General features: G+C 40.3%; 2 protein-coding genes and 2 long non-coding RNA genes across 6 annotated transcripts; 1 reads left to right on the top strand and 3 right to left on the bottom strand.

Moving 5' to 3' along the window:
• Nucleotides 1–13,883: 13,883 nt before the first annotated feature.
• Nucleotides 13,884–37,619, top strand: LOC126941066 (uncharacterized). The gene is made up of 3 exons (XR_007721078.1): nt 13,884–14,867; nt 32,028–32,769; nt 34,660–37,619. It is a non-coding gene; the product is annotated as an uncharacterized LOC126941066 (long non-coding RNA).
• Nucleotides 21,200–32,734, bottom strand: ZNF24 (zinc finger protein 24). Of its 2 annotated transcripts, none has more exons than XM_050767293.1 (4): nt 32,643–32,734; nt 29,206–29,708; nt 28,805–28,952; nt 21,200–26,739 (listed from the first exon to the last, which is right to left on the bottom strand). In XM_050767293.1, the coding sequence occupies exons 2-4, from the start codon at nt 29,623–29,625 to the stop codon at nt 26,201–26,203; spliced, it is 1,107 nt and encodes a 368-aa protein (XP_050623250.1). In that variant the 5' UTR covers nt 29,626–29,708; nt 32,643–32,734; the 3' UTR covers nt 21,200–26,200. The 2 variants fall into 2 exon arrangements, with proteins under 2 accessions (XP_050623250.1, XP_050623251.1); XM_050767294.1 differs by having other exon boundaries at nt 32,633–32,718.
• Nucleotides 37,620–43,879: 6,260 nt separating the features above from the next.
• Nucleotides 43,880–54,293, bottom strand: ZNF396 (zinc finger protein 396). The gene is given in 7 exon segments (XM_050767296.1): nt 43,880–46,634; nt 46,636–46,706; nt 46,709–46,867; nt 50,318–50,462; nt 50,738–50,853; nt 50,856–51,225; nt 54,225–54,293. Coding segments are annotated over 6 exon segments (999 nt in total). The 5' UTR covers nt 51,154–51,225; nt 54,225–54,293; the 3' UTR covers nt 43,880–46,424.
• Nucleotides 54,294–73,338: 19,045 nt separating this feature from the next.
• On the bottom strand, nt 73,339–117,038 carry LOC126941063 (uncharacterized). Of its 2 annotated transcripts, none has more exons than XR_007721067.1 (5): nt 116,858–117,038; nt 114,107–114,198; nt 83,803–84,008; nt 80,125–80,238; nt 73,339–76,512 (listed from the first exon to the last, which is right to left on the bottom strand). It is a non-coding gene; the product is annotated as an uncharacterized LOC126941063 (long non-coding RNA). The 2 variants fall into 2 exon arrangements; XR_007721066.1 differs by having other exon boundaries at nt 80,125–80,179; nt 116,858–117,037.
• Between the last annotated feature and the right edge of the window lie 17,351 nt (nt 117,039–134,389).

Below are 134,389 nucleotides of genomic sequence, written 5' to 3'. Positions count from 1 at the left end.
TGACATGATGATAGGTTGAGAAGTGGGTAAGAGAAAGGTAAATTTTATTATCTGTTCTTTGGAGAATTTAAAAAGCAAAGAAGAAAAAACAGGGTGGTCTCCAAATCTATTTCTGAAGTTTAGCTATCTCTCCTGAGAATACATTTTGAGAGCTTACTACACATTTCTGTATTCAATGTCCTACGGGTAAACTCAAATTCATGAACTTACACACACACACACAACCCCCCATGATTTCTTCCTCCTGAATTGCCTATCTTTATGAATTACACTACTAAACACCTTGTCATCCACATAAAATAACTGGTAATCAACCTACACTCCTGACCTCCAGTTTTCCAAACCTGGTTGCTTACTAGGTCTTAGAAATGAGTGACAAAACTACAAAATTCGAACAACTGTCAAGAATATAGAGTGGAAGGGAAATGCAGAGAATTGGGCCTGACACTTTATGCCAGTTGATTCTTCCAGGCATTTGCTGATTCTTGAACTGACAGGGAAAAGGGCCAAGAAATCTATTCAAACCATGCTGGAAGGTTAAATGAAACTCAGCTGACTCGTGCTAGGGAATAAAAATTAGAGTATAAATTGTGCGAAGTAGGTGGTGTCCTTGTAAACACCCCACATTCTCAATGTAAACACTATATGGCTACACCCCAAGAGAGGATAAAACCTGACCAAGTCTTAAAAAGACTGAATGCAATGTCAAGTAAGGTCAACCTTTTAGTGAAGTAAGTTATCTTCCCCTAATCTAGCTGCCAGCTAGAAAAGACGAAAGGGTGAATCGTGTCTGGAGGATGGCTATCCAGATTCTGCAATTTTTCATGCACAGTATGTTCAATCAAAACTTGCCAAAACCATTAGAGTCAGAAACGTCAATATGAACTCATATATACATTTTATGCACACACAGATGGATTATGAAGAAACAATTATAGAACATACATCTATACATAAGTTAGTATGCATACATACACTACCTAGCTCTTTGAGAGGATCTAGAAGCAATGACACCCCAGCATCAATGAGCATAACCAGACCTTGGTTTCTAAATATCATTCTCCAAATGAAAGGAACCAGGGCTTCTTTGAGAAATGACTGGTTGTAGGGCTAGGGCAGGGAAAACGCAAGATGAGCCTAGAGCATCTTGTACAGAAAGTAGGTAAGAGTTCAAAAACAAAAGGATAGGGGCATGTCAAAGGAGCATAGGAGACAAACTGAAGGAGTTCCCAAGGCCAAATAAGCATACATGCATCCATACTGATAAATAGGTATGGGAGAAGAGACAACTCTTCCTTATGGAAAAATTCCAAATTATATATTTAGATTCTCTCCTCCTCCAGAGGAAGCTGGACCTGTTGACCTACTTCCAAAGGATAGAGTATGGAAAAGGAAAAACTAACGACAGTGGAGAAATCTGACAAAAACTACCTTAAGGCAGGGCTTGTCAACCTTAGCACTATTGACATTTTGGGGCACATAATTTTTTGCTGTGAAGAGCCGTCCTGTGGATTTATTAGACATTTGATAATATCCCTAGCCTCTATCCACTAGATACCAGTGGCAACCCACCCCAAGTTATGACAGTCAGTCAAAAATGTCTCCAGCCACTGCCAAATGTCCCCTGATGGGCTTCTCACCTGCCTAAGATGCACCAGCTAAAGGGTAACATCACCAGTGAGTGATGTTATGTGAATATTATGTACCACGTGGTATGATGTTACAAGAAAGTGACTTAAAATTGTAGTATTCTTTTTAAAAACCTGTAATCCCCAAATCAACTAAAATGAGAAATAAAAGAGGGCATGTTACTGCTATAATTTCAGAAATAAAAAGGATTAGAAGAGACTTCTAGGAATAATTGTACACCACAAATTGAAAAACCTAGATGAAACAGACAAGATCCTAGAAACACACAGCCTACCAATGAATTGTGAAAAAGTAGAAAATCTGAATAGAACTATGGCTAGTAAGATTAAATTAGTGGACCAGGTGGCTTCACTGGTGAATTCTATCAAAGAAGTAACCCCAACTCTTATTAAACTCCTATAAAATATTACAAAGGAAGGAACAATTCCAAATTCATTTTATGAAACCAGCATTAACCTGACACCACGCCAGACAAAGACACTACAAGAAAACTACAGACCAATGTCCCCTATAAATAATCCTCAACAAAATTCTAGAAAACACAATACAACAATGCTTTAAAATAATTATACACCATGTCCAAGTTAGATTTATTTTTGAAATTCAGAATGATTCAACATACAAAAATCAATCAGTGTAATACACCACAGTAACAGAATGAAGGAAAAAAGTATGATTAACTCGACTGATGCAGAAAAAGGTGACAAAATTCAACACTTTTATGATACACTCAACAAACAAGGAATATAAGGAAACTACCTCAGTATAATAAAGGCCATATTAAAAAAAAAAATCCTACAGTGCGCATCATAATGGTAAAAGACTGAAATCTTTTTCTCTAAGAGAAACAATATGCCTGCTTTCACGACTTCAACATAATACTGGAAGTCCTAGGCAGATCAGTTTGGCAAATAAAAGAAATAAAAGGCATTCAAATTGGACAGGAGGAAGTAAAATTATCTCTATTTGCAGATCACATAATCTTATACACAGAAAACCCTTAAGATCTCACACACACACACACACACGAACTAATAAGTGAATTCAGCCAAGTTGCAGGATACACAATCAACACCCAAAAATCAGTTACATTTCTATATACTGACAATCTACAATCTAAAAAGGAAATGAAAACAATTTCATTTACAATACCATCAAAAAGACTAAAATACTTAGCAATAAACTTAACCAAGTAAGTGAACGACTTGTGCCCTGAAAAACTACAAAACATTGCTGGAAAACGCAAAAGAAGGCACATATAATTGGGAAGATATCCTATGTTCAATACTACCCAAAGAAATCTACAGATTCAATGCAATCCCTATCAAAATTCCAATGACAAGTTTTGCATTAATAGAAAAACTAATTCTAAAACTCGTATAGAACGTAAAGGGATCTCAATTAGCCAAAACAATCTTGAGAAGCAATAAAGTCGGAGGTCTCACACTCCTGATTTCAAAACTTACTATAGCCAGCCATGGTGATGCATACCTATAGTCCAAGCTACTCAGGAAGCTGAGGTAGGAGGACCCCTTGAGCCTGGGAGTTTGAGAACAGCCTGGTCAACAGAGTGAGACCCAGTCTTTGAAAAAAAAAAAAACTTAATACAAAGCCACAGTAATCAAAATAGTGTGGTACTGGCATAAAGACAGACACTTGAGGAAGACAAGAAACTTTTAATCTGAGGAATGTGAACCTCCTTTAAATTATCAGGCCCAAATAGACATTGAAATGTGACAGTAGTCACTTTTTACTTCAGGCTTGAGCTAACTATTTCTAATCTGCCTGCTATAGGGACTCTAGACTGTCACCACCAAGTAACCATAAACCTAACAATGCCTTATGCTGGAAACCATAGCTCATACCCATTAGTTCAACAATGTATAGCTAATCCCTAATCAGTGTTATTTCTGTAAACCAATGAGAATTCCTCAAACGTTTGTAAATTGCTTTCTGTTTTGATTCATCCCATTTCTTTTTTTCTTTTAAAGACTCGAGACTCTCCTTTGCTCTCTGCAGCGCTTCCCAGTGGTTCCCAAATTCCAGTCCTCAACCTTGGCCAAAATACTCTCTACGTTAATTTTGCCTCATTTTCTTCCTTCAGGTCAATACACATAGACTAATGAAATATAATAGAAAGCCTAGAAATAAACCCTCTCATATATGATGAAATGATTTTTGACAAGGATGTTAAGACCATCCAATGAGGAAAGGACTATCTTCTCAACAAATAGAATTGGGAAAACTGCATATTCACATGCAAAAGAATGAAGTTGGACCCTTACACTGTACCATATACAAAATTTAACAACAACAAAAAAAAGATCAAAGACCTAAACATGGGAGCTAAAAATATAAAGCTCTTACAAGAAGACAGGGGAAACCCTTCATGACATTGGATTTGTCAATGATTTTAATGGATATGACAGTAAAAGCACAGGCAACAACAAAACCCGATTTTAAAGTGGGCAAATTGCTTGAATAGATACTCCTCCAAAGAAGATATATAAATGGTCAATATTCACATGACGAGATGCTCAACATCATTAACCATTAGGAAAATGCAAATCAAAACCATGATGAAGGCCAGGCGCAGTGGCTTACACCTGTAATTCCAGCACTTTGGGAGGCCGAGGCGGGCGGATCACGAGGTCAGGAGATTGAGACCATCTTAACACAGTGAAACCTCGTCTCTACTAAAAATACAAAAAATTAGCCGGGCATGGTGGCACGTTCCTGTAGACCCAGCTACTCAGGAGGCTGAGGCAGGAAAATCGCTTGAACCTGGGAGGTGGAGGCTGCAGTGAGTCGAGATTGCGCCACTGCACTCCAGCTTGGGTGACACAGCCAGACTCCGTCTCAAAAATAAAAAAATAAATAAAAAATAAAAAACCATGATGAGATACTGCTTCAGATCCATTAGACTGGGTATTTTCCAAAGAAACAAAACAAAATCAGAACTTGTTAGCAAGTATGTGGAGACATTGGAACTCTTGGGCATTGCTGATGGGAATGTTGGTGGCTCCTGAAAAACTTAAAAATAGAATTGCCGTATGATCCAGCAATTCTACTTCTTGATATATACCCAAAAGAAGTAAAATCAGGGACTCAAGCAGATATTGTACATCAATGTGCATGACGATTACTACTCGTAATAGCCAAAAATTAAGGAAAAATATCCTATTCTGAAAAACAATTTTAGGAAGAAATGAAGAGGCATGGAAAGAGTAAATCTGAAGGTAAATCTAACTGAATATTGACTGCAAGATAATAATTCCTAAAATCAGGACATTCTCAAGAAAGTAGTAAAAGTACCAATTTGTAATGGATTCTAATAAAAACCAAGGAGGCATGTTATAATCTCTAGGGTAAAACAGGAGTATATCTAGCAACTTAATAGAAGGTAAAACGCATTAATTAAAAGTATTGATTAAAAGAACGCAACAAAAATAGAAAACATAGAACAGGGAAGACAAATAGATAACAAATAGAAACACATTAGATACAAACCCAAATACATCCGTAATTACATGTAAGTGAACTAAACGACAAATATTCTTCACTAGAAACTTTTTTAAAAAGTTAATTATATGCCACTTACCCAGGACACACAGTAACTATAAGGACTCAGGAAATTTAACATTAAGAGTATGGAAAAAGATACAATATTCAAACACTGAAGAGAGCTGTTAAATAGCTTTACTAATATCAGACAGGAGGTAGACCTTAAGGCAAAAATGTTAATAAAGTAGAACATTCTATTGATTAAAGAGTCAATTTGGCAAAAATATAAATATTCTTAAAAGTATATACACCCAATAATGAGACAGAGTAGGGATGGGACTCAGCCTACCCCCACCAATGTATTTTTCCATAACATACTTGCTGACCAGAGGTTAGCAAGTGCTCTGAAAAAAACTAAGATAAGCAGCATCCCACCATAAATCTCATTCAAAGGAGTTAACCCTGTTGCCCTGATGTGCATAAGACCAGAAGAATGATCTTCAACAACATGCTTCATTATAATACTAAAATTCCCACATATCTGCCATTTTGTTTCATTGAGGTGTTGTTGTTTTTAGGAGGGGTGTTGGTTGGTGTTTGTTTTGAGACAGGATGTCACTCAGTCACCCAGGCTAGAGGACAGTGACATGATCACAGCTCTTTGCAGCCTTGACCTTCTGGGCTAGAGTGATCCTTCCACCTCACCCTCCCAAGTAGCTGGGACTACAGGCGCACACAACCATGCCCTGCCTAATTTTTTTATTTTTGTAGAGATGGGGTCTCACCATGTTGCCCAGGCTGGTCTCAAACTCCTGGGCTTAAGTGATCCTTCCATCTCAGCCTCCTAAAGTGCTGGGATTACAGGTGTGAGCCACCCCACTCGGCTTATCTGCCATTTTGATCATGTGACATGTATGTTACCATGATTCCGTACTGTATCTGCCCACTCTGCATTCCATCCTGCACATGTAGTGATGCTCACCTACCTCATGAATTATGCATGTCATCCTCCTTAAGACATCGTGATGCAGTCTCAGAGAGTCAACCAGAGAACTCTTTTTCCCTGTGCTGTTTCCCTTATGCCCAACCTTTCTGGGCATAAGTCTTAATAAAACTTAATCTCAGAAAAGTTTGACTGGCCTCATATTAATTGCCATTACATTGAGAGCTGACAGTGTCATACCAATAACATATCTCTTGGCAACCATGAAGGGATTGTGAGGATTTTTGTCCTTATGCTGGGTGGTTGAGAGCTTGCAGGACTAGTTGATGTGACCCTTTTTGCAGCTAATGAGCAGGTACCTGAACCTTTGATTCAGTGTCACCACAAATGGTGAGCCTTCATCTGGCCTCCTGGGGCTCCTTGCTCCACCCATAAACAATGTTCTCCTTTCCTTTCTATCTTCATTTGCTCCTTTCAGCACTCCTTTTTATTTTTCTTCACTTTCCCCATAGTTTCACTATTTTGGATTGCCTTAATAGACATCTGTGAGAGATGAATTAAAACAGTTTCCCCCAGGGTCTGATTAACCTGGCAGGAAGCAGGACATGTTGCATCCCTCCCCTGGCCTACATGGTCTGGTTTGGATTTCAGTCCCGAAGAATCAGGCAGTCTGGTTTGGGCTGGAGTCCTAAAGAATCTGGTTTCTGGAACTCTGGCTATTGATTCTGTAACTTTGTTTAAAAGCCCTGTCTACTTCATTTCCCTGTGCCACACTTAGTGGGGAAGAGAGATCTTTGACTTTTCCTGTTATTTGTCTGTCCAGTGTGTAGTCCTGTCAGTTTGGGGAGACTGCCTGAGATGGTGCCAGGGACACCTGGCTAGACTTAAGGAAAGCATCATGGATGCCTGGATGTGGGAGTCAGTGTTGGTTTTCTGCACAGTAAGGAAAGTTGAGAGCTCAAATGATTAACCTGCAACTATGGAGTTAAGTAGAGTCTTCTAATACTGTCTTCCTCTGCCTGCTTTGAATCTGTTGTTACTAAGCTGTTGGTGCTGAGATAAGACTCATTATTTATGGTCTAACTGAAATATAAACATTGGAAACTCATTTGAAACTGAAGGAAACAAAGGGTAAAAGAGGCTTTTTAAAACAAACTGTCATAGAGACTGCTTTACCCAAATTTTGGTCCACAGCTTTCCTTGGATTATCTATTGGGGTAAACAAAATTTAGCCATATGAACAGTTTCCAATTTTGTTTAAAAAAAAATCATTTGGATCCATCCATCTTTTATGAAGTATTGACTTTGTATTGCTATCATATTTGGCTAGAATATGAGGTAAGAGCTATTGGATCTTTATGTGTATATATACATGTTTAGATGTGTTTATGTGTGTGTACATGCATTATGTTAAGTGTTGTGTCTAGCATGCTACTAAATTGGCTTATAAGTAAATGAATACTCATAAATTAAGTCCAATGCTGTTTTAGTTTATATGACTTTAGCAATCTTTGACAAATTTAAGATTGTTTTAAAGATTATTGGCAAAATAAAAACATCTTCAAAATTCATACATTTGGCCTAAATTAGGCAGGTTAAAAGACTGTGTTTGAAAAAAAAAAAAAAAACACTGTATTTGCTAGATGCTTTAAGATCATAAACTGCTTCTGTAATTTTTGATAACTGTTCAACTTGCCTGCTTCGAAGCCATTAGATTCTAGGCCCGGGGACGGGACATGTAGAGTTAGCCATGCCCCTCACTATGGTGGAAAAAGAGTCAGATATTATCTTCAGTTCCGTGTCTTAGGCTCTGCACCTGGTACATAATTAAAATTGCTTACACTAAAAATAAAAGCTATGTGTTTTTTTATAAAAAGCCATGGGGATGTGGTTTTTTAAAGAGAAAGTAATTTTTTCCAGTTTAGAGGGTTTAAAAATTATTTCAAATTAAAGAAAGATATGATAAAACTAAAGGTTTAAACGAATTGTAAAAGATTTATAAAAGACTACTCTTGCAAAAAAAAAAATTACATGTGGGAGCAAGTTGAGTTACAATTAAAAGGGTATTATTTACTTTTTCCACAAATTAAACATTAAAATAAAAGCACATGATGCAAAGCCAAAATGTGGGCCCATGTGTCAAAATAACAAGGGTTTCTTGGAATATTAAGTTGCTCTAACCAAAAATTGTAAAGGGTTATTTATGGACATCTTACCTTGTGGTCAAACTAAGTAAAATTAGATAGATTTGTTTATAAGATTTTATTTAAAATTAACCTTAATGCTAATAATGCATTAATACAAAGGTAGAATTTGGTTTTCTGTTTTAAACAAGATTTTTCTGTAATAATTAGAAAGATAATAAAAGATTTTAAAAGGAGACAGATTCAGTTGGCCTTATGATGTCTTCACCAGATCTTATTGTCTGGAAAACCAAGTCTCTACCAAAGAATAAAAGTTTTGCTTTTTAAAAAAATCTTTAAATTATTATTATTTTGGCTAAATAAATGGCTTATAGTGACCTGGGATTCTATTTTATGATATCAAGTGTTTTAAACATTTGCTATTGACAAACTTTCCAAGATCAATTTCTAAATTAAATCTGGTTTTTTTTTTGGTCCTAATTAACTTTTTAACTATTAGGTCCCCTGAAGTCCAAAAACGACATATTGAGCCTAGTTGGTATATTAAGATCATATAGAAAACACTGTCAAATATAAAATGTGTTTAACTTCCTTTGGGTCATACATATAAATATGTTATTAATTTGTGTTCCATAATTGTATTTTTGGAAGAAAAGACAATTTTTGTTCCTAATTCTGATGTAATTCTGATTTGTCTCAGTATTTGTTATCAGTAATAATTATGGTTATGTGGAATTATTGTGTGCCACAGAGATGGCCAGATTTCCTTGTTAGTTGTATCTTTAACTGTGACTGTCCTAAGACTTTTGTCGTCTACAGATAATTGTTGTCTTGATCCTTTTCAAAAGGTGGTTTATAATCAGCTATAAAACTCTCATGGGTGCTCTTGAATGAAGGTTCCTGATAACTTTAGAGATTGTGCCATTGAAATAGAAAAAAAAAAAAAACCTCCAGGACTTGCATAGAGAGCTGATGTGTTCATGAGGACTGTTGGCCCAATATTGGGCAGAACAAGAGTTAACTGCATGGACTTAAATAGAAGACTGAAATAGGCCAGGCACAGTGGCTCATGCCTATAATCCCAGCACTTTGGGAGTCTAAGGCCAGAGGATCACTTGAGCCTAGGGGTTTGAGATCAGCCTGGGCAATATAGGGAGACCCTGTCTCTACAATCAATCAATCAATCAATCAATAAGCTGGGCATAGTGGCATATGCCTGTGGTCCCAGCTACTCAAGAGGCTAAAGTAAGAGGATTGCTTTAGCCCGGGAGGATGAGGCTGCAGTGAGCTGTGATCACACCACTGCACTCTAGTCTGAGTGACGGAGCCAGACCCTGTTTCAAAACAACAAAAAAGACTGAAATAATCTTTCTTAGACCTTTTTATTTAAAACATTGCTGATCCTTTTTGCTATGTTTTTCAGAATCAAGAAAACGTTTTTCTCTTTTAAGCTATTTACACCTTTTAACAACTGAGTAAAGTATACTTCTGTAAGCAAAATTGGGGGCATATTTCTCTCTCTCTGGTTAACTTCTCCAGAATTTGAAAATTATTCGTGAGTATTCCTAACTTGTGGCAATATAGTTGTTTGCCTAAGTGCAATAAGAATCTGTCTTCTTTTGTAACAGGCACAATTAGAGACACTTTTTGTTTTATTAAGGTTTTGACTGGAATAGTATGTTTTCAGAATGCTTTTAAAAATTGGGGATTACTTAGAGATCCCATAAAAGCTCCTTGGAGGAAATGGTTTCATACTTTGTCTATGCAGTTCCTGCGCAGGGTTCCTGACCTGTGGAAAAGATTGTCACTTTCTGACAGGCCCAGGAGCCCCCAAACTATTATAAGACTTCTAAGCGTTCACCCAATTCATACAAGTATTTATAGGCACAAATACATCCACAGTGGGGCTTAAGGCTTTGAAAAGTCTAACCAGAGATTCCTACGGAATAAAGTTTCAGCAAAACCAATTTATTTTAAAAAAGGATACTATATGGCAAATGATTATTCTTGCTGTACTTTATGCAAATAATCACACCAAGTATAATAAGACTAAAATGGCCAGACATGGTGGCTTACACCTATAATTCCAGAACTTTGGGAGGCCAAGGCAGGTGGATCACACAAGGCCAGGATTTTGAGACCAGCCGGGCCAATGTGACAAACAAAACCTTTTCTCTACTAAAAATACAAAAATTATCTGGGCATGGTGATGCACATCTGCAGTCCCAGCTACTTGGGAGGCTGAGGCATGAGAATCACTTGAACCCAGGAGGCAGTGGTTGCAGTGAGCTGAGATTGCACCACTGCACTCCAGCCTGGGTGACAGAGCAAGCTTCTGTCTCAAAAAAAAAAAATGGCTAAAGCTTACCTCAAAATAAGTTTTAGTCTTGTTATACCATGTCCTACCATGGTTTGTCTTTGGTAAAACTAGGATACTGGACAGGAAAATTACATTTTGTTTAAAAAGAAAATGTATAGTGCACTAGTTATTGGATTCCAGTTCTTGTCTGTTGTTTTTGAGTTTTTGTTATATTCTACAATTTGGATTGGCTCTTTAATTCTTTCTGGACTCCAAACCAACATTTTCAAAATTTTCTTTTATTTTTCAGACTAGGACTCAATGAAATTGCTGCTCCCATGTTCCTGAGGCCCTGCAAGCTGAAGCTTATTTCTCATGATATAGGCAAGAAAAATGTGTCAGATTGCGACCACCTTCCTCCCTGGTAACTAAAGATATTTTGAGTCTAACGTCTGGATATATTGTGTCCAACATTAATCTTTGTTTTTTTTCTCTTTCCATAGAAATGCCTCTTATTAAAAACCTGTTTGCCTTCATTAATATAGAGGCTCAGCCTATTTGCAATGCCTCCTCCTGGAATGAGACACAGCTGTTTAACTAAACTAATATATTCTCAGGACTAGGAAGCTGACTCAACAAAGGTGTGGATGGTTGAAGCTTGTATCTTCCAGGCTTCAACAGTCTCCACTCAAGCTGATGATGGAACAACATATACTATACTAGGAGAATCTAAGTCCCTATAAATCATTAGATCAGTCAGCAAGAGATTTTTACAACCTCCAATGTTAGGCAAGGACAACAGTCCAGTTCAGGAAGAAGCAGCTCCAGAAGACAAGACCTCCAGCCCCTTCTCCTTAAAAATAAGGAAGGTAAAATCTCTCAGGGAGAAAGAAACAGAGTAGGGGTGGGACTCAGCCAGCCCCTGCCAATGTATTTTTTCATACATACTTACTGACCAGACCTTGCAAGCTCTCTGAGGAAACTAAGATAAGCAGCATCCCACCGTAAATCTTACTCAAGGCACCATATCTGCTGATTGTGAGACCTTGAAAAACCAAAATAAGCAACATCCCAACATAAATTACACTCCAAGGAGTTAACCCTATCACCTATATGTGCACAAAACCAGAAGAATGACCAATCTTTGACCCATGCTTCATTATAATACTAAAATTCCTGCCCAAGGAGGGGCTTATCTGCCCTTTTATGATCATATATGTTACCAAGATTCCTCACTGTATCTGCACACTCTGCATTCTACCCTGCACATATAGTGACACTCACCTACCTCATGAATTCTGCGTGCCACCCTCCTTAAGACATCACAATGCACTCCCCTTGGGGAGTCAGCCCAAGAACTTTTTCCTGTTCTGTCTCCCTTATGCCCAAACTTTCTGGGGGTAAGTCTTAATAACCCTTGTCTAGGAAAAGTTTGCCTGGCCTCATCTTCATTTCTATTACTAATTTCTATTGAGAGCCAAGAACCCCATGTACATAACAATAATTTCACTCCAAAATATATAAAGCTTAAATTGACAAAACTAAAAGAAGTGATAATTCTGTAATCCTAGTAGGAGACTTTCACAATTCTCACGTTTGTTTCTTTTATGTATTTATTACCGTGACCTCTACACACTGAAACAACTCTCACATTTGTAAAAGATAGAACAAACATAAAAAAATTCTAAGGAATTACAGTGTAGGTTGACAATTTGATTAACGAAATGGCCTTATTGATGTATAGATAACAGTGCAATCAATGGCAGAAAACTTACTCTTTTTAGGTGCACAGAGAAAATTTACCAAAACTTAGCATGTACTGGTTCATAAAGCAACAACAAATCTCATCAGATGGAAATCATTTAGAGTAGTGCTGTCCAATAAGACTCTTTTTGTCCTATTTATAGTGTTGAATACAGTAGTTACTATAGTCAACACAGTAGTTACTAGCCAGATGTGGTTACTGAACACTAATATGTGACTAGTGTGGCTGATGAACTAAGTTTCATTTCTAATTAGTTCAAATAGCCACATGTGGTTAGTGGCTATCATATTGGACAGCACAGACTCACCATATATTCAGACAATCACACACACACTCACACACATGCAGTGTAAATAACCCATGGATCAAAGAAGTAAGCACAATAGAAATTAGAATATATTTTTATCTGAATGATAGTAAAAATTGTGGCATACAGCTAAAGTCCTGATTAAAGATAAATGTATTCAGTGTATGTATTAGGGAAAAAAGGCTAAAATGCAATGATCTAACTATCTATCCCAAGAAGTTATAAAAAGAAAGCAAATAAATCTAATGAAAGTAGAAAGAGTTAAATGGTAAGGAGTATGAATTAATGAAATAGAAAATAAACATTCACAAAAGGAAAATAAAGCCAAAATGGATTTTTCTGAAAATAATAAAATTGATAGTCTCCCAGTAAGACTGATCAAGGAAAAAAGGACTATCTGTCAAAGAATGCAAAAATGTGCAACAGTCCAGATCCTGTGGTCATTACAGATTTAATATAAGGGATGATACAAAATTAGCCAGGTGTGATGGTACATGTCTGTAATCCCAGCTACTCAGGAGACTGAGACACGAGAATTGCTTGAACCCGGGAAGCAGAGGTTGTGGTGAGCCGAGATTGCACCATTGCACTCCAGCCTGGGCAACAAGAGTAAAACTCCATCCCTAAATAAATATATTAAATAATCTTTAAAAATGGAAAATCTGTCCAAAATATACACAAGAAGAAATCTAAAATCTGAATAGCTCTGAGTCTCTTAAGGAAATTAATTATAGTTTAATATTTGCTCATAAAATGAATTCTAGGCTAGATATCTAAATGAAGAATACTTTCAGCATTAAAGGAAAAAATAATTAATTGTACGCAATCTCTTCAAGGTAATGGGAGAAGATGGTATACTATCCAACTAATTTTATGGAATCTGTGGATTATGCTCTTTAGAAAGGAAGATTTCCTCCCTCAAACAAGACCATGAGGAGCCTGGTTAAGTAATTTGCTCTTTTGGGACATTCAGTTTTGTTAACTTTGAATTTTGAAAATTTCAAAATTATATAAAAATTGAAAGAATAATACAGAGAATTCCTGTATATCCTTTACCCAGAGTCCTCAAATGTTAACATTTTATCATATTTACTTTATAATTCTCTATCAACTCTATCTAATCTACTTACCTATCTAGATATATATCTATATATAATACATCTAGACATACTACTATACCTATTACTCTTAGATATACCTATCTAGGAATATTTTATATCTATATAATATATACATATATACACATTATATGTATATATGTCTATAATTTTGGAGGGGAGAAAATGTATACAAATTTATTTAACATGTATACACAGGGAGAATCACAGAGTGATTGCCCCACATATGTAGAATCTTTGTCTGAATTATTTAAGAGTAAGTTGGCCGGGCGCGGTGGCTCAAGCCTGTAATCCCAGCACTTTGGGAGGCCGAGACGGGCGGATCACGAGGTCAGGAGATCGAGACCATCCTGGCTAACACGGTGAAACCCCATCTCTAATAAAAAATACAAAAAAAAAACTAGCCGGGCGAGGTGGCGGGTGCCTGTAGTCCCAGCTACTCGGGAGGCTGAGGCAGGAGAATGGCGTGAACCCGGGAGGCGGAGCTTGCAGTGAGCCGAGATCTGGCCATTGCACTCCAGCCTGGGTGACACAGCAAGACTCCGACTCAAAAAAAAAAAAGAGTAAGTTGCAGACACTATGCCCCTTTGACATTTAAGTAGAGTAAGATGGGAGAGCATTTTGAGCAGAGGAGTGACATGGTCTGACTTATATGATCTAGGGGCTGTGGTGAGAACTGAGTGATGTAGGGAAAGCAGGGAAGCAGGGAGGCTATTAGCCTGAGCAACTGGAAGGACAAAATTACCGTTTTCTAAGATGAGGAAGACTAAAGGAGGGCATGTTTGGGGAAGAAATTTGCTTCTGGATATACTAAGTTTAATATGCCTAATCAGTCATGGTACCAAAGCCAGTTTATAAGGCTTCTTATGTTTTCAGGGCCAGAGTTTTCTGCTCTTATGATACTGATGATTCTCGAAGATTGCACCATCCACCTTTGAGGTTGCTGACTCCCACTTGATTGCTGGCCTGCCACTCATCCTGTGCTGTTTTCTTGGAGCCTGACCTCCTCAGTGATTGCTGCTGGAGAGGCTGAATGGTGCAACCTGGAAGTGCAGAGTAGTTGATGCTCTGTGGTGGAAACCAACCAGATGGAGAGAGGAGTCTGCAGAGAAGTCTTCTCTTTCTTCCTCACCCCAGGTAAGATGCAGTACTTTAGTTCACATGGCTTGTGCCTTGAAAATGATCAGTGAGACTTAAGCAAACAGCTGTGCCTTTAGAAGCTACAGACAGCTCAGTAACACCTACTCATATTTGCTTTCTCTCCTCTGCTTCACTTCCCACTTACCTTCAGTCATGCTTTTCTTGAATTGCATCACCCTAATATTGTCTTAGTAATAAGGTTTTGTCCTAGGCCCTATTTTCTCAGGAATCCAGACTAAGGCAGGTATCATAGTGGAGATGTTTATTAGGCAAAGGGATACGTGAGTCTGAAGTTCAGAGAAGAGGTCTGTAGGCTGGGGATATAGATTTTGGATTTGTAGATAATATTTAACAACATAAGACTATGAGATCAACTAGGAAGTAGATATAGGTAGAAAAGAAAAGAGAGCTGAACACTGAGCCCTCAGGCTCTCCAGTATGTAAAAAGAAGTCCAGAGAGATGAGGAAATACCAGCATTGAGACAGAAGAAACAGCTCATGAGGTAGAGGGAAATCAAGAGTGTTGTTCTGGAAGCCAAACTAAAATATGTCAATTATACAAAATACTATTGATTGGTAAGCAATTTAAGTCTGAGAAATGAAAATTGGAATCATCAACACTGAGGTTATCAAACTTGGCTAGAACTCTATGTTGAGAAAAAATCGCATAATATATAGTAATGTCACACCTCTCATTCCTGATATAATTTGTATCTTCTTTTTCTCCTGATCAGTTTGGCTAGAAGTTTATCAATTTTACTATTATTTTTACAAGATACTTTTGATTTAAACAGAGTATAGAAATTCATTTTTTGCTCTTGTTTTTCTGTTTCCTATTTTATTGATTTCAAATCTAATCTTTATTTCTTTTCCTCTCTTTATGTTGGGTTTACTTTATTCTTATTCTATCTTATTAAGTTGGAAGCTGAGGTAATTGAGAACTTTTTTCTACTATAATTGCTTTATTGCTATGAATTTCCCTCTAAGTAATACTTTGGCTGTATCTCATAGATGATGATGAAGTTAATGATGATGATAATGAGTTATATATATATATTTTTAAAGAACTGTTTTAGGTTCACAGTAAAATGGAGCAGAAGGTACAGAGATTTCCCATATACGCCCTACCCCCACACATGCATAGCCTCCCCCATTGTCAACATCCCCCACCAGAGTGGTATATTTGTTACAACTGATGAACCTACATTAACACTACATTATCGCCCCAAATCCATAATTTACATTAGGGTTCACTTTTGGTGTTGTACACTACAAGGGTTTGGACAAATTTATAATGACATATATCTGTCATTATAATATATACAGTAGTTTTACTGTCCTAAAAATTCTCCACGCTTTGTTTATTCATTTGTATTCATCCTCTCTCCCCTCTACCAACCCCTGCAACCGCTGATCTTTTAGATGTCTCCAGAGTTTTGATTTTCCAGAATGTTATATAATTGGAATCATACAGCATGTAGCCCTTTCATACTGGCTTTTTTCACTTAATAATATGCATTTACGTTTCCTCTGTTTTTTCATGGCTTGATAGCCCATTTATTTTTAGCACTGAATAATATCCCATTGTCTAGCTATTCCATAGTTTATTTATCCATTCACCTACCAAAGTACATTTTGACTGCTTCCAAGTTTTGATAATTGTGAATAAAACTGCTGTAACATCCATGTGTAGGTTTTTGTGTAAACATGGTTTTCAACTCCTTTGGCTAAATACCAAGGATCACAGTTGCTTGATTGTATGCTAAGAGTTTATTGGGAGTTATTTTTTTAACCATGAATGGCTGCTGGATTTTGTAAAATGTGTTTTCTGCATCTGTTGATAGGAACATGTGATTTATCTTCTTTAGCCTGACAGAGTGCATTACATTAATCTGTTTTTGAATACTGAACCTGTTTTGCATACCGGGGATAAATCCCAGTTCGTTGTATATAATTCTTTTTATACATTGTTGAAGATTTTTTTGCTGCTATGTTCATGAGAGATTATTGGTTTGTAGTTTTCTTGTAATGTCTTTGGTTTTGCTATTAGGGTGATGCTGGCCTCATGGAATGAGTTAGGAAGTATTCCCTCTTCTTCTATCTATGATAGAGAATTGTTATAATTTCTTTCCTAAATGTTTGACAGAATTTTCCAGTGAACTCATGTGGGCCTAATGCTTTCTGTTTTGGAAGGTTATTAGGTATTGATTCAATATCTTTAGTAGATATAGGCCTGTTCAAGTTGTTTATTTCTTCTTGTGTGAGTTTTGGCAGATTGTGTCTTTCAAAGAATTGGTCCATTTCAGTTAGGTTATCAAATGTTGGGGCACAGAATTCTTCATAGTATTCCTTTATTATCCTTTTAATGTCTGTGAGATCTGTAGTGATGACCCCTCTTTTATTTCTGACAGTAGTAATTTATGCCCTCTCTTTTTTCCCTAGCTAGCCTGGCTAGAGAGGCTTATTGATTTTATTGACCTTTTCAAGAAAACTTTCAGTTTCGTTGACTTTCTCTGTTGATTTATTGCTTTCAATTTCATTGATTTCTGCTCTAATTTTTATTATTTCTTTTCTTCTGCTTACTTGGGATTTAAATTGCTCTAGTTTCCTAAGGCAGAAGCTTAGATGATCGATTTTAGATCTTTCTCCTTTTCTAATATTCACTCAATGTTATAAATTCCCCTCTAAGCCCTGGTTTTACTGCATCCCACACATTTTGATAAGTTCTATGTTCATTTTTATTTAGTTCAAAATATATTTTGAGATTTCTTCTTTGACTCATGTGTGATTTAGAAGTGTGCTGTTTAATCTCTAAGTATTTTGAGATTTTTCTAGCTATATTTATTATTGATTTCTAGTTTAATTCCATTGTGGTTTGAGAGCAGACATTGTTTGATTTCTACTCTTGTAAACTTGTTAACATGTGTTTTGTGGTGCAGAATGTGGTCTATCTTGGTGAATATTCTATGTGAACTTGAGAAGAATGTGTATTCTGCCATGTTGGATGAAATGGTATATAGATGTTCATTATATCCAGTTGTTGGTGTTGTTGAGTTCAACTATGTCCTTACCTGCTGGATCTGTTCATGTCTGATATAGGGGTATTGAAGTCTCCAAGTATCATGGTGGATTCATCTATTTCTCCTTGCAGTGTCATCAGTTTTTGCTTCATGTATTTTGACAATGTTGTCAGGCACATACATGTTAAGAATTGTTATGCCTTCTAGGAGAATTAATCCCTCTATCATTTTGTAATACTCCTGCTTGTCCCTGATGCCTTTCCTTGTTTTGAAGTCTGCATTGTCTGAAATTGATATAGATGCTTCCACTTTCTTTTGATTAACATTAGTATGGTATATCTCTCTCCATCCATTTACTTTTAATCTATTTTTGTTTTTATATTTAAGGTGGGTTGCATTACTTGTAGATAATATATACTTGGGTATTGTTCTTTGATCAACTCTGACAATCTCTTCCAATTGATGCAGTTAGACCATTGATATTTCAAAGTGATTCTTCACATACCTGAATTACCATCATATTGGTTACTGTTTTCTATTTGTTGCCCTTATTTTCTGTTACTATTTTTGTCTTCTACTCTTTCTATGCCCCTTGTGGTTTTTCTTTTTTTTAAAGATGTGGTCTCACTATGTTGCCTGGCTGGTCTCAAACTCCTTTGTTTAAGTGATCCTCCTGCCTCAGTCGCCCAAGTAGCTGGGCCTATAGCCATGGGCCACTGCACCTGGTTCATGGGTCTTGTGATTTTAATTGAGCATTTTATATGATCTGCCCGCCTTGGCCTCCCAAAGTGCTGGGATTACAGGCATGAGCCACTGTGCCTGGCCAGGTGTTGGGTATTTAAAAAATACACACACTCACATGTTCGTGCTCGTGTCTGCTACAGGGACATTGTATTCTTGAGCTTTCTTCTGGGATGTGTTTATCTTCTCAGGTCTTGCTTTTAAGTTTTTACACAGTGTTTAGGGTTTTTCTCCACAAAGTAGGCAAGATGCTTCCCTAGTACTCTAACTCGGAGTTTTTTCAAACCTCAGCACTACTGCCATTTGGGGCTAATTCATTGTTATAAATTGTAGGATACTTAATAGCATTTCTGATCTCTACCCACTAAATGCCAGTAGTGTCCATCTCCTCTGGTTGTGACAACCAAAAATGTCTCCTGGGGGACAGAATTGCCCTTGAGAATTACTGCCCTGATGCTCTATGAATTATGAGGTTTTCTACTCTGGCTGATACCATTCCTGTCTCTTTGTGAGTTCTGGTGATTTTTCCCTCCAATCCTTTTGGATAGTTCTTTCCCCAAACTCAGGTAGTCTCCTAACATATATATGCTCATAAGTACTCAACTGAATACTTGAGAGGGACTCTGCAGATCTCCACTGTTGTCTTTCTGTGCACTTATCTCCTCTCTGGTACTCTGTCCTGCAAAAGCTAGCCACCTTGCCCTCCCAGGACTTCTTGCTCCATCTTCTCAAGAAAACTGCCAGTCTCTGCCTGAGCCCCATTCCTTGTGCTGTGGCCTGGAAACTCTCCCCAAGCAAGGAAATGGGCAATCCAAGTTTGCCTCATTTGTTTTTTGTCTCTCGTGAATCCCATCTTCCCATTCTTTGCCTCTGTCTGCTACATTGATGTGAGCTCACATCAATTTATTTGATATTTAATAAAATATCAGAATAAATAATTGATATTTTATTTATTCAGGCAGGTTAGATCTGATCCCTGTACTCTATCTTGGCCTGAAGGTTTTTGTGTGATAAAAACAGCGTATTTTTATGTTAATTAGAAAAGTTCAGAAGACAGGAAACATTGATAATGTAGGAAAGGTGAGGATTATTGGAGTATGTCTTTCCATAGGTGTGAGAAGACAGCTTGGATCCAGTGGAGAGGTTAGCCTTAGGCAGAAGCAGACAGTTGATCTAAAGTTCAGAGGAAAGAAGGAAGCCGTATATAGACATATAGACACAGGTTTCTAAATATGTATTTGTTTTCTAAATATGTATTTGTTGTAAATAATGGTGTGATATAGATGGGGAGAGGTATATAGATAGAACATTTATATAGGTGTATAAAGAACAAAAAAATGTTACCGGGATGTTATTAGGATTATGGATTCCGGTGACTTTTTGGGTGATTTTTACTTCTAAACTTCTTCTATTACCTTTGTAATATGTAAAGAAACATTTTAAGAATTTAGATAAACTAGATGGAGACTTAGTTTTGTTCAGCTGTTCTCAGCACCTTGTCACATTACTCGTTTGCTCAAAACCTCTAATGATCTCTCATTACATTCAAAGAAAGTTATAGTTCCAACAATGGCTAACCAGGTCCTCCATGATCCAGCTTCTCCCTGCCACAATCACCATTTATCTTTGGCCTCAGCTAGTTTCCCCCATGTTCATTCTGCTCTAGCCGTACTGGCCTCTTTGCTTTCTTGAACAAATGAGGCATTGCTCCTACATCAAGTTGCTTTGCAGTTGCTGTCTGCATGCCTGGAACATTCTCCAGTCTCATGGCTTGCTTCCTTATACTATCTTTTCTCCAATGTCACATTCTCAGTGAAAACCTTTCCCGGCCAACCTATCTAAATTGCACTCTTTCCTTCTTGACATTTTGTATCACTTTCCTATCTTCTCCCTAACCACTTGTCATCATATGACATACAATATGCGTTTTTAAGAAACTGTTTCTCATTTACTTTGGGTTTTCCACTGCCATGTATAGTTTTTCACACACACAAGCAACAGACGTAAATCTCAGAACAGTGCCTGACCCAGAGTGGGCATATGTTGAATAAAAGCTTGCAAAATGTTTTGCTCAATTTTGAAAGACATCTCTGAAAACTCCATCTTGGGAGATGGGATTAATCAGAGGTGCCAGATGACATAGAGCACTGCTACATTTCCGGCCATAGAAAAGAGCCCACAGGGTGAGGCTGCTCAGGTCTGTGTGTATTCATTCAGGTGAGTCCACAGACCTGAGAATGAAACAAAGAGCCAGAGAACCAGGGAGTTGGGATGGAGGTCATTGGAAGGGCTCCAAGGGTTGCATACAGGGGATGTCTGAGGGGAATCCCCCAAGAACAATGGTAGGAGATGGGTCCAACTCTCAGCAGTGTAACCCTTAAAGTCCCAGGTGAATGAGTCTAGACGAAGAGTAAGAAGAGACCTGCCAAAGAGGCAACTGTGTAAAAAGCTGTTCATCCACATTTCCAACATCAGTGTTCAGTTACCATTGGAATGTAAAGTATATGTGTGTGGTGTGTGTTACAGGGAGAGTCGAGTAACAAATGGCAAAAGTTGACAGAGGTCAAATCATGGAAGGCCATGCTAATTTTATTAACTTATATAGTGCATAAAGTCTAGAATTTAAAATTACAAAGGTTTTCTACAAATCAATAAGAAAATACAAATAACCTATATTAATCAGAACAGAAACCCAATTCAATTATCTTAAACAAGAAAGGGACTTTATTGGCTCACAAAACTTTAAAGTCCGGAGGTAGGGCAGGCTTTAGGCACAGCTGGATCTAGGGCCTCCAGAAAAATGACATCAGAACTTAGTTCTCTTTCCATTTCTGCTAGCATCCAAGTTTCTCCTCAGACAGACTCTCTCCACATGGCACAAATTCAGGTTTACATGGTCCTTGATTCCTGGGATCTCCATAAAGCCTTCTTTCCAATAGTCCCAGCAGAAGTTCTGTTGAGGGCTCTCCTTAGCCTGGCTTAAGTTATATACCCATTCTTTAATCACTGTGGCTAGGAAGCTGTGGGACTCAGGAGGCCAGGCCTGGTCATGTACTCACCTAAGCCACAGGGAATGGATTCCCCACAAATAAATAAGGGTTGTATTACCAGAAGGTGGGGAAGGAGATGCTGAACAAACAAAAACAAGATACCCACACATAACCCAGTAGAAAGCAGGTAAAGGATACAAACAATCCACAGTATACTATAAATGGCCAATAAACATGAAAATAACCCCAATCTCACCATTTTTTTTTATAGTCAGGGAAATGCAAAATAAGAATAGATTCTTTTTCGCCCAACAAACTATCAAGTGTAGGTATGGTTATATGGGAAAATGAACATTTTCCATACAGTTGGTGAAAATACAGTTATGAAGGCCTTTGGGAAGACTAAAGGTGGACAGAGAACAAACCCTTTGACCCAACAATCCACCTTACTGGACTCCAGACTAAAGAAATACTCACACACATGCACAAAGACATCTCGATAGGATGTTTACTTTGGCAATGTAATAGCGACAGGAAAAAAAATTAAGGGAATAGTTAAATAATGGCATTTTCATACTATTTAATAATATTCAACCATTAAAGAAATTTAAAGACCTGTTATCTTTGAGACCAAAGCTACAGAATATGAGATCCTATTTATGTAAAAAGTGTTTTTATGTGTATGTATATTTGCATGGAAAGGTGACTAGAGGATGTATGTTAAACTGTGGTGAAATGTGATTGGTAGCATTGGAGAAAAGGGTCTCTCTATTCAAAGAACTGCGTTATTATTTTTTATACAATGAGAAGGTAGTCATTAGACTTTCATAATTAAAAAAAGAAAAATGGGCAAAAGCAATTCATAATAGGAAATGCAAATGGCCAACAAACATGAAAAGATGTTCCTCCTCATTAACATTCAGAGAAAAGAAAGAAATTCTGCCTATTAGATTGGCAAACATTTTTAAGGATTCAGGGTTGGCAGACTGTAGGCAAACAGGCATTCTTACTAATGATGGAGTTGTAAATTGGTAAAATCTTTTTGGTACTAGTTCTCAAAACTGAAAATGTGAAATCTGATCCAATAAATTTCTAGTTATTCATCCTACAGAAATACCCACACAATTAGCAAAATACATCTACAGGAATGTTACCTATGCCTTTATCTATAGTGAACCTAATTATCAATCCATAGGGGATTAAATAAATTACAAAATATTCATGCAATGGAATAGTATATAGTTATGAAAAAAGAACATCTTTAATGTGGGCAGAGAGGAGGCAAGTCTCAGTGTAGTGTGTGTGAAATGGGGTTATGTCCTACTTTATATGGTAGCTGAGGATTAAGAGTTAATCCATGATAAAGCACTTCAAATAGTGCCTGTCACAGCAACCACAGTTGTCAGCTATTAACACACTGTTGATTAAATAAGTATATGCCTAAATCTGGAAGAACAACAAACCAAATTATCAAGACTTCTGGGTAACACTGTGAAAGGAAATACCCTTTTTCATTTTACATTTCTGCACTGTACAAAATTCAAACCAGCAATGTATAATAGCTTTCACATTTGTTAACCATAAACACAAATTTATCAAGGTTTAATAGCCACCACCCATGGCATGGTGAATATGTCCCTGGAGTCTACAGAACCAGATGTGAGTTTTATCTCTAGGCCACATGCAAGTCACATGATCTCTGAATCTTGCTTTCCTAGTCTACAAATGTGAGATAGGTACAGTGTCTTAAGCCAATGCCTAGCATGCAGATTATTTCAGTACATGTAACCCTCCCTTCAATTTACATGAATATGAGACATACTGCTAAAGATCAACAAGTACCAACTGGGTATGACTACAGAGAGCTTAACCTCCAAGAAAGCCAGAAGAAAAAACCAGCAAATGCTCAGTGGCTACTGGGCAGGTATCAGCAGTCTGCATGACCTAAAATGACTGCTCATTTGCTAACCAAACAGATGTTCTGGCGATGCCACTGCTTGGCAACTGCCATATCACCACTTCATCAGAAGCTAGGCACTCCCCCAAATTTCTAAGATTATCTGTGTGGGTAATAAATGAATGTGTGGATGGAATTTTAAAAATCACTACAGAGTATTCAAAATCAATTTGTCTAGTGGGGACTAAGCCTAACTAGAGAAAGAAAGTACACATCTCATCATTTCCTCTTCTTGTGTGCTACCATCCAGTTTGTTTTGGTCCAGTCCCTTTTCCCCACAGAGCTTCGCCTTAGCCTCAGAATCCTTTCTGAACAATGCAGATATTAGAGCTGCCAAGACAAAGACAGTATTTGCCAACCCTAATACTACTTTTTCTACACTCACATTACCAAATATCTTTGGCATTTATGACAAATCTACCACAGGGAAGCTTCCTTGTATATAGGAACCATATACGATATTAAAAAGCATGACATAATAGCCATTGAGAGGTTGCTCCCTTCTTACCTACTCTGATACAAGAATTCTGTCATCCCAGCTGTCTTCCAAATATGCCACCTCAAAACCTACTTGGAAAGAAGCCAGTTATAAATAAATAAATCACATCATTTATCTTAAAGCAGAGGAGTTTATAGCTTTATTGGACATTGACTTGTTTTCCCTCAGCCACAGAGAAAAAGACCCAAACAAAAGTCCCTACATTTTCTTGTATAACTTAAAATACATTATATCATTACTACATATTTATACTTCAATAAATCTTAATCTATAAAGCACATTTTTTATAATTGTTATCAGAAAACCTATAAACAAGCTCCATTCTGCCTCACTTCTCCACCAGCTGGCCTTGCATTTATTACTATGCTTTTTAATAGGCTCACGCAAAATGTCACCTTCCATTTTTAAACTTGTTCCAAGCACCAGATATAACCAAAATCTCTGAACTAGGAAATATTTGTATTCACATGGGTCATTTTCCACACAATGATGCCCATTATAAAAAAGCCTCCTCTCATATTCTATATTTTAACTTCCAGAGTTTTCCACTCAACAGTAGAACCACAGTACTTGGAATTCTCAGCCAAGGAGTATATAATCCTACTACTACAATGTATTACTTTAATACATTTTTAAAAATGTGTTAAGACTGAAAATTAAAAAAAAAAATTCAATTCTGATAGGATAGTTAATAAACTAGTTGTTAATAGTCTAGTTGTTTACTTTTTAAATAGAACAGTCCATTCAACTTAATATGTAGGTACAACCTCAATGCTATTAAGAGATTGATTAGTTCTTTAAAAAGATTCACAAACTTCCAAATTGTGGTAAGAGTATCGTGGACTCACCTCTGAAGAACACTGGAGAGCGAGCTAGCTCTTTGAGCCAAGTCCTCCTCCCCCTCCAAATACAACACCCTGGTAAAAGAACTATAGTTCTGGGAACCTCACAGGTGACCTCCCCTGAGGAATGCTCAGACAAGGGGAAGAGGCTAACTCACATAAAACAGCAAACCCCTATGATTTACAGTGGAAGAATTCCTACCTACTTATGGTAGGATTACAGTACCTAGCACAGTGCCTTGTCGGTAGAAAATGTTTAATAAACGCATGGCTGCTTTTTTAGCCTGATGTTCAACCCTTTTGTACCAAAGGAATAAAAAATAGGTAACCTGATACTTGTCCTCCTGTCAGGGAATTTTCTATCCTTAGCAAAGATGAAGGCAAAATAATGATGAATTTGATCATCTTTTTCTAAAAGCCATGACAGACCATTACCCTTATGTTTACATTTGCCCTTCAACACTGCCATCCACTACAAATATTTCCCTAGTGTTATAATTTCTACCTTCATTATTTTACAAGTGTTTGTTTAGACTGTATGCTTTTTAATAATATATGGGAAAACATTATTTTCATTAGTAAGATGACTCCAAATTATAGAGAGGATGAGTAGCTTTTGAATTTTCCTGCAGGCAGAATATAAATTCTTGATACACTTCAATTCTGAGATCAAATTATTTGTATATCTTCCCCAATCAAGGTGTTCCATTCACTTTTTGATGTTTTATCACCATCACTTCTTATCTGAGATCTTATGGCTCATTTTGAGGCTCTTAGCCATCCATTATCCTCTATTTTCTCAAATGCATATTCAAATTAGGTAAAAGGAAACAAGCGTAAATTTTTAAAAGATCGTTTAAAATGGTTTTCAGACTTTGTAATTCCTGTTGCCTTTTAATATATAAGGGAATGTATCCTTATAAAGAACATTTCAATGATCAATGCAGAAATAACATATTTGTCTTTAAAAAAAAAAAAAGGAAACTTTCAAGAAAGGGACAATGAATCAGGTAGTTCATTATTTGGAGAATAGAGACATAAACATCACATGGAAAATTTAGGCATTCAGACCTGAATTAAGTTTAAAATTTCAGTTTCTAGGCAGGTACGACACCATTTCTTCAAGATAAAATCATAATGGTGAGTGAAGATTTTTACATTTCCCAGTGGATTTTCTGACAGTCAATAGGGAAAAAAACTATTCTGCATCATTTCATATTTTAAATTTTGTCTTCATTTCTGAAGAAAAAGACCTGAGTGCTGATTTTTTTTTTCAATTTCTTAAACTTTCACAACATTCAGAAGTTTTTCTGCATTGTGTCTTCTCTGATGTCTAAAAAGATTTGAGCTTTGACTATACGATTTCCCACACTGAACGCATTCATAAGGTTTCTCCCCAGTATGGATTCTCTGATGATTAATAAGCCCCGAATTCTGGCTAAAGGCTTTCCCACATTCAAGACATTTGTAAGGTTTTTCTCCAGTGTGGACTCTCTGGTGTTGCACAAGAATGGAACTTCGGCTGAATGCTTTCCCACACTCAACACATCCATAAGGTTTCTCCCCACTGTGAATTCTTTGATGAAGAATAAGGGCTGAGCCCTGACTGAAGTGTTTTCCACATTCATCGCATATATGTTGTTTCTTTCGAGAGGGATTTCTCTTTCTTTCAAATCTGCCCTTGGGGAAACAGGTTTCTCCATATTTAAAAATCTGAGGAACACTCATATTGAGAGTACCAGGAACTTCATGGGATTCTACTGCTGAAGGAAGCTCCTGCTTTGGAGCTAGTGCTCCATTTTCAGTCCTACCATCATCATCTGAAAAAAACAGAAAATGTAAATATCATTCATTATCTATTAAGGGGAAAAGAAACTGAAAAAAAAATTTTTTAATGAATTAAATAGCTTGCACACATCTATAAACCACTCTGAAACGGTGTTAAGGCCTGTTCTCAAAAAAGAAAAAATGAAATTACTCTGAAAGAACAGTATAACATCATGATATAAGAGATCTCTGAATAAAACATAGGCAAGTGGTTTATAAACGGTAGTCAGAAAACAAAGGGCAGAAAGAGGGCAGATTCTAAGATGGTTAGGGAGATAGTCAAAGTTATGTGGCTAGGTATGGATGAAACGTTGTAAGAATAAAAATAAAATAAAATTGGCCACTAGGAAATCATTATAATGTTCTTTTGCTTTGAGAAAGGGAGACATCAAAATACAAAGACATAAATTTTAAAAACCTATCAGAAAGTGGCTATTTCTGAAATGAACAAGACAAGTCAGGTCACAGCCAATGTTAGGCTAAAAGCAGAACACAGGAGTCTTGACAAGAAGGGGCTGAAGATAAGCTGGGGGCATCCTGTGTTAACCAAACACATGACATAAAAATTCAGTATGCCCCTAATAAATGAAAGTTTTCCAATAAAAGAAGCTTGCCCCATGTGATATTTGTCATGGTACTTAGAAAAATGGTTATTTCTAAGCCAGTGAAACGTGTCCAATGAAAGAAAAGCCTGAATTACCAACAGGTAGTAGCATCACTCACATGCAGGCAGAGATAACGGCAAGTGTCATTTAAGACTCTTCTGAAACTTCATGCCTTAAGGAGTAAAGATACAGTTAATCTAGGGTTAGCAACTGCCTTCAGTGAAGAGGGAAATAGTAAATAATTAACAAAAAGATAAAGTCAGGAGATAAGGCTAAGAGAGAGAGACTGAAAGGTTAGAGGACAGTGAGGTTTGGAGACTTGAAAAACAGAGGAGTGAGTTTGAAGATTAAGTGGAGACAAACGGCACACAGGAAACAGAAATTCCCAAGTGTGGAAGAGACTAGACAGCTGAAATAAGGCTATTTAAACATAGGTGAAAAGTCACTCTAAAATTCAGATGATGAGAAGTTGAAAATATCAACCCCATATATCAAGAATGATGCTTCTCAAACTTTACTGCACAGAAGAATGTCCCATGAAACATGTAAAACTGCAGATTTTCAGCAGACTTCAGCCCCACCCCAAAACTTCTGATTGGCTGGCACTGTCCCCTCAGATGTGAAGAAAACCTGCTCAGACCTCATTCAGTGACATATATATAAGCACCATCTCCAACTACCTCAAGGAATGGTTACTAAAGCAGAGTCAAACAAAATTTCATTTTAGTTCACATAAACATGAGAAAGCAATCTAGCAGTTTTAGGAATATACTGGGCCATATCAAAGGATACACATAAGTATATGGTGTTAATGACCAATATATTGGGAAAGACCAGTCTCGTGAATTAATACAACTTTGAGCTTTTAGAAAAGCTTTTTCTGCATTTAAAGCATGTTATAGCTAAGAAGGCTTTTTTGCGTAAATACTTAGAAAAAGGAAAAAAATCACTCCGAATATAATTTCTACAAAAGAAGCTTCTTAGAAGAAAATGACTCTAGGTAGATGCTGAAGAAAATCAGAAATAAATATTTGGAAAGACTTCAGTGATATACAACAGAGAGATGAGAAAAGGTTTTCAGGTAAGCTTACTGTACCAATGGAATTAGGCAGGAGATTGAAAGTAAAAGGATGGAAAATGGATGACAAGTAATACTGAATGTAAAATAGAGGGACTTGGTCCACAGGTGGGTGCTGGCTCAAAGTAAGGCAAATGCTAGCCTGACATGGGCAACTCTTTTTAGGAAGGAAACTCAAAGGGAAGAAAAGGCTGAAGATGTTAATGTGTAGGAATAAAAGATCTGAGGCCAGCAAAATCAACTTAATCAGAAAAAAACTGAGATCTTAGATTAAGAGTGATATGATCCCCCCAACCAGTGAGAACAAGCAAAGTTCGGAACAAACGGCCTACGCTCTCTTTCACCCTCTAGTCCACACAGAGTTCTGGTCCTCACCACAGTGCCTTAGGGAATGGAGCTCCCAGGATGCCCACTTGAGCTGGTTCTCCACAGCATCAAGCTCAGAACTTGGTAATCCCTGAGCTTCTTCTTGAGATACCATGTCTTCTACTAGTACTTCCCGTTTTCGTCGGCGGAGAGAAACCTGGAAACAGAAAGATGTGATTCAGAGAAGGAACTGTAATGAGAATCAGAACTAAAAACATGTAAGAGAAACCCCATAAAACAAATATTGCAGAAGCCTAGATGGCAAAGAAGCACAGATACCAGGGAGTGGTAGGGGCATGGGGGAAAAGGTATAAACCTAATTCTAATTTAGTTGAGTGGAATTAATTCAGCAGCTTTGCCTACTACTATGCCAGTGCTTCTGACCCAGGAAATGACACAAGCAGGCTCACCGGTTGTCCAGGGTCATCAAGTTCACTCTCCAAATCCTCCAGCACTGTCACTGCCTCCTCTCCATTCTCTGGATGATGATCTCGAACCCAAGTCTGTAGCTCTTTGGGTAGGATGGCAACAAACTGCTCCAGCACTACCAGCTCCAAGATTTGCTCTTTTGTGTGCGTCTCTGGCCTGAGCCACAGACGGCAAAGTTCTCGGAGCTGGCTCACAGCCTCACGGGGCCCAGGTGAATCCTGGTATCCAAACTGCCTGAATCGCTGTCGGAAAATCTCTGGGTCTGGGAGATGGTTCCAGGGGATACTTGATCCCTCTTCGCCATCAGGATCCTCCTCCAACTTCACTCTCAGAATTTTTTCCTCTTCATCTGGAGTTGGGATGATAAGTATTGAATCTTCTTCCACTGACTGTGCAGACATTCTGATTTATAATATTTCAAGAAAATACAACTGAGGCAGAATATAAGCCTCAGGGCAATACCCCGTTTTCTTCACAGGCACTCCTGAGGCACAAGAAATAAAAGATATATAAATAAGCAAAAATATCCTAAGAATTTGGACTTACACTGGTAAAAGTAAAAGATACTTGTTCTTTGATGGAGTTAAAAATTCCAGTCAATAACCTACACTAGGAATTGGCAAACTACAGCTTCGCGGCCAAATCTAGCCTGTCACCCATTGCTGTACAACTCTTGCACCAATAATTTTCACATTTTTAAATGGCTGTGGTCTTCACCACAGTGCCTTAGGGAATGGAGCTCTCTAAAATCAAATGAATACCTAAGGATATTTAGGGAATGGAGCTCCCCAAAGTCAAATGAATACCTCATGACAAGTGAAAATGATATGAAATTAACATGAATGTGTCCATAAAAAATTGTACTTACTCATACTTCACGCTACAATAGCAGAGTTGAGTAGTTTCAACAGACTAGATGGCCTAAAAAAACCCAACACAGTCATGCACTACAAAATGATGTTTGGAGGCCGGGCGCGGTGGCTCAAGCCTGTAATCCCAGCACTTTGGGAGGCCGAGACGGGCGGATCACAAGGTCAGGAGATCGAGACCATCCTGGCTAACACGGTGAAACTCCGTCTCTACTAAAAAATACAAAAAACTAGCTGGGCGAGGTGGCGGGCCCCTGTAGTCCCAGCTACATGGGAGGCTGAGGCAGGAGAATGGCGAGAACCCGGGAGGCGGAGCTTGCAGTGAGCTGAGATCCGGCCACAGCACTCCAGCCTGGGCGACAGAGTGAGACTCAGTCTCAAAAAAAAAAAAAAACAAAAAACAAAATGATGTTTGGGTCAATGAAGGACCACATAGATGACAGTGCTCTCATAAGATTATAATGGAGCTGAAAAATTCAAGATTCACCTAGTGACACTGTAGCTGTTGTAAGGTTAATGCATTATTCACATGTTTGTGGTGATGGTGGTGTAAACAAACCTGTTGTGTTGCCAGTTTAACACATACAGTTATGTATGGTACATAAAACTTGATAACAACAATAAACGACTATGTTACTTGTTTATGTATTTACTATACTTTTCATACTATACTATTTTAGAGTGTGCTCCTTCTACTTATTAAAAAAAAAGTTAACTGCAAAATGGCCTCAGGCAGGTCCTTCAGGAGCTATTATAGAAGGCACTGTTATCACAGAGATGACAGCTCCATGCACGTTACTGCTACTGAAAACCTTCCAGTGGGACAAGATAGGGAGGCAGAAGGCAATGATATTGATAATCCAGATCCTGTGTAAGCCTAAGCTAATGCATGTGTTTGTCTTAGTTTTTAACAAAAAAAGTTCCAAAAGGAAAAAAAATAAAAACTGGCTAGGTGCAGTGGTTCACATCTGTAATCCCAGCACTATAGGAGGCTGAGGCAGGAGGATCACAAAAGACCAGGAGTTCAAGGCTCCACTCAGCTATGATCGCACCACTGCATTCCAGCCTGGGCAACAGAGTGAGACCCTGTCTCTAAAAAATAAATTTAAAAATAGCAAAAAGCTGGGCCTGGCGCGGTGGCTCACACCTGTAATCCCAGCACTTTGGGAGGCTGAGGCGGACGGATCACGAGGTCAAGAGATCGAGACTATCCTGGCCAACATAGTGAAACCCTGTTTCAACCAAAACGAAGGTTTGCTTTATTATTATGTGCTTAAAAAAATTTTACCACTTAAAAAATAAGGTATTTAAGAACTCCTTGGACTTAAAATATATGTGGAAAAAATGTTCACTTGCTGAGTAACAGATCACATAATATTGAAAAGATCATATGTGAAAAACAGATCACATAATTTTGAAAAATTATCTTGCACATAATACGTAAATATTCAGTCTTCCACCACACCATACGTACATTTATATTTATAATGATAGGCATTAATCACAGAAAATTCTATTAAGAAAAGGCACTCGCATTAGCACCTTAACTTCTTGCAGTGGTCCAGTGTCTTGTCCTTACACTGGATGACTCACAGTTTCCCCAGTTCTACCTTCAGGGAAACTGTATGCTGTTTCTGGACCTTTATTATTTGCACTATCATGCCCGTGCTGTTGTTTACGACACATACTAGCAATGAGCCATGCAGCCTATGAACAACAACTTAAAAAAACTTATCGTAACCCAAGCAAGATGAAGACTGGAATCAGAAAAGGCCTTATCAGACAAGTAATACATACTGGTTTAATTAAATACCCTGGAGTGTGGTGGCCTTATAAATAAGGTCTAGCCAACATTGATTTGTTCCTATTCCAAGATCCTGCTTATCAACGGTGCAACTATTTCTACATATATTTCTCTTCCTTTCATGCTGTAGAGCATACTGCTTGTGGGAAATGGAGGGAAGGCCAACGGTCCTGACAATGTTTGGTCAGGGCACCTCGTTCCAGGTGATCGCCCACCTTACTGCTGCATAGACCTGCTGTGTACCCCGATCCCGGCCAGTCCTCTAGCCCCTCTTCCCAGCACTCAGGACGGCGGATTTCACATGACCAAAGACCACCCTGTGACAACAGCGTCGGAACCACGGCACTTCCGCCTGCGGCCGGTGGGACTACAAATCCCAACAGCTCCGCGCAAGTCTCGCCCCATACCACCTCCTCCCAACACGACTCCCAGAACCCTCCGCGAGACGCCAGGGCCTCGAAATAGAACAAAACCGGCCGGTGGGGGAGGGGGAAGGTGAGGGTCTCGGAGGACACCGGGGGTTAGAGAGCACTCTGCAGACGCCGAAGACCCAAGCAAGCCTGCCGCCTACCTCTCCCCGCCCCACAACTGCTAGGCGCGGAGAGCGCGGCCTGTTCCCCGCGCCTCCCGGGAAGCTGAGGAAGGTCCCGGGAAGGCTTCCCCGCCGGCTCCTGCTAAGAGGTCCGCAGACCCTAGCCCGGTGTCCCCCTCCCTCCCATAACGTTCCCCGCACACCGGCGCAAACCTCTGGCTCAGGAACCGCAGCAGCTTCGCTGTCCACGGCAGACGCAGAAACGCCGTTCACAAGCCTTTTCCCAGAAGCCCCCGGCACGGGCTGCTTCCGGTCTGCGGGCCTGAGGAGGCGGGGAGAGGTAAAGCCCACGTTGCCATGGAGAAGCTCCCCGGGCGGGGGAGGGGCGGCCCCACGACAATGACCGCATTGAGGCTGCGCTTGGCCTCGCGCCTCGAACAGCCTAGTGTCCTCTGGACCGTTTAAAAGAAAAGTAGAGGACTCTACCATTAAGATAGTCCTTACAGTTTCGCAAGCCCTTTCACGTGCATTATCTTGTGGATCCTCTAAGTAACTCCCTGCAAGAAGGAATAAAAGCGAGTATTTGTGAAAGCTTACTACATTGTGCCAGGCGCTCTCGTCGTGCTTTACATGTCATTTATTTTTTCACAAATAAATGATGTAGGAACTTTCATTATCCCCATTTCACAGCTGAGATAGTTGAGGCACAAATACAGTAAGTAACTTGACAAGAGCTCACAACTCATTTGTGGGTAGCAAGATTTGAAACCAAGACGTGATTCAAATCTTTGGCTCCCACTAGTTATGTCACGGAGCTTTATTCTGACCTATTTGTCAGGAAAACTAGATGAGACAGGTTAAGGGTTTTGGCAACGATGTCACGGTGAATTTGTAGAATGCATGGTCATCTTCAAGCTGGGCATTTTATACCATAAAACAGCTGCTGACGCAATCATTTATTACAAATCAGACCACTTCACTCCCCTATTTAAAGCCCTCCAATTTATGCCATAATAATTTATGACATAAAAACTCCTTATAATGTCTTGTAAGTCCCCCATGGTCTGTTGCCTGCCCGCACCCCCAGACCCTGGCGCCCCCAGTCACCTCAGCTCTTCAGCTCCGTGTGGCCCAAGATCCTCAGCCTCACCGCCAGCCTTTCATGACACATGACCCTTCATGGCACTATTATTAATGGAAGTGATCTCATTTATTTACTTGTTTTTTGTTTTGTTTTGCCTTTAAGTCCCTTAAGGGCAGGGACCTTGACTGTCTTGTTCACCACAGCATCCCAGCCTAGACCCCGGAAGCTGACTGCCTGGTAAATAGAGAACACAATAAATGTTTGTTGAATAAATAAATGAATTGTGGGATGGTTACATCGCTGCCTTTAGTTAGGTCACATGATTGGCATCAGACACCACACAAAGGAGCCCTGTTGTTTAAGGACTGGTCAAAAGTGTAGATCCAACCTAACATAAGCATTTCAAGTTCCTCAGGCTTTGACTTTTTGCCTCATTCGGGAAAATGCCCTCTGCAAAGTGCCGTCAGGCTCTGCTGGGTTCGTGCATGAAGACAGCAAGTGAGCCAGCAGCTGATGGTATACCATTGCTTTTCACTCCGACCAGAGCCTTTCTCACAACCCGTGCTAACACTTCTCTCTTCATTGCAGGAAGCTTCAGAAATCCAGCCTTTTCACTCTGCTACTTGGATACGGCCCCCAAGCAGCTTGGCTGCTCTTCCCAACTTTTCCCTCTTTTCTGATTCATAAAGGCTAGCTGAAGTCATTTTTGTTTTATGAGTTTTTACATCTAATTAGTGTTGGAAAACAAAAATCTCAAACGAAACCTTGGGGAAGTTAAAAATGTTGCAAAGTTTTACAAAACCCTTTTCCTGTGATTATATTCTGTTTGTTTCTGTCACCCAGGATGTAGGGCAATGGTGCAATTTTGGCTTACTGTGGATTCGACCTCCCGGACTCGGTGATCCTCCCACCTCAGCCTCCTGAGTAACTGGGCATTTTATACCATAAAACTGGTGCTGATGCGATTATTTAAAATTACAAATCAAACCACTTCACTTTCCTAATTAAAGGCCTCCATTTTATGTCGTAATAATTTATCTTGAAATGCTTGTGGAAGGCTGGACTTACACTTTTGACAAGTCCTTAAACAATGGGTGTGCTCCACCATGCCCAGCTAATTTGTTTGTTTGTTTGTTTGTTTTTCAGAGATGAGGTCTTCCTATGTTTCCTGGACTGCTCTCCAACTCCTGGGCACAAGTGACCCTCCTGCCTTGGCCTCCTAAATTGCTAGGATTGCAGGTGTGAGCCACCGTACCTGGCCTCCATTCTATTCCTAATTCCTTCTAAAATACTACATGGAAACCACAGTGAGGTTTTCCTCACTAAGTTACTCTTTTGAAGGCAGACGCTAATAACACCTGCTTTGAAACACCATCCTTCTGAGGTCCTCTGGGATTTTTTCTGAATGGTGGCCCTTGTTGCCATCTTAAAGGTCTAGTCAAGATAAATATCATGTTCCTCTGGACAACCTGAATGGAGGGGGCAGCTTCATACCAGGGCCTGACAATCTTGCACATATCCACATAGACCACATAGGCAATGCCTAAACCACAGCTGATCTGAATCTTGGCAGAACACCTTGGTATCCTCCCAGAAGATGAGCGCAATGAGAGACTTGTAAGCAGCTCCTGCAAGGCCATTTCCCACTCAGCTCTCTGTCTTCCAAAGAGACTGTCATGAGGCAGTTTCTCATTGCTTCCCAGGTTCCAGTGAGCCATTCTGCCTTAGCCACTTAGAGTACAGCCACAGGTTATAACAAGGCTTAGCTGCAGCATGGCATTGACCCCTCAGCAACAACGTGTCCACAACGTATGCTGTAGTCATCCAGCCCCTTCTGTTTTGGTGTCATCATTTTGGTATCTGAGACAACAGCTCATGGAGAGCTGGCACTTGCTTTTGCTTTCAATGTCTGTGTAAATAATAATATGTCTAAATTCAAAAAGGGCTCATTTCTTTACCAGCCAAATCTTTCAACCTTGTCTTGATACCAAACATCTGATTCATCAATTAATGGTAAAACAAACAAAACTACCAGACAGATACTACCTGGGTACCAGAAATATAGAGATTAATAAAATGAAGTCATGATTCCTTCTTTGTTTTTCCCTTTAAAAGAGATGGGGTCTCACTCTGTTGCCCAGGCTGGAGTGCAGTGGCGTAATCACAGCTTGCTGCAGCCTCAAACTCCTGGTAGGGATCCTCCCGCCTCAGCCTCCTAAAACGCTGGGATTACAGGTGTGAGCCACCATGTCCAGCTTGATTCCTTCTTTTAACATTACCATCTCTTATTAAGGAAATAAACAGCAACAACAGAAAAAAAACAAGTATTCACAAGGCAGTGTAGAGCGCTACTAGAGAAGAGCAGAATGCCTGTAAGGGCTCCTAAATGAGATGGTGTGCTGAGAGGGAAGGGAGGCACCCTGAAATGGAGGAAGCCAGCAAGAAGTTTTCAGGCTGGGCATGGTGGCCTGCACCTTTGGTCCCAGCTACTCAGGAGACCGAGTTGGGAGGATTGCTTGAACCTGAGGGGTTGAGGATGCAGTGAGCTGTGATCGCATCACTGTACTTAAGCCTTGTGGACAGAGCAAGATCCTGATCAAAAAGAAAAAAAAAAAAAAGTGTTCACATTGGAAGGAAAGCATAGACCTTCAGATTTGGTGTTATCAGATTCCATCCAAGACTGATTTTTTTTCTAGGCTTTGGAGCTCTCAATCCCCTTCAGCTCAAAAGTATCTCCCTCTGGGCGCTTTCAGTACATTGCTTAAAGATTCCATTTTAGCTAGTAAGTATACAGTATGAGGAGTCTTTTGATTGCAAAACCTAACAGGCAAGCATTGTTAGCTTCCTACACAAAGTGCTTCCCCTTACTTCTAATACACTCCTGATTTTTTGGATGGAGAGCTGGGAGTGTGCCCAGCTGTAAAAATAAATTGTAATTGAGCTAAGCTATCCATGACCATTCTGCTTCCCTGTGCCAGATACTGCTTTGCCTTGCTGGCAGCGAGGAATGAGTATGTGATTCATTTCTGGTCCATGAGATATAAGGGGAAATAGTTTGTATCTTTGAAGAAATTTATCTAATTCATTTAAGTTGTCAGATTTATTGGCATAAAGTTCACAATTATTTCCTTAATAACTTTTAATGTCTAATAATACTAAATAGTTCCTTAATATCTTTTTAATGTTTGTAGAGATGTCCCCTCTTTCATTCCTGACATTGCTAATTTCTGGTTTCTTTTTTCTTAATCAAGACTTCAAGTTTTGCACGAGGCTTATCAATTTTATTAATTTTTCAAAGAATCAACTTTTGGCTTTGTTTATTTCATTATTCTCTATGGAGTTCTTCTCTTTTAATAAAATTAACTGACAGCAAAATATGGCACTTTTGGCGGGGGGCAGATATTTCTGAGTTTTAGATTTGTGAAACGACCACCAAAATCATGATACAGAATAGTTCCATCATTCTGTAAAACTCCATCAAGTTGTACTCACGCCTTTGCCACATCCCTAATTCATGGCAACCATAGATTTGTCATCTGTCACAATAGTATTGACTTGTCCAGAATGTAATAAAAATGGAATCATAAGGTATGTAATCCCTTAAGGCTGGTTTCTTTCATTCATCATAATGCCTTTGAGATTCATCTATGTTGCCATACGTATCAATAGTTGATTCCAGTGTATTTTTCACTTTAAAAATTTCTATTCGTTTCCTCTTTATATCTTCCATTTCTTTCCTGATATATATCCTTCCATTCATTCACCCTTACTTTCAAAGCATGGTTATAAAACTTGCCTTAAAGTTTTTTCTGTGAATCCTAACGTCTGTATCATCTAAGTGTTGGCATCACTTGATTTTTTTTTCTCTTGCAACTTGAGATATTCCTGGTTCTTTCTGTGCCTAGTAATTTTGCATTGTATCCTGCACATTTTCAATATTATGCTGTCAGATCCTGGGTATTATTTAAGTCATAAGGAGAATGTTGATGTTTTTGTTTAACAGGCAAATGCCCTAATTAGGGTCAGATTGCGAGTTCTGATCTGCATTGTGTGGGCTGCAGTTTCAGTGTCAGTTCAGGTTTCAAACATTTCCAGTTCAATTTGGGTCTTTGTGTGTGCCACCCAGTGGCCAATCTGGGGCCTAAGCGGTAGTCTATCTTGTAGCTCAGTTCTAATGCTTGTGATGTGCCAGTTAGGGTCAGCTCCACACATGTGCAGTTTAGAGGTGAGCAGACGGGCTCTTACAAAACTTTAGGGGATCTCACTTGATCTCCATCCTCTTTGCAATAACTTTATCACTTTTCTGGCTCCCTGGGGCCTCTCTTACCAGTTTTTCAGCTAGAAAGCTGAGGTTTTAGTTTCCTGGTTTAGTTCTGCTGTTTACTTCTTCCAACTGCATTCTGAATCCTGGTCCAAGCAGCCAGAGGACACAGAGAAGATAAAAGCAATGGGGATTTGCTCCATGCTTTTGGGACTAAAGCAGCTGTGTTCAGAACAAAGTATTCCTCTCCCTCTGAGTTTAAAGTGCCTTCCCACAGCCTGGGTGACACAGTGAGGCCCTGTCTCTAAAATAAATAGATAATTAAATAAATTAATTTAATTAAATGCCTTCTCAAAGACTACTGCCATTGCAGTGCTGCTGATGCCAATGCTACTGTCATAGTATTCCTTGAAGACTGGGGTAGAAGAGAAGGGAAATAAAGCAAAAAATACTGTATGTGGGATTTCCCCATTCTCTCTGACGCTTAGAACCCCCCTTTCCTACTCCAAACTTTATTAGGGCAGGGATTTTTTTTTTTTTTAAAGCAGCTTCATTTTTGTTTCTTCCAATACTTTTGTTTTTCATTGTGATAAAATATATGTAACATAAAAATTGATCATTTTAACCATTTTAAGTGTACAATTCCTTAGGCCAGAAACAGAACTCTTATCTTGGAACTTTCTCTTCATTCTCGGTGTGCACTTCTGGGTTTCAGGCTGCCTTTGAGTCTAGGCAAAGAGATGCCAAGTGGAGAAGATAGTAAATTCAGTGCTAGTTTAGTAGATTTCAAATTCTGTCCTCCTTCCCCAGTCTGCTTGCTGTCATTTACTTTGAAGAGTCCTCAGATTTTGTCCAAACTTTCCAATTAGTGTGAGAGATGGGGTCAGGAGGAGTGTGCTTACTCTATCTTCCCTGGAGTCAGAGCCTCTGTTCTTGTTTTTATCATTCTACGCCCCCTCCTACTTACTTGGCTTAAGTTGCTTTTTTGTTTTTTTTCCCCCTCGTTTATTAATGTGGATGATTAGATAATTGATTTTAAATATTTATTCTCTTCTAATAAAGCTATTTGAAGGAATGGTACATCAGGGCTTCAGTCTTGCTTTCCTGTAGTTTTCTATTTTTTCCCTTCACATTTATCTGCTTAAAATCCTTCAGTTTTCATAGCTCTTTCCTCCACATGTATCAGCTTCATCTTCCAGCTGATGCAGCATTTCCTAGCATCGTAACCAGTCACAGTAACATGTGGGAATAGGACGATATCATCTGTCTCTTTTTTTTAGAAGAAAGCAAGCTTTTCCCAGAAGTCATGGGGCAGGCTTCTCCTGATGTCTCATTGGCCTGGATTGGGTGAAATACTCATTCCTAAACCAAAAGCAGGCAGGTGGAATTGTTTTTGTTTTGTTTTATTTTTTTTTTCTTTTTAAAAAGATGGGGTCTTGCTTTGTTACCCAGCTGGTCTTGAACTCCTGAGCATAAGCAATCTTCTGGCCTCAGCCTCCCAAAGTGCTAGGATTACAGGTGTGAGCCACCATGCCTGGCCCACAGGTGGAATTGGATGATCATGATTGGCTTGGACTAACCATTTGGGGTAGAAAAAATATTAAGAAGTCAAACCGTAAAACCACCTAGGTAACAAGACTGGTAATAGCCAAAAAATAAAAAACAAAGTTTAATAGGCTGATCCAGTTCTGATGCAGAACATTAACATGTCCAACTGGAGATATTCTACCTAGAATCCTGACAACTACTTCTAAGATGGATAGAATTGAGCCTCCTAAGCTATATAGGAAAAGATACCAAATGTCTATGTGGTTGATCATTAACTATGACACTGGAGTTCCACACCTTATGCAAGCTGTCTCCCAATGTCATTGTCACCTTTGAATAAAAATGACACTTCAGTTGAAGACAAACCATTTAGACTCAAAGACAACTAAGATTAATACACCCAGACAATAATGTACATACATTGAGCAAAATCTCGAGAATCAGCAAAGTAATTAAACATATAGCTTTATACAAGAAAATAATTTTGAATCTAAGAAATTACAACCAATCTTTATGTTATTTCCTAGCCATTCAGGATCTGTGGCCTATATGATCCATTTGAACATTCTTCCAGGGCTCCTTAGATAATCTCATCATCCCCTGTCCTCAATGTTTAGTGGCAAAGGGAACATTATTTGGGCTTACAGTCAGTCCTTTCACCAAGGACATCTGGATTTTATCTTTCAGATTCTTTGCTTTTGAAAAACATTCATTCCACAAGATTTTTTCTTCTTTGCTAGAATATAAGCTTTATTATGGCAGGGATTATAAAAAAGCAGCTTCATTTTTGTTTCTTCCAATGCTTTTGTTTTTCATTGTGATAATACATACATGACAAAAATTTATCATTTTAACCATTTTTAAGTGTACAATTCAGTGGTATTAAGAACATTCATAATGTTATTCAACTATCACTACTCTACATTTCCAGAACTTTTTCATCATCTTAAACAGAAACCATGTATCCACAATTAACTTCCATTCCCCCTACCCTCTAGCCCCTGGTAATCATTATTTGACTTTATGTCTTTACAAATTTGCCTATTCTAGGTACCTCAAATAAGCAGAATCATATTTGTCTTTTCTTGTCTGGCTTATTTCACTTAGCATAGTGTTTTTAAGATTCATCCTTGTAGTATGTATCAGAATTTCATTTGTTTTTAGGGCTGAATAATACTCTCTTGTATGTCTATACCAAATTTTGTTTATTCATATGTAGATGGTCATTTGCGTAGTTTCCACCTTTTGGTTATTTCAAATAATGCTGCTATGAACATTGGTATACAGATACCTGTTTGAGTCTCTGCTTTCAGATATTTTGAGTATATACATAGAAGTGGAATTACTGGATCATATGGGAATTTTGTTTGACTTTTTGAGGAAACACCAAACTGTTTTCCATAGCAGCTACACCATTTTACATTCCCAATGGCAATGCACAAAGGTTCCAAATTCTCCTCATCTTTTCCAATACCTGTTTCTTTTTAAAATAATTACCATCCTAACGTTGTGAAGTGGTATCTCGTTGTGCTTTTGATTTGCATTTCCCTAATGATTAGTGACGTTGGACATCTTTTCGTGTGCTTATTGGCCATTTATGTATCCTCTTTGGAGAAGTGTCTATTCATGACCTTTGCCCATTTTTGAAATTTCTGTTGTTGAGTTGGAGGGGTTCTTTATATATTCTAGATAGTAATCCCTTATCAGATACATAATTTTCAAGTATTTTTGTTCCACAAGTATTTGAGTGCCTATTATGGGCCACGTACTGTGCCAGATGCTTAGGAAACAATGGTAAATGAATGAGGCAGCTCATGCTCTCAAGCAACATGAAATAGTGGAGTCAATACAGAAATAGATATAATCTCCATTTAACAGGGCAAAAAGTTATCACATTGCTTCTCAAATGAGCAAAGGAAAATGTAGTTTATTTTTTATAACTGATAATCTTTTTTTCTTGAATCCTTGCCCCACTGGGTGGGTGGGTGGGTGGTGAAAGAGCTGAATTAAATTGTTATATTTAGTTATTAATTATTAAATTGAATTCTTCAGTCCATTTTAAGTTCAACTCCCTCTCATGGCTATTTCTCACTCTGCCCTTTTCTGCCATCTGCTTGAGAAGGTGAGGGGGGCGTACATTCCCTGTGACGAGGTGGTGCTATGGATTGGGTGTTAGGTGGGCTTGCTGTTCTGATCTTCTCTGGTTTTTATTCTGGGCAGCTGGTCTTCTGTGGTGCTTGCTCACCAAACCTGCGGCAACAAATCATCTGTTTGTTTTGGTTGGGCTGGGGATCAGTGTCTCTTCCTTGGTGATTTGCCTCCACTTTGTTTCTAGGAAGAGCTATAGGTCCCCATTAAGCTCTGGTGGGCCCTGCAGCTCTTTGCTACAGGATCCACAAGGTTACTTGCTCAACTATTCCAACTTTCCAGCTCTATAGTCAGCTATTTTCCAAGGTTCCCACCAGGTACAGAAAACTGCCATATCTCTTTCAAGCCACATACTAGCTGACAGAGGCCATTTACCTAACATGGAATTGCCGTTTTTATGAGAGTTCAGTGTTGGAGCACCAGCAGTCTGTTCAACAATTTTCCTCCCAATGCACTCAATGGCAAGGGGGCACAGCCCTCTCCCCCTGATTCTCCCCTAACCCTCTCCACAGTTCTGCAGGGGTTGGGCAGCAGAGGTGAAAGGACACCCTGTGCCTGACCCTCTCATCCTCTCACTCACTCTTTCCAGGACTAGGAGAGCCTTAAAAATATTTCTTTTTGCTACTCTGTAACTTTTTCCACCCCAAGGTGTCATTTATTCTCCTGTTCCTTGAAGCCATATTTGCAATTTAATACTTTAAAAATATTTTATTTCATGAGATAAATGTAATGGTAAGGATAAGAACAGACTGATATGCAATTAACATAAGAGTGTGGTGGTCCTCCCCAACCTACTCTTTGGGTGTTAGGGAAGTGGTACCTAAACTAAAACATGCAGAATACACAGGAATTAGGTAACATGCGAAAGCTAGATAGGCGTTCAAAAAGAGTACATGGAAAGGTCCAAAGGCTGGAGGACTTCTGACAATTCATAATGGCTGAAGCACAGAGGCAATGGCAAGAGCTGAAGCTGAAGTGGTAAGCTGTGGTCAGATCACAAAGAGCCTTAAAAATCTTGTTTAGCAGTTTTGACTTTATCCTAAAACAAGGGAAAGCCTATGTCTTAGACAGGAAAAGGGCATGATAAAATGTATGCCTTAGCAAGATTACTCTGGTTGAGAGATGAATGCATATGAAGAGGGCAAAGTTAAGGGTCACATAATTCCCCTCACTCAGGGACTGGCCACCATCTTGAATTTTGCCAGTGTGAGCTGGAAAAATATAGGGTAGGAGGGAGGGTCACAACAGCATATTTAAGTGTTAAAGGGATGGATGCAGAAGGAAGGCAGAGAGTGAAGAAACAGAAGAGAGGAAGAATGACTGGAAGCCAAGGCCTTTCAGAGGTGAGAATGCTGTGAGGCTCAGAGGGGAAAGACCCCTCTCTCATTCTCAGAAGAGGGAAAGGAAATGATGGGTGAAGTGTAAATAATTTGGCAAATTTAGTCACAGGAACTTGTAAGAGTTCTTATCTTTTTTTCCTTTAATGCAGGAAGCAAAACATACTTGTCTGCTCATAAGGAGTAAGGTGACAAAGGATTAGCATGGCAAACACGGTTGGCTAACCCAATGTCGTCCTCAACCCCCATCTGCCCTGCTTTCCCTCTAGAGGTTGAAAATGCTTTCCCTACCACACTTGTAACAATGAAACACAAGCAAGATTTTGATAGGGTTTTTGGAAAGCTTTTTGCTTAGCATGGCTGTCTTTGTCCTTTCTTCCTGACTTAATCCCAGTTCCTAGAGCTGTGACAGCTCTCTCGAAAATCGGACAAAATAGCATGAGGTAAAGCTAGACCTTCCAGCTGCTGATTAAGAGCCAGCAACCCACCTTCTAGATTTCGGGTTGAAAATTCCTATTTGTTTAAACCATCAAAGATGGATTTTGCAACCAGAAGCATTCCTAACACAGAAAGGCTTGCTGTGTTAAGCCACTGTTGTACGGACAGTGATGAACATTTGACTTGGTCTCTGAAGAGAATAGGAGTGGTAAACAAAAACAAAACCAAAAACAAACAAACCGGCCGGGCACGGTGGCTCAAGCCTGTAATCCCAGCACTTTGGGAGGCTGAGACGGGCGGATCACGAGGTCAGGAGATCGAGACCATCCTGGTTAACACGGTGAAACCCCGTCTCTACTAAAAAAATACAAAAAATTAGCCGGACGCGGTGGTGGGCGCCTGTAGTCCCAGCTACTCGGGAGGCTGAGGCAGGAGAATGGCGTGAACCCAGGAGGCGGAGCTTGCAGTGAGCTGAGATCCGGCCACTGCACTCCAGCCCGGGCGACAGAGCGAGACTCTGTCTCAAAAAAAAAAAAAAAAACAAAAAACAAAAACAAACAAACCACAAAGGATTATTGGTAACCTTGAAGGCCCAGATAAAGTGAAAGCCATAAAACAATACCAATTTCATTTTGGAGTATTTACTATCCCTGAAAATTAATCAATATAATGGTTAATAATAAATGCTAATAAAATGCTAATTTTTAAAACCAAGGTTAGCTTAACTAATTCTCCTTTTATATAAACTAGTACCATTCACTCATTAGGATACCTACATAACTACGAAATTCAAAGTACACAGAAACACCCTTTAAAGATTCATCATAGACGATATGATTCACGCCACTTTCTGGTGAAGACATTCATATTATTCACAATAAAGAGAATGCAACCTTACAAAGTTGACAGCAGCACCAAGTGAAGATAGGTGCTTCCTTCAAAATACTTGATTTAGATTCTGCCATCTTATTCACACAGAACCTAAGAAACTCTTTCCGTATTTAAGCAGTAATTCACAATATACACATCTCTGAGGCATTTGTTGTTTCAACAGATGGTTAGTTCCTCTCCGTAATTACAAAGAGAATGGGCCCCAAATAAAAAGCATCCTACATTTTTAGTGACTCAAAATACACACAACTCAATATAAAATTCATATTCACTAGAACTACAAATCATAATCACTATTAGAAAATTCTATAATAAAATGTACACTCACTTCTTCTACTAATCTTATATTTATCAGCATAGTAACTAAGTAGACTGTGGTAATTCCACATATTTGGAGCTCCTCTAAGCCAATTTCTGGAGATACTCCAGAAGATACGGTTGGATTTTCCAAGAATGAAATGTTTTACACTTTATGAGGAACCCAACCAGACAAAGAAGTTGACTATGAGTCTTTTCCCTTATTCCAAGGACTTTGATTTCTGATGTTTGCCTCCATATTGGGTAACTGTAACACCATGGAAAACACAACACATGTATTATTGTAGTAACATTACAGAGTTTTATCAAAAATCTCTGGAAAAGAGATAATTATGTTGTTTTTATACTGTCAGAATAATTTTAATAATGTATGATTCAGTAATTTTATTTTTCAACAGGGAATCTGGCTGAATTAAATACAGGTAAAACTTATAGCTACTCATATCCCATATATAAGCCAAATAAGATATCCCATAAATGTCTTAAAACTTATAATGGTTAGGTTCAACAATTGTTTATAAGGGACTGCAGTGGACCCTTTACATTGAACTTCAGTGATTTGTCCATATGTACAAGAGCATCAAAACCAGGGTCTCATTTCATGACAGCATGTCTAGAAACTCATCTTACTAAGAATGCAGACGACTCTGAAAAGGTTGTCTTGTGATGCCTGAAACATATTCATAGCTGATTTGTGTCAGAAAAAGGGACATTGAAGCATTGTCATCAGCAGTTAAGGGCTTCCTCTAGTTAAGCTGTGGTACATTTCTCCATCACACACTGTACTTGCCAACACTTGTGGTACATCACTCGTTTGACAATTTCGTTCATCTCCCTTTTTTCTTTATATTAAGATGATCATCATCTTAATTACAGAAGCACCCACAGAATAATATTGTTATGAAAACATTCCTTGTTTAGCTGACTCCTTGTAGACATGCAGTCATTTTCATGTTTCCATTGACTTATTTCCAAGTTACATTGCAAAGGAGATTATTTTTTTCCAACATAGGAAATTCACTTGATATCAGTAGTATGGAGGCTTTTGTGTGCTTTCATAAGAGATTAAGGCCCTTTATTTCTCTGCCTCCTGAAAGTGACCTGGGACACTTCAGCCTAGTCTTGAAGTACATATTATTTTGGGCCTCTGCAATCCTATGTTCATATTTTGAATCTGGTAACAGAAGACAAAATAGGAATTTTATTATTTTATTTTATTTTATTTTAGAGACGGAGTCTCGCTCCGTCTCTGAGGCTGGAGTACAGTGGCATGATCTCAGCTCACTGCAACCTCCGCCTCCCAGGTTCAAGCAATTTTCCTGCCTCAGCCTCCCAAGTAGCTGGGATTACAGGCGCATGCCGCCACGCCTGGCTAATTTTTTGAATTTTAGTAGAGACGGTGTTTCACCATGTTGTCCAGGCTGGTCTTGAACTCCTGAGTTCAGGCAATCTCCACGCCTTGGCCTCCCAAAGTGCTAGGATTACAGGCACGAGCCACCGCACCCAGCCAGGAATTTTTTTTGAGTGCTTTAATTTTTGGTCTTTAGAATTCTAGTGCTTAAGTTATGAAATGGAGGAGAATATCTATTTTTACACTGAGTAACTCAAACATTCCTTCTCAATGAGGGAAAAAACAACTTGTCTAAAAAGATATATACTAGTTCATTATATGTGTTAATAATGAAAATAGTAGAACATGTCTGAGAATGCCTTTTCAAGAGCTGTGTAGGGATGGAAATCTGAATTAAGCTTTGGAATGGCAAACATCAGAATTGACACTGCATTAATAAGCAGGAAAGCAAATTATGCTGACATGAGATCTTCAACCTTCTCTCCTGTGGCTTTCATGGCTCTTGAAAGGAGTCTGGTGCTTACTAAGACCACTGATTTGTACTAAGGAGCGTTTGCACCTTGCGTCTTCCCTTGTGCTGAAATAGCTCTGAGTAAATGCTTTGATTCCCTCATGATACTTATGGGACTTCTTTTCTAATGTGTCTTTTCCTATGTCTAAAAAGATTCGAGTCCTGACGAAAGGCTTTGTCACAGTCATGACACTTGTAGGGCTTCTCACCAGTATGGGTTCGTCGATGCTGAATCAGAATCGTGCTTCGGCTGAATGCCTTTGCACACTTGTCACATGCATAAGGTTTCTCTCCACTATGGATTCTCTGATGTAAAAAAAAGGGCTGAGCTCTGACTAAAGATTTTGCCACATTCATCACATTTGTGTTGTTTTTTCCGAGAAGGGTTTGTCTCCTTTCAAGCCTACCGTCTTGTTCATAGGTTGCTCTATATGTGGAACTCTGGGAGGCATTGATATAAAGGATGTTAGAGACATTGCAGTGCAGTTCTATGCCTAAAGAAGTCTTCTGCCTTGCTGCGGATTTCACATTTGTAGTTTTGATGTCTTCATCTGAAATAGAAAAATGAATGTCATCAGGAAAGAGAAAGAATGATCCAAATGAAATATACATGATTATTGCTAGCATGTTTATAAAACAACACACAATGTGAAGGATGGAGAGTGTAAGACAAAATATTGAGAAGATTATATAAGACAAAGAGAAAGGTTTACATACTGAGGAGGCAGTCAACTACACTATAAAGATGAAAAGTTCTACGGAAAAGACAGAATAAGGAATAAGGATAAAAAGACATCAGAAACTAAGGAAAGTCTGGAAGGAAAGAAAGGGCTTAAAAAGAAGAAATGATTGGAGATACAGAGAGATAGCTTGAAGGAGAGAAATCCAATGCGCCAGTGGGAGTAAGAAGCAAGATTTAGTACTGGGGTATCAATAAACAAATAAAAGCTAAATAATCATAAAGGAATCAATAACTATACAAAGAAATGAGCTGAAGAAAGCCAAAGGGCCAAAAGGGAATGTGGAAAATAAAGTAAGAAAATATAAGTTAGGCAAATAAAGGGAAGAATATAGACTAGGATAACTAGTACCTCAAAAGATCAAGGGTAGCACAGTACCCATCGATGAAAAACCTCTACTCCTGTATGGATGTTATATTACTGGTTGAATGGCTGTTTGTTGTATTATTTTGTATTACTTTTAACATCTATGAAAAATGTACATGGCTGCTTATGGGCTGCAGTCACTCAAGCGGCACACTAATCTGGCTTGATGCAGAGGGCCTTATGACTCAGGGTGCCTAAAGCTCCAGCAGAACTGCTAACTCAGATGTGAAAATGCCAGTGTAATGTGGATGCATTACCTGAAGAAATCACTTTAGTTATCCTCATGGTGGCATTTTAACTGAAGCTGCTGAAAGACAGGAGCTTAAAATGAGTTTATAAAAGCGAAGTACAACAGTTTTGGACATATCTGGGGACATGACTTGGCTGGAGCTGAAGTAATTATATAAATAAGATTAAAAGCAACCCAGAGAGGCACTGATGATAAGTGATCACCTGGGCCCTCTCAAGGCCTAATCAAAAGGATTGGGTGAGAAAGGTGGTCTGGGGAGAACAGTTAGTGATGGAGTGTGATACTGAATAAGAAAACTGAGTTGTTTCACTCTTTAGAATTTATTAAAAATGGATCTACCTGCTGTCTCTACAATCTCCTTAGAATCACCCAACATAAGCTCAAATCTTAACATAAGCCCTTCCCAATTCCTTCTTAATAACACATCCCATAGTTTCTGTGCCGTGTTCTCTTTCTTGCTGCAGCAAACTAAATAAACCTAACTTAAAAAAAAAAAAAAACCTACATAAAAATCAAATCAAATCAAATCAAATGGGTCTAAATAGTTATTACAAAAGGAATTTAAAATTATTTCTTGTATTTATTCACAAATGTGGTGTCTCAGTCCATTTTCTGTTGCTTAGAATACCTGAATTTGAGTAATTTATTTATAAAAAGAATTTCTTATAGTTATGGAGATTCAGAAGTCCAGAGTGGAGGGGTGCACCTGGTGAGAGCCTTCTTGCTGGTGGAGACTCTCTGAAGAGTTCTGAGGCAGTGAAGGGCATTTCACAGTGATGGGTCTGAGCATATTAACATGCTAACTCAGCCCTTTCTTCTTGTTCTTATAAAGTTACCAGTTCTACTCCTATGATAACTCATGAATGAATTAATCCATGAATGAATTAATCCATTCATGAGGGCAGGGGTGATAATCCAATTGCCTCTCAAAGGCATCACTTCTCAATACTGCCACACTTGGGATTAAGTTTCAACGTCAGTTTTGGAGGACACAAATATTCAAACCATAGCATATGGCATACTCATTTATTGTTACTAGTTTAAGTGGAAATCATTTTATAAATGGTAAGGATTCTGTCTCAAATTCATTTTTGCTAGTTTGTATTTCAAAGTGACCTCAATGATTAGTCATTACTATCAAAATCCTGGCATCAATTAATACTTTACAGCACTGAGACCAAGATCATCTCCCAGAAGCTTTGATAAGACATGACTCAGTACCACAGAAATCATGTTGTGGCCTTAAGAAATGGTTCTATTATTCTATCACATGATGCTGGTTCTCTCTGCCATGTACTGCAAGATCCTGGACCTTTTGCATTCTGTTTCAAATTTCTATGAATCTTTAAAAAAATGTAGGAAAGGCCTCCATGAGGACACTCACAGGTAGGATGTGGTTCTTGCCACACCTGGCTTTGAGGTTGATACTTCTGTAGTCACCACCACACCCTGCTGAGTCTGGGATGGTCTCCCTCTCTTTCCTGATGGAAAATACTTTTTCCTGAAAAGACTTTCACTTTTCTAAGTAAACTAAGACAATTTCTAGACTGGAGGTATTACGTGTCCCAGTATAAGCCTTCTGAGAGTCAGTACTTGCCAAGTTAGGGTAAGCAATGTTTTCTAAATCTTTCTAAATTACTGTATTTTCTTTGTGTAGTTTCTTATAAAAATTCCCTTGGAAAAACTCTAACCTTGCTTAGGTATCAGCCACTCCTGAACTATGGAAGCAGTGCTGGAGGGAGGGAAGGCGATGCTCCCAAGTAGGATTTCCCTCTTAATCTCTGGCTCCTATTTTATCCAAGATGATCATCTAGAAGGAAGGTCTCTGCTCAAACGTTGCTTCATCAGAGAGGCCTTCCTACCACTCTATATAATAAGATCCTATCCCCGCTATTCTGTTTACAGTAGCGTGGCCCTTTTATCAAATGAAATTTTACATTGAGTTCCAATATATGAAACAGATGAAAACACAGCTACTCTGGCTGAAGCAGGAGCAAGCAGTCACAACCCATAAGGTCTCTAACTCAGCCTTATTTCCACTTCTTACCTTCATCTAACCCCTTTATTCTTTGTTTTGTTTTTATTTTTTCTCCATAGCACTTATTTGTTTAGTATTTGCAGTGGAAGAACAGATTGCTACACAGCTATTCTGGAGAACTTATAGAAAGCAATGCAAAGATCAGTTGAGGCCAGTTGAGGATGTGAGGGAGTAGAGAAATGTATTCAAAGAATGTATGAGAACAAAGTCACCTTAGCAGCAATATGGGCAATTTTGCTACTAGATCCCACCAGTAACTGAGCAGTCATATAGGAAATGATGAGGATCAGTGGTCTCTGGGCTGTGTACCTTGGGGTCCCACAGACAAGCCTCAAGGGCTGCCCGAACATAAAAGGGCTACTTTAAAAAGGCATGAAAACCCTGATGGAGATGTCAGGGATTTAATATCTAAAGATTTTATAAGAATATCTGAAAAAGAAGAACAGAATACTGAAGATCTTCATTTAGTAGGACAAATAACAGAAGTTTCCACAGTAAGAAGATGACAGCGGGAGATTTGAGGCCTCTTGCATAAATCAGCCGAGATGTGTGTGGTGAGCAGAGGGCCCCTACACCTTCCATCATGAACTGAATCCTGCCCCCTCACCATGCAGTCTTAAGGACTGAAGTTCCCATGATGCTCCCTGGAGCTACTTCTTCATGGTCATGAGCTGGCTACTTGGCAATTCCTCAGTGATTTCTGAAGGTGCTAGCTTCTCTGCAATCACGTCCTTCCTTTGTCCAAAAAAGACCTAAAAACAGGAATAACTGAGGCTGAAGAACACCATGAGATTGGGACTTGAGGATAAAATGACAGAGAATAAACTATGCAAAAACTATCATGGACACAGGAAAAGGGAGGTAAAAAGTAGAGCCACCTTCTATTTGCTGGGACACCCATTAGTACTTTCACCCCTACACATCAAGTTGTGCTGACTGGGAATACAGTTTGAGAGCTCTACGCCCAGTGATGTGCCAGCACTCTTGACTCAGCCTGGGGCTTCATCTCCACAGGAATCCTTCTTACCTGCTCTGGTCCATCAAGCTCTCTCTCCACATCCTCCAGCATAGTCACAGCTTCCTCTCCATTCTCTGGATGATGCTTCTGCACCCAGGCCTGTAGCTCTTTTGGGAGGACGGCCAGAACTGCTCCAGCACCAGCAGCTCCAGGATCTGCTCCTTGGTGTGCACCTCCGGCCTCAGCCAGAGATGACAAAGTTCCCGGAGTCGGCTCAGAGTCTCCCGGGGCCAAGGTGAATCCTGGTAGCCAAACTGCCTGAACTGCTGGTGGAAGGTCTCTGGGCTATAGCTGCTGCTCCAGTGGAGGTTAGAGTCCAGATCACAGGTCTGTTCTTCCTCTTCCATCTTCACTGTCAGAATCCCATTACACTCCTCTGAAATTTGTGTTAGGAGTGATGATGACTTTCCCAATTTTGCAGACATTTTGACAGACAAATAGCTCAGTACTGTTGGGCTTTAATCCTCAAGGAAGTAAAGCTCTCCTTATGGACACTCCTTAAATATGATTAAAGAAACAAGTGGAAAGAAGACAAAAGACAAATGCTTCTTACAACAAAACAACTAAGATGAGAAACATAAGACTGTATAGGAAATACTGACCTTAGTCTTAACAGAAATCATGCTTTTATTTATTTATTTATTTATTTATTTATTTATTTATTTTTTGAGATGGAGTCTTGCTCTGTTACCCAGGCTGGAGTGCAGTGGTGTGATCTCAGCTCACTGCAACCTCTGCCTCCTGGATTCAAGTGATTCTCGTGCTTCAGCGTCCTAAGTAGCTGGGACTACAGGTACCTGCCACCACGCCTGGCTAATTTTTGTATTTTCAGTAGAGACGGGTTTCACCATGTTGGCCAGGCTACTCTCGAACTCCTGACCTCAGGTGATCCACCTGCCTCCTGAAGTGCTGGGAGTACAGGCATGAGCCACCACGCCTGGCCCAGAAAACATGCTTTTGAAGAATACTTCTTTAAGAGAACCAAATAGCTAAGACTCATTAATTCGTATGCATAAGCGATTCACAACTCATTCTGAAAACCATGCCCACAAGGCTACTGAGTATTACAATAAGAGTCACCCAGGATTGCATAGAAGTTCTCAGATAATGGAAATAAGGGAAGCCTGAGAAATGCTATGACTCTGGAGCCAGTTCAAAGAGCCAATCAGTTTTCAGTTTGCTGCAAAGAGCTCAAAGAAATAGTCTCATGAGGGAAGTACTTTCAGCTTTTACTGTTAAAACATTACTTCCACATTAAAGGAACCATTCCAACAAAACAAAACAAAACAAAACCCAATCAGCTGGGCACTGTGCTTGTGCCTGAAATCCCAGCACTTTGGGAAGCCGAGGTGGGAGATGGGAGGATCACCTGAGCCTAGGAGCTTGGGACCAGCCTATGCAACACAGTAGGATCCCATCTCTATTAAAAAATAAATAAATAAATAAATAAATAAGAAAAAAGAAAAACAACAACAAAGGCAACCGCACATTCCTTTATCTGAATGTATTTCCATTTTTTTCCATATCCATATTATTTACTTAACTATGTATTTTAAAATACTTAGGTTGTTTCTAATTTCACTATTATAATTAATGCTGGGAGGCACATCTTTATGAATATACGATTTTTCTCCTTTCAAAGTATTTCTTTCAAGCGTGTCCCAAGCCTCTGCTTGTTGAGGATCAAAGGAGAATAGCAAATTCTGTCTTGCTATGTATTATCAAAATATTGCAAAAAAGACTGTATCAATTCACAATACCATCACAATCATAGTGACTTGTGAGGGCAACGATTTCTTCAAGTATTATTAGCTCGTTAGCAACAAAGGGGTGGGGATGGCACTTCTCTTTGTATCATTTTACTCTTAAGTATCATCAGTAACTAATCGCATTTTTTTGTTGTTGTTGTTTTGGGTTTTTTTTTTTTGAGACAGAGTCTGGCTCTGCTGCCCAGACTGGAGTACAGTGGCGGGATCTTGGCTCACTGCAGCCTCTGCCTTCCGGGTTCAAGTGATTCTCCTGCCTCAGCCTCCCAAGTAGCTGGGATTATAGACGTGTACCATCACGCCTGGCTAATTTTTATAATTTTAGTAGAGACAGGCTTTCACCATGTTGGCCAGGCTGGTCTCAAACTCCTGACCTCAGGTGATCCATCTGCCTGGGCCTCCCAAAGTGCTGGGAGTATAGGCGTGAGCCACCGCACCCGGGCTAATCACATTTTTTAAATTGGGCAGGAGGTATACGACAGTGTTTGTACAACTTCAGCAAATGATGACTACTTTAAAAATCTTACGTGCCCCTCCATCTTCCCTTGTTATGTATCCTGCCATTTGATTTTTTTTCTCACTTCAAGTACTGTTCTAGGTACTGAAGAAACACCAGTGTCCTGTATAAAGCCTGTGAGTTCATAAAGCTTGTTACCAAATAAACGATACAACTTTACACAATGATGTGCTATGAAACAAACAATAGCAGACACACATATTAATATAATTTACTATGTGCCAAGCACTGTTTTAAACACCTTAGTAAAAATATACAAAGGTTAAATCCTCATAAAAGTTCTAGATTATTTTTACCCCCATGTTGTAGATGGGGAGGCAGTCACAGCAAAGCCAGATACTCTGACCAAAGGCAAAGCTGGGGTCTGAATCCAGGCCGTCCACACTTATCCATGGTGCTGTGTAGTTAAGAGGCCATAGGCAGCAGGGGCCCCTGGGGCGACCACTGCGCGTTTTCTCTGCGCAGAGGAGGAAGCGGCGGCAGGCAACCGCACTCCCAGATGAAGAGGGGCCGGAAGAGTCTGAGGAACGAGACCCGAGAGGTGGGAAAGGTTGAGGTCACCGCTTTGGAGCCGTCAGGTACCCTAAGGGATATAAGAGGGACCCCGGGGCTAAAGCAGCCTCTGGAAGAGAGGGGCCGCCCTGTCACTTCAGCGCCAGGCGCAGAATCTGGGCTAAACCTGAGAGGGGGGAAGGAACCCCCGACAACGCACGACGGCCAGAAAGAACTGGGTCCGCGGCGGGGAGGCTTCGGTCAAAGCCTGGGACGCAGGGGTCTTTCCGTCGGGGACGCCGCTCTTGGCTCCACCCTGCTGTGGCGGGAGGGCTACGGGAGGGCTGACTTCCGACAGTCTCCGGACCTCCCGGCCTCCCAGGCTGGGAACCGCCGGGGCGAAGCGGCAGGTGGCGCGTGGGGCCGACGGGCGGCGCGTGGGGCCGGCAGGGGGCGTGGGTTCAGCTGGGAGGGCAGGCGCCGGGGTCTGCCGGGGAAGGACGAGGGGAAGGGGTGCGCGGACTCCCGGGCAGACAGCGATGTGGGGGCAGCGGCGGGGAGGGGCTTGGGGATCTGGGACTGTGTAGAGGGTGCTGTACTGGCGCGCGGAGGAAGGGGTGGCGCCGAGTCCGCCGTCGCCTCTCCGCGTCCCCCTTCCACCGCCCGGGGACCGCCGCTTCTGACCGCGGCCTGGGGGCCCTAAAGAGGCCTCGGGTCTCACCTCCCGGCAGAGAAGCGCCGACCCAGACACCGTCGGGGAGAAACCGGGGAACCGCAAGCTGCGCAACAGCTTCCGGTTCTGGCGGCGGGTGGGGGCGGGGCCCGGAACGCTGGGACGTTGCCACGGAGACGAGCCGCCGCAGCCGCGCACTTAGGGGAGAGAGAACTGGGAGGCTCGACGGGTGAGAATCCAGCTGCTCTGCTCAGTGTTCGGTTCAGTAAACTAGCATTGTTGCTTCGGAAAGTACTTTTGCTTACATTATTCATTTACTCCGATAACTCAGTAAGGTTATTCCCATTTTACAGAAAATAAACTCAAATGTCCTGTGAGTTGCCAAGGATTACAGAGAGGGGCAAATGCTCTGCTGTCTACCACTGAGTACAATCCCCAATACCATTCCCACTCCTGGAGTGGTTACACTCCAAGTACTGACGGTTTAAGGGGCGGGTTTGACATCCGCAACCCCCACGCTTTCACAGGAGAACACAATGGCCCTTGAAAAAGTGAGAACTGACCCACGTAAAATTTGTCACAATACATACACATTTATTTCCTCAGATAATCTTAACCGCAATTGAAAAATAAGTTTGAGGCCGGGCGCGGTGGCTCATGCTTGTAATCCCAGCACTTTGGGAGGTCGAGATCGGCGGATCACATGAGCCAGGGAGTTCGAGACCAGCCTGGGCAACATGGCTAAACCCCATCTCTACAAAAAATACAAAATTAGCCGAATGTAGAGACGCATGCCTGTAGTCCCCGCTACTTGGGAGGCTGAGGGGTGAGGATCACCTGAATCTGGGGTCAAGTGAGTCATGATTGTGCCACTGCACTCCAGCCTGAGCTGCAAAGTGAGACCGTCTCAAAAAAATAAAAATAAAATAAATTTGAGCCTAAATGCACCACAGCCCCACCCTGTGACTTCCTCCTCTAGCCCCTTTCCCTAGGGACTCCTGGAAAATGTACTTGTACTCAGAACTGAGGAATTAGGGAGAGGACAGAGATGCTTGAAAAGCACTTGTTAATTAATAAACAACAATAACAATAACAAAAAATCTCTTTTCGTATGACGCCCCCCCAATAGTATGTTAGTACTGGAATCTGAAGTGAAGAAAGAAGAGGCTGGTTTACTCAGTCTATGACGCCAGGGGACTAGGGAGAGGTTTGGATCCCAATTAACGTACAATAAAACTAAATTTGAAGAAATTCTTGCTTCAAACAAGGGGCTTTCACAGGATAAGACTTTTTGCTGAGGCAGCTGCCAACACAAATAGCAAACAGCCCAAAAGTGCCAGTGGGAATGTGTTTCTGGCGCTGGTGGGTAGGGTAGGTTAAATGACTCACGTCAGTGGATAATTTGAAACGAGGGCAAGGCTTGGCAGTGGCATGAAGTAACAGGAGATAATTTAAGGAGACTATGAACAACATTCAAAAGCTTCAAGGAGAAGGAGGAACTGTGGGATGTGGCAAGAGGTCAGGGATGATGAATTCATGGGTATGGTCCACCAAACAGTCAGATATCAGAGGCCAAAGTTAACAACAACAACAACAAAAAGGGAGCAGACATAAAAGATTGATTAGAAAAGTTTCACAGTCAGGTAGGTAGAGCAAGAACAGGTTTTTGTTTGCTGTTTTAATTTTTTTTTTTTTTTAATGTTTGGGGGTAAAGTGAAAAGAAATTAGCAGCAATAAAGTCCCAGTAGAGTGAGCACCTACTATATACCAGTAGTATGGTAAACACGGGGAATTCAATGGTAAAATGTAGATTCTTGCCCTTTAGGGGCTAATACACTAATTAAAGAGAAAGATGTATAAATGGACATTTCTAAACAATGTGGCAACATTCTGATGGAGATAACTACAGGATACTATAAAAGCACAAAGAGAGGGAGGTCCTGGGAGAGACTGGGATTGGAGTTGATGGAGAAGGCTGGGATTGGAGTTGATGGAGAAGGCTGGTGTTGACACATTTGAGACTGAGGTACCAGTGTGGGATGTTGTTTAGATTTGCTGGATTAAAGGACAGCGGAATAAGTGGCTGAGGATGAGGCTGAAGAGGCAAACAGCAGCCTAGTTTTAAAGCATTTGACAGGTGGAGTAAAGGGCTATGAACTAAGGTTTTAAGCAGAAACTTGAGTTAGTGGCATGTGCACATCTGCAATTCAGGTAGGGCTCTCTGATAGTAACATGAAGGATAGATTTGAAGGGAGGCAAAACTCAAGACAGGGTGACCAGCCCTGAAGCTGTTGCAAAGATCCAGGCTGCAGCTGGTGAAGGTCTGAACTAGCACAGAGGGGACGAGAATGGGGGCAGATTCTGGAAACACTTGGGAGGCTGGTGCTTGCTTAGATGGAAGACTGACAGATGATTGGGTACATAATGTGTCATTCAGGAAAGTTAGACAACAGAGTATGTTTGACAATGGCTTATGTGGACATTTGAGGGGAGTTTTGGGTAGACTGGATCAGAAGCTGAATGGGATGCTATCATCAATAACTCTGCACATAATTGGACATTTTGTGTGATCATGTGAAAATAAATATCAAATCTGAATGCTTCCCTTATATAGGTATATAAAGATCTCTATGACTTTTATGAACCATTTCTAAGGCAATCACTCTATAATGACATTATAGAGACATTTATTTCTCAACTTTGTACTCTTCTTCACCACTCCCTTCATCCCAACATATTTGCTCTCCACCTGGGTAGAAGCTTTTAGGGGCATGGATCTGTGTCTGTCTAAACACATAACCCTTGTTTTCTTTGACCAGAGGTGCAAAGAAGCAGATATATTATATACAGCTGCCATGTTTCTATAGGATAAGGAATTAGAAAGTTAAAAAAATTAGGTTGGCTCAAGCATGGTGACTCATGCCTGTAATCCCAGCACTTTGGGAGGTCAAGGTGGGAGGATTGCCTGAGCCCAGGAGTTCGAGATAGCCTGGACAACATGGCAAAAACCCGTGTCCACAAAAAAAAAAAAATACAAAAATTAGCTGGGCATAATGGCATGCACCTTTAGTCTCAGTTTCTTGGGAGGCTGAGATGGGAGAATCACTTGAGCCCAGGAAGTCAAGGCTGCAGTGAGCCACGATCACTCCATTACACTCCAACGTGGGCAACAGAATGAGACACTGTCTCAAAAAAAAAAAAAAAAAAAAAAGAAAGAAAGAAACTTAGGTTTATAAACACTGCATGTTCTCACTTATAAGTGAGAGCTAAACATTGAGTACACAAAGACACAAAGAGGGGAATAATAGACACTAGGGTCTACATGAGTGGGAGGAGGGGGGGATTCAAAAACTACCCACTATGCCTATTACCTGGGTGATGAAATAATATGTACACCAAACCCCCATGTAATTTATCTGTATAACAAGCCTCCACATGTACTCCTGAAACTGAAATAAAAAATTAACAAAAATAAAAACTTTAAAATTTAAAAAAAAAAAAAGAAATTTAGATTTAGCAATAAAAAGCAATTTGCCTACAATGGAACTATGGTTTCCAAGCAAGTGGTGGATGGGGTGTATGTGTAGGAGTCCAAGTGTGGGTACACACTTGTCAACGTGAAATAATAAAAGGGTCAGAATCCAGTTTTAAAGAGTTTATTCAAGCAAAAAGCTGGGAATAACCATTCTGGGACACACAGACTCCAGAGAAATGGGATCAGTGCTCCAAAGTTAAAAGTTAAATCTTGCTAATATAGGAAGAAGACAAAGAAATTTATCAGGATTACAACATTTTCTATACAAGGCTGGCTTAATAGTTTCAACAAATTAATTAGTTACAGTTTGTTTTCTTTTCCATACAGCTTGTTTTCTTTATAGTTGGTTTTCATTTCCTTTCCAATTTAAAAGAGTGTATTTAACATTCTATCTTAAGGCAATGTGATAGTCAAGAAGTTTGTGTGTGAGAAAGGTAAGAGAAAGGTGAATCTATAATAAAGGCCAACAGTGGAGAGGGAAGGGGTCTTCCCTTTGGCCATATATAACATTTTACAAAACAATGCAGGTAAGGGAAAAGGCTTCATCTGTAATCAGAGAAACAGAAGGTTATAGCTCCCTAGTTTATAGGTGCCTATCATGTGACTCAGGATCAGTAATAACATTCCTCCAAGTCCTAAAATAATTTAGAGTTCCAGCAGCTTAGATTTCAAATGAGTTTTTTTCCACAGAGTGAACAGATATGAGAGTTTGTATGAGGGAACTAGGGGAGCTCTCGCTCCCTTGGTGGAAGACGTGAATAAAGTATCAAGCTGGGAAAACAGTTAAGGAAGTGTATTAGTCTGTTTTCACACTGTTGATAAAGACATACCTGAGACTGGCAATTTACAAAAGGAAGAGGTTTAGTTGGACTTGTGGTTCCACATGACTGGGGAGGCCTCACAATCATGGCAGAAGGCAAAGAGGAGCCAGTCGTATCTTACGTGGATGGCGGCAGGTAAGAGAAAAGAGAGCTTGTGCAGAGAAACTCCTGTTTTTAAAACCATCAGATCTAACGAGACCCATTCCCTACCATGAGAACAGCACGGGAAAGACCTGCCCCCATGCTTCAGTCATCTCCCAGCGGGTCCCTCCCACAACACGTGGGGATTATGGGAGCTACAAAATGAGATTTGGGTGGGGACACAAAGCCAAACTATATCAGGAAGTATCCCAAACTGAGTTCATCTTCTCTCCCCTTCACCCTCAATAAGCCAAATTCCTTGCTTTGATAGTGAAACTGCTGTTAGCTCTATGTTCCAGGCAGTAAGTCTTAGGAGTCATCTTAGACGTTTTTCTTCCCCTTGTTTATGAAATCCAATGTGGTCCTAAAGTCAACAGACAAACCTGGGTTCACTCCCCAACTCTGCCACAAGCTACTGTGGGTTAAGTCCTAAAATTATCTAATCCTCATTTCCTGATTATAAAATTGGGATCATAATAATCTGAAGATTAAATGAAATAATGTAGATAAAGCTCCCCAGGTGATCCCAATGGGCACCTGTATTAGTTTCCTGTGGCCGCTGCAACAAATTATCACAAATCTGGTGACTTAAAACAACAGAAATATATTTCCTCACAGTTCTAAAAGACAGAAGTCAGAAACCCATTTCACTGGGCTTAAAGTGTCAGCATGCAGGGCAGTCCTCCTTCTGGAGGCTCTAGAGGAGAATTCATTCCTTTCTTCCTCCAGCATTTTTTGGCTGCCAGCATTCCTTGGCTTCTGGCTGCATCACTCCAATCTTCAAGGCCAACATCTTTAAATCTCCCTCTACCTCCTTTTCATAAGGATGCACATGGTTGCATTTAGGGCCCACCCAGATAATCCAGAATAATCTATCCATCACAAGACCCTTAATTTAAATACATCTGCAAAGTCTCTTTTTCCAAATGAGGTAACATTGGTAAATGTGATGTAAACATCTGTAAATGTTCCAGGAATTAGGACGTGATACCATTTGGGGCCATTTTTTTAACCTACCACAGCAGTCAAGGGGGAGAGTCTCCATATTTACTAAAGAATTGTCTCAAAAAAAAAAAAAAAATCTTTGAGAAGACAAGCATTTGAGAGGAATTTTAACCCATGATCTGTGGCTCTTTGTGTACCCAATGTGGTAACCACTAGACACCTGTGGCTAACTACATTTTAATTTTAATTAATTAAAATTAGAAATTCAGTTCCTCAGTCACACTTGTCACAGTTCAAATGCTCACTAGCCTCATGTGGCTAGTGGTTCCCATAATGGACAGCACACGTATAGAACATTTTCTTCAGCACAGAAAGCTCTAACGGACATTGCTGGGTACCTCTCAAAATATGTATTTCTAGGTGCATATGTGCATTTTTCTTGGGGCAGGGTCTAACAGAAGACACAAGCTATAAATCTTGACAATGACCAGTCTGACAATGACCAGCTCATTGTTTTAAAATTGAATTGGTTGTTAACTTTTAAGTTTTGATTTAGGACATTAAAAAGAAAAACAAGCTACAAGGCCAGAGAATCGCTTGGGCCCAGAAGGTTGAGACCAGCTTGGGGAACATAGGGGGACCCCCCTCATCTCTACAAAAAATTAAAAAATTAACCAAGGGTGGTGGCACGTGCCTGTAGTCCCAGCTACTCAGGAGGCTGAGATGGGAAAATCACTTCATGTAATTAGTCCTGCTAGCTTCTGCTAGCTTAGTGAAAGCTTTGTCATCTGAGTTAGACTGTGTGAAGGTGGCAGTGGTGCAGGTCTCCCTGTGGACTAGATACCCCAATCTTTCCTCCCCCTTGACAATGCAGTAAGGACCCCCTATCTTATGACACAGGGCAGGAGGGAAGACGGACAGCTCTACAGGATCCACATCATGTGCAGTCCCCACCAACTGAGCCTTTTCATTCTCCACCAAGGTGGTGACAGTGTTAACCCTGCTGGAAGGACAGGTGGCCTCTTAGTGGAGACATCCCCTTTGCTGGCAACTGTCTTATCAGCCCACGACAACAGCCTCTGCTTCTCTTGTTTTGTCTCTGGTCTGTACTTGTGGGCCAGCCCAAGCAGTTAAGGAGCTCACTGGCAGTCTGAAGTCTGGGTAAACTAGTTAATCACAGGAGGCATCTTCTGCTGCTCATAGGGTATAGCCCTTTGTCGCTGCAATCAGATATAGCTGGGCCATTTGACAAAGCAAGTGAGGTCCCTTTGGGGCTGAATGTCCTCTCCAATGCCAAAATTCTTAGGCCTTTTCCCAAACAAGGGATTTACCACCTTCTTAGCCTCCTGCTTCTTTAAGACAGCAGAGGCTGGGGCCATTCTTCTTCCCCTTGGCCTTCTTTCCCTTTGGCATCTTGGGCAGCTGGAGAAAGAAAGGAAAGGGAATTCTCTTCTCCATCTTCTGAACACCGCTGACTGTTCCCCTTGTTCTGCAACCTCACATATTATTAGCGTTCTCCACTGTTCTGCCTTTAGTTCCTGCACTTTTCATGCCGTAGGCTCTCTGTGGCTACCTTATCTATAGCCACCTATGAGGTTTCAACTACCATATCTAAAGTAATTAGTTCCAACCTATATCTTGAGCCTGACCTGTTTTTTGAATCTCTTCTCCATAGAGTTGACTGCTACTAAACATAATTGCTTGTTTCCCGACACCCTGCACTGATCATGAATTATTCCTCCCTTTCCCTCTACCTACCCCTTTTCTCCTGTATCTTCTATCTTCTGGACTAGCACTGCCATTCACCCATTCTCTCCAACAGAAATTTGGGATCTTCTATGATGCGTCTATTTCACTCATGTACATGTTAGGCAGGGTCTGCATCTCATTTATCCTTGTGTTGTCTATGTCTATGCTCCATAAAAACATAATAAAAAAAGGAGAGGAACAAATTGATAAAAGAATCAGTTTGCTTATAGCAATGGGCTTATGAGAGTGGACTCGAAACAAGAAGATGTGAAGTTTGATTCATATTCATAATGGGAGCCCGGGGTAACATAGGAAGGAAATGAAGGATGAGGTCAAAATGTTAAATCTGAAATTTAGCAAAGATGATTCAGACAGATTTAAAGGCATAGTTACCAAAGAAGACAGATAATCCATGAGGAAGATTTACTTTGGAATAAAAAGCACAATGGGGCCAGGTGCAGTGGCTCATGCCTATAATCCTAGAACTCTGGGAGGCTGAGGAGGATCACCTGAGGTCAGGAGTTCGAGACCAGCCTGGCCAACATGGTGAAACCCTATCACTACTAAAAATAAATAAATAAATAAAAACTAGCTGGGCATGGTGGTGAATGCCTGTGATCCCAGTTACTCAGGAGGCTGAGGCAGGAGAATTGGTTGAACCCAGGAGGCAGAGGTTGCAGTGAGCGGAGATCGTACCACTAAACTTCAGCCTGGGTGACAGAGCAAGACTCCATCTCCATAAAAGAAAAAAAAAAAAAAAGCATAATGGCTTCATGACAAATTTGAATGTGAAGAGATGAAGAGAATGCATCTCATGCAATACTGAAAATACATGTTAGGGAAGACAGTAAAACATGCTGAGAAAGAGACATGTTGGAGCTTCAGGGTCTGCTATAACACTGGATGCTCAGCACACTGCCCCGTATGAAGTCTTGCTCCCCACCTCTCTTCCAAGGCGTGGGGCTCCATGTTTTCATCTTCAAGTTGGTTCTCCACAGACTGGAACTAAATATTTAGCAATATGTGAGGTGATTCCTCTATGAGTTTCCTCCCTAGGAAATTCATACTGTAACTACCACAAACTTGGTGGCTTGAAACAACAGGGATTTACTATCACATGGTTCTGGAGGTTAGAAATCTGAAATGAAGGTGTTGGTAAGGCCATACCCTTTTCCTTGTCTCTATGATTCCTGCTGGTTGCCGGCAGTCTTTGACATTCCCCGTCACATGGCCTTCTTCCCTCTGTGTCTGAGTGTGGTTCCATGTATCATCTTTTTAAAAGATATCAGTTGTTGGCTTTAGGACCCACCTAACAATCAAGTATGACCTCATCTTAATTAATTACATCTGCAAAAAATGTACATTTCCAATAAGGTCACATTCTGAGGTTCTAGGTAGACATAAATTTTGGGGGTATTCAACCCAGCACACTGCCTTCGCCAGCTAGTAATTTGTTGAAATTCACCCTTCTGTGACTGCTATGTAACATGAAATGGGTCTTTTAAATCTACTTCCTTAAGGCAGGGAATGAAGGAAAGGGGCCTAAGAAAGGCAGCAAGTCCTGGATGGAAGGTGGATTATGACACCTGGGAAAGTAATATCCGTGATGGCTGCAGAGACTCAAACCACAAATTTGAATACAAGTCATTCCATCCAACTGCCTGATGCCTTTGGAATCTACCCCTTGGCCAAGGCCACGACAAAATATGGTAAACAGAATGTAAGGCTATGATGGGATGTATTTGTAGCCACAGGAAAATATAGGGCTCTGCCTTGTGGAGGAGATGAAATGGAAACGAATGTCGTCTATAAATAATCATCACTGACTTAGTACATTCCTAAAATTTCCCAGAAGCAGGAAACTGGAATGAGAATAGGCAAACCGGAAGCAATGCACTGAACAGTTGTTCTGCCTCCTTTCTTTTCTAGATGACAAAACTAAAGACCCCCACAGTGAAAATGCTTATCCCAATTTAGCCAGCTATTAAGTGGCAGAACCCAAACTGGATCTAATATCTCCTGACTCTGTTCTTCTTATTTTATCTTGATACTCCTCAGGAAAATGATTAGAATAAAATAAAAACGTATTTCTTGCAAGTTCTGACAATTATTACCTAGCAAGAGGATTTGAGGAAATGGCATTTTTGAGGAAATGGTGAGAAATTTGCCTTTAATTCATTTGTGTGGAGGGAGAGTTCATTTAATTTCTTAGTTTAATATTAAGTTGTAGAAACAGTGTTTGATAAACCAAATCACAGGAGGAAAAATAAGAAAAAGCTCCTTAGCAGTAGGCGTGATGTTACAATTTGTCAGCAGGAGGCGCTAGAGAGACATTGCAGGAGGAAGGGCTTGCCTTCTGGGACTGGTGTGCACAGCTTCTCTACCTCTTGGGCAGTTTGGTAGCCGAGTGCCTCCAGTGAGACGCCTCCCAGTGAATGGCTGTCTCTTGCACCCTAGAGGGAAGACTTTTGGTAAGTTCTGAAGGGCAGATTTCAGGAAAGTTTCACTACCAGGGCAAAACAGTGACTTTTCTGCTATCCAGTGAGCCAAGGCTATGCACCATAGAGGAGGTGCCTAGCAATCAAGTGGACAAAATGACACTCAGGTGAATACAAGTCAGTCTCTTTCCCTAGTGCCTGCTCAACGGACTGTAAACAAAGTAACCACAGTGGCAGGGATGGAGGCTATGTATGGGCTCAAAAACAGGGACCGCCCCCACTCACCAAAACTGACCTAGCGAACACCACCATGTGTACCTACTTTGTCAACAGCAGAGGTCAATACTAAGCCCTTCAAGTGGTCTATGGGAACCAGCCAGCCACCTGGTGGCAGATTGATTACATTGGACCATTTTATTCACAGAAGAAACAGATTAATCCTCAGTGGAATAGACATATATTCTGAATATGGATTCGCCTTCCCTGCCTGTTATGCTTCAGCTAGCCCTACTATCTATGTACTTACAAAATACCTTAGTCATCTTCTTGGTATTCTGCACAGCATTGTTTCTCATCAAGGAGCTCATTTCACAGCAAATGAAGGATAGCAATGAGTTCATGTCTGTGGAAGGAATCAATTGGTCTTACCACCCACATACTCCAACATCCAGAAGCAGCTGGCCTAACTGAAAGTTGGAATGACTTACTGAAGACTCAGTTATGGTGTCAGTTGGGAGATAGTGCCCCAAAACAACAGCATTCTGTCTTACAGGGTATCATACATGCTTGGAATCTGAGATCATTATGATGCTGTTTCTTCATAGCCAGATTACATGGATCTGGGCATCAAGGGGTAAAAGCGAGCATGACTCCTTTCACTTTTATACCCAATAACCCATTTGCAGAATTTTTCTTCCTCTTTCAGAGACTTTGAACTATGCTGGTTTGGAAGTCATAGTCCCCAAGGGAGGGATTCTTCCACCAGCAGACACAATGTTTCAATTGAATTGGACCATTCAGGAAGGTGAAACTGCTTCCCAGACATATTAGACTTCTTATACCATTGGACCAACTGGAAAATAAAAAGGAGTTATTATAGGTGAGGTACTTGATCATGGTTACCAAGAGGAACTTGTGTTGCTACTACACTATAGGGGCAAGGACTGTGTCTGAAACTCAGGGAGTTATCCAGGTGTGCCTCTTATACTTCTGTGGCCACTAGTAAATGTTAATGGAAAACTACAGAAACCAAAAAAGTCAAGGTTAACAACTTAGATTCTCCAGGAATAAAGGTTTGGGTCACTATACTGGGTAGAGAACCCCAACAAGCTGTGTTTCTGGCTGAGGATGGAGGATAGGTGAACTAGTTAATGGAAGAAGGAAGAGGCAGATATTCAGTTTCACAACAAATTACACAACCAAGGACAGTAATAGCTTTGTGTATTTTCTGTTTGCTTATTATATACAATTTTGTATTTCATATTCTAACCATTTTCATCTTCTCTCTCTACATTGTCGTTTTATATACACATAGTTGAAACTTAACTTTACAATGTATTGTTTCGGTTACAGAATATTTAGTGGGACTATGAATGAATTCGAGGAGTAATTAATATAACCAGTGATGAATACGATGACTGCCAGGACTGTGCATCTTTACATTTTGAGGAAATGGTGAGAAATTTGCCTTTAAAATAGATTGTTGTATTTTATTACAGAAGAGTTGCTTTGTTGATGTACAGATGTGCTCAAAGATGTTAAGAAGGTTGCACGTGTAAGTTGAGTAGTCAGAGTCCTATTCTCATTTGAATCTTTGCTTTTGCTCAAGCTATTCCATGAGGGAACCTTCAAAAAGTTCATAGAAAATGTGTATTATGAAAAACTATGCATGGATTTCAAATTTTTTGCAAATAAATTCATACTAACTTGATATGACATGTCTGAATAGAACCTAGTTTGAGGCACTAAGAAGGATAAGATATCGATTTGAAAAGATCCCCTGTTGGAGCAACAGGAATTCTGCTAAAATTGAAGCAAGAACAAACATCAAATTTATGGTGATGCTTGCATGAAAGAATGGTGAAATCATTGACGCTTTACAAAAAGTTTATGAGGACAATGTCCCCAAATAAATCAGAAGTTTACAAATGGATCAATCACTTTAAGAAGGACAAGATGATATTGAAGATGAAGCCTGCAGTGGCAGACCATCCACATCAATTTGCAAGGGAAAAATAATCTTGTTTATGCCCTAGTTGAAAAGGACTGACAATTAACAGTACAAACAATAGCCAACACCATAGATGTCTCAAGTGGCTCAGCTTACACAATTCTGACGAAAAAAATAAAGTTGAGCAAACTTTCCACTCTATGAGTGCCAAAACCATTGCGCCCAGATCCACTGCAGACAAGAGCAGAGCTTTCAGTGGAAATTTTAAACAAATAAGATATAGGTCCAGTAGCATTTCCTTGAAGAATTTTAACAGGAGATGAAACATGGCTTTACTAGTATGATTCTGAAGACAAAGTACCATCAAAGCAATGGCTACCAAGACGTGGAAGTGGTCCAGTTAAAGCAAAAGTGGACTGGTTAAGAGCAAAGGTTGTGACAACAGTTTTCTGGAATGCTCAAGGAATTTTGCTTGATGACTTTCTGAAGGATCAAAGAATGATAACACTGCTTATTATGAGGGTGGTTTGAGACAGTTAGCCAAAACTTTAGAAGAAAAACACCCAGAAATCTTCACTAGAGTTCTTCACAATGACAATGTTGTTACTCATTCCTCTTATTAAACAAGGACAGTTTTGCAAAGGTTTCAATGGGAAATCAATAGACTTCATCCATCTTCCAGTCCTGATTGGGCTCATTCTGACTTTTTATTTTCTAATCTAAAAAAAATCTGTGAAGGGCACCCATTTTTTTTTCTTCAGTTAATAATGTAAAAAAGACTGCATTGACATGGTTAAATATCCAGGACCCTCAGTTCTTTAGGGATGGTCTCATCACTTACAAAAGTGTCTTGATCTTGGTGGAGCTTATGTTGAGAAATAAAGTTTTAATTTTTCAATTTTTATCTCTTAATTTTATTTTCCCACAAACTTGAAGTTCCCTATGTATGTACCTTAAATGACTCCTCCTATCCTCTCAAATTTGAGACACTGTTTATTTCATCATGAAGTTTCTTTCAGTTACCCTACCTTGCAGTGATTTCTTTCTCTGTGTCCCTGAAGGATTTGATAGTATCATAGATTTAGTACCTAATTATACATTCTGAACTTAATTATCCTTTAATTATTGGATGTATTATACTGCTCTCCATCCCCCGCCCCACCTGCCCCAGTCCACTAGACCCTACGCTCTTTTAGGATGATATCTCATTCCTTTTTTACACTGTCCATCAAAAACACACATACAGTGAGTCACTACTCAATGAAATATTTCTTAATTAAATAACTGTCCTTACCCACGTGCTGCACTGATCAATCTCCTTCTTGCTCCGAATTCAGTGTTTCAGCTAATACAGTGTTTTTCAACCTAATTTGACTAAAGAGCATCTTTGACATCAATATTTAATTCCTCAAAACCACTTGGGACTAAAAAGATAATTTGTTAATTTTTGCTTGATATGTAAAAATGATTTACATAAAATATTTTATTTTGAATTAACATATCATAAAATTCTTTAAAAGTATATTCTACATTTGTGATATGACTTTTTTCCATTATTTGGAAATAATTAAGAAAGCAGAGATAAAATACTATACTGTAGTTATTCCAAAAATTAAAATAGAATTACCATATGATCCAGCAATTCCACTTCTGGGTATATACCCAAATTAATTGAAAGCAGGGACTCAGAAAGATATTTGTACACCCATATTCATAACAGCATTATTCACAGTAGCCAAAAGGTGAAAGCAACACAAGTGTCCATCAGTAGATACATGGATAAACAAAATATGGTATGCATTTAATGGCATATTATTCAGTCTTAAAAAGGAAGGAAATTTTGACACATGCTACGACATGGATGAATCTTGACATTATGTGAAGAGAAATAAGATAGTTACAAAAAATACTATATGATTTCACTTATATGAGTTACCAGGATTAGTTAAATTTATAGAGCCAAAAAGTGGAATGGAGGCTACCAGGGGCTGGGGAAGGGGGAATAGGGAAATGGGTAGTAGCTGCAGTCAGATGATCCTGAAGCTGAAATCATCCGAAGACCTATCAACTCACAGGTCTGGTGGTGCATGTGATTGTATTTTGGACATGATGTGTCTGCATAGCTGGAGGCTATCCAGATGTCTCTCCATGCTGCCTTTCCATGTGGCTAGGTGGGGCTTCCTCAAAGTATGACAATGTGAGGGTCGTCAGACTTCTTACATGGCAGCTGGCTTCCCCTAGAGTCTGCATTCCAAGAGACCTGGGGAGAAGTTTCAAGGCTTCCCATGACCTAGCCTTAGGCAACCCAAAATATCACACTTTTGCTGTATTCTATTCGTCAAAGAAGTAACTAAAGTCAGCCCAGATTCAAGGAGAGAAGAATTAGACTTCACTCCCTAAAGAGAGAAATGGCAAAAAAATTTCAGCCACTTGTAATCTGTTATAAGTGAGCTCATCTGATTGCAAAGTGCAATTATTACTTTCATTCCCATTTTATGTAATACCAGACTGCATAAGTCATATTATGTATTCACTAACATACTGTATTACTGGAAAATGGACACCTTACATGTGACAAGACTTTTTGCCTAGGACAAAAAAAAAAAAACTAACTTTTTGTGTTACTATAGAATTTCCATTTTTACCCATTTCTAGTTTTTTTTTTTTTGAGACGGAGTCCCGCTCTGTCGCCTAGGCTGGCATGCAGTGGCTCTCTGCTCACTTCAGCCTCCGCCTCCCGGGTTCAAGGATTCTCCTGCTTCAGCCTCCTGAGTATCTGGGATTACAGTCCTGCGCCACCACGCCCAGCTAATTTTTGTATTTTTTGGTAGAGATGGGGTTTCACCATGTTGGTCGTGCTGGTCTCGAACTCCTGACCTCAGGTGATCTGGTAACCTCGGCCTCCCAAAGTGCTTGGATTATAGGTGTGAGCCACCACACCCTGCCTACACCCATTTCTAGTTTTTAGTATAATTTCCTATTTCTTAACTTGAAGATTGCTTTACTTTTTTTCTCATACAAATGTTTTTGTTGAGATATAATTTACATACTGTAGTGAGCAGAAAAATGGTACTCCAAAGAAACCCACATCCCAATCCCTGGAAGCTGTGAACGTGTTGTACTATATGGCAAAAGCGAATTAAGGTTACAGGTGAAATTAAGGTTGCCAAGTAGGTGACCTTGAAATAGATTATTCTGGGTTGTCTGGTTGGGTCCAATGTAATCAAAAGGGTCCACATAAGTGAAAGAGAAGCAGAAGAATGGTCAGATTGATGTGAGAAGGACTCAATCTGCTATTGCTTCCTTGGAAGATGGAGGAAGGGGCCATGAGCCAGGAATGCAGGCAGCCTCTAGAAGCTGGAAGAGCCAAGGAAACATTTCCCTAGTAAGCTCCAGAAAGGAATGCAACACTGCTGACACTTTGCTTTTAGCAAAATGAGACCGTAACAGACTTCTGACCTCTAGAACTGGAATGCAATATATTTGTCTTGTTTTAAACCAGCCAGGTTGTGATATTTTGTTACAGCAGCAATAGGAAACATATACATGCCACAAAAATTCACCCTTTTGAAGTATATGATTCAACCGTTTTTAGTACAGTCACAAAGTTGTATAACTTCACCACTATCTAATTACAGCATATTTTAATCACACCCCAAATAAGTTCCATTATCAGTCACTTCCCAGTGCCTCCTCCTCCTAGCTCTTGACTATCACTAAACCATTTTATATCTCTGTGGATTTGCCTGTGCCAGATATTTCACATAAAAGGAATCATACATGTGTCCTGTTGGGTTTGGCTTCTTTCCCTTACCATAATGTTTTTAAGGTTCATCATGTAGCATGGATCAGTACTTCATTTCTTTTTATCGTCAAATAATATTCCATCATATGGCTATATCACATTTTGTCTATTCATCAGTTAATGGACATTTGAGTTGTTTCCACTTTGGGGGCATTCTAAATCATGCTACTATGGACATTGGTATATAAGTTTTGTGTGAACAAATGTTTCCAATACTTTTGCATATATACTTAGGAGTGGAATTGTTGAATCATATGGCAACTTTCTGTTTAACCTTTTGAGGAACTGCTAAGCTATGCTCCATAGTGGCTGCGCAATTTCATATTTCCACCACCAATGTATGAGGGCTCCAACTTGTCCACATGCTTGCCAACATTTATTTTCTATTTTAAAATTATTATTATAGCCATCCTAGGGGTTTTAAGGTGGTATTTCATTGTGGTTTTGACTTGCATTTCCCTAACGATTAATGATGTTGGGTGTATCTTAAAGTGCTTATCATCCATTTATATTATTTCTTTAGGGAATGTCTGTTCAAATTCTTTGTCCATTTAAAAATTGAGCTATTTGTCTTTACATTGTTCAGTTGTGAGAGTGCTTTGTGTACTCTGGATAATAGTCTGTTGTCAGATATATAATTTATAAATATTTTCTTCTTAGTGGGTTGTCTTTTCACTTTTTTGATAGTTACTTTGAAACATAGAAGTTTTTAATTTTGATGAAGTTCAATTTTTTTTCTTTAGTTGTTTGTGTTTTGGTGTCCTATTTAAGAAACCACTGCCCAATCCAAGGTCATAAAGATTTATTGCTATTTTTTTCTGAGAACTATATACCCTTAGCTCTTGCATTTAGGTCTTAGATCCATTTTGAGTTAATTTTCGTATGTGGTGTGTGTAGTAAGGATGCAACTTCATCCTTTTTCATGTGGAAATCCAGTTGTCCCAGAACCATTTGTTGAAAAATCCAATCTGTCCCATTGTGTTGTGTTGGCACCTTTGTCAAAAATCAGTTGACCATAAACATATGAGTTTTTCCTGGACTTTCAATGTCATTCTGTTGATCAATGTATCTGTCCTTATGCCAGTACCACATAGTTTTGATTACTGCAGATTTGTGGTAAGTTTTGAAATCAAGAAGTGTAAATTCTCCAACTTCATTCTTTTCCAAGATTGTTTGTTTTGGTTATTCTGGGTCCCTTGCATTTCCACATGAATTTTAGCATCAGCTTGTCAGGTTTTCTAAAACAGGCAGCAGTGATTTTAATAGGCATTGTGCTGAATCTGTAGATCAGTTGGGGGAGTATTGCCACCTTAATATCACTGTTTTCCAATCCGTGAATATAGAATGCCTTTCCATTTTTTAAAGTCTCTTTAATTTCTGTCAACAGTGTTTTGTAGTTTTCAGTATACAAGCTTCAGACTTATTTTGTTAAATTTATTCCTAAGTATTTCATTACTTTTGAGGCTATTGTAAATGGAATGCCTAATGTTGTTTTTGGATTACTCATTGCTGCTGTAGAGAAATACAGTTGATTTTTGTATATTGATCTTGTATCAATTACAAGGGTTCAGCAATGTTGCTGAAATTGTTTATTATTTATTAGTTCTAATAGTTCTTTTGGTGGTTTCTTTTTTTTTTTTTTTTTTTGAGACGGAGTTTCACTCTTGTCTCCCAGGCTGGAGTACAATGGCGCAATCTCGGCTCACTGCAACCTCCACCTCCCGGGTTCAAGTGATTCTCCTGCTTCAGCCTCCTGAGTAGCTAGGATTTCAGGCATGTCCAGCTAATTTTTTTGTATTTTTAGTAGAGACAGGGTTTCACACTGTTGGCCAGGCTGGTCTCAAACTCCTGACCTCAGGTGATCCACCTGCCTCGCGGTGTCTCACACCTGTAATCCCAGCACTTTGGGAGGCCGAGGTGGGTGGTGGCTTCTTTAGAATTTTTCTTTTCTTATTTTTAGGAACAGGATCTTGCTCTGTTGCCCAGGCTGAAGTGCAGTGACATAGTCACAGCTCACTGCAGCCTTGACTTCCCAGCCTCAAACAGTCCTCCCACCTCAGTCTCCTCAGTAGGTGGTACTATAGGCATGTGCCATGATGCCTGGCTAATTTTTTAATTTTTGTGTAGCGACGAGTTTTGCTTTGTTGCCTAGGCTGGTAGAATGTTCTTTGTACTATTCATATCATCTGAAAATAAAGATAGCTTTACTTCTTCCTTTCCAATCAGGGTACTTTTAATTTCATGTTCTTGCCCAATTTCCCTGGCTAGAACCTGCAGTACAATATTGAATAGGAGTGGTAGAAATGAACATCTTTGTCTTATTCCTGATTTTAGGGGAAAACTTTCCATTTTTTACCATTTAGTGTGATGTTAGCTATGAGGGTTTTGTTGTTGTTGCTTTGAGTCAGGTTCTCACTCGGTTGCCCAGGCTGGAGTGCAGTGGCCCAATCATGGCTCACTGCAGCCTTGCCCTCCTCAGGCTCAGGTGATCCTTCCACCTCAGCTTCCTGAGTAGCTGAGCCTAAAGGTGAACACCACCATGGCTGGCTAGCTTTTGTGTTGTTTGTAGAGATGGGGTTTCACCATGTTGCCCAGGCTGGTCTCAAACTCCTGATTTCAAGCCATCCACCCGTCTTGGCCTCCCAAAGTGCTGGGATGAAAAGTGTGAGCCACCGCGCCTGGCCAGCTATGGGTTTTCATAAATGCTCTGTATTAGGTTAAGGAAGTTCCCTTCAATTTCTACGTTTGTTTTTCTCATGAAAGGATATTGAATTTTTGGTCAATTTTTTTGTGTGTCTATTGAGATGGTCATGTGGGTTTTGCTTTTTATTCTATAGATATGATGTAATTCTATTTATTAATTTTCTTTTGTTGAACTGTCATTCTTAAAAATCATAATATATATATTTGTTTTGTAGTCTGTATCTGATATTTTTAGCATCTGAAATTGTTGCATTTGCTGTTTCTTTCTCAAGGATTCTAGTTTTCTTACATGTTTTGTGACTTTTGACTATAACTAAAGTTACTTGTAGAAATAATTTGAGATTAGGATGATGGTACTTTCCTCCAGAGAAGATATTTATTTGCCACTTACAAAACAGCAGGAAGTCCACCTATCCAGGACCATCTCAAATCATATGAAAGCACTGAGATTTCCTGAACAACCTAGGTGATTCAAAAATGGCCTATAATTTTGCACAAAAGCATTATAATTCACCCCCACTTCAAGGAAGGTTTCCTCTGACTCCTAACTGTGTGTAGTATCTGTCCCCCTTACCCTGTTAGTTCTCTAAAAGGAAAGTTGGAATGTTCTGTAATAGGAAAATATACTAAAAAATGACGTAGACCCTTACCTTATATCATATATAAAATTATCTTGAAATTGAGAACTAGCCTAAAAATATAAGAGCTAAAATTTAAACCCCTAGGAGAAAATCTAGAAAAAGAATCTTTGTGATGTTGGGTTAGTTAGCAGTTTCTTAGATAGGGCACACCAAGTAAGAACCAAAGGAAAAAAATAGATCAAAACTACATCAAAAATTAAAACGTTTTGCTCTTCAAAAGACACCATTAAGGAAGACACAGAAAATATTTGCAAAACATATATCTGATGAGGGATTTGTCTTCAGAATATGTAAAACTCTTACAAATCAGTAAGACAATCTATTTTTTAAAAATGGTAAATAAACACATGAAATTTGGTCAACATTATTAGTCATTAGATAAATTGCATTTTAAAGCCACCATGAGGTGCTGGGCACAGTGGCTCATGCCTGTAATCCCAGCACTTTGGGAGGCTGAGGTGGTTGGATCACTTGAGGCCAGGAGTTTGAGACCAGCCTGGCCAACATGGTGAAACCCCGTCTCTACCAAAATTACAAAAACTAGCCGGGGCTGGCCACGGTGGCTCCTGCTTGTAATCCCAGCACTTTGGGGGCAGGGGACAAGACGCGTGGATCACCTGAGATCAGGAGTTCGAGACCAGCCTGGCCAACATGGCAAAACCCCGTCTCTACTAAAAATCCAAAAATTAACTGGGTATGGTGGCGTGTGCCTGTAATCCCAGCTACGCGGGAGGCTGAGGCAGGAGAATCGCTTGAACCCGGGAGGCAGAGTTGCAGTGAGCCAAAATTGTGCCACTATACTCCAGCCTGGGCAACAGAGCAAGACTCCATCATAAAATAAAATAAAATAAAATAAAATAAATAAAATAAAATAAAACGAGCTGTTACTGGAGTGCCCTGATGATTCTGGAACTACTCTTGGAAAAACAGATCTCCAGCAGACTTTCAGCTTCTTCAATCTGTGGTCTCTGTTCCTGGAGGCGGGCTGAAGCTCCCTAGACAGAAAGGCCAGGAACTGTTACAGTTCTACTAGAAGCTGCCCTTTCAGGTACATTTCTGGTTTCAGTCACTGTTGGCAGGGTCCTTGAAGGGTCCAGAAAGAGACTTATGAGTTCCAGATGAATATGAATAGCAAAATTTCCTGGCATGTTTTGGAAAGACACGTGGTTCATGGCAATTACTTCACTCCAGGCTGGAATTCCTACTCTCTATGGATAGTACTCTCTTCCTTCTTTATATATACTTGTTTCTTTTTCATTTGCAACCCAGTACAGTACCTTTTTAAAATTCAACAGTCATCATGGCTGTGGAGTGAAACAGCAAAACAGTTATTACTGTGAGTTTCCCTCCTCAGAAATCATCCAGGAATGGCAAATTGCAAACCTTCCTTCGGTCATAGATGTCTCCTAAAGGAGGGCAATACTTAATAAGATAATTTTATAAATGGAAACATAATGAAATTTCCTAAGTAATTTGCAAGTCTGCTGTAACATTGTCATGCACATAGTCACATTTATTTTAAAATAATGCTTTGTTTTGTAGAGCACTAAGAGGAACTCAGAATAAGGAGACTGAACGTCTAACAGTATTAAAATGTGGCTCCAATTACAGTTAACAAAAGATATTTTCCCTGCTGAGGGAACTGCCTTATAGTGACAGTGATCACCTTTCTATAGTGATGTAGAAAGAGAGACACTTTTTCCTCTGAGATAATGAAGGCTGGAGAGGAATACAGATTTTATAAATTTCCAAATTTTTTCCCACACAAGACAGTCAAGGAGCATAAGTACTAGATTCTCCTTTTCCTATTTCGGAAATCAGTTTACTAATCCTAGCAACAAAATAGCTCACATTTCATAGGCACTTGATGCTACTGTGACAAGTGCCTCATACACAGCATCCCACTGAATCCTCTCTGCAGACAGGAAGTGCCTGTTAACCATTGAGCTAGGGCTGAGCTCCTCTTTAGGATTCATTCCTTTTGTGCTTCAGAGCATCTTGGAGGCTGGAGGCTCGCTCCTCAGTGGCTTCAGGAGCAGAGGCCGCCCCTGCATGAGTTTCATCCTAGGAGTCTACCACGGGGGCTTCTTCCAGTGCCTCCCTGCCCAGGGCCATGAAAATCCTCATTGAATCAGACAGTACGAAGATCCTTGGTCCCCTTTCCTAGAACTGTTTACAGGGAAGGCTTTGAGTGAACATGGACTGCAATCAGTTGAGGACTAAATCAGAGGAGCTGAAAGGAGGCATTAAGTATAGACTTTTGTGATAGGATAAGACTCTGAAACAGGAACTTCTGATGATGCTGTTCTCAGTAAATTTCCTTCTCACCTCATAGCCTTTCTATCACTCAAGTCATGAGCCTGAAGTGGATATTGTTTCAAGCGACAGAAAAACTTAAGTTTTTCCAAATAGTTTTTTGTGACCACATAGTGGGAACAATAGTCTTTAAAACCAATATTTTAAAATTCCAGTAGAACATTAATTTTTTTAAATAGTGGGCTTTTTGAGAAATTTCCTCATTTCTTTCCTTTCTTTTTTGAGTTATAAAAATTCATCTTTGAAAATCCAAAGCTGACATCTGAAGGATCCTCAAATACAAAGTTCATAGCATAAACAATAGTTAGTGGGGAAAATGCATGCTAGCGTGAGTTAAAGTGTGATCAGCTAGTAGAATGAGAAAACCAGAAAATGGGAAGGCAGGTGACTAAAGCTTAGGAGCTGGTGGCTTTCTGAGCAGGCACCATTAGTTGCCTGCCCAACAGCAGTTCTCTCTTTTTGAAACCAGTCATGGTAATGCAACGCCTTCTCTTTTCATTACCTACTTACATTTCCAGCCTCATTTGTTGCTAGGATGAATGGCTAAGAGATCCAGTTATTAGCAATGAGAATAAAGGAAAAATGACCTGGAAAGCATTTGGGAAAGACTTTGCTATTGATAAAAGGAAATCCCTTTCCCCTTTGCCATTTTCTTCCTGACTTCAATGCAGTTGTGTAAGAAAGTGATGCTTGAAGCTGCACAGTTTGGAAATCGTAAGATAATAAAGCAAAAAATGAAATGCAAGCACATTGAGAATGCAGGTGTGGTAGGCAGACCAATGTTCCCCAAAGTTAGCCATGTTATAATCCCTGAAACCTGTGACTATGTTCTGTTGCCTGGCATGGGGGAATTAAGATTGCAGATGGAATTAAGGTTGCTAATCAACTAACTTTGAAATAAGGAATTATCTTGGATAATCCTGGTGGGTCCAGTGTAATCACAAGGGTCTTTAAATGGAAGAGGGAGGCAGAAGAGGATGTTGGAGTCAGAGAAACTTGAATGTGCTACATTGCTGGACTTGAAGGTGGAAGAAGGGGCCATGAGCCATGGAATGTAGGCCATCTCTAGAAGCTGGAAAAGACAAGGAAACAGATTCTGTCATGCAGCCTCTAGAAGGCTCCAAGGCTGTTGGCACAGCCCTGACAACACCTTTGTTTTAGCCAAGTTAGACCATTTTACACTTCTAACTTCCAGAACTGTAAAACAATAAATTCATGTTGTTTTAAGTCACTACATTTGTGGTAACTTGTAACAGCAGCAGTAGGAAATGAATATAACCATTCAAGGGCAAAACAGCTCCCAGCCCCCCAGGCAGCAAGGTGTGACCATGTGTGTAAGTTACTTCCCACTCTTGTCCTGAAAAGAAAGCTCCTTGCTCTCAGCTTACGTTTTATTTCTATAAAGTAGAACATGGTCATGCAAATGATTGGCCTATTTCTATCTGGTAGATGTGAACAACGCTGTATGGGTTCGCTGAAGCCACAGACAGAATAACCTGGATCCCTGAATAACAGTAAGATGCAGAGACACATACACTCCTGGTTCACCCACCTACTGAGACTTTCACACCAAGGGGAAATAAACTCTCTGTCTTGTTTAAGTTACTGTTATTTAGCGTGTACAGAAGTCTTGCAACCAATATCCTATATTTCTCTTGGAAACAGAATTGATCAGATAAAAAAATCAGCAAAAATTTAGAAGATGTGAACAATTCAATTAACAAAGTGGATTTCTATACAGAATATAGAATATATATTTAATATATACAGAATATACAGAAGACTGCACCCAACAACTGCTGAATACATTTTCTTTTCAAGGACGCATGGAATCTTCACCAAAATTGACCATATGCTGGACTCTAAAGTAAGTCTCAACAAATCTCACAGGGTTGAAAATCATACGGAATTTTCACAGGATTAAAATTATACAGAATAGGCCGGGCGCGGTGGCTCACGCCTGTAATCCCAGCACTTTGGGAGGCCGAGATGGGCGGATCACGAGGTCAGGAGATCGAGACCATCCTGACTAACACGGTGAAACCCCGTCTCTACTAAAAATACAAAAATTAGCCGGGCGCGGTGGCGGGCGCCTGTAGTCCCAGCCACACGGGAGGCTGAGGCAGGAGAATGGCGTGAACCCGGGAGGCGGAGCTTGCAGTGAGTGGAGATCACGCCACTGCACTCCAGCCTGGGAGACAGAGCGAGACTCCGTCTCAAAAAAAAAAAAAAAAAAAAAAAAAATTATACAGAATATATTTGCTTACCACAATGCAATTAAGCTAGAAATTAATTACAAAAAGATAACCTTAAAAATATTCTTATGTTTGGAGATTATAAAATATATTTCTAAATAATCCTTGTGTCCAAAAAGAATTTACAATGAATATTATAAAACATTTTAAATTAAATGGTGATATCTTGAATCACCAATAGTAGCTTTTAAATGTTCTCACCACAATGATAAGTATGTAAGGTAATGAGTATGTTAATTAGCTTGATTTAGCCATTCTACAATGTATACATGTTTCAAAACATCACGTGGTACATGACGAATATACCCACTTTTTGTCAATTTAAAATAATTTAAATATAAATTAACCAAAAATACTAAAATTAATAACAATTAAATCCCAATTAAAATAAGTTAATTAAATGGTAGTAAAATACTACACATTAAAATGTAAGATGTACCTAAGGCAGTACTGAAAAGAAAATTTGTAATCTTTAGTGCTTAAAAGGTGAAAATCAACAAAGAAAGCATTCATTTCAAAAGCTTAGAAAAAGAACAATAAAATATAGCAAAATACAGTAGAAGAAAGAACATATTAGAAATAAAATAAAAACAATAAAAAAATAAAAAACTGTCATACAATAAAAACAATCAACAAAGCCATAGTTCTTTCAAAGACATCCAGTCAATAAACCACTGCTGAGATCCTTCAAGAAAAAAAGAGAAGACACAATTAATAAGAGTGACTATAATTTATGTCTACACCAGGGCATGTTTACACTGAGAAAGGCCACTGAATGTAATTAAATTATATACTTTTTTGAAACATTTATTAATTAACAAATTAATTTTATCATACCAGTGAACCTATAAAATACTTTTGTTCAAAAACTACTCTCAAAAATTGTTTCTAAAAAAATTAAAAGAGCATGTATAGCAAAGCAGTCACTGAATTTTGTTGACAAGTGTATTTTTCTCAATATGATCACATTTAACACCTATATAAAATTGCCTGCAATCCTTTTTTCAAGCTGGAAGAAGCTTTGAAGCTTCTTCAAAGCTTCTTCAGCTATGATTAATTTATAGTTGAGTTGAATTGGGTTGGGTTCTTTTGGAAACAGATTCTGAGATGAAGCTGACCGAGCAGTCTGTTTGAGGAATGTCTTTGGGATCAATGTGTACGGGAGGAAAAGGAAGGAAAAGTGAGAGAGCAAAGGGCCAATTGGGCTATGATACAACCCAATGATAGCCTTAATCAACCCCACGGGGAACTCTGCTATTAAAATGACTTGTCAGAGTTGTCCTGTTTGTGCCACAATGTCCAGATCTTTAACCCCCACCAGTTGTTGAATATGGACCACTGGAGGAAGAATAGGGCCTTAAGCAAGGCAGCCCTCCAGCTGAGAGAGGCCCTGAATGCATTGTATCTGTCACTAGCTTTGCGGCCAAAAGTCATGATGGAAGCTGCTCAGTGCATATGTGTCTTATACACAACTGGGCCACATCATGGCTGAAGCCTGAATGAATTCCAAAGTGAAGATCGACCAAAACCATTATGGCTTATTTAAATTCAACTATTGATGATAGTTAAATTGTGTTTCTCTAGGGAAAAATGCTAAACTGAGTAAGATGCCAGGAAAATAGATATAAACTGGGACTGTCCCATACACATCAGGTCCATTTCAGGCAAATAAAGATGTATGATAGCCCTACAAATAACTGACATTAGAAATGAGAATGGAGACATTGTTACAGATTGGCAGAGATTAAAAGAATAACAATTTGAAATTTAGAAATATTCATTTGAAATTCCTTGAAAACACAATTTTCCAGTTTACTGATAGAAGTAGAAATAGGAAACATTAATAGCCCAATACTGCTAAGGAAATTCAATCTATAATTTTAAATCATCCCCCCAACCCACAAAAACTACAAGCCTAGTTTCACTAATGAAATCTTCCCGAACATTTAAAGAGGAAATAGTGCCAATCTTAAAAATTCTTACAGAGGTTAGAAAAATAGAAAATATTCTCATTCTTATTTTATAAGGCCAGGATAACCCTGAAATGCCAAAAGCTAATAAAAACATTACAAAAAAAAAAAAAAAGAAGAAAGAAAAAATGGCAAGGTAATTTCACTAATTGATACAGTTACAAAAATCTAAATAAAATATTAGCAAAATCCCTCAGCAATACATACAACATGATGAAATAGGTTCATTCCCAGAATGCAAGGTTTACTTAATACTATTGGAAAATTATTAAATGCAATCCGCTATATTAACAAAACAAAGAAGAAAAATTTTATGATTTAAGATACAGAAAAGTTGTTTAATAAAATCAAATCTCTATGTTGAAAAGAAAAAAAACAACCTCTTAGCAAACTAGAAATAGAAGGAAAAATCCTTAATACAATAAAGAATATTCACTAAAGACCCACAGCAGACATTACCTTTAATAATGAGATGATCAAGCTTTCTTCTAGACACAGGAAACAAGACAAGGATCTGAGAAACAAGACAGGATTCCACTGTTACTACCTCTACTCAACATTGTCCTAGAGATCCTGGCAGAGAAAAAAGCAAGGAAAAAAGTTAAAAGCTAAGGATTAGAAAGGAGGATTTTTGGCTGGGTGTGGAGGCTCATGCCTATAATCCCAGCACTTTGGGAGGCAGGCGGATCACCTGAGATCAGGAGTTTGAGACCAGCCTGGCCAACATAGTGAAACCCAGTCTCTACTAAAAATACAAAAAATTAGCCAGGTGTGGGGCGGGTGCCTGTAGTCTCAGCTACTCAAGAGGCTGAGGTATGAGAATTGCTTGAATCTAGGAGGCAAAGGTTGCAGTGAGCTGAGATCACACCACTGAACTCCAGCCTGGGCAACTAGAGCAAAACTCCATCTCAAAAAAAAAAAAAGAAAAAAGAAAAAAAAGAAAGGAGGATTTTTTAATAAGACATGGTAATATTTGTAGATAACCTATAGATAAATTAAGAGCATTAACAAGTTCAATATACAACAAGCAACTGCATTTTTACATTTCAGCAAAAAGTTGGAAAGTAAAAAAAAAAAAAATCCTTTAAAGTCATTAGAAATTAAACACCTAAAGCATATGACAAAAGATAGGCATGACTTTTAAGCAAAAAGTTATGAAATATAATTGAGGGAATCTGAAGGGCTCCCAAATAACCAGAACAATCTTGAAACAGAACAAATTTGGAGGTCTCATACTTCCTAAAATTCAAAACTTATTCCAAAAACACAGTAATCAAAACATTATGGTACTGGTGTAAAGACAGACCTACAGACTAAAGGAATAGAATAGAGAGCTCAGAAATATCTGAGCCCACACATAGTCAAATGCTTTTTAACAAGGATGCTGAGACCATCCAGTGGGGAACAGTCTTTTCAACAAATAGTGCTGGGAAGGTTGGATATCCATATGCAAAAGAATAACGTCAGACCCTTACACATCATACGAAAATTAACTCAAAATGAATTAAAGACCTAAATGCAATAGCTAAAGCTGTAAAACTCTCAGAAGAAAACATAAGGGGAAATCTTCATAACATTGGATTTGGCAATGATTTATTTAATATGAAACCAAAAGCACAGGCAACAAAGCCAAAATAGATAAACTGGACTACATCAAACTTTAAAACTCCTGTGCATCAAAGGACACAATCAACAGAATGAGAAGGCAACCTATAGAATGTGAGAAAATATTTGCACATCATTTCAGACAGGGTTTAATATCCAGAATATATAAAGAACTACAATGCAACAACAAAAAACAACCAATTAAAATATGGGCAAAGGCCTTGAGTAGATATTTCTCCAAGGAAGATATACAAATGGCCTAACAAACACCTGAAAAAATGCTAAACACCATTAATTAGGGAAATATAAATTGAAACCACAAGATATCACCTCACATGCATTAGGATAGCTACTAGCAAAAAAACAAACCAAACAATCGGAAAATAACAAGTGTTGGCAAAGATGTGGAGAAACTGGAACTCTTGTGCATTATTGATAGAAAAGTAAAATGGTGCAACTGCTATGGAAAACAGTGGTTCCTCAAAAAACTAAAAATAAAATTACCATGTGATCCAGCAATTCCACTTCTGGGTATATACCCAAAAGAATTGAAAGCAGGATCTTGAAGAAATATCTGGACACCCATGTTAGTAGCAGCATTATTCACAATAGCCAAAAGGAGGAAGCAACCCACATGTCCATCAATGGGTGAGTGGATAAACAACATGTGGTATTTAGTATAATGGACTATTATTCAGCCTTCAAAAGGAAGGAAATTCTGACACATGGTACACCATGGGTGATCCTGAGGACATGATGCCAAGTGAAAAAAAGCCAATCACAAAAAATACAAACACTGAATTATTCTTCTTATATGAGGTACCTAGAGTAGTCAAATTCATAGAGACAGAAAGTAGAATGGTGATTGCCAGGGACTGGGCGGAGGGGGAGGTGGCAATGGGCAGTTGTTTAATGGGTATAAGGTTTCAGTTTTGCAGAATTGCAAGAGTACTGGAGATTGTTTGCACAATGTGAATGTAGTTGATACTACTAAATTGTGCACTTAAAAATGGTTAAGGTGGTAAATTTTATGTCATGTATATTTTAACACAATTTAAAAAACACAACAGAGCCTATAAAACAATATTTACGGAGAAAATTATTGAGAAACCAGTAAAAAAAATTTTACTGAAACACATTAAAGAAGACCTAAATAAATGGAATGAATTCCGTATTCATGGACTGATTATAACTTAATTGTAACCTATTGTAACCTAATATCGTAAAAATGGCAACTTTTCCCAAATTAACTTGTAGACTTAATATAATCCCAATAAAAATTGAAACACTTTTTATGGAAATTGAAAAATGAATACTAACATTTACATTGAAATACAGAGTTAAGAAGAGCAAAGACACTCTTGAAGGAGAATGTAGGTGATAAGACTTGCTCTACTGGTTATCAAGATTCATTAAAAGAGCCAGGTGTGCTGACTCACGCCTGCAATCCTAGTACTTTGGGAGGCTGAGGCAGGAGGATTGCTTGAGCCCAGGAGTTTTAAACAGGCCTGGGCAACAAAAGGAGACCCTGTCTCTACAAAAAGTTTTTAAAAATTAGCCAGACACGGTGGCGTGCACCTGTGGTCCCAGTTACATGGGAGGTTGAGGCTGGAGGATTGCTTGAGCCCAGGAGGTTGAGCCATGTTTGTGCCATTGCACTCCAGTTTGGGCAACAGAGTGAGACCCTGTTATCTTAAAAAAAAAAAAAAAAAAAAAAAAAAAAAGATTCATTGATTCGTTAAAAGGTTGTAATAACTAAAACAGTGTGGTGTTAGTGTAAGATAAATAAACATACCAATGGAAGAAATTAGAGGTACCAGGAAAGGATTCATACATACATGGGTGGCTTGACATGTGACACAAAGATCTTTGCAGAACAGTGGGAGAAAGTTTTTTTTTTTTTTTCAATAAATGATGCTGAATCAATTATCTAAATGGAAAATGTAAAATAAAATTGACCCCTATTTCTTACCATACAAAAAATCTTTTTCAAGTTAATTATAAACCTAATTGTAAAAAGCAAAACATTAAAGATGAGGGAATATAATATAGGAAAACATTTTCAAGATATTGAGATAGGGAGAGATTTTAGAAATATGACACTAAAACTCTAATCTCAAAGGGAAAGAAAAAATGATAAATTCAACTTATTAAAAATTAGGATTTTTATTTATCAAAAGACATGCAAATGTGGAATTCCAGGATATTCTCTGTGCAACAAATGAAAAAGTAGTCTGAATTTGAGCAGTAGCACTGAGAATAACTCCAGTAATTTTTTAGAAGAATTATTGGAAAATTCAGACTTGTTTAACATATTAAGAGGACCATACAACTTCCATAGAGATTTTAAGCATTAATTTTGATAAGTACCTAGAAAACTAAGCAAAAAAAAAATAAAGCAATATAATGATTTTTTCAGGAGCAAGAACACAGAAGGATGTTTCCAGACTAGGAAAAATAATTATACAATACAATACTACCTGGTTCATTTGTGAAAAATATTTGCAAAATCATACTATGATGAAGACGTACCATTATATTGTATTGCAACTGTATTTAGAGGAAGAGGATGAACTGAATTTCCATTTTCTAAGGTAGTATGATAGTATTCTTTGCCTTCTTCTCCACAAGAGGGCGCAAGGTGAATGAGCTTTTCCTTTTGTGGCTGGTCTTCATACTCTGCCCTTGGCATTTCAATCTAATACCACAAGTATTTTCAAAACGATGGCTCTTCTCAACTGGAAAAGTGGAAAAGTGGTCTGTAATGGTCTGTAACCACCTTTCAGACCCTAAGCCTGGGTCTAGGAGAGCATTTCCGACTGAGCTTGTCTGCTATGCAATGCACTGGCGTAATGGAAATCATGCCAGACCAGGGGTCATCTAGCATGGACTGTCCTGCGGAGGCTGTCCCCTCCTGGCCAGGGCACCTGAGGCAAGTGAGTTGGCCTCTTGGAGTCTCAGTTTCCTCATCTGTAACACAAAGGCAATTAGAGTAATCACCTCATAGGACTGCCCTGGGAAGTAAATGAGGTAGTTTCCTGAGTGTCTAAGAAGTATTTTACATGTACTAAAAAAGTAACTATTATTATTTTTGCTATTAATTCCTTATCTGTGAAACTCCAGAGGAATTGCCAAGGGGGGACTGAGTGACCTCCAAGAGTCTCCTCCAAGCTCTTTTTTCTGAGTTTGTCAATGACTTACCATGCATGCTGGTCATTTTCTGTAATCTATCTGTAAAGCTTCAGAAAGGAAGAGGAGACCTCTGAAGAGGAGGGATATGCTGTTCCCAGGAATCTGCTCCAGCAGCTTTTCTGTCCTGCTGGGTCCTGTACCCGCCCTCCATGCCTGCTTTGTGCTGTGGGGCTCGAAGTGTGTGGCCAACACATCCCACACTTTTGGTCCTGGTCTGAGCTTGGCCCTGACAGCGGTGGAGAACAGAGGCAGCTTTGGTTTAGTGCTGTCCATGCTGGCCACAGCAGCAGCCTCTGGCCCCTGGGGCAACGAGGTAGCTGGTGTAGGCTCGGGGGCCGGGTCAGTAATGACTTCTTCATCTCTAGTTAACCCTCCTCTATATTCCTTCTTTGGCAGCCCTCCAGCCACACCCACCAGCCATTGCAATACCTTGGTAAATAATTCTTTGCCCTAGATCCTTCTCTGCTTGAAAGAACAAGGGGTTTTCTGTTCTCAGACTGCGCTTTGATTGATGGGTGCAGGGGCTTCACCATCTGGAAAGCTCTCCCCAGGCAAGTGGGGTGCACGGGCCAGCCAAACCACAGTCATCATCATCACCTCTTCTCACATGCAGGTTTCTAGACATTAATATGAGCCAGAGGGCACCATATGGGTGTTATTTGTATACACCTGGTGTATACAAATATATTCATTTATATTGTGGTGCAAAATCCCATACAGCCTGCAATGGGGCAGCCTTTCTGAGCCTGAGGGGTGGGTCGAACCTTTGCTAACATGTTAAATTATCTGGTTGTGCATTCCCCTTTAGGATGTGTGCTTCCTGGCTTTCTGTTGCCTTCCTGCTTTAGAAGCACAGCGGCCATGAAGCACTAAACTTCACTGTGCATGCAACCAGGCACTGCAGGATTTTAAAAGGGTGCTGAAGGATGGATAGGGGCTGATTCCCAAGTCATGCTCAAGACTCCCTTACGAAGATGGTTGCCAAAGACTGGTTTTGTGATCCTAGCTGGCCTCCTATCTTTGGCCTAGAAAGAGGTTTAAAAGACTGAGAAAAGGCTGGTGATGAGAGGGGTTTTTGAAAGGGTTGCTGGGAGGGACCTGCATGACACCTTGAGGGGCAAAGGGAATGTGGGAGTGTTTCCCAAGGACCAAGTTTGGGCCGCTCCACTGAGAAAGCTGGCTGGGGTCATTTTATATCTCACCCAGGAGGGCTGCCTGAAGAGCAGAACCCCACAGCAGAGTAAGTTCTGAGGCTCCTTCATCACCTAAAGGCTCAGGAAGTTGTCTTCAGTGACCAGCTGGAAAGAGAGCCCCAGAGACTAAGGAGTCTTGGAAAAAAACCTACAAAGTTCCTTCCAGGGAGGAAAGAACTTGCCTCAGAAAGAGTTGATTCCAGATCATCACAAAGTTCCAAGTTGTGTGAGAATCCTGCTGCCTCACCCTCCTTAGCTCCACCCTAAGTGCGGCCAAAACCCACAGCAAAGGGTGGAGCTGAAGAAACAAAAGGGCTTGGAGGGGGAAGGAGAGAAACATATCAGGATATGTCTCCCTGCAGGTGGCTGCTCTGCAGTGGGTCCCTGCCATGCAGAGGAGTGAAAAGGGAAGAACTAACCCCACTGTAGGGGAAACGAGTAATGCTTTCTCATCACTTCCCATGAAGCACCTTTCCTCCACATAAAGGCCAGGCTGGCAACCCACGCTGAGGTTTAGAGTTCATGGGGTGGCTAGGAGGGGTGTCAATGGCTTTGGGCTTTATTGTGGTGCAAGATCCTGAGCCCAAAAGGGTTCAAGCACCACCCCTGGGAGTGAGGGACTTTACTTCTACCTTTCCCCAGGAGTAGTGGGTCTCTGCAGAGGTTGAGGTGGGTAGGAGAGAGGATTTGAGAAAGGGGAGGGTGCAAGTAGACTGTTTAGGGGAGGAGTGTGAACTTGTCCAAGGATTGTGGTGAGCCTGCTGGGCAGGGCTGCTGCTCATCTGACATTTCAGAAGAGTCTTCCTGGCTGTGACATTGCTGTCCCTCAGCGCCTGCTCTTCAGATCTGATGGGGTTGATGATTCTGGTTAACCAGGGCTGACATTTCGCCCCAGTAGAGACAAAGGGTGCAAGGTAGGTAAGGGCATCAGAAAGCAAGTGGGGCTAGCCCAATGAGGAATAAAGTGAGACTCTGGCCCTACAGACCAGGCTCGGTGGATGGAGGAGTTGGAGCCAGGATTCTATAGTGAGCAAGAACCATGGGGGATTAAAATGACCGAACTTCAGGCTCCCAAGCAAGCTGTTGAAGGTGGTGCATTTACTTGTGAAGTTAGGCTGTTGAGGAGGGAGAGGATGGTTGTCAACACGACAGAGGACTGGGAGCATGAGTGTGTGGTGCATCTATGGTGCTGAAGTGACAGGAGAAGTTGGACAGGAGTAGGTTGGTCAGGTGCAAGTCACCATGGAATGAGGAGGGGGAGACGGAAGGGAGTAGAGTCAGCAAGCAGAGGGTCATGGGTCGTGAGGTCTTCAGGGAGCTCAACTGGGAGGGAGGAGAAATGGATCAGAAAGGGATTTGGATGGTTGGAATGACTGGAATTATCTGATTACTAAGCTCTGTCTCTCTCTCTGTCTCTCTTTCTCTCTCGCGCTCTCTCTCTCTCTCTCTCTCTCTCTCTCACACACACACACACACACACACGCACAGCCTGAGCTGACCAGGGCCTGGACCATTACTCAGCCTGGACAGACTAACCCCCCTAATGCTCCATGTCACAAATGCCCTTCAAGGGCTCTTGGGCTAGGAAGTGCTGCAGAAGGAGACAGGGAGGGCCTGACGTATTCTCCCTCAGCCATCCTTCCTTCATTTGAAGTACAGAATTATTTGCTTGGTGCAGGGGCTAGGAAGGTGCCATACCAGGAATCTCTAGTGGCATTTCGTGGCTAATGGGTGGCTTAGGCTGGGGTAAGCCTTGGCAATGGCACCCCTCTGCAATAATCGTCATCCTCCTGCAGGAACTTCAGACAAACTTCAGTTCATAAATACTCATCTAGTGCTCATGGTTGGGGAGGTGCTTTGCTGGATGCCTTGAGGGATCAGCCCTACCTCCGAGAAGCTTCCAGACCTACAGAAGACAGAAGGCTTGTCTAGGAGTCACCTGAATCACACAGTGTGAAGTGTGAATGGTCACACATAAGGGGCACGCAGGAGGTGGTGGAAGACTTCCTGGGAAAGGCAGCTTCACGCTGAGATGGGAAGGAGGGTAAAGTCTTGGCAGGAAGGGAGAAGATTTCTAGGCTGAGACTGGCAATTGGACAAAATTGTAGTTAATAGTTTCTGGTGATTAAACCTGCCATAGGAGGGCAGTGTCTTCTGCTGCTTGTCTGTACCACACACATGTGTGTAAGCAAATTGGAACCAACACATCTGCATGGTTCTTTTCCCACAGTGGAGGAGAGTTTCAATATGTTAATGTCATATTCCTCTTAGCAATGTTGAGACAGTGAAATCTTATTCAGCATTCTGGTTTGACATATTGCTCTGTGCTTGCATGGAATATCAGATGTGATCATAATTTGTAGACAAGAATCTTGCCTATTTTACATTTTCTGTATTCTGTGCCACACCTAGAAGCAGTAGGCACGTCCTTAGCGTCCCTATTCTCTTCCAGCTGACTTCATTCTCTTCCCTCCTGTTTTGTTGATGGTCCTGGGGGCTCTGTCCCCACTCCTTTTTCTTCTTTCAGGAGAACCTGCGGCTCCCATGGCTTTGATGACTCCTCTCCTGATGGAGGATTGGGAGTGAAGAAGGAGAAGACTTTGTAAATTAGGGGAGTGTGTTGGGCCTTGAGTTAGACACTGAAAGGTTTGTTGAGGATGGAGAGAGTGAAAGAGTGGCAGAGAAATAAGCAAAAAACAAAGGTGGGGTCTGCTGCATCAGATGCAGCTGGTGCAAGCAGGAGGTGGCCTGAAGGTGATTGCAGGAGCCAGGGAGAGACGCTGTGAAAGGCTAGGGGTAGGGAGTAAAAGCCAGCTTGCAATTGGGCCAGGTGTGAGGACATGGAGGAAGCAAGTTTTTTTTTTTCAAGAAATCTGGCCGAGAAAGGGCAGGAAGAGATGTGGCAATAACTGCAGGGAGTGTTCCTATGATGAATGAGGCTTGAGTGTGACAGGAAGCCTGCTTTTCGTTTAAATGTTCCTTGGTTATAGTGTGTTAAAGCCAAGATAATAATCTAGTCAACCTGCATGGAGGGACTTGCTCAGGTTTCTGCCTCTGACACAATGGTAGAAGGCGCCTGAGCACATGCATACCACAGTGCTAATGGTTCTTCGACAAACCTCTGCCCTAAGAGAGTCTAGGCTGAGCTGCAAAAAGTGCCTGGATTATTTAGAAGCACTACAGGCTGATGACAGAGAGAGAGAGGAAAGAGAGAGAGAGAGAGAAAGAGAGAGAGAGAGAAGAAAATAACTCAACTTAGAAATATCTTTATGTAAATGAAGATTGTTTTTAGAAATCTACAAACACCTAAAAGTTAATTATGCTGGATTTAAAAACAAATATCAAAAACTCCCTGAGCTCTAAATGGCTTGCGTAGAGCCCAAGGGTTCTATGGACACCTGGAGTGGGGGGCAGTGGATGTGATGATCTCAGTTTAGGAGAGAGTCCAGCTACAGTCAGAGTGCGTCTGATCTGATGACTAGGGACACCTTCAGCAGTTCATAAACACGTACTGTTCTCACCAGCTGCTGGGGAAAAGAGGGTCTGGAAGCTGCCATTTGTTGGTTACAAGCAAAGGAGGTTAACTTGAAAGAAATGGGCATATTTTATATAATACAAGCTACCAGGGAGGATTTCAGAATGGTCTATCTATGTCTTGGTTAAAATGTGATCAAACGCCACCATACCTTAAAAAAAGCTACAATGAAAATTGAATTAATTAATTAAAATTAAATTTGAACAGAAAATTTAACTACTAAACTGAAGCACATAAATTATGTTTTTAAAGGTCAGCAGATTTCTGCTCCTATTCAAGGTAAACTAACAGATATGTATTTAACCTCCCACCTGAAACAACAACAAAAAAGGGAAAACACACAAAACATATGAAGTAATTGTTTGAAGACACTGGAAATCAGGCAACAAAAGACAGTGATCCTTGAGAAAAGGAATACAAATGATTGCCCCAGCTTATTGGTTTGAGATTTTCAGGCAACAGTACAGGGAAGGAGACCCAAGCAAAGCAAGACCCAACTACCTGTTGCCTATAAGAAACCCACTTTAAATATAAAGACAGAAACAAAGACAGAATGCAAATTTGTAGAGGACTACGTGCTCGCAAACGAGATGTTCCCAATAAGTCCTGCTCTTGCAAACAAAGCAGGACGTTTCTTCTCTGCAAACAGGCAGAACAAAAGAGTCAGCTGCAAACAGCAGACTCTGGGAACTGGTTCATGTTTAAGCATCTTGAGAAATCAAAAAGTTAGGGAAAGGTCAGAAAAATAACTTATGACATAAAAACAACTTGTATCATAAAAACAACTCGTGTCTTGTGACGTAGTAAAATTCCACAAGCATGTATAAAATAAAGCAGAGCGTGCTGCTCGGGGCGGCCGCCATGTTTGTCTTGTCCTGTGTTGTCTTGTGTGTTCATTCCTTTGTTTAGGAAACACGCGGACCCCAACATCTGGCGCAGCGAGCAGGGTCTGTGGCTCCAAGAGAGCAAGGAACCGGAGGGGGAGCACCCCGGGCATGTAAGTAAATAAAGAAGGGGGAGATGTAGAGGACTACGTGCTCGCAAATGAGATGCTCCCAATAAGTCCTGCTTTTGCAAACAAAGCAGGACGTTTCTTCTCTGCAAACAGGCAGAACAAAAGAGTCAGCCGCAAACAGCAGACTCTGGGAACTGGTTAATGTTTAAGCATCTTGAGAAATCAGAAAGTTAGCGGAAGGTCAGAAAAACAACTCATGACATAAAAACAACTTGTGTCATAAAAACAACTCGTGTCTTGTGACGTAAAATTCCACAAGCATGTATAAAATAAAGCAGAGTGTGCTGCTTGGGGCGGCCGCCATGTTTGTCTTGTCCTGTGTTGTCTTGTGTGTTCATTCGTTTGTTTAGGAAACACGCGGACCCCAACACAAATTGGTATTTGCCAAGGGCTATAAGGAGGAGGAAATGAGTAGTGACTGTTTAATGGATTTTCTTTTAGGGTGATGAAAATATTTTGAAACTAAATAGAGCTAGTGGTTGTACAACATTGTAAATATACTAAATACCACTGAATTGTGCACTTTAAAATAATTACTTTTATGTTATGTGGACTTCACTTAAAAAAAAAAAAAAAGAAAGAAAACTAGGCCAGGTACAGTGACTCACACCTATAATCCCAGCATTTTGTGAGGCCAAGGCAGGTGGATCACTTGAGGTCAGGAGTTCAAGACCAGCCTGGCCAACATGGTGAAATCCAGTCTCTACTAAAAAAATACAAAAATTAACTGGGCACAGTGGCGGGTACCTGTAATCCCAGCTACTCAGGAGGCTGAGGCAGGAGGATTGAACCTGGGAGGTGGAGGTTGCAGTGAGCCAGGATCGTGTCACTGCATTCCAGACTGGGTGACAGAGTGAGACTCCATCTCAAAAAAACAAAACAAGACAAAACATCAAAACCCAACAAATTTAAAAAAAAGAAAGAAAGAAAACTAATGAGACACACAAGGGTACAAAATCATATAAATAACCAGCTAACCACAGGAGAGCTAGAAAATAAAGTTAAAAGACTCAATATTTACAATAATTATGCTTGTTGTGTTCATTGAGAGATGAAAGATTAAGGATTTTGACAGAAATATAAAGTATATAAAAAAGGAAAATTCTAGAACTGTAAATATAACTGTCAAAATTAGTAACTCAGTGGATGGAGTTAGGAGGAGAATAGATAGCTGAAGAGAGAATTCATGAATTTTCAATGGATCAGAAGAGAATATCCAGAGCACAATATTGGGAGATGAAAGATAGAAAAAGCAGAAGCTGGGGTAAGAGACAAAGAAGTTATATAAAGGAGTCGCAGAAGGAGAAGAGTGGGAAAGTGGAATAGAAACAGTATTTGAAGAGTTAATAATTGAGAATTTTAAAAGTTGATTAAAGATATTAAGCCATAAATTAAGCTGACTTCAAAGCAGAAACAATGGAATCTGGACGCAATGGAATGATATAAATGCTTAAAGAAAATAGCTATTAGCCAATGAATAGTTTAAGCAACAAGTGCTCCACAGTTCATAAGTGGGAACATTCACTTAGGACAAGAGAGATGTGAAAGGGTCACAGGAGAAGGGTAAGGTCACTAAAAAGGCATTAACAAGTGATGTTTTCCAGCCAAATGGTCAGGAAATCTCAGGGTCTATTGGTGGAACACTGATTCAGTCTGTTTGGGTAAAACTGAGCTCCTATTACTAGGGGTAGAATGGAAATTGAGGCTAGACATGGTCAGTAAGAGCAAGATGATGAATGATCTCATTTTAAAGGTGATAGGAAGTATTGGAGGTGTATCTGTGGCATCTCTACCTTGTTTCTTGGGAGGACACCACTAGTAAAACCTTTCTCACATTTTCCTGGTGTAGGTATAAATCACACTGTCTCTTGCCACTTTACTATGAGTGAAATGAAATTTAGATAAGTGCCAGGTTCAGCCTGCTCTGTACTTTAGAACATATTATTGAATTACCATTTTTAAAGAATCCAGTTGCAGTGAATCTTATTTCCTCTTTCATTTGTTCCTCTGGAGCCAGATAAAGACAGTAGATTAGGAAGGGAAGAGAAAATATAGAAGTTCCCTTTCAAAGTTGCTTTCACATGACTGACCTTTCGATTTATTTTCTCTCTAAGCACCACACTTATTTTAGTCATAACCTTTCCCTTTTTGTCTCTGTAAGGGCAGACGCTCCTTATAAACCCACATGGTCTTCATCAGCCCACGTGAATTCCGTCTTGCTTAACTGTGTTTTTCTCATCTCTGAGTGTCACTCCTATTTGGCTCCCTCCTCCAGAGTCCTACACTGACATCCCTGGTGTACATCCTTGCATAATTCATAAATCTTAAAAAAAAATCTGTGGTGCTATTTATTATGTGTTTTAAATCACATTAATGGCAGTGTGCTTTTAGAATCCTGTAATATGACCTACTGAACTGAAAGTCTAACTTTCCAATCTTTTCTCTTTTATTTGCATTTCTTGGGGGTTTTGGTTTTGGTATTATTCACTTCCTTTAAGATTTCTCAACTTTAATTTTTGCTGATTTAAAATTTCTGCCATAAATTTGAGACAGTACTCCACTTCTAATTGTTGTATGCGATGTACAGCTTTCCAGACAGGGTATACATAAAGGGGTTTCAGTGTGCAGATATATGTACACATTTAATTGCACTAGATAGTGTCAGGTTGCTGTCCAAAATGGCTGCATCAGTGTTCACGTCCACCATCAAAGCACAGAGTTTTTTATTTATTTTGTTTGTTTGCTTTTGAGATACAGTCTCCATCTGTCACCCAGGCTGGACTACAGTGGCATAATCACAGCTCACTGTAGCCTTGACTTCCCAGGCTCAAATGATCTTCCATTTGCTTACTCCTGTGCCAGTATTCACTGTTTTAATATTGTGTCTACAGTATGTCTTCACAATTAATTAGTAAGACAATTTGTCCTTCTTTGCTTTTTATTATCAAATTGACTTACCAGGCTGGGCACCGTGCCTCATGCCTGTAATCCCAGCACTTTGGGAGGCCGTGGTGGGAGGATTTGCTTGAGCCAGGATTGTCTAGAACTCCTGGCCTCCAGTGATCTTTCCATCTCAGCCTCCCAAAGTGTGGGGATTACAAGCATGCACCCCCACACCCAGCTGGTTCTATTTTATATAAGCTCACCAACATTTGATATTATCCAACTATCAAATTTTAGTCAGTCACATGAGTACAAGGTGAGGCGTTATTCTCTCATAACAAATGAGGTTGAGCTTCTCTTCATATACTTATTTGCCATTTGGGTTTGCCTTTGTTATATCCTTTGTCCATTTTTCTAATTTTTCTAACAAGTTCCCTATCTTTTGCTTTGTTTTGCAAAATTTTGATGTATATTTTAGAGCAGTGCTCTTCAATAGAACTTTATGAGATATAAAAAATTCTATATTTGTTCTGTCCAATGTGGTAGCCACTAGCTATATGTGGTTAGTGAACACTTGAAATGTGGCTAGTGGAACTAAGTAACTAAATTTTAAATTTTATTTAATTTTAATTTAAACGTAGCTAGGAATATGTGGCTAGTGGCTGCCATGTTGGACAGTATGGCATCTAGGTATTAATCCCTCGTCAGCTTTTAGCATTATAAATATCTTCTCCCAATCTGTCAACTGCCTGATAAGTTCATCTACCGAGTCCTTTATTAAATAGAACTCTTTAACTTTGATGAACTCAAATATATACATCCTTTTTTGCTTTATGGGTGGCTTTTGGGGAAGGAGGTCTTCCTCAGAAAAAAAATTCCCTATCAACTTTTTTTTTTTTTTTTTTTTCAAGTTAGGTTTGCTTTGTCGTTCAGGCTAAAGTTCAGTGGCACCATCATGGCTCATTACAGCCTTGACCTCCGCACTCAAGACATCCTCCTGCCTCAGTCTTCTGCATAGCTGAGAATACAGGCATGCACCACCACCTCAGCGAAGAGACTCGCTGTTTTGCCCAAGTTGGCCTCGAACTCCTGGGTTTATGTGGATCCTCTCACCCTGGCCTTCCAAAGTGCTGGGATTATAGATGTGAGCCACTGTGCCTAGTCTGGGAGCATTTTTTAAAGATCCTATACCAGGTTCCGAAAATACCCACATACATCTTTTAGCTCTATATTCTATACTGTTGGTCCATTTGCCTGCTCCTGTGCCAGTATCCACTGTTTTAATATTGTGTCTAAGTATGTCTTCACAATTAATTAGTAAGACAATTTGTCCTTCTTTGCTTTTTATTATCAAATTGACTTATCAGGCTGGGCAAAGTGGCTCATGCCTGTAATCCCAGCACTTTGGGAGGCCATGGTGGGAGGATTTGCTTGAGCCCAGGAGTTTGAGACCAGCCTGGGCAACATAGTGAGACCTCATTTCTACAAAAGACAAAAATAAAAATTTAACCTGGCATGGTGGCATGTGCCTGTGCTACTCAGGAGGCTGAGGTGGGAGTGCTGCTTAAGCTTGGGAGCTCAAGGCTTCAGTGAGCCATGATCATGCCACTGCACACCAGCCTGGGGGATAGAGTGAGACCATGTCTCAAAGAAAAATTGACTAATCTATTTGAGAATCTTTAGTATTCTACTAAATTTTAAAATAAGTTTGCCACATCTTTAAAAAATCTTGTTGCAATTCTAGTAAGGATTACATTTAATTTACAGATTAGTTTGGAAGAAACAACTTTGTAAAGTTTTCTCATTACATCCATGTACATTTATGTAAATATTCTTTTATTTCATAATTAAGAGCTTTATAGAAATAAAATTGTCATATGAATAGTGCATATGTTTAAAGTACACAAATTGGTAAGTTTTGACATATGGGTGAACCCATGAAACCATCATGAATATCAAGATAGTGAACAAATCCATAATTCCCTCAGACTTCCTTGTGTCCTTTTGTAATTCCTTTCTCCCATCTCTCTCCACATCCCTGTCCTTATGTAACCTGTGATGCCCTCTCATCACTATAGATTAGTTTGCATTTTCTAAAGTTTTTAGTAAATTGAATCATACAGTAGGTACTTTTTTGTCTGGCTTCTTTCATTTGGCATGATAATTTTGAGATTCATTCATCTTGTAGCATGAATCAACAGTTCCTTCCTGTTTGTTGCTGAGTAGTATTCCACTGTATGGATATACCACAATTTATTTACCCATTCACTTGTCAGTAGACATTTGAGTTGTCTTCAGTTGTTGGCTATTACAAATAAAGCTGCTATGAACATTTGCATAAAATTGTTTGCAGGTACATATGCTTTCTTTTCTTTTGGGTAAATACATGGGAAGGAAATGGTTGGGTTAGAGGGTAGGTTTATGTTTAACTTCTTAAGAAATTGCCAAACTGTTTTTCAAAGTGTTGGTATAATTTTACACAAGCAATGTAAAAGTTCTAGTTCCTTCAAATCCTTGCCAGCAGGTTGTATGATTAGTCTTTTTAATTTTAGCCATTCTAGCAGGTGTGCAGAGGTATCTTACTGTGGTTTTAATTTTCATTTTTCCTAATTACAAAGATGTTGGGCATATTTTGCTTATTTGCCATCCATATATCCTCTTCAGTGAAATGAGTGTTCAAGTCTTTTGCCTACTTTTAAAATTGGTTTGTCTGGTTTTCTTTTATTGTGCTTTGAGAAGTCTACATATATTCCAGATAGCAGTTCTTTATTATATATGTAATTTACAAATATTTACTCCCAGTCTCTGGCTTGTCTGTTCATTTTCATAACAGTCTCTTGAAGAGCAACTGTTTTATGGATGAGGTCTACTTTATCAAATTGTTCTTTTATGAAACACGTCTGTATGTAAAGGAATTGTGTACATAAGAAGTGTGGTGTGTAAGTGTTGTATATAAGAAGTCTTTGCTTAACTCAAGTTTATGATGAACATTTCATGTTTTCTTATAGAGGTTTTATAGTTTTAGGTTTTAAATTAAGGCCTACTTACTACTTTTCTACTGCAGCATAACAAATTACCAGAAATATAGCAGCTTAAAACAATGCAAATTGATTATCTTACTGTTTCTGTAGGTTAGAAATCCAGCATGGCATGACTGTATTCTTTGGGCTAAAATCAAGATAATGGCTAAAGTTGCAGTTCTAGGTCTTTAGGTCCTCTTCGAAGCAAACTAAGGTCTTTGGCCAATTTCAATTACTTATTGAAGTAATTACACAAGTAATTGAAATTGACCAAAGACCTTATTAAAGTAATTCAGTTACTTATGGTCATAGGACTGAGATCCCTGTTCCTGGCTGGCTATTAGCCAAGGGCCTTTCTCTCAGCAATTTAAGGCTGTCCATATTTCTTCTCACATGGCCCAGCTCCATCTTCAAACAAGCAATGGCACACCGACTCTTCATGCTTTGACTCCCTCTAACTTCCATTTCTGTCTTTTTCTTCTGCTTTTAAGGACACATGTGGATTACATTGGACCCACATGGAAATCTAGGGTAGCCTCCCTATTCTAAAGCAGTGGATTAGTAACCTTAATTACCTCTGCAAAGTCACTTTTGCTATGTAACATGTTCAGTCTTGGGGATCAGGGTATAGAAACTTTTTGGTGGACTTAATTCTTCTTACCAAGTCAATGACCCTGATATGGTTTGGCTGTGTGTCCTCACCCAAATCTCATCTGGAATTAGAATCTCCATGTGTTGAGAGAGGGAAGTGACTGGATTATGAGGGCCATTTCCCCCATGCTGTTCTTGTAATAGTGAGTGAATTCTCATGACATCTGATGGTTTTATAAATGGCTATAAGTGGTAGTTTTTCCTGCATTCTCACACACACTCTCTCTCTCGCCTGCCACCATGTAAGACATGCCTGCTTCTTTTTCCACCATGATTTTAAGTTTCCTGAGGCCTCCCGAGCCATATGGAACTGTGAGTCAATTAAATCCCTTTTCTTTATAAATTACCCAGTCTTGGGCAGTTCTTTATAGCAGTGTAAGAATGGAATAATATAGATCCATTTTGAGTTAATATTTGTATATAGTGTGAAGTATGAATAGTTCATTTGTTTTCATGTGGATGTGCAATTGTTCCAGCATCGTTTGTTAAAAAGTCTATCTGCAGTGATCTGGATGTGTCCTCCCAAAATTCAGATGTTGAAATTTAATCACAAATGTGATAGCATTGAGAGGTGGGACCTTTAGGAAGTGATTAAGTCATGGGGCAGAGATGCCATGAATGGAATTAGTGCCCTGATAAAAAAAGGTTGACAGGAACTGCCTTGACCTGCCATGTGAAGAGGCAACAACAAGGTGCCACCTTGGAAAAAGAGATCATTCCCTCACCAGACACTGAATCTGATAATGCATTGATCTTGGACTTCCTAGCCTCCAGAACTGTGAGCAATACGTTTCTATTATTTATGAATTACCCAGTCTAAGGTATTTTTGTTATAGCAGCCTGAATGAACTAAGATATTTTTTCTCTACCGGATTTCCCTGTACCTTTGTCAAAAATCCTGTCAGTATATGTTTGAGTCTATATCTGGACTCTGTATTCTGTTCCATTTATCTGATTGTTTATTGCTATGCCAATACAATACTGTTTTGACTATCACAGCATTACAATGTCTTGAAGTCTGGTAGAGTTAACTGCAATTTTTCTCTTATTTTTCAAAGTCGTTTGAATATTTCAGGTTTTTGCATTTTTATGTGAATTTTAGAATCAAAATATCAATTTCTATATGAATAATACTGAGATTTTGAGATTGCATTGAATATATAGATTAATTTAGGGAGAATTGACATCACAAGTATATGTTGTGTTTTCTTACCACTGAACAAAATACAATCTCCCTTTTTTTTTTTTTTTTTGAGACAGAGTCTCGCTCTGTTGCCCAGGCTGGAGTGCAGTGGCATGATCTTGGCTCACTGCAAGCTCCACCTCCCAGGTTCACACTGTTCTCCTGCCTCAGCCTCCTGAGTAGCTGGGACTACAGGCACCCACCACCATGCCCTGCTCATTTTTTGTATTTTTAGTAGAGATGGGGTTTCACCATGTTAGCCAGGATGGTCTCAATCTCCTGACCTCGTGATCCACCCGCCTCAGCCTCCCGAAGTGCTGGGATTACAGGCATGAGCCTCCGCGCCCGGCCACAGTCTCCTTTTATTTAGATTTTCTTTTATTTATCTCAGCATTGTTTTATATTTTTCAGTGTAGAGCTCTTTCACATCTTTTGTCAGATGTATCCCAAGTATTTCATTTTTTGGAAGTGTCATTGTATTTTAATATCAATGTATGGTTGTTCATTCCTAGTATATAAAAAATGAATTTATTTTTGTTTCTGTTACTTCTTTTTCTTTCTTATTGCACTGGCCATAATCTCCTGTGCAATGTTAAATGTTGTCCTTGTCCTGTTCCTAATATTAGGGGAAAGCCTTCAGTCTTTCACCATTAAGTATAATGTTAGCTATTAGTCTTTCATAGATGGCCTTTATCGGGTTGGAGAATTTCCCTCATATTCCTAGTTTGGTGAGGTTTGGATTTTTTTTTTAAACAAAAAAACAAAAAGACTCACAAGAATTGGCTGGGCAGAGTAGCTCACACCTGCAATCTCAGCACTTTGGGAGGCTCAGGTGGGCAGATCGCTTGAGTTCAGAAGTTTGAGACCAGCCTGAGCAACATGACAAAACCATGTTTTTACCAAAAATACAAAAATTAACCAGGCAAGGTGGCATGTATCTGTGGTCCCAGCTACCTAGAAGACTGAGGTGGGAGGCCCACCTGAGCCTGGGAAGTGGAGATTGTGCCAAGACCCAAGATCGCACCACTGCACTACAGCCTGAACAATGAAGTATAAACCCATCTCAGAAAAAACAAACACAAGAAAACCCACAAAAATTGATGTTGGATTTTGTCTAATGCTTTTTATGTGCTACTGAGATGATTATATGGTTTTTGTTCTTCATTCTGCTGATATGATGTGTCACATTTATTGATTTGAACCATCTTTGTATCCCTGGGATAAATCCCCCTTGATCATGGTGAATAATCTTTTTAATGTGCTGCTGGATTCAGTTTGCTAGTATTTCACCTGAGATTTTTGCATCCTAGTCCATCAGAGACATTGGTGTAGAGTTTTCTTTTTTTGTTGTATCTTTGGTTTTGGTATCAGCGGAATGTTGACCTCATAGAATGAGTTTGGAAGTAGTTCCTCCTCTTTACTTTTAATTTTTCTTTTTACCAAAAAGAATGAGCTTGAATCTTCTTTACTTTTGGGGAATAGCTTGAGAAATATTGTTATTGGCTCTTTAAATGTTTGGTCGAATGCCTCAGTGAAGCCACTGGGGCCTGGGCTTTTCTTTGATGGGAGGCTTTTAATTACAGATTTAAGCTTACAACTCATAAGGGATCTGTTCAGGTTTTCTATCTCTTATTATTTCAATCTTGATAGGTTGTATATGTCCAGGAACTTATCTATTTCCATTCAGTTTTCTAATTTGTTGCCACATAGTTGTTTGTAATGTAATAGACTCAAATAATTCTTTGTATTTCTGTGATATTAGTTGCAATACCTCCTTTTCATTTCTGTTTTATTTATTTAGATCTTCTTTTTTCTTGGTCAGTCTAGCTAATGGTTTGCTGATTTTGTTTATCTTTTTTAAAAGCCAACTTTTTGTTTCATTGATATTTTATATCTTTTTATGTCTCAATTTTATTTATTTATGCTCTGATTTTTATTATTTCTTACCTTCCACAAATTTTGAGTTTGGTTTGCTTTTGCTTTTCTAGTTCCTTGAGATGCATTGTGATATGGTTTCAATTTGTGTCCCTGTCCAAATCTCATGTTGAATTGTAATCCCCAATATTGGAGAAGGAGCCTGGTGGGAGGTGATTGGATCATGAGAGTGGACTTCATCCTTGCTGTTTTCATGATAGTGAGTGACTTCTCATGAGATCTGGTTGTTTAAAAGAGTGTAGCACCTCCCCCTTTTCTTTATTCCTCCTCTAGCCATTTAAGACATGCCAGCTTCGCCTTCCCCTTCAGCCATTATTGTAAGTTTCCTGAGGCCTCCCCAACCATGTTGCCTGTACAGCCTACGGAGCTATTAGTCAATTAAACTTCTTTTTAAAATAAATCACCCAGTCTCAGGTAGTTCTTTATAGCAATGCGAGAATGGACTGATACAGAAAATTGGTACCAGAAGTGGGGTATTTCTATAAAGATACCTGAAAATGTGGAAGCAGCTTTGGAACTGGATGACAAAATAACCTGTATACCAAACCCCTGTGACACACAATTTATGTATATAACAAAATGCACATGTACCCCTGAACCTAAAATAAAAGTTAAAAAAATAAAAATAAATAAAAAATTTTAGCTCAATTCTTTTTCTGAAACACTTTCAAAATCATTACTCCATGATCCTCCTACACTAACAGTTGCTGTTGACAAGTCAGAAGTCTGTCTTGTTTGGAGGTGTCTGTAGGTTCTCTGGAGTGGTATCTTTTTCTCTTTTTCAAATATCCCTAATGAAGCCATGATACCAGATCTCTTTTTAGAGAAGGGTTTGATAATGCCATGTAACTAAACCCTGCCTACAGCCAGGGTTGTAATTCCCACCACAAGATTTGTGAGGCCAGTCACTGAGCACCCTGCATACTAGATTCTGCAGCTGAAGGAAACATCCAACCACAGAATCATCAAAATTTTTCATCAGTTTGCTCTTAGAGAGCTTATTATGAGGTATTAAATTTTAAGAGTCAAAGACAATGGGAGATTGGCATGCATCCCTGCCCACAAAGGATTCCAGGTCACCTGGGTTCCATCTAGTTGGAACGGAGATGCCTGCCTTTGTGTCCCTCCCCAGGGCTTCCACTCAAACCTGTTCACAGGAATGTTGGGCTTGGTAAAGGAGGAGCCCAGGCACATCTGGGTCTCAGAAGTGGCATAATGTGCTTGCAATGTCTATGAAACACAGTGATGCTGCAGGAGATGGGGTTCTTTGGGAAAGAAGTGATGGAAGAACACCATGCTGGACAGTCTACAAGTGTGAGTGTGTCAACACAAGCTTGCTGCTCAGATGAAAACATATGGGTTAATCCAAAGTTTCTCTCTTTCCCTGAAGTAAACTTGAGGATTTTTACTCACTCTCACCAATCTCAGACAAGTACAGTGAGACCTACAGAACTTCCATTTCCATGAGGTCTCTCAGGAAATTCATCATTCCCTAACATGCACCATACACCTAGGTGCTCATGTGTCCACCTAGACAAAGTCTGTTCAGAAGATGGAGCAGACATATGGCTTTAGTTCAGCTTTCCCCATCTGTGGGGATGTATGTAGAGGACCGTGTGGGAGGCAGAATAGTGGCCACCTCAAAGATGCCTATTGCCGAATCCCTGGAACCTGTGGATATGTCACGTTACATGTCAAAAGGGACTTTGCAGTTGTGATTAATGTAAGGAGCTTGAGAAGCTGAAGTTATTCTGGATAATCTGGGTGGGCCAATTTAATTCCATAATTCTTTTAAAGCAGAAATCCTTTTCTAGTTAGGTCAGAGAGATGAGATGAAAGAAAAAGGAGACAGAGGAAGATGGCCTCAAGCCACAAAATTTGACAGCCTATAGAAGCTGGCAACAGTCCTCAGTTTACAACCAGCAAGAAAACAGGGACCTCAGTCCTACCACCCAAGGGACTCAATTCTGCCATCAATGCAAATGAGCAGGAAATTAATTCTCTCCTAGAACCTCCAAAAAGGAATGCAGCCTGCTGATACCTTGATTTTAACTCAGTAAGACCCATAGAGGACTTCTGACTTCCAGAACTATAAGATAATATATTTGTGTTGTTTTAAGCCATCGGGTTTATAGTAACTTATGATTGCAGCAATATAAACTACCATGGAGCCTTCTATAAATATTAAAAAAACAGTCAACAAATGAGATGACTAAATTGAGGTGCTCCTGATGTATACAATCCTGGGCACTATCATGCTCCCAGATACAGATCACAAGAAGCAGGAACATATGCCACCTATCATCCAGTCACAGACACCACAGATTGTAAGATGCATCCCTACTTTATAGATATTAAAATATGAATTTTAAAATTAATGAACTTCTGGCTAGGCATGGTGGTTCACACTTGTAATCCCAGCATTTTGGGAGGCTGAGGCAGGGGGATCACTTGAAACCAGTTTTAAGACCAGCCTGAGCAACATAGCAAGACCCCATCTCTATAAAAATAATAATAATAATTTTTTAAAAATTAGCCAGGCATGGTGGCACGCACCTGTAGTCCTAACTACTCAGGAGGCTGAGGTGAGAGGATTGCTTGAGCCCAGGAGTTTGAGGTTGCATTGAGCTATGATTGTGCCACTGCACTCCAGCATGGGTGACAGAGTGAAGCCCCATGCCTAAAACCTTTTCTCAAAAGATGAATTTCTGTTTAAACTTCGGGACCAAGTCAAGTTCTAAAGAAGGGAGGTTGGAGGGCACTAAGAAGATTGATTGGTGCTAGGCCCTGAGGATGTCTTGCTCACCTGCCTCCAGCATGACCTTGCTCCTATTCTACCTCCTCCAACTGTCAGAACCCCCAGCATGCTTTCAGCCAACAGAGGAAGACAGTAGCACTGCACCTATTGTGTGCTTTAGGTTTAATATCTTCCTTTCTCCCAACATCTCAGGAAGATGGTAAAAATCAAGAGCCAGGGTCATGGCACAATTGAGGTTAATAATAAAAGAGTCTCATGAACTAAGCTGTATGTAAAAACAATTGAAAAACCTCTTCGCTTACATAAAATAAAATAGCTGTCTATAAAGGTGGTGTATTAGTTCGTTTTCACACTGCTATAAAGACATACCCGAGACTGGGTAATTTATAAAGGAAAGAGGTTTAATTGAATCACATTCCACATGCTGGGGAGACCACAGGAAACTTATAATCATGGCAGAAGGGGAAGCAGGCACCTTCTTCACAAGGTGGCAGGAGAGAGAAGAGCAGGGGGAACTGCCACTTATAAAACCATCAGATCTCATGAGAACTCACTATCATGAGAAGAGCATGGGGGAAACCATCCCCATGATCCAGTCACCTCCTACCAGATTCCTCCCTTGACACCCTGGGGGTTACAATTTAAGATGAGATTTGGGTAGGGACACAGAGCCAAACCATGTCAGGTGGACATTTTAAATTTTGTTCCATCTACAATTTTTTCAAATTTGTTTTATGGAAATATTCAAACACATACAAGAAGTAGAGAGAATAACATAACAAACTCTCACGTGCCCATCATCTAGCTTCAACCATTATCAACAATAATCTGGTTTCATTTCTCCCCACAACTTGGTTTTACCATGGGTATATTTTAAAGCAAATTCCAGACACCATGTCATTTCTCCTATAAACACTTGAGTGTGGATTTCCATCAGATAAGGATATTATTTTAAAAATATTTTTCCTATGACATTATCAAACCTAAGAAAGTTAATGATTTGAGATGGACCATTAGGCATGGTGGTATCAAAGGAGAGAGGCTAGCAGTGAAGTGTTCAATCTTGTATTCATATTCTATTGCTGCTGTAACAAATTACAGCAAATTTAGTGGTTTAAAATAATACACACTTATTATCTTACAGTTCTGGAGGTTAGAAGTCCAAATCATTCCTTTTTTTTTTTTTTTTTTCTTTTTTTTTGAGATGGAGTCTCACTCTGTCATCCAGGCTGGAGTGCAGTGGTGCCATCTCAGCTCACTGCAACCTCCACCCACCAGGTTCAAGCAATTCTTCTGCCTCACAGCCTCCCAAGTAGCTGGGACTACAGGCATGTGCTACCACATCAGCTAATTTTTGTATTTTTAATAGAGATGGGGTTTCACTATGTTGGCTAGGCTGGTCTCAAACTCCTGACCTAAGATGACCCACCTGCCTCGGCCTCTCAGAGTGCTGGGATTAGAGGCGTGAGCCACCGCGCCTGGTCCAAATCAGTCTTAGTGGGCTAAAATTAAAGTGACAGCAGGTCTGCTTCCTTTCTGGAGGCTTTAGGGGAGAATGTGTTTCCTTGCTTTTTCCAGTTGCTAGAAGCCACCACATTCCTTGGCTCATGGCCCCTTCCTTCATCTTCAAAGCCAGCAATGGTACATGTCTCTGGGCATTTGTTTTGGGATTTACATTTTCCTTTCTGACTCTCTCTTGCACTTTTAAGTACCCTTAACATTACATTGGGCCCACTTGAATAATCTAGATTAGTCTCTATATTTTAAGGTCAGCTCACTAGCAACCATAATTTCAACTGCAGCTTTAATTCTGCTTTGCCATGTAACCTAGCACAGTCACAGGTACCAGGGATTAGGATATGAACATTTTTGAGGTTGTGTCTACCACAGTCCCCTCCTCAATTACTTATCCATAGGTTTAGGCATATGGTTGGGGGTAGGAGTCAGGAGATGCAAAATAATAACAGGACCGGAAAAACCATGAGAGGAGGGATTCAAGTTCTGCATAAGAAAATTCAAAGAAAGTTTTCCAGTGTCCTTATCGTAAAGAAACGAGATATGAAATCTCCACAAAAAGGTGCAAGGCAAACTGAAAAACTCCTTTGCATGACATGCCAGTCTTGGCTGCATTCAGAATTTGTTTGGAGAAGGAAAAGGCCCTTCCTTTTTCTCTCTAAACAGAGATTCAGTAATGCCAAATGGGCCCTCATTGATGGGAAAAATCACTATGTAACTTTTAAAAAATTATAGAAATATAAATCAGTGATGACAACAAGTCTTTGGCCCATCTGATAAGGTTGCTGGTGCCCACTGCTGGTGGCCTTTGCTGGGGCTCAAATAGAGAAGAGCCATCAGGATGAGGGTAGAGTCCCCAGCATTCCCTCTGTGAGTCAGCTTACAAAAGGCCATGTTGACTTGGATGTGAATCATGCCTATTGAAAACAAGATTAAAAACCCAAGAAAATTATTGTTGAGCAAGGTGTTTTATGACTTTAGCTTACTTCCTCTTTTGAAACATTAGGAAATGTCAAAGTTAGTTTGTTCAGATTTATTAGGGAATGTGTGGAAAAGGGAAAAACTAAAAAACAAAACAAGAACAAAAACACCTGTGGTTGGTTGACGCACAACTGTCTCTTGGGCATCATTTCTAGGCAAAGATTGTCTTTTTGTAAACAAGGGTTTATCTCCCAGACTTCCTTGTTTTTGGATAGCTGATTGCCAGACATTGCTGGCACATGCATACTCATACAGTTATCTATACTTACTCCTTGCTGCTTATTGCTCACGCTAAAACCTCTTGAGTGTAAAGTTTTCAAACACTAACATTTCCAAATACTAACACTTTGGCATTCTCACTTACATACTTTCTGTATTCTGAAGTTGTATTATTAATGTGGTGCAAACCTTGTGTTTAGTTTAATTAAACAGCAATGCTTTGCTATGTTTATTTCTTGGAGGGTTTGTGTGTGTGTGTGTGTTCCATGCATGCTTCACACTTTTATTTGCACATGTGTATAAAGCAAGAAAGCAACCAAATAAACAAACGCAGTTCTACTTCCCTACTGAAGTGACTTTTAAAGACGTATTGAATTACATTTTAGTGAATTTGAGTAAGACATTTAGGTGCAGGGCAAATTAGAGCAAGCAAAACATTCGAGCATACATAACCATTTTATCTTGGCTCATGGCCCCTTCTTCATCTTCAAAGCCAATGGTGCATGTCTCTGGCCATTTGTTTTTGGGATTTAAATTTACATTACAATAAATTTAAATTTGTTTTGTGCCTCTATATTTATCTGTGCTTCTATATTTGTTTGCTCAGCTTCAAAAGTAAGACTAGTCCAGCCTTTATCCTGGGCAGGCTGTGGCCAACAAGCCACAAATCTCATCAGTGGGGCCAATATCAGAGGACTGGCATGGGGACCTCAGATACTCATCAGGTTCCTCTCTCAGGAACGTGGGAGCAGTGATCTTTTGGGGGCCACATGCATCCCACTTGCCTTGGGCACTGGATGGTATTATCTTGCTGGAATTCCCTTCCAAATCTGCCAAGAATGTCTTTGAGACAGAGAGACTGATGGGAAGAAAGTGAGCAGGATCAGCTCTAATGAGGTTCAACCGCAGAGGTTTTAGTGTTGGTTGTACTGTTTGACTTCACTGGGACCCCATCCTCCAATTTCAAACACTTCTCAGAACTCGTGATTATTCCTCAATCTGAGACTTTAGAGAGGTTGGGGGACCACCCCAGACACCTAAGGGCAACAGAAAGGAAGTGCTGTGTGCCAGCGCTCTACTGTCATTTGTAGTGAAAAGCTTCCTTCTCTTTCCTATTTTTTGTGGTTGGCAAAATATAAAAGGTCTTTCTACGTATTTCAAAAGGAAAAATAGAATGAGGGAGGGAGGGGGAGGAAAAGGGAGAAAGAGAGAGATCAGTTCATCTTTGTTTGGGGGGAAACTTTTAGTCTGTAACAGCAATAAACATCTATTGTGGTGGTGGCCTCAGCCCTGCTGAAGGAAATCCAGGCCACATTAAAATCTGGGGAATTTGAAACGGCAGTGTTTGTAGTGGCCTGCAGATTTCCACTGGCAATTTCTTTAAAGCCAAAGACTTATAATTAAAATAGAAATGGATCCAATTATTTCTGCCTCCTGTCTGAAAGGATGTAGCTGGTAATGAGAATCACATGTCTAAATTTCAGCTCCTTCTATTTCCAACCAAGTTGCCCCATGAGAGAAATTCTTTCTTTTCAGCAAATCTCAGTAAACCACATTTCTCCCTCCTCCTTAGCTACTGTGGTTTTGCACTGATTTTTACAAGTCCCAGCGATGGAACTCAGTCATAGTAAATGTTCTTATTTCTCTCTCCTTTCTACTCTTCATAAGACATGTCAGGGTGATAAGACTTATTTTTTTGTTTCAAAGAGACAGAGGTTAGAAGAGTGGGAGGGTTTAGTCTTAACCAGAAAATATTCACCTTATCAGGAACAACAGGCTAGGTAACTTGGCCATGGCCACTTGGGATATTCTTAGGCTAAGGGAGGGAGGTGAGGAGGTGACTAGGTGATGGGGGTGGGAGGGGTGTGTAAGGTGGTAACTAGGTGTACAGGGAGGCCAGTCTTGGGAAGAATTTTACCCAATGGGTGAGTGAGGCTCAGATAACATGGTGGCCAACAATGTGCCTTAGAAATGGCAAAGCCTATACTGGAACAGAATGCCATGGTCACCATGAATAAATATATAATACTGTTGTTCTTATCATCATTACTGACTATTCATGATGGAGTTGGTCTGTGCAGTGCAGATCTATTCAAGCTCAGCAGGACATTCCAAGCCTCCATTCCTTCCACTTGCAGAGCCAGCCCCCAGTGCCAAGATGCTATGAACATTCACATGCAAGTCTTTGTGTAGACACGTATTTTTGTGCGCTTTTTAGTCCTTGGAATATCTTTTTTTTGGTGAAATATCTACTCAAATCTTTCACCCATTTTAAAATTAAGTTGTTTGACTTTCTATGATTGGATCATAAAAGTTTGTTATGTATTTTAGATACAAACCCTTTATCAGACATGGATCTGCAAATATTTTCTCATCGTCTGTGATTCATCTTTTTTTTAACAGTCTCTTTTGTAGGGCAAATGTTTTTAATTTTTGATGAAGCCAATTAATTGCTTATTTTGGTAACATATTGTCCTTTTCATGCCATACTTAAGAGCTCTTTACCTAATCCAAGGCCACAAAGATTGTCTACAATGTTTTCTCCTAGAAATTTTATAGTTTTTACTCTTACTTTTAAGCCTGTGATTCATTTTGGGTTAATTTTTGTACATGTTGTGAGGTAAGGGTCTAAACTGATTTTTCTGCATATGGATATCGAAATGTCCTGGCGATATTTGTTGAAGACCATTCTTTCTTAACTGAGCTACCTTAGCACCTTTGTGAAAAATCTATTGACCATAAATGTTAGGATGTATTTATGAACTCTTAATTCTGTCCCATTGTTTTATACATCTACCTTTATACCAATAGCACATTGTCTTGATTACTGTGGCTTTGTGGTAAGTTTTGAGGTCAAGTAGTTTGAGTCCTCCAGCATTGTTCATCTTTTCAAAAATTGTTTTGGCTAATCTAGGTCCTTTGCATTTCACATACATTTAGGATGGGATTGCCAATTTCTACAAGAAATCCTACTGAGATTTTCATAGGGATTCTGTTGAATCTATAGGTCAATTTGCGGAGCGCTGCCATATTAATAATAGTGTGTCTTTCAATTCATAAAAATGGAGTATGTCACCATTTATATAGATTTTTGATTTCTCTGTAATCCTTTGTACTTTTAATGTACGAGTCTTGTAGTTCTTAGTTGTTTATCCCTAGGTATTTTATTATTTTGTATACTATTGTGAATGAAACTTTTTAAATTTCATTTTTGGATTGTTCATTGTGCATATGTAAGAAATATGTCAGAAATATTTATATTTTATATATTGATCTTTTATCCTGAAACATTTGCAGACCTAGTACCAGTATGTATATGTATATATGCTATATATATGTAAAAAGGTTTTCTACATACTGGATCATACTGTCTGTGAATAAAAACAAAGTTTTACCTCTTCTTTTCCAATCTGTATACAATACATTGGATTGTTCTTTCCAATCTGTATACAATACATTGGATTGCTCTTTCTTGTTTTCTTTTATTGACCAGAACCTGCAGTACTACACTGAATAAGAGTGGTTAGAGCAGATCTCCTTTGGTTTTCAGCCTACACATGTCTTTGAATTGAAAATGTATGTTTTATAGACAAAATATAATTGGATTTGCTTTTTGAATTTAGTCTGAGAATCTGTGATTTTGACTGAAGTATTTATTCCATTCACCTTTAATGTAAGTATTAATATGGTTAGAATTAAATGTGTCATTATGCTATTTGTTTTTCATATGCTTTGTGTCTTTTCTGTCCCTCTGTTCCTCCTTTACTCCCTTCTTTGTGTTAAGCAAATAATTTTGTATGGTATTTTAACTCCTTGGTTGATTTTTAAACTATAATTTTGGGTTATCATCTTAGCATTTGCTCTAGGAATTACAATATGCATTTTAACATACCACAACACACCTCAAGTGAAAACTAATTTAATCCAGTAAAATACAGCAACTTTCCTCCAATCCAGCTCAATTTCCTCCCTACTCTACTCTCACTTTTGTGCTATTAATATCATACATTACGACATCTATTTATATTTTAAACCCCAAAATACAGGGTTTTTTTTTGCAAATTATACCATTTAAAGAAATAATAGAAGGAAAAGTGTATATTCATTAAGTCTTTTACAATTACCCATATGTTAATCATTTTCAGTCTTTTTCATTTCTTCTTGTGGATTCAAGTTATCAACTGGAGTAATTTTCATTCCCATCTTGAAGGATTTTATTTAGTATTTTTTTGTAAGGCAGGTCATTAGCGATACATTATCTCAGTTTTTGTTTATCTGAAAATGTCTTTATTTCACTTTCCTTTTTGAAAGATAATCTTGCTGGATATAAAATTATTGGCTGACAAATGTTTCAGTGTTTTGAATATGTCATTCTACTGCTTTCTGGCCTCCACTGTTACTAATGAGGATTTAACCATGATTCGTACTAGTGTTCTCTTACAGATGATTAGTTTTCCTCTTGCTGCCTTCAGGATTTTTTCTTTGCTTTGTGATTTCAGCAGTTTGATGTGACTAAGTGAAGATTTCTGTGGTTTTCCTACTTGGGGTACAGTGGGGTTCCTAGATCTATAATGTTTTTCCTCAAATTTGGGAGGATTTGAGTCATTATTTGTTCAACTTTTATTTTCCTGCCCTTTTCCTCTTCTCTCATTTTGAAGTTGTTATGCTTGATGCTGTCTCATAGGTCACTGAGACTGCCCACTTTTCTTCAATCTTTTTTTCTCTTTGTTCTTCAGATTGGATAACATTCTATCTATCTTTAGTACTGATTCCATACAATCTTTTTTTTTATTTTGTTATTGCATTTTTCAGCTCTAGAATTTCCATTTGGTTCTTTTTAAAAAATTTATTTCTTTATTGATATTCCTACTTGTTGAGTCACTTTCATAATATTTTCCTTAAATTATTTAAGCATGATTTCCTTCAATTTTTAAAACATATTTAAAATAGTAGCTTTGAAATCTGCCTGTTAAATCAACATCTAGAGTACTCAAAGACCATTTCCATTGACGTCTCTCCTGCCCTCCACCCCAGCCCTTAGTATGGATAGTACTTTCTTCATTTTTTTTTCTATGACTCATAAAATTTTATTGAAAATTTCATATTTTAGATAATATAAGAACTCTGGATTCATTTTTCCTTTCATCCTCAGAGGGTCTTGGTTGTTGCTACCTTATATTAGTTTATTACTTGCCCGGACTTGATCTGCAGAATCTGTTACCCTTCAGTGTGCATCTGCTGATATCTCTATCAGTTTTTTAAAAAATTCTTATTTGTTGGCTGGACATGGTGGCTCACACCTGTCATCCTAGCACTTTGGGCAACCGAGGCAGGTGGATCACTTGAGGTCAGGAGTTTGAGACCAGCCTGGCAACATGATGAAACACCGTCTCTACTAAATATATATATATATATATATATATATATACAAAAATTAGCCGGGCATGGTGGTGGGCGCCTATAATCCCAGCTACTCAGGGGACTGAGGCAGTAGAATAGCTTAAACCCAGGGAGTGGGGGCTGGGAGAGTGGGCGGAGATTGCAGTGAGCCAAGATCCTGCCACTTCACTCCAGCCTGAGCGAAAGAGCGAAACTCCATCTCAAAAAAAAAAAAAATTCTTACTGTTTTTTTGCACAGGTGGAAGGGTTGGCTTCTTATGGGTCACCTTTGTGTCTGCACAGCTTAATGAGACTCAATAATTGGTCAGAAATTGTGTTCAAATACCGTACTTTGCTGCTGGTGGATCTGTGATTGAAATGGGAAATGTATTCAAATTTGGGCCAGTTTTCATCTCTGCCCCAGGTGTTACATTAACGCTGGGCCCTCTTGGGTCTCCACTGTGCATGCATACAGGTTCCTAGACAGGGATATGGAATGCTCGTCAAGCCCTCAATGCTAGCTCATTTCCATGACCATCCTGTTAAATTTCTGGTCATCCCAACCAGGATTGCAACTTCAGGTTAGGAAATCTGCAAGCTTTTCCCACTTGCTGCTGGCTGTAGGTTTCTACTCTTCACTTCAAATCAAGTGAAGGCCTGTGCTGTCCAGGTCAAACAACCATGTTGACTGGTGGAGGCAGTTTCAGCAAGAATGCCATATATTTCCACTGTGTTTACTTGAATCTCTATAGTTTCTTGAGAATATAAATTTCTCAATTTTTTTGCCCCTTGCCAATTTCCAGAGCCCAAAATAATTGTGTTTTTTTTTTTTTGTTATTGTTTGTTTGTTTTTTGAGACAGAGTCTCGCTCTGTTGCACAGGCTGGAGTGCAGTGGCGCTCTCTCGGCTCACTGCAAGCTCTGCCTCCTGGGTTCATGCCATTCTCCTGCCTCAGCCTCCTGAGTAGCTGGGACTACAGGCATCTGCCACTATGCCCGGCTAATTTTTTGTATTTTTAGTAGAGACGGGGTTTCACCGCGTTAGCCAGGATGATCTCGGTCTCCTGACCTTGTGATCTGCCCGCCTCGGCCTCCCAAATGAAATAACTGTTTTTGACAATTTTGTCCAGTTTTATAATTGTTTTGCAGGGAGAGGATTTGTTAACCACTTCACTCCTTCATAGCTGGTAGTCCCATCTATATACAGTATATTTCCAAAGAAATGGATTTTATTTTAAGCATGACATCTTATTAACTTAGACATGACTGCATACTAATAAGTAAAGCTAAATTTAGAGAAACAGTGGTTCATTATAGTGTGCCTTTGACATTTTATGATCCAAAACAGAAAAGATTTTTCAAAAAGCATTTTGAGATAATTCTTAAGATTTCAAGCCTTTGATTTGAAAAGTCTATTTATCTGAATAGTAACAGTCTCATATTTTCATAGCAGGAAATTATTTCAAGCATTTAATTTAGCAAGAAGCATATGAATGAACTGGAGCCTAAATTAAAGAATTCCAAATTTATTCCTGACCCTGGTTGTTATTGAGGGATAATACAAATATTTCCCTGGTGTCCTGTGAGAGATTGAAGGAATTTTGAGGTCATGATTTATATATTTGCCATCCTCTTTTAAATGGATTCAGCTGTGATGTCTGTGGCACCAGGAGAATTTAAGTGTCTGCCTGAGAGCCAGGACTCTGTCAATGTCAAGCTCTCAGCCAGACCACTTCCCTCAGATCCTTACTAGTTTTCTTCTTCTTTAGCCCATTCCAATGACCCCTGGTTTGGATGAGGACATAGGACGAGGGGCTGCAAGATCAGGAGCACATCTAGCTCTGGCCTCTGGGACCACATGGTCACCTGGGGAGACTAAGACATCCAGGAGCCTGGAAGCAGAGCAAAGAGCCATCTCTGAAGAGGAGGAAGAACACATCGAAGAAGAAGGTTTTTCTTCAAGAACCACCACACACTTGCTTTCAGATGAAGTTTAAAGCCATTAAGCTTCCCCTCCTACTTAAAGCTCTTCTTCTCTATTTTTCCTGTATGCCCTGGTTTTTATCAGTGACAACACATTGTTCCCTAAGTCTCACTGTCTCCCAAAGAGGAGCTTCAAGGTTCATCTTTGTCTCCCCAAGTCTGAAAATATCAGATAATATGCTTGCAACTTCATCTTGATGGCTTAATTCCCGCTCCTGTCATTTACACTTCACTTCCCTGTTTTGTCTCCTTCATCCTGCCTTGCCCAACCCTGGGAGACTCTGTGTCTCCCATATTACTCCCCTGCTCGGGACCTGAATGACTCCCTACTGCCTCCCTAAGACAGTTCAAGTTCCCCTGGCTTCCTGGGCCTTCCATAATCTGCCCTGGCCTTATCTACCCCCACTTACTTCCCAACTGGGAGGTGTTGTGGCCATGGCAGAGGAAAGGGTAAAAGACCAGTCATTCAGCCTTGTGTGACTATAAAGCAGTGTACCTATAACAAAAATTTCCTGGCTTTTAGGAGCATAAAAATAAGTTTTACACAAAATCAATAACAGAAGCACTCAGATTGAAGCGTATTTTTAAAGGTATTAGTGGGAGTGATTCAGAGTCAGCAGACACAGGGTGTGGACATGAGCTCAGAATGGCTTCTCTGGAGCAAAATCTGTGACTTGATCCTGCAAAGCAAAAGCTGCCAGTCCTTTCTCATCACTATCCCTTTCCTGGTGTGACATGATTATGGTCAGAACTATGTTCTCCAAAAGGATCCATTGAAGTCCTACCCCCAGTACGTCAGAGTGTGACCTTATTTGGATATAGGGTCATTGCAGATGTAATTAGTAAAAATGAGGTCATAGTGTGGGCCCTAATTTAATATGACTGGTGTCCTCATAAGAAGAGGGAAGAGGCCGAATGTGGTAGCTCACGCCTGTAATCCCAGCACTTTGGGAGGCCAAGGCGGGCAGATCACCTGAGGTCAGCAGTTCGAGACCAGCCTGGCCAACATGTTGAAACCCCATCTCTACTAAAAAAACAAAAAAATTAGCTGGGCATGGTGGCAGGTGCCTGTAATCCCAGCTACCAGGGAGGCTGGAGCAGGAGAATTGCTTGAACCCGGGAGGCAGAGGTTACAATGAGCCGAGATTGTGCCATTATACTCCAGCCTGGGCAACAAGAGTGAAACTCCATCTCAAAAAAAGAAAAAAAGAAAAGAAAAAAAAAAGAGGGAAGATGATGTGATGTGGAGACACAGAGAGAGGCCAGCGTGTGAAAATGGAGACTGAGATTGGAGTTATGCTACCATAAGCCACGGAATACGTGGGGCTATCAGAATTTGGGAGAAGCAAGGAAGGATCCACCCTTAACTTCAGGGAGGGCATGCCCTGATCGTACCTTGATTTTGGACATTTAGTTTTCAGAACTGTGAGAGAATAAGTTTCTGTCATTTCAGCCCAGCCAGTTTGCGATGCTTTGTTACAGCGGCCCTAGAAAACAGATAAACATGACATGCATATTTTGTTAAAGTCTGTTCACTCTGACTTTGACTTCTACGTATCCAAGATAGCAGTCCCGTGTCTGCTTCCTGGGACAAAAGCCCACCTGCCCTGTCCTTCTCTCCTGGGCCACCAGGTCCTGCCATGTGTGGGTTTGAAGCTTTGGGAAGCAGGCACATTTAATAGATTGAATTTCATTTTTCCCACAACTTCTCACCCTCACAGAGGAGAGTATAACGCATGCTCACTGTGAAATCAGGGCTGTTCTTGGGCTCCTAGTGAAGTGCTATCCAGACCTGGCTCTGTGACTCTGAGGAAAACAGCAGGAGTGTGAGACCAGTGCCCTGGATGCGAAGTGCTGTCCTTGGGAGAGGCCAAGCAGCGATGGCTGACTGGTGATGATGGTGGCAAGCGATTCCGTCTCTGGACTCTTTCTTGCCTCCTCCCCGAACCGTGCAGGGCCCTTGCACAGGCTGTTCCCTCTGCTGGGAGCTCTCTAACCTGGCTCCTTCTCCTGCTTTGTGCCTCGCCTGAGTATCACCTTCTTCCCTAAGGGAGCAATGTTGTCTCCCCTCCCCATACGCATCCTCTCCAGCCCATTCTTTGCTTGTCTCAAAACATTCATTATTATTCCTCACTATTTTACTCACTTGCCCATTTATGGTGAACTAACAGTGTTGCCAGCTTTATCCCCCATTGGCCGCTACAGTCTAGTTACTCAGCAGCCAGAGAAATCTGTTGAAACTGAAGTCAGCTCACATCACCCTGCTGTTCAGAACCCTCTGAGGCTCCCCAGACCACTAATAGTAAAAGCCCAGGATCTTACCATGCCTACTGGGGCCCTTGGGTCCAGTCCCAGCTATGTCCCTGATGTATCACCTTGTTCATCACACCAATTCCTCAGTGCCACTGAGCAGGCCAGGTGCTCACCTGAAGTGGGGCCTCTGCCAGGGATACTGTCTCCCCAGATGCCTGCACGGCCATCTCTTTGACCTTTTTCAAGTATTAGCTGAAATGTCACCCTCTCAGTGAGCCCACCTTGGCCACCCTATTTTTTTAAAATTAAAGTTTTCATTGTGAGATAACTGTAGATTCACATGCAGTTGTAAGAATGCAGAAAGATGCCTGGTACCCTTTACCCAGCTTCCCCCAGTGGTAAATCTTGTAAACCTATGTACAATGGCGCAAACAGGATATTGACATTGATACAGTTAAGATACCAGGTATTTCCACAACCACAAGGATCCCCATGTCTCCAATTTGTAGCCAAACACTTTGCTCCTGCGCCAATCCCTCCATAAACTCTGGTAACCCATCACCTCTTCTCTATTTCTATGATTTTGTCAATCTCAAAAATACTATAGAAATGGAACCATGCAGTATGCAGACTTTGGGGATGGACTTTTTTCACTCAGAATAAATCCTGGAGATTCATCAGGTTGTCATGTGTATCCATAGTCAGTTTTTTTTTTATTGATGAGTCATATTTCATGGTATGGATGTACCACAGTTTGATTAACTATTCGCCAACTGGAAGACAGCTGGATTGTTTCTAGTTTGGGGCTACTATAGATATAGCTGCTGTGAAAATTCATGTGTATGCTTTAATCTGAACACAAGTTTCCATTTATGTGGGATAAATGCCTAAGACAACAATTGCTGGATCACCTATTAGTTGCATAGTTACTTTAAAAAAAAATTTTTTTTTGTTTGGAGACAGGGTCTCACTGTCACCCAGGCTGGAGTGCAGTGGTGCCATCATAGCTCACTGGAGACCCGAACTCCTGAGCTCAAGTGATCCTTCCAACTGAACCTCCTGAGTAGCTGGAACTACAGGCACATGCCACTGTACCTGGTTAATTTTAAAATTTTTATAGAGACTGAGTCTTGCTTTATTGCCCAGGTTGCTCGAACTCCTGGCTTCAAACAATCCTCCTGCCTCAGCCTCCCAAAGCATTGGAATTACAGGTGTGAACCACTGAACCCAGATCTACATATTTACTTTTTTTTTTTTTTGAAATGAAATCTCGCTCTGTTGCCCAGGCTGGAGTGCAGTGGCGCCATCTCGGTTCACTGCAAGCTCCACCTCCCGGGTTCACGCCATTCTCCTGCCTCAGCCTCCCCAGCAGCTGGGACTACAGGCGCCCACCACCACGCCCGGCTAATTTTTTGTATTTTTAGTAGAGACGGGGTTTCACTGTGTTAGCCAGGATGGTCTTGATCTCCTGACCTTGTGATCCACCCGCCTCAGCCTCCCAAAGTGCTGGGATTACAGGCGTGAGTCACTGCGCCCGGCCCATATTTACTTTTTAAGGAAGCTGTGGCTATTTTATTTTCAACTGTACTCTCCCTGGTCCCCAGCCCCTTCTCCAAACATCTGATACCTTTTGCCCTGCTTGCTTTTTAGAAGCACTGATGCAGACACCAGATATGAAGTCAGACCTCTGACCAGTGTTCCTCTATCAGGGGAAAGCTTGCTGGAATCACTAGCACACACAAAAGCCAACATGTCCACAAACAGCGTAATGCCGTGATGATGACAAGACAGAACCTGTGCGAGAATTCCCCAGCTGAAGCACTTTGCTAGATTTACAAGAAAATCACATTGAGTTCAAAAGTTAAGTTAGTGCTATCTTTCATGAAAACTTACCACTGCAGGAAAGTTCTAACTCCAGAAACACTCCTGATTTGTGAGCTGACCAAGCAGAGCTGTGGTCCAAGCAGAACCTCACCTCGCCAGCAGTGTTTCCAGGCACCCACCAGTCCCAGGGGAGCAAGACCTTTCGCAAATGAGCAGAAACATTCTAGTTAGAAACATTCCGAGACCCCTAGAGGCAGGGGAATCAAAAGAACTGTACTTCATGCCAAAAAGTGAAAACCAAATAAACAGAGTTCCCTGTCACAGGAACTGGTCAGCTCAGCTGTGTAAGTGAATGGCAAAAACATTCCTGGGCTCTGTGGAAGCCCCTGGAAGAAATCCAGAACCTTCTGTACTTAGCCTGACCGGGGGTGGTTGTTATTACCTAGATTTATTTATGACTTAACATATCGGTTCCTTTCATTTCAAACATTTGCTTGACATTTGTAGTGATTAGGTGAATGCTGGAAGAAGTGATTAAATGATATTGTAAAATAGTATTTTGGCCTGACTCAAAATAGAAATATTTATAGTGTTCCCACTAATGCCAGATGATGTCAGCCCAATTATCGTGCTGCTTTTTAAAAAACATGCTAGGCTGAAAACAAAATTCACAAACAATCTAAAGTGAGCTGAGGTTCTAAGAGGCTTTGTCTCTCTAAACCCTCTTTCTGTCTGCTATTTGGCCCCAGCAGCAAAGCCCATGCGCTTCGATCAGTGTGGTGGATGTCAAGCACGGTGGCTCTGGGTGTTGGGAACTCACATGTCTCATTATCTGAAGAGGAAACCAAAGACTGGAGAGATGGCTTGAGTATCACTGAGTGCGGAGGTCTGTGTCTCCTCCTAGCCTTGTGCTGTGGGATTTGAAGGCCACAGTGCTTTCACTCCTGCAACTCCTGTTCCCCACTTTTCTTCCCTGCCTTTTTCTCTCCCCGATTCTTATCCCTCCTTTTCTTTTCCCTTCTCCTCCCACACTAAGCTGAATCCATTAAACTAACTAACTGAACCAATGAGGTCTCGGCCTAGAAGCATCAGCCTCTGTAGTGGAGACAGAGGTACAAACTCAGTGCAATACACCGCCATGCCCTGCAGAGAGCCGCCACTCATTCCTGGGCAACTGGAGGAAGGAGAGGATGCCTGGGCCCAGAGAGTGGCCTATGCCAAGGTGCAGACCTCAGTGTTACTCTCCAACCCGAGCCCAAGCCTGCCCTTGCCCAGACCCACACCATACCAAGTGCCATCTGGACCTGTCCTGGCGGCCCTGGGCTTCCTTCTAGAGTATCATGGGAACTACAAGGAGCAATCACTGTAAAAAATCACTCTTTACAGTGTCTTAGGGAGGAAGGTGAGGGTCTGAGGAAGTTTCATGGCAGGCTTCAACACAGTCTCTGGGGAAGATGATCAATTTGTGAAAGAAAAGCCGAAGTCATTTCCAGGAAGTCTTCAAAGACTAAACTGTAAATGCTTAGTGAGCAGTGCAGGACATGGATGGGAGGAAAGGCAGGTGCCTGCCCCGGCCTGCAGCCCTGGGTCAAGAACCACGGGGAACACCATTGTCTTCAGAGTCCATCAGAGGCCCCAGGGCCTGGATTCATGGGCCAGGCCATACTGGACCAGGCTCATGGTGGTTCCTATGTTAGTCTGCCTGGGCTGCCTTACCAAAATACCATGGACTGGGATGCTTAATCAACAGAAATTTATTTTTTCACATCTCTGAAGGCTGGAAAGTCCAAGATGAAGGTTCTGGCTGATTTGGTTTCTAGAGAAGGCTCTTTCTGGCTTACAGACAGCTGCCCTTCTCCCTATGCCCTGGCATGGCCTTTCCTCCGTGCCTGCACACATAAGCAAAGAGAGAGAGTGACAGAGAGAGGAGGGGAGAGAGAGAGAGAGAGAGAGAGAGAGAGGGACAGAGAGAGAGAAACAAACTCTCTTCTTACAATGACGTGACTCCTACCAGTGCCCCACCCTATGACTTCACTTAACCTTAATCACCTCCTTATAGGCCCAATCTCCAAATACAGTCACATTTGGGGTTAGGGCTTCAACATATTAATTTTGGGGTAACACGATTCAGTCCACAGCAGCTCCCCAGGAAATGGTGTTCGACTTTCCTAAGTAAAGGCCAGGGATTCCCTGGGCATCAATTGGGTAAAGGTCTGCACATGCACCATGTCAGTCACTGCTCTGGGCCATAAAGAAGTCGGGGCACCTTGAATACCCCTGCCCTGGCAAAGACTCAGCTAAGAATGCGGGATGTTATGCTATGCAAGTTCCTTCCAAATCAAGCTACAACCCCCACCAAGGTTGATGTGCAGACACAGGAACTGTGTGCCGGCGCTTAGTCTTGAGAGCTGGACAGAAAGAGAGGTGGACCATCAATGTATCGTGGAAGGCCTGCATTTGAAAAGGCCAGGCATCCTCTGTTTCCTTCCCTCCCTGGTGCAATGGGGATGATACAGCAAATGCTGTGCAGGGCTGCTGTGGCACTTGCATGAGATGATATATGTGGAGTCTGAGAAGAAGTGGAGGGAGAAGGGAAGGCAGGCAAAGGCATAAGGAGATTCGTCTCCTCACTTTTTCATGGCACCATGGGAAGCCCGCCTCTGGGTTGGCAACCCCAGCTGCCATCTCTGTCTCTGGCACTATGCCTCCCTGGTGTCTGTCTCTAAACCCAGACTCTGAAAGATCCACCACGTGTCTAGCAACCAAAATTAGAGGCCTGCTGCTCTTGCTGCTGCTGAATGGAGAGCAACCCAGCATGTGGGCTGGAAGTGCAGGGCAGCTTGGCAAACTTAGAAGCTGTTGCAGACCAGAGGGAGAGCCACCTGCTTCAGGAAAAAGGACATGGGGGGTGTGTGTGTGTGTGTATGTGGGTGTGTATGTGGGTGTGTATGTGTGTGTTGAAGCCATGAGTTCTTCCAGCAATTGGGCATGGCCTTGGGAAGCTGCAAACATATCCTAAATTGACAGCAAGATTCAGGGTCTTGGGTCTCAGTGTGTCCAAAGGCCTCTCGTCCTGGCCTAGGGTAATGCCCCTAAGTGTGGATGGGACAGGAGTTGCAGTGCCTGTCCTTTTACACCAGGGGAGCCCAGTGAGAGGGTGACACATATTGTGGCAGATGTCTGAGCAGCATGTCCCCAGAGGCTCTCTGTAGGGGTGTGTGTGTGGTGGGGAGGGACAGAGGTGGGGGGCAGTTGGGGGAGTGGATGCTGTAACACTAAGCTCCTTGCTCTCCTGTCCCTCTGAGAGGGATAACCCAAGAAGAAGCTTACACAGAAACGTGTGACCCCTGCCCTGATTCCTGTGGGGTAGGGATGACAACGTAGTTCCTCTGCAGCACAGACTCCCAGCCGTGGAGGGGATGTCTGCTTCCGCACCTAGTAGGAGGGAGCAAAGAAGACCCAAGCCTTTGGTCAAGTCACGATATTCTTAACAAAATAAAAAATGGCTTAGGCCAGGTGCGGTGGCTCATGCTTGTAATCCCAGCACTTAGGGAGACTGAGGCAGGGGGATCATTTGCAGTCAGGAATTCGAGACCAGCCTGGCCAACATGGTGCAATCCTGTTTTTACTAATAACACAAAAATTAGCCGGGTGTGGTGGCGCACGCCTGTAATCCCAGCTACTGGGGAGGCTGAGGCAAGAGAATCACTTGACCCTGGGAGGCAGAGGTTTCAGTGAGCCAAGATTGCACTGCCTTGTCCAAAGAGTGAAACTGTGTCCCCCACCCTCCAACAACAACAACAAAAAGAATATGCAGTGGCAAGGTGTATGGGGCAGGTACAGCTGTGGTCAGGGAAGTCTCATGTGGGAAGTGACAGGCGAGAAAAGGAGGAGCTATTGTGAGCCAAGGGCATATGGGGTAAGAGGTTTCCAACCAGAAAGAAGAGCAAGCACAAAGGCCCCAAGGCACGTAAATGGGGGTCTGTGTATAGTCTTCACTGGGCCAAGAAGGAAGAGGATGGATGCCCACCTGGGCCTGGATCGGACTCTTCCTCCATGTGATCTTCAAGTAGTCCCCTCACCTCCTGATTCTCCAAGTCCCAGGCCACCTGGAGACAGAACAGACTTTGTGACAATGGGCCCAACCCACAGTCATGCTAAGGCCTCCTCCTCTTCTCCCTAGGGCAATCCTTCCTTGTCTCTGCTTAATCTGTCTCTTCCCTTGAGGGCCCTGGTTCACACTGTTCCTCACTCGGCTTGTTGTCTTCATCCCCAACCCTAGGAAACCCCCAGTGCCGTGCAGTCCCTGAAATTATTCATCTCAGAACCTAGAAGACAACTCCCACCCCCAGGGTTTTCCTATGAGACCCTCTGGGCCTCACAGGGCATTAGAGTCAATGATTCATTAGATATTTTTGAGGATTTGTATCCTATGATTATGAGAGAAATCTCTAAAAATGTAATGCATTCCTCGCTACCTTAGGATCTAGTGCAATGAAGGTTTTATCCTTTTGCAAACTGCCAAGTCCTTATTACAATACTGTAGAATCGTAATGTGGTCTTTGAGAACATTTACTGCTCTGTTCTACAGAAAAGCAAAGGAAATATAGGGTTATATGTACATTGACCCCAGGACAAACCCTGAAGCATACCTGCTTGTAGAAGCCTTTGATTTCAGCCTGGTGTTTTGTTTTTGTCATTTGGCTTGTTCTGAAATAAAGTAAAATGAAGACTGTAGCTCTCTGACCTGCTGAACGGCAACATTTGACAAAACTTATTACTGATTAAGAGAGACTGTCTTCTCTCAACAAGTTTTTTTTTTTTTTTTTTTTTTCCCCCATAGTAACTCTTCTTCACTGTTATCAGGGCCCTCTGAAGTGACTTAAATCCATACCACCTATTGTTACCTGGGCTTCATGCATCCACAGATTCTCCCTCCATTTAAACTACCCACTCCCTGAGAGAAGCAGCAGAACATCATAAATCTCTGTATTTATCCCCTATGGAACTGAGGAGCCACAACACACAAAGTCCCCAACCAACTTGCTGAGCTAATTTGTGAAAGGAAAACAAACCTCAGGATCCCAAACTCACTAAGCCAGAGGGAACAGTCGGGCTGGAAACTGTGTCATGCAAACCTACCTCCCTCATAATTTGCCCACTAGGAAATTTCTCATGGGCCCCAAGATCTTTACGCTAGAACAGCTCTGTTGAATTTCACCCTGACGATGTGAATTGACAGCTTATCTTCACCAGTATGGGACAAAGGACAGAACTCAAAGTCATTTCTCTGCTCACCTGAGACAAATGCATACCTGTTTGCTTTCTCTGCCCTATGTTTATTTCATCTTATGTAAAAATGCAGATTCTCTGAGCTAGATGAATGCATAAGTGACTATTCCTTTACCCTTCTCACCTGTGAACAGCTGATCAAAGACTCAAAAGAACAATCGTTTGCCTCTTATCTACCTACAGTTTTTAAAAATTTCTTCCTCTTTCCCCAATATCTGCCCTTTCTCCTTTAAATATTGAAACCTTCATAATCATCTTTGAAGAAAGGCACAGACCTGTCTCCCGGGTGTGCATCCTCAACCTTGCAAAATAAATTTCTAAACTGATTGAGACTTGTCTCGAGTACTTTTTGGTTTATAAATTCTCAACCATTTGTAAGATTCCTGCAAAAATAATCCAATACTTCATCACTTCTAGGGCCTGAAAACGGGTTCAGGGCCCATTGAAAAATAATTTTCAAGTCCCACAGCATAGTTAGATAGATTTAAATTCTTTACATGGTATTTGATGGTATTTGTACTGACATGTAGCTATGCTATAAAAGCAAACACCTGCAAAATCTCGGTTGCTTAAAAACAAAAAAAGCCTTATTTTTATATATATATATATATAGAGAGAGAGAGAGAGAGAGAGACAGAGTCTCGCACTGTTGCCTAGGCTGGCATGCAGTGGTGCAATCTTGGCTCGTTGCAACCTCCACCTCCCAGGTTCAAGCAATTCTCCCGCTTCAACCTCCCGAGTAGCTGGGATCACAAGCAAGCACCACCTTGCCCAGCTAATTTTTGTATTTTTAGTAGAGATGGTGTTTCAATATGTTGGCCAGGTTGGTCTTGAACTTTTGGCCTCAAGTGATCCACCCACCTCAGTCTTCCAAAGTGCTGGGATTACAGGCTTGAGCCACTGCGCCTAGCCCTCCAAAGCCTTATTTATTGCTCATACTCCATCTATCATGGTCAGGTGGAGGCTCTGCTTTGCTGAGTGTCACCTGCCTTCAGGAGTACAGGTGACAGAGCCTTTCCCACCAGGAGCATTGCTGTTCTCATGACAGCATGTATGTGTTTCCTATTGCTGCTATAACAAATTAAAATCAAATTTAAGTGGCCTAAAACATCACAAATATATTACATATAGCTATAGAAGTCAAAGTCTGAATTGGGCCTCACTGAGCTAAAATCGAGATGCTAGGGCTGTGTGTGGTGGCTCATGTGTGTAATAGCAGCACTTTGGGAAGCTGAACCAGGTGGATCACTTAAGGTCAGGAGTTCAAGACCGGCCTAGCCAACATGGCAAAATCCCGTCTCTACTAAAAATACCAAAATTAGCCAGGCATGGTGGTGCATGCCTGTAATTCAGCTACTAGGGAGGCTGAGGCAGAATTGCTTAAACCTAGGAGACAGAGGTTGCAGTGAGCAGAGATCATGCCACTGCACTCCAGCCTGGGAGACAGAGCAAGACTCTCTCAATAAAATAAAATAAAATAAAGACATGTTGGCAGGGCTGTCTTCTTTCTGGAGGCCCTAAGAGAGAATTCTTTTTCTTGTATTTTCTATCTTCTACAGACCACCTGCATTCCTTGTTTCAGTACTCCTCCCTCCATATTCAGAACTAGCAATGTAGCATCTTCTCTTTCTCCAGCTTCTCCTTCTCCAACTTCTGCTTCCAAGGTCGTATCTTCTCTTATTCTCTTACTCTTATTCTCTTACTCTTCTACTTTCTCTAAAAAGGCCTCTTGTAATGATGTTGAACCCACTTGGATAATCAAGGATAATCTGCCTATCTCAAGATTCTTAACTTACTCACATCTGCATCATACTTGTTGCCATGTAAAGTAACATATTCACAGGTTCTGGGGACTAACGTGGATTTCTCTGGGGGGCTGTTATTAGCTGATCACACAGAGAGAAGTGATGGTGCCCAATCACACACAAGGCTTAAATATTCTGCCCAGAAGGAGGATACTTCATACCCTTCACATTTCATTGGTTAATCAAGTCACATGGCCACACCTAACTTTTATAAGGTAGAAAGTACAATCCCTCCATGTATACAGAATGAGGATGATAAGAAAATGCCATGAATTCTGCTTCAGAGTTTGGAGGAAGAATGCAAAAGGTTTTCACCATCATGGTCACGAGATAAAACAAGAGGAAACAAAAATCATACTTTTCCATTTGGTGAGTAAGTGGCAGATGCAAAGAAGCCCTGATTAACTGAATTTCAGGTGGTGATGAGCCCGTCATGGTTGAGTCAAAAGTCCCAGTGGAGGCCAGTACCTCGTCTGCTGAAGAGCAGGCTCACCACAGAGAAAGACTATGTGAATGAGAGGCAGCCAAGCTTTTCATGATAGTTCGTAAAGATAAACATAAGCCCACAGACCCAAGAAGCTGTGCAAGTCACAGCAGAATAGATACAAGGAAAATCACATCCAGGCACTTCATAGTCCCAATGCTGAAAAGCCTAAGTTAAATACAAAAATCTTTAAGGTAGCCAAAGAAAAGATACATTATATACATAAACAAAATTAGGGCTGACATCTCATCAGAAACAATGAATGCCAGAGGACAATGGAACAAAAGCTTTAAAGTGCTGAAAGAAAAATACTTGCAACTCAGAATCTATAAATTACCAAAATATCTTTTAAAGATCAAGGCAAAAATAAAAGCATTTTGGTTAAACAAAAGGAGTCATCTCTAACAGATTTGCACTCCAAGAAATGGTAAAGAAAACCCTTAATCAAGACTGATAGAAAATGACATCAGACTGAGCAAGTTAACAAGATAGAAAATAAATTCCAGACATCAGGAACAAAAGGAGGTTATTATTGGCAATGCTGCAGACATTGAAACATTAAATAAAGGATATTGAACAACTTTATCCTCAAGAATATTGACAACTTAGACAAGATATGCAAATTCCTTGTGCTGTATTTTTTTTTTTTTTTTTTTTTTTTTTTTGGTAGAGACAGGGTCTTGCTCTGTTGCCCAGGATGGTCTTGAACTTCTAACCACAAATGACCCACCTGCCTTCGCCTCTCAAAGTGCTGGGATTACAGGTGTAAGCTACTGCACCCTGCACCTGATCTAATTTGGTTTTGAGCGCTGTCTCTGGAAAGTTGTCCATAAGCCAACATATCCACTCTCTAGGAGAGCCTTGACTAGGGTAAAGTTAGGTTCAAGTGTGTGTGTGTCAGGTGAGGCACAATGAAGAACTGTAACCAAAAATGTATGAGATAGAAGGAATTTATTACTTATAGTTCCCAGGGAGATTAGGGGTGCTGATGGGAGGCTGATGGGAAGTGTAGAGGCAGTAGGGAGCTCAACTAGCAAGTGATGGGGAAGAGGGAGAGGGAAATGGGGAAGGAGATGGAAAGTGAAAAGGGTAGGAGGGAGGACCTATGAGGCTATGCCTATATTAAGGTCATAGGTGTTACCTTTTAGGCTTTCTCACAGGGATTGTGGATTACCTAATTTAAAGAAAATACAAGCAAAGAGGGGAACTTACTTTCATGACTCTGGTGTTGACCATTAGGTTTTATCATGGTTAGCAGCTCTGAGGTGTGTTGGATTTGGGGTCAGTGGGATGAAGAACAAGTGGGCTATATCAGAAATAAAGTTTTAACTAGGCTAAAGGAGGTGGGGTATGGCTGGGTTTCAAACAACTTATGTAAGGCCTAAAGATGGATGCCAAGCAAGTATATTAAACATATTTATAATACCTTTAAAAAACGACATACCAAAACTGACACAGGAAGAAATAGAAAATCTGAAAATCTCCAAGTTGATTTTAAAAATTGAATGTGCAGTTACTTGCAAGGAAACTTCAGTCACAGATGGCTCTACTAAATTCTATCAAACTTGCAATGTAGAAATTATACCAATTGCACATAAACTGTTTCAGAAAATAGGGGAGGAGGAAATCATTTCCCAATTTTTAAATGTTTTGGCCAGCACAATCCTAATACCATAACCAGACAAAAAACATTACAAGAAAAGAAAACCACAGACCAATATTCCTCATGAATATAGACACAAAAATCCTTTAACAAAATATTAGCAAATTGAGCCCAGCATTTTTTAAAAAGAATAATACAACATGACCAAGGGAAGTTTTTCCAAAGAATGCAGTGTCGTTTTATTATTTTAATATTTATAAATCCATATAATCCATCACATTATCAGAAAAAAAGAGAAAACCCATACAGCCGCCTCAACAGATACAGGAACAGCATTTGACAAAATTCAATACCTCTTCATGATACAAACTCTCAGTACATTAGGAATAGAAGGGACCTTCCTCAACCTGATAAAAGACATTTCAAACAAAACTACAGCTAGGCCAAGTGCAGTGGCTCATGCCTGTAGTCCCAGCACTTTGGGAGGCTGAGATGGGAGGATTACTTGAGCCCAGGAGTTTGAGGCCAGCCTGGTCAAGATAGTAAGACCCCAGGTCTACAAAAACTAAAAAATTAGCAGGGTATGTTGGCACATGCCTGTGGTCTCAGCTATTTTGGAGGCTGATGTGGGAGGACTGTTGAGACTGGGTGGTCAAGGCTACAGTGGGCTGTGATCATCCCCCTGTACTCCAGCCTGGGTGACAGAGCAAGACCCTGTTTCTAAATAAATAAATGAAAACCTACAGCTTACATCATATGTAATAATGAAATCTTCAAAGTTTCGCCTTAATGTGGAGAACAAGGCAAGGATATACAATTTTACCACTTTGATTCAACGCTGTACTGGACATCACTATCCACTGGGACAATAGGGCAAAAAAAGGAATAATAGGCCAGGTACAGTGGCTCACGCCTGTAATCCCAGCATGTTGGGAAGCTGAGACGGGCAGATCATGAGGTCAAGAGATCGAGACCATCCTGGACAACATGGTGAAACCCCGTCTCTACTAAAAATATAAAAATTAGCTTGGCGTGGTGGCAGGCATCTGTAGTCCCAGATGGGAGGCTGAGGCAGGAGAATTGCTTGAACCCGTGAGGCGGAGGTTGCAGTGAGCCAAGATCATGCCACTGCACTCCAGCCTGGCAACAGAGCAAGACTCTGTCTCAAAAAAAAAAAAAAAAGTAATAGACATGGTGACTTATGCCTGTAATCCTAGCACTTTGGGAGGCCAAGGCATGTGGATTGCTTGAGCTCAGGAGTTTGAGACCAGCCTGGGTAACAGAGGAAGACTCTGCTCCCTGCACCCTCAAAAAAAAAAAAAAAAAAATAGAAAAGAAAAAAAATTAGCTGGGTATGGTGGCTCATGCCTATAGTCCCAGCTACATGGGAGGCTGAGGTGGGAGGATGACTTGAGCCCAGGAGGTGGAGGGTGCAGTGAGCTGGGATCAAGCCACTGCACTCCATCTTGGATGACAGAGCCAAACACTGTTTAAAAAACAAAACAAAACAGAAACAATAGGCATAAAGATTGGAAAGAAAGAATTAAAACTGTCTAGAACTAATAAGTGAATTAACAGGGTCTCAGGATAAAAGGTCAATATAAAAATATCAATTGTATTTCTATACACTAGGAACAAGCAATTGGAAAATTAAATTTAAAAAAACATCACTTTTTGTAAGGTCAGATTGAGGGAATAATCTGGGGTGTTGGAATCGTGTTTATGGTGGTGGTTATGCATGATCTGAAAAATGAAATTAAGAAAACAATTATACTAGCTTCAGAAAGGATAGCATCCTCAGGAATAAATTTGACCAAAGAGGCAAAAGACTTGTACTGAATACTGCAAAACATTGCTGAAAAAAATTAAAGAAAATCTAAATAAATGGAAAGACAGTCCATGTTTATGGATCAGAAGACTTAATATTGTTAATATGATAGTACTACCCAAAGCAATCTATAGATTCAATGCAATTCCTATCAAAATCCCAAAGATATGTTTTACAAAAATAGAAAAACCCATCCTAAAATTCAAATGGAATCTTAAGGTAACCCATATAACCAAAATGATCTTGAAAAGAGCAAAGCTGGAGGAACCATACTTCTTGATTTCAAAACTTACTAAAAATCTGCATTAATCAAACAGTGTGGTACTGGCATGGGAACAGATGTATAGACCAATGCAATAGAATTGAGAGCCCAGGAATAAACCTTCACATATATGGACAACTGATTTCTGACAACGATGCCAAATCATTTAATGGGGAAATGGAATATTTACATGCCAAGGAATGAAGTTAGACCCTCATCTTAAACTATATACAAAAGTTAACTCAAAATGGATGAAAGACCTAAACATATGAGCTAAAACTGTCCAACTATTACAAGAAAGCAGCAAAAATATATTTGTGACACTGGATTTGGCAATGACTTTTTGGATATGACACCAAAAGCACAGGCAACAAAATAAAAAATTGATAAATTGGACTTCAAAAAAATTTTAAAAGTTTGGTGCACTAAAAGACACTATCCAAAAAATGAAAAGATAACTTTCAAAATGGGAAAAATATTTTCACATCGTATATTTAATAAGGGTCTAGTATTCAGAATATCTAAGGAACTTTACAATTCAACAACAAAAAGACAACCCAATTTAAAAATGCCCAAAAGACTTGAAAAGATATTTCTCCAACGAAGATATACAAACAGCCAATAAGCACATGAAAAATGCTCAACATCATTACTCATTAGAGAAATGCAATCAAGCCACAATGAGATGCTACTTCACACCCACTAGGATGGCTATAATGAAAACAAAACTAGAATAAACAAGTGTTGGTGAGTGTCTGGAAAAATTGGAACCCTCATCCATTGCTAGTGGGAATGTCAATTGATGCAGCCTCTGTGGAAAACAGTTTGGTGGTTCCTGTAAAAGTTAAACACAGATTTATAATATGACTCAGCAATTTCACTCTTAGATATGTGCTCAAAAGAACTGAAAACAAGTATTCAAACAAAAACTTGTACATGAGTGTCTATAGCAGCATTATTTATAATAGCCAAAAGGTGGGAGAAACTCAAGTGTCATTGATGGACAATGGATGAACAAAATATGGTTTACCCACACAATGGAATATTATTCAACCATAAAAAGGAATGAAATTCTGATATATGCCATAATGAGGATAAACTTTGACAACATTATTCTAAGTGAAAGAGGCCAGACACAAAAGGTCACATATTATATCATTCTATTTATATGATTCTCCTTACATAAAATAAACAGAATAGGTAAGTCCACAGAGACAGAAAACAGATTAGTGGTTGGCAGGGGCTAGAGAGAGGGGGAAATGACTACTAATGGATTGGGGGCTTCTTTGCAGGGATTATAGAAATGTTCTAAAAATCAGATAGTCGTGACAGTTGCACAACCTTGTGAATATATTAAAAACCACTGGGTTGGACATTTTAAAAGGCTTTTTAATATATGTAATTTATATCCCAATTTTTCAAAAAAAAAAGAGAATCTATCATAGAAATATGTATCACAAAAGTGAATACTACTGCTTGTAAATAAATTTTTTAAAGACCATTTATAATAGCAACCAAAAACCATAAAATATTTAGAAATAAATTTAATAAAATATGTGCAAGCCCTCTACACTGGAACTAGAAAACATTGCTGAGAGAAATTAAAGAAGATCTAAATAAATGGAAGGATGAGTCAAGTTTATGTTTCAGAAAACTCAATATTAAGATACTCATTCTTTTCAAATTGATCTATAGACTCAATGCAATTCCAATCAAAATTCTAGTAGGCCTTTAAAAAAAAATATATATATATATATATATAAAAGTTTTTTTGTAGAAACGAATAGTCTGATTTTACCATATGTTGTGCTGTTTAAGTAGCCAACAGGGAGCCACTGCAGGCTCTGGAAAATCTTTGTTTTATGGAAATGAGCAGCATTAGAACCTCGAACTAGTGGCAGATGAGTTGGATTTTGCTTAACTTGGGGATCCTTTGATTCACTAGGATGAATCACTAGGATGAGTCAAGGGAAAATGAGGAAACAGCCCAGAGAGATGAACCCTATCAGATCATTCTCCAGGTGTGGGCCATACTCAGAAATGAGTTTGGAGATGTTGAAGTCACTCAGTAGCTCTATGGCTTCTTTGACTGGCTGATTGCTTTGTGAGCCTTCTAATCCTCGTTTCCTCTTGAAATGCCAAATCCATTGCTCACTAAATGAGACGGCCCGTAAGGAGGACTTCACAAAGTACTGGGCATACAGGACACTCAGTAAAAGCTGGGCTGCACCCTTCCTGGACCTGGCCCTTTTGGGTCAGGTTTTCTGTGTTGACTCACACACAGCTGAAGGTCGTGCTCTGCACAAGGAAGAACATAAAACCAGAAAAAAAGCTGGCAAAGAGTAGAACACAGGGTGTGGGGACCAGGACCAAGATAGGAAGAAGCCCAAGAGACAGATGAGCTGCAGACATGACAGGGAAAACAAAACGGTGAGATGCTAGGATTGCAGAGTTGGGCAGGTCTGCATGAGAGGGTTCATGGAGTATATTTCAGTTTTTCAAAGACCGTTGCCAGGACTTTTTTTCCATTTATTTCTTTTAATTTATTTTTTTATGGCTGAGTGTGGCAGTGGCTCTTGCCTGTAGTCCCAGCACTTTGGGAGGCTGAGACAGGCTGATAATTTGAGCCCAGGAGTTCAAGGCATGCCTGGGCAACATGGAGAAACTCTGTCTCTATAAAAAAATACAAAAATTATCCAGGTGTGGTGGTGCATGCCTGTAGTCCAGCTATAGGGAGGCTGAGGTGAGAGGATTGCTTGAGTCTGGAAGAGGGAGGTTGCAGTGAGCCAAGATGGCACCACTGCACTCCAGCCTGGGTGACAGAGTGAGACTCTGTCTCAAAAAAAAAAAAAAAAAAAAGAAAAGAAAAAGAAAGAGAAAGAGAAAGTATTTTATAACTTGAATGGTATTATAATGTGTTATGTACCACAAATAGGCAAATCAAGACACCAATGTTATATTTTGAGATATTTGTACTGAGAACAAGAGAAGCTTCTTCCCAAATTTCCCTTTGAGAGCATCTCTCCCCTTCTCAAATCGTCCCTCTCCCCATAAAACAGTGGCAGCCCAAGAAACATTTGATGGATGAAAATCAGACACATGTTGATAACCTCACCAACTACTGCAGGAAAGAATGGGCTAGACTTTCCATATGCACGATGAGGTATGGAATCTACTTGTTTGGGTTTATTGCACCTAGCTATCACTGGAAATTACTGCTTGTTTATCACAATTCCCACAGGATAGAATGTGGTGGAGTAAGTGGGCATTCTGAGTCATTTCCAAAAACTCTTTCAAGGGGTGTACTGCAAATAATACTATTTCTTAAGGTAGGAGCAACTTTCACAATCTGTTCAAGTCCTAACAAGTAATACATTACATTTTGAATCAGAATAAGTCAAACCAGAATTTTAAAAGTACATATTAATAATAGTTCTTGTGGATTGTGTAATAGTTAAAACAGCAGTTAAAAAAAAAAAAAAGAAAGAAAGAAAGTGGATTTCCCACTTAGTAACTAGCTGATACTTTATCGTAACTAAAGTTTGAAAGGCAGCATTTGGGATTCATGAGTAAGATTTTCTTCCATGACATCTGACCAAGCAGTTGCTGCTCCATTCTTTCCTGCAGTAACCTTTATTATTATTTTAAAATAAGCTTTCAAATTTAAAACAGTTTCAGATTTACAGAAAAGTTACAAAGATACTACACAGAGCTCTATAGCCCCAACACCAAATTTCCCCTATTATTCACATCATAACACTAGTGTGACACATTTGTTAGAATTAATGAACCAATAGTGATGTGTCATTATTAACTGAAGTCTAGTTTATTCAGATTTCCTTATGTTTTGCTTCGTGTCCTTTTTCTGTTCCATGGTTCCTTCTAGGATACCAGATTTCACTTAGTTGTCATGTCTGCTTAAGCTTCTCTTGGTCATGACGGCTTTTCAGACTTCTTTATTTTTGATGACCTTGTCAGTTTCAAAGACTATTGGTCAGGTAGTTTTTAGAGTGTCCTTCAGTTGAGATTTGTCTGACGTTTTTCTCATAATTAGGCTATTGGGTGTTGGGAAGAAGACCACAGAGGTGAAATGCCATTCTCATCACATCCTATCAAGGGTACACCGTATCAACATGACATCACTATGGGCATTAATAGGATGATTTTTTACCTTACTAGGGAAGCATGGAGCTCCCTGAAGGATGAACCACACCTCAGTTTCCAGGCATATGTGGGACAGGCTGTGGGGAAAGGGGCTTGAGCTTCAGATTCAGTCACGGAAAAGGGAGAGAAACCCAGCCAGGCAGAGATCATATGCCTGCTGGGAAGCCACAGTGATTTACACTGCTGAGTGAAGGAGTGCTGAGTAAATATTGCTCCCAAGGAGGGAGGATGTGCCCTGCCGCCTGCTCCCACCCAGTGCCTGGTAAGTGGATGCCCAAAAAGGCTTTTAGCTATGCTGCAAGGAAGCCCAGGAATCCTGTGGGTGGTGGCAGTGGTGGTGGTTCAGGTGGGAGTAATTTATGAATATGAGTATTTGCTTAGGAGGCAGAGGTTATGTTTAAAATGTGAGCCTGTTTAAGGGAGCAACCTAAGTAAATTAAGGCAAAAGCATTACATAGATATGGCCCAAACCAGGCTGGTAGGAGAAATGTGCCTGAGGCTTGACCCCATGGGCTAGGAGCCAAAGGGGTGGATGCACCCCAGGCTAGCCTGGAAAGGGATTAATTCATGGGCTGCAGGGCCCCAGAAGGCAGGAGCCAGGTGGGGTGGTCATAAAACTGTCTGTGTAGCCCAGTGGATGTTGGCCATGCCTCCTCCCCAAACCCACTGTGGATCAGTGATGGACGGATGGCATTTCCCGTCTTTTCTTCTCGCTCACCCTCAAGGACTCTGTGCAGTATGCAGGCCAGGATTCTCTCAGGCTGTGGGTTTCCACATGTGCTCCTGCATGGAAGTCCCCTGGCTGCTGCAGGATGTCCTCTGCAGAGCCCCATCCTGTCCTCCTTATCGCAGCTGCAGGCAGCCTGAGCCACATTCCTCCTGCCTGAGTCACTGTCCCAGGCCACAGGCTGCCTTGGCCTATGGACCTCCAGCTTGACCTATGGACCAGGCCACTGTCCATTCCATCATTTGCCAGACACTGTGGAGTGTCCCTGCCCTTGAGATCTTACCCTGGTGACCATGCAAGGCAACAACTGTGGAGCTGGGGGACTGCCAGGGTTCCATGGAGGAAGGCAGAGGGCAGAGGAGCGGCAGGGGAGCCTCCTGGAGGAGGCGACTGCTGAGCTAAGTGCTGGGGGATAAGGGAGTGCTCTGGGTGAAAGGGGATAGGGGATGAGCTTGCCACATTGTGGGAAATGAAATGCTGTGTTGAATGAAACTCATTTAAGGAGACACTAAGCCAGAAATTTTAATGGGAATTAAAAAGGACTCTTCTATACCCAGGATGGAGTTCTGAGGATGGTGCAGCTAGGATGCAAAGTCTTGATCCCTTTGTTAGGACCTTCTCTTCAAAAAGCAGTGGGGTCCAGATGTAGTGGCTCACGCCTGTAATCCCAACACTTTGGGTGGCCAAGGCTGGAGGATCACCTGAGGTCAGGAGTTTGAGACTAGCCTGGCCAACATGGTGAAACCTCGTTTCTAATAAAAAATACAAAAATTAGCCAGATGTGGTGGCACACACCTGTAATCTCAGCTACTTGGGAGGCTGAAACAGGAGAATCACTTGACCCAAGGAGGCAGAGGTTGTAGTGAGCCGAGATCGTACCCCTGCACTCCAGCCTGGGCAACAGAATGAGACTTGATCTCAAAAAAAGAAATTAAAAAAATAAAATAAAATAAAAGGCAGTGGGGTTGGGTGGATGGGGATCCCAGGGAAGGAAAGCCAGGCCATATCCTCCTAGACAACTCTCCTCTTCCCAGCAGCCTCAAGACAAGCTTCACTATGATCCTGTGGTGCTTGGGCAGGGGGTCCAAAATTGCTGAGCCTCAGTTTCCCCCAGGGTTAAATTGGAAGCAGTAGTGCCTGCCACAGAGGGTACTGAGGAAGTCCTGAGGGAACAGGGCAGGGCCCTGCTTATGCAAATGGCCAGTAAGTGGTGTTTGTGACTAATGACAAAATGGGATCAGGCCTCTCCCTAAGGAGGGACCTGCACAGCAGGAGGCTCAGGGCAGCTAGGGTCGGGGAAGAGGCCAACATTACCTGTCCTAGAGCTCTCCCTCTGGTTTTCCCTGTCCCTGCTTACGCTGAGTAAAAAGACAGTCCAGGCGTGGTGGCTTATGCCTGTAAGCCCAGCATTTTGAGAGGTCAAGGCAGGAAGATTG

The sequence above is a fragment of the Macaca thibetana genome, chromosome 18 (assembly GCF_024542745.1).
Source record: "Macaca thibetana thibetana isolate TM-01 chromosome 18, ASM2454274v1, whole genome shotgun sequence".
Classification (NCBI taxonomy): Eukaryota; Metazoa; Chordata; class Mammalia; order Primates; family Cercopithecidae; genus Macaca; species Macaca thibetana.
The sequence above is the reverse complement of the archived record's forward strand: the minus strand, read 5'-3'. Positions and strand labels throughout refer to the sequence as shown.

Excerpts from the sequence above, each read along its gene's own strand:
- ZNF24 (XM_050767293.1), bottom strand. The coding sequence starts at position 29,625 with ATGTCTGCACAGTCAGTGGAAGAAGATTCAATACTTATCATCCCAACT. Across the intron at positions 28,953-29,205 it reads TTGATGACCCTGGACAACCG|GTTTCTCTCCGCCGACGAAA; the intron begins GTGAGCCTGCTT and ends TTCTGTTTCCAG. Across the intron at positions 26,740-28,804 it reads CCATTCCCTAAGGCACTGTG|ATGATGATGGTAGGACTGAA; the intron begins GTGAGGACCAGA and ends TGTTTTTTTCAG.